The 144,179-nt window shown below is 40.3% G+C and overlaps 1 protein-coding gene across 1 annotated transcript; it reads right to left on the bottom strand.

Annotated features, from left to right (window-relative positions):
* Nucleotides 1-38,290: 38,290 nt before the first annotated feature.
* On the bottom strand, nucleotides 38,291-116,870 carry LOC131237349 (5'-methylthioadenosine/S-adenosylhomocysteine nucleosidase-like). The gene is made up of 8 exons (XM_058235060.1): nucleotides 116,678-116,870; nucleotides 116,525-116,588; nucleotides 107,779-107,870; nucleotides 97,557-97,663; nucleotides 83,333-83,407; nucleotides 68,836-68,910; nucleotides 46,138-46,230; nucleotides 38,291-38,764 (listed from the first exon to the last, which is right to left on the bottom strand). Exons 1-8 carry the CDS (start codon nucleotides 116,781-116,783, stop codon nucleotides 38,567-38,569), a joined length of 810 nt encoding a protein of 269 aa, XP_058091043.1. The 5' UTR covers nucleotides 116,784-116,870; the 3' UTR covers nucleotides 38,291-38,566.
* Between the last annotated feature and the right edge of the window lie 27,309 nt (nucleotides 116,871-144,179).

Genomic DNA, 144,179 nt, shown 5'->3' with positions numbered 1-144,179 from the left:
TGGTATAATCTCACTCATGTTTAATGCACTAATATGAACAACATTCAATCATCATTATCTATGTTACATAAGTGATGCGTTGGACCTCGAGAGCTAAGCTTCTGCTCGATCCTCGATTTTCAGGGCGTTACAAGATGATATCAGAGCATGATTTGGATTAAACTGGACCTGGGTTATGGTAACACGACGTACTTTGATTTAGGAAGGGGGCGATGGAAATTTAGAAACCACATTAGAATCCCAAGTTTCACCAATAGGCGAGACTGAATACTGTAATGTAGTTCATAAAGTATCTTCAATCACGTGAATTGACCTAAGTCACCTCTAGGCCGTCAATTGACGAGTTTGAATCGTTAGTTGAGAAATTCTAAACCTGGAAATAGATGTCCTTAAGCAATGGATCGCTCATAACACCTTATTAACTTTCCAGAACTCAATCCCAAAGCGTAAAGTCCCTTTTTAACCCTTTTTCCTTCGAAATCTCACCTTTCACCATCCTATCCTCAAAATTTTTCTAAGAATATTCATAAAACACACCAATATTAGGGTATAAATGATGAAGAAAAATACCAAAACTAAAACTTATCATAAATAGTAACTAAATGGATAAAATGGGTTTTTGACCCTTAACCTTTTGGAATCTAACAAAATTAATATGTTAGTTAGATAAATTAACATCTCCGACCCTAAAATCATATATTGCACATTAAATAAACTCATCCCAGTTTGCAAATTGGACCCGAAAACATCTCACACAGACACGGGGGCCAAACGACACAAATCGGGGGTACCCGAGGTGGGCCCCGCATATTTCCGGCACCCCCGGGGGGGAGGACCTTGCCCCACTGGTGACCCCTCGCCAAAAGGTCCAGAGACTGGCGAGGACCTTGTCAATTCGGTAAGGCCTCGTCCGTACAGCAGGCCTGGTAGGGCCGCAGCGGGCCGACGACCCGTTTTCAGCAGACAAAATCTGCAATATACATCTGACTTTGAAAAATCATATCTCCCTCGTTATAACTCCAATTTAGGTGATTAAAAATCCAAATTGAAGCTTGATAAGTCTAGTTTCATATAAAAATAAGTCAAAAATATAATAAAATAGTTAAGATAGTTAAATATAGGTTGTTGGGGGCAACTATCTGAAAATTATTAGTTTGGACAGCTGCTGCTTATAGGATTTTTAGAATTTTTCTACAAGACGAAATCTAATGAAATTTAACAGAGACGAAGTAAACTTGATGAAGAAATACTAAAAATATAATTAAAATAATATGTAAATTAAAAGTACTAGAAAAAGGACATAGAATTACCCTTGGACGACATTGAGTGTTGGTACTCCTAGATTTCAAGAAATCCGACAGTATAGGAAATCTACTGATATAATAACCTGAACTCTAGGACCTTCTTAGATAGTATGGGCATATGTGTAGTACTCGAGCGTGGTTAAATTTAAGTTCGGGTAACTCAATTTCACCCAGACGACTTTTGACCCTAAGCGATAAAACATCTTCTTGTATTAGAAATGGTACGAAATCATCTAGCGTATGAACATAGACTTTGGACTACAACTATTGGAGTACTGCTACTCCCAAGTTAAGACTAGGATACTGGTTATACTAGGAAATGTAAAAGACTGATTATGCTTAGGTAATTGAAATATAAACTTAGTTAGTTGTCATGATTAAGTTAGAGTGAGACCTCATTCCTTCGTTGAATTTCCTTAATGCTTATAGGCTTCTTTAATAACTCCTAAGAAGCTTGCTTTGATTCAAAACTAGTCATACTCTGAGAACAACTCATCAGATTGAACGTTAGGTCAAATCAACACACCTCCTAGAATTGCCTTCTCAAGGACTTGATACACTCGGGAACATGGAGTAGAGGAATTATATATGAGCGAAGTATTCGCGGTTTAAATCAAATTTTCAATCTTCGTAGTTGCCCATGAACTCAATGCTCTGATCAAGCAGAAAGTCGGGATCAACTAGGATTAAGAACTAATACGACAAACTTTCTGTCATAGCTAGGCAGAAGGTCCATTATCCGACTCAGACCCACTACACAACTTTCCTTCCGTGTTGGCCCAACCACTTACAACCACAAGTTTCATACTTCGTCTTTGAGAGGTGTTGAAAATATATAGCCAATAAAGATTTTTCCTTTTAGGCCTAAGAAATTTCTTAAATGGGCAACAGACAGTTAGAAATTAGATCCTGAATCACAGACCATTCTGGCCTACATATGAACTTAGAAGGATAGCCAGCCCATTAACTTGTTTTGTCCAACTTCCTTATGTACTACCAATGTATAGATTATTTTACGGTATTAAATTGGACATAATTAAAGAGAGTAAGTTAGGACTATAGCAAAAGTTCCTTCTTGGGTAGAATTAGACATCTTGCCACAAACTCACACCCTCCCCTGGAATCAACCACAACACCCATCATTTTAGATTCTTTCTATAACCATAAGTACCAATACCATAGCACACATCATCGATGGAAGGAGCACCAATATATTGGGAGATCGTATCCCATTTCATGTCAAGGATAGGTCTTAAATTATACCTTGTTCCAACATACGGATCAGGACATAGATCATTGAGCCTTGAGGGTGAAAATAAATTTTAAGGAGGGTAGAACATTATGAGCCCAATCTAGTTAGGTCCATTAATGCTTTCATTTAATCAAAGTAGCGCAGCGGAAGCGTAGTTGGCCCTTGCCCCACTGGCCCAGGATCGAAGAAAATTGATCCAGGTTAGACGAAAGGATAGGTCACTAAATAAGAGCTGAACCTTTGTATTAAAGAATAGGCTTAACAATAGTTACAAGTTAAGTCACAATAAACAAAGTTAGTGTATCCGCAAATGTTAATAGAAACCTTATCCAATTCTATACTATTAGAAACCTCCTTAGGATAATCTATTACGATATTGATTTACCCCTTCCTTGGACATAGATTAAAACGAGGACTCTCTTAGACCAAGACTTAAAAGGCAACCTTAGAAATAGGAAATTTGAACCTTTCAGTGATGGGCGTTCCCTAAGCTTTTAGAGTGATCAGACTACGGAGTTACCGAAATACACAACTGCGAAACATTCGCGGCTTGACCCAATTCTCAATCCTGGGCGACTACCAATGGACTCACTGCTTTAACCGAGCAGAAGACTAGGATCCACCAGGACTAAGAAGGGATACATGAGCCTTCTACCCTGGTCAGGTAGATGATCGATGTATCGGGATCAAGCCCGTTGCAACTGTCTCTCCGTGTTGGTCGACCATTGAAAACTAAATATCTTACTCTAAATAGATGGGAATCATCGTCAAGACTCCAAATAGGGAAAGAAATCCATTATAGCAAACCATCAGGATATAAGTAAGAGATAAAGAAATAAGTTTTTAAGGGGGGTAGAGACTAAAATGTACCAGACTAGCATGGACAATGTACACCCTACCACGCGTATAAACTTGAAATAAATCAAACTTAGGCAAATGAAATAATCAAATCATTATTTATTCCTCTTAGGCAATTTCGGAGACGAAATTGGTTTTTAAGGGGGGTAGATTGTAACATCCCGGATTTTTTCCAACTTGGCAATGGACATCCTTAGACGTAGAACTGCCCTAGGACCTTATTCTATTGTAATTAGGGCATAGTTTAGTTAAGTATTTATAGCTTGGATCACTTTCTATACAAACTACAAAGGCCCAAGTACCACCTCAGGTAGAAATCACCTAAGACCATTAGAAATTAGGTTAATATTAGCAAGTGTTAAACTAGAATACTTGTGAAATTAGCATTAATCACTTTAAATATGATCTGCAAGATCCAAAACGTATAGAATCATTGACGCTACATTACCCTAAAATCTAGAATCCATCTTAAAACCCAGTTGCTCTCGGGAGCATCTTGAAACTCCGTATCGGACCTGGACCACACGTCGAAAGTCCGATGACCGTGAAACTATACAGTTATGACCGCATTACTAGACTTGACAATCTCCTCAAAAATCAAGTCTTAATTGTGTCTAGAAATGCACAACTTGAGCCCCAAGCGAAGTGTGTGAGAAACGTGAAAATATTTAGAAATAAATTCTAAATTTAAGTAATCTAAGTCGTGTCGCTTGTAGGCTAAATATAAGGATTCAGACCATCAGAATCTGACCCAAATATACCCTTAGATCAGGAGAAATGTCCCACACATGTCGGTGTACTTGTGACCCTGATCAAGTGACCGTGACCGTTGAACTGAAACGAGTCCGCCACGGTCGATCTGTAAACTCGATCGGAGCGAAAACTCAGCCTGACCTAGATCCATAGTCAGGGAGATTAAGTCTGACCGCACGTGAAAAAGGGGCCACCAGAAGTGCTCCGTTGGGTTGAAACAGACGCCCTTTAGATATAACCTAAGTATACCTTGGCCCTGGGGCCATTCCCATTAGTTCTGGGCCTATATAAGGGCCTTAAACCCTCTCTCTCTCATTCCATACGATTTTGCAACCCTAGGAGAGAGAAGAGAGCAAAGAGAGAAGGAAAGAGAGAGAGTGGGAGAGAGTTCCTGGTATCCGAGCCCATCGCTCCACGTGCTGAATCGACCTATCTGTATCGCTATACTGGCGATTCTAATTCTATTTTCAAGTAAGAAATCCTAACCCTAATCTATTTTGGGGATTCAAGTAGAGTAAATGGTGAAATAGCTAACCTATTTCATGCTATAGGTTGTCATTGTGCCTTAAACAAAGACTTAGTGTTCAAACTAAGTTCGTTACACGTTTACTAGCGAAAGGTGCGAACTATAAACGTATAGGTTATGGTTTTCAAGCCTTTCAATGTCGGTTAATAATTTATTACTGACGTGGGAGCTATTTCACATGCCAAATGTGTCATTTGTTTTGCGTTTCAGATATGTATGAACTATATTGACTATAGTGTATTTTAAGTATTTGTTGAAATGATTGAATGTGTGTAGAATTGAGTTTCGTGTTTGCCATGATTATTTATCATGGATAGGGGATAGTTGCATTTGCAACAATTCCTTAGTGAAAGGATCCGCCCAAATACATGTTATGACCGATGTACGTCATGTATGTTGAAGGGTGTAGTTTAAGTGTTTGTTGAAATGACTGAATGAATATGAAATCATGATTTGTGCCTACCATGGCTATGGGATGTATGTGCATGATCATGGTGTATGTGACAACTCCTTGTCAGAAGGATTTGTCCAAGTATATGTTAAAAATCAACATATGTCATGATGTCGATAGGTGTAGTATAAGTGTTTGATAAATTGTCTGTATGAGTAAGTAATTGGTGAATTGTATTATATATGGGCGTTTAGATAAGGTTCTCAACTACCTTAACTATGTGCATAAATCCCTCCATGTACCTTATATTATATTGTCCGATTACTTATGAAATGCATATGTATGAATTCATGTTTATATTATATTTCATAAAATGCTTAAATGGTTGTAGGATTTGAATTACTTACTGCTTGATTATCTCACATGAACTCTTGTTGGTACTAAGTGTGGTTGGGACTATGAAATAGTCCAGGTAATCGGTAATAGGTTCTGATTTGGTGGCTAAGGTTGTTTTCGCCCACTGGACGTGTTCGATGAGCCCGAGCCGTACTTCAGTTGTCGACAGTGGTTAGGCCACGCGGAGTGCTTGTGTACTTCATGTCGATCAATTCGATGTGTGCTCGTGCTAGTCGAGCTCGTCAAGTAACCTGATTGAACTGATGTATGTTCACCATGTATGGATGTTATTGCTTGAACCTAAGGTACCAAACTTACCAGTGGAAACCCCTTTAACCTTGGTACCTCGATCCGCTAAGACTCATGAGCCAGGCATGGTGGTATGGGACACCGTGGTCGAGCTGTCGGCCTATGCTGGGGTGACGAGCCTCCCCGTAGTGACCAGTGAGCAACCCAAACTCGTGAGCCGAATACGGTGGTATGAGACACTGTATTCGAGCTGTCGGCCTATCCTTGCACAGCCTGGCTGTGGTCCCCAGTCAGGTTGGTGACGAGCCTTCGAAAATAGATTGCCAGTTGGTAGGGTGTGAGTGGTAGTGACCTCGAGTGTACTCTGAGACCGCGTTGAGACGACGAGTTTTTCCGTAGCAACCAGAGTACAAACTAGGCCTGCACTGATAAGGTGACTAGCCCTTTGTAGTGACCTAGAACCGCAACATTGTATGAGAATTGCTAGGACTAACGCCCCTAAAATGGATCATTATTTGAGAATTAATATAAGGGAGGTACCTTAGCTTCCCAATCCTGCTGTATGAAAAGGTTTAATAAGAACTTGGTAATCATGTTCTGCACCGCACTGCATGTGCCGTTTGGCATTGGGCAGAGCACTGAGGAAGTGACTGACATGCGTGACCGTTAGATAAAGATCGTAGAGGGAGTGCAGGCGAGGGCATGCATCATTTATACATCCAATTCTTGCATTAACCAGAGTACTTAGGAATGTTTGATTGTATTTCTTTATCATTACTGCTTGACTGAATTGATAACATGTTAACCTTTGCTTTATTGTTCCACCGAGTTGATCACTCACTCCCACGTTACGGGATGGTATTTTAAACACCCACCAGACCCTGTTTTAGTTTCAGATGATGGCGATGCGTATGAGGCGGAGCCGGACTTTTATGATGATGAGGAGGGTATCTCCTATATGCAGCTATCAGGCGGGTCTATGTAAACCATGTTCTGATCGATGAGGTTATAGGGATTCTGATTAGATACCATTACACTTGTTATTTTACACTTTTAGAACACCATATATATTCATTTTGTCCATTTTTAGAGTATACATGTATATATTTAACCTGGTAACATGTTCACACTCTGGAGACTTGCGATAGTTTATATATTTTATATATCTATCACAGTCTTCCGCTTGCAAAATTTAATTGTCTCTGGAGTATGATATGTTGTTTTGGTATAATCTCACTCATGTTTAATGCACCAATATGAACAACATTCAATCATCATTATCTATGTTGCATAAGTGATGCGTTGGAACTCGGGAGCTGAGCTTCTGCTCGACCCCCGATTTTCAGGGCGTTACAGTTGGACACCAATATTTAAGGAAACCTTTGAAAATCATGGTATCCTTGTAGAAACACTCTGAAGCGACTTCGATGGTGTTGTATAAATCTATTTCAATTAACACCTGAGCATGCTTCTTGATTATTGCCTTCGCCCAAGTGTTATAATAAGTATGAGAGGATAAGAAACCACGTGTGTGAAATTCTTCATTTCCCCATAAAGAATCTCGACTATGAAAATGTTGCTACAACATTTCGAAGAAGTGAGTGGGATAAAGAGTGTGTGGGTTATAAAAAAGTAATAGGAACCGCAGTGGGTAGATTCAACTTGTCTTCTTCTTTGATCCCCTCTTTACCTTCTAAAATTTGCGGCTCCTTCATCACCCAATTAGTAGTGTATAAAAGTCTGTTCTGTGTCATCTGACCAGTCGGTTTACTATGAAAGATTGAAAAATGGCGATGAAGATTCATTGGAATAATGATCATTTCATCCCTGAAAGGACTGCGAAATTTAATCACATCCTGGTGTACTTTGACATAGTCCCAGGTGTTTTGGAGCCGTTTCTAATTAAATTCTTTGATATTCTCCTACAGTTATTGTTAGTTGCTTTTCGATTCTTTCTTCTTCATGAAGGAAGGAGGGGTGGATTCTTTGGCTGCTGGATGAGAGCTATTAGTTCAAATATTGGCAGTTGCTTTCAACTAGGTTTCCCAATCAATCTCACGACCCTCTTATAGAGGTCTTTCAATGTCCCCCATTATAATTGCATTGCAAATTGGGCTAGGCAAGAGTGTTATGTAGCCTGGGAAATTAATGATCAAGAGGACATGATCTTTAAAGAAAGCTAAGTATTTTACTGTAACTTTCACCCTTTTCTTTGGGCGATTCTCAACTGAAGACGAATGAGGGTTTGAAGGTTCGAATTGGTTCGGGTTACTTGTTCCTAAGAAGAAGGAAGGTTCTCTTGGTTCTAGCCATTTAAGAGTTATGTAGAAAATTCAACAGAGTCTAGACACTTGAGAAGATTTTCTACCGAAGCAAACCTATTGCGCGGCGCGCAAATGGCAATTATGTTGTTGTGTAATGGAAAGTGGTTGCACGGTCGCGCAAAAGAGAAATGAAACCTAGGAAGTCAGCAGTGAAATGAATTGAAATGAAGCTAACATCAGTATATATAGGTGGGCAGGACCCGGTCGCATGTTGTGCGGACCCGATTGAGCAATAGCTTTTGCATGTGCGTGCAATTAATGAAAGTTATCTTTTGTGCAAATTAGAGATCGATCCTTCATTTGATTACCATTATATATTAAAGAAGAATCAAGGGGACATCTATTAGGGCACAAAATTCTTCAAGAAATACATAAAAAATAGCCATTATGTGGCCAAGATGACATTTCAATGATTGTCCTTGTTCCTTCGTCTCTTGACACAGAAATATGGTCTTCAATAATACCTGCTTCTGTTGCTTCTATATCGGCTGCAGGTATATTTCTTTTTCGAAACTTTTCCATTGACCTTGAATGTTTAGATTTATTCTTTTTTTCATTCTCTTTGTTCATTTCTTTCCTTTATGTGTAGTCAATCCGTCTTCAAGTGGTTCTGGGAGCTCAAATTTGGTTGCCACTGTCTCAGATACCTTATTCTTGGATAACATCCCTCCCTACGCATTGGTCTTGATCAAATGTGCTTCATCGGTGGCTGTTTGCATGTTCAAAGATCCCGAATAATGGTCTACTCTAGACATTGCTTTGGGAGTACTAGATAATGTTTCAAGAATGGCTAAGATCAATATTTCTCCATTATAAAATTCTTTATCTCATTTTTATGCTTTGCTCTGTCAACTAAATGAGGTTCGGAATATAGTCATTGCCTTAGAGATATTAGATTGTCAGAGAGAACTGCTATCTCTTGAGGATAAGGCTTCGAAGGTGACAGTTATGATTTTGGGTTATAATAGAGAGCGCGAGTCTCTTCAAGAGCAACTAAAGACTTCAAAACAGTTTTCGACGGCCATCGATGAACAACTAGCCAAGCTAAAAGAACATATATTCGGCCTTAAAGCCCAAAAGCAAGAAGAAGAATTAGAAGCGAGCAAGATCGAAGCTATTATTGAAGAAAATATCCAGATAACAAGTCTTAAAGGGTCAGAGCTTTCTAAGAGTGAGGCGATTATAACTTCATTAGAACAGAAGCTAGTTGATATTCCTGATCAGGCTAAGCTTGTCATTGATGTTGAATTGGACACTGCCGCTGCTTAAGTGAAATTAAAACAGGATTTACAAAAGTAGCACTAGGCATTTTCGATGAATTGTAATATGTATTTTGCCGGTCTTTCTATATTTACATGTGAAATTTTCTGGTAATCTTTTCATGGCAATTTTCGAGTATGAATTCTTTGTGGCATCAAATATATTGATAAGGTTTGGCATTCTCGTAATTTGATAATCATGACCTTTATAAAAGCATAGATTTTATGCACACGACATTTCTCATGTTATATTTGAGCATGCTTTGATTTGTACTAAATCTTGGATATATAATATAACAGTATAGCATATTCTGTTAGTATGCTCTACATGGTATTCATCTTTACTTGGTGGAACTATTTTGAAGTCCAAGTTAGTATTTTGAGACGTGCATCACACACAGTTTAAGCTCGTGAGTAGTTGGAGCAATCACAGTTTTTTAGACTCTTGAGTAGTTGGAGTCGAGGGTCTTATGCGAATGGTCTCTGTAACTCTTATGAGTTCACTGAACCACCACAGTCGGAGAGTTCACAAACCATGATCCATTAGAAGGGCCCAGTGAAGCTACTGGGATAGTGAACTCGGTAGGTTTTATGTATAGGGTTGGCCGCAGTAACTCTTCAAAGTTCACGGGGCTCAAAAGGTTACCTTAATGGTACCAAATTTGAGGCCGCCAATCCATTGATGAGGGGGTATCTTATTTAGAAACTGACCCATCCCCATGATCAAGCCAGGAATTTAGTGGGTCTTATGCATGATTGGCCTATCTATGGACAAGCCAAAGAGTGCACACTATAGCCTGCTTTTTATTTACTTGCAACGACTAACCCATTCATGAGAGGGCATTTTCTCTTACCATCCCTCATGGCGCTTTCAGAAGCTAAATAGATGGTATTAGTCTCATGCGTGGTTGGCCGCATGGGTGCTCTCCGCTGCCCGCATGGGTCTAACCATACGATTGCCTTCGTAGTCATATTAGGGCCACTGGCTTTTCACTGCTACTGGTATAATATTTGGCGAATTGCTTATATGATAGGTCTTATGCATCGTTGGCCACATTGACGCTCTCCACTACCATAAATGATAAATCATCACCGCTTATATGACAGGTCTTATGCGTGGTTGGCTGTATGAGCGCTCTCCACTGTCATAAATGATAAATCGCCATTGTTGATATGATAGGTTTTATGCGTGGTTGGCCTCATAGGCGCTCTCTGCTGCCGTAAATGACAGATCACCATCGCTGATAATATTTAAAAGTATTTATGATTAGAGTAATGTATCAGCTCAACGATAATATCAATTTGGCGATGATTGGCGGTAGCAAGCGATGCTTGGTGATAATATCAATTTGATGTAGAGAGCTTTCTTTTGGAGTAACTATCTATGGCGATAATCGATGAGCGGTAATTGACGATATTTTCATGGCGATAATCGGTGATTATTTTTATGGAGATAATATCACAATGGTTTGGCTCTCGTAGTTTTTCCTAGTGATGGTATCAAGGTGGCTTTGCTATCGTGGCTTTTCTTGGTGATGGTATCAAGGTGGCTTTGCTCTCGTGGCTTTGCCTGGCGATGGTATAAAGGTGGCTTTGCTCTTGTGGCATTTTCGAACGATGATATCATGGTGGCTTTGCTCTCGTGGCTTTGCTTGGCGATGCTATCGCATTTTAATATTTCTTTAGTCACAATTTCGCTTTTCATCACAACTGAATGTTAATCTGACAATAATGGTGAGAATCAATAGTTTTTATATTGTTATCATTATCGAAGATCTTTTCGATTATCACTTCATCATCGGAGATATCGATTGTTGTTTTTTCATCAATTGCTAACTAGAAAGATTTTACTGGAGCTTTTGGGGCAATAATGTGTTCGTAGATTTATTCGTTATTTGGAATAGTGTACAGGAGATATATGTGCTTTTCAAAGATCTTTTCACAATTGTAGAGCTATACTTGTCTTGCCCCCTTTTAATTGGGAAGATTTCTCTGGCAATCTTCATGATTAAAACCTTCTTATCCTTCAAGGGTAGTGTCTCTTGGTGAAGTGGGCATCAACAGCTACTATGATTCAGATTTGTTTCTTGAATTTTGCTTTCTTGATCGCACATAGGAGCATGAAGGACTATGTCAACACTAGAATACTGCTTTTCCTTCAGGCAATCATGAGTATTTTCAATCAGGATTATGCGTAGCCACTTTCTCTCTTATGTCATACATTTTCCTTATAATGATTTCGCCACTATCGATCATTTTTTGTAGGAGATATTTTAGGACAAGATAATTCTCAGTTCGGTGCCAAAGAAGGCGATGATAATAGCATTAATCATTTTCTCTTATTTTCCTCACTTCTCTTAGATACTTCGGCCATGGAAGTTTGATTTTTCCCACGACTAACAATCAATTCATCATGGGAGGTATATCATCCTCTTCAAATTTGTATTTTTCACAATCTTTATATAGCTCAGGTCCTTTCTTTACTTTCCTAACTGCGGAATCATTCCTATTTTCTCCACTTTAATTTCTTCGTTTGTTTTGATAATTCCTTCTTTTCTCTTCTCCTTTAGTAGCAATGGTCGGTGTTCCTTTAGAATTCTAAAATAGTGGCTTTATATAGGAATTGAATATTTTCACACTAACCCTTTCTAGGTTGCAAGCCTTTATGACCAAGTCCTGAAAAGTCTGTATATTTGGACCAATAAGGACAAATGTGATCTCTGGTTTCATGCATTTCACACATGACTTGTTCTTCTTCTTCTATAAGTTGTGGGCATAATGCCCTTAGGGTTCTCCACCGGCTGACGAATTTTCTGACTGGTTCATTTTCTTGCTGGCAAATGGAGGCCAAGTCATTTAGATGGATTTCCTCGGAGGATAACTCAGGTAATTGTAAGCGACAACGAGGATTCATGCTAAACTTTGTTGCATGAGATATTACAGATGGCAGTTCTCTAGTTATGATGGTTTTCCCCTTATCTTTCCAGATTCTTGCTAAATGCATGGCAGGTATCTTCATTGAAATAATTGATCTTTGTTTTTCCTTTCGACTTTCTTTATTGCGTGAAGAATTTTCTCCTTGTAACATTCTTGATACTCTTATTTGTGTTATCGCAAGGTCTTGTTTTTGTAAAGAAACTATTACCTTTCTTCTTTTGTGCTCACTTTCTGAAGAGGATTCTACTGATTTCGGCAATGGCTTAACGATAATCATGTCCCGGTTATCATGAATTGGATGTGAACAATTCATATCATTTGCAGATATCATATTTATAGTTACCTTCATGCCTCGTTCTTCGTCCTTTTTCATCACTATCTCACCCTGTTTTATCATTTCATAGTATAGTTTTTTATTGTAAAGCAATCTTCTATTGGGTGTCCCAACAAGCGATGATAATGGCAATAGTTCTTTTCTTTTGCTTTCTTGGCTTCTTCAGGACACTTGGACGGAAGCAACTCTATCATTCTGGAGATCAGCAATTGGTTCATCATAGGGACGACGCCTTGTCTTTCGAACATGTATCCCTCATGGGAGTCGTACGGTCGAGGCCTTTTGTCGCTAGTGCGCCCTCTGTAATGATTTGTGCCCTTTCTTCTTTCCATTCTTCGTCTATCGCAAGCAACATCCCTTTTCTTTTCTCGATCAACGACATGTTCCATTAGTATTCTTGGTCCCCTTCTACCAGTCACAATTTGAAATGCTGGCATTTTCATATTCATCATTTCTAGTGTGTGGGGCTTCATAGTTAGGTCGCGGAAAGTTCTTATGTTAGCACTTGTCAGGACAAATGCGATTCCCATTTCCATCAAATTCAGGCACATGTTCACTTGCTCCTTCTCTTCCAGTAACTGCTTACATGATGCCCCTAGATTTTTTCATCAATCAATGAACTTTTCCACATGTTCATTCTCTCTCTTCCATATAGAGGCTAACTCAGTGATGCTGACATCTCGATCAGATGAGAAGAAATTAGCCATGAACGTGTTTTGCATCTGTTCCCAAGTACGTATAGATTCCAAGGCTAGGCTCGAGTACCATTAGAATGCCTTTCCTATCAAAGAAGAACCAAACAATCGCAAACAATATTGTGGATCTGTGGAAAAATTACCCATGGTTATAATGAAATGATGAGATGTTCTTCTGGAGATCCATCTCCGTTGAATTTTTGAAAGTCTGGATACTTAAAATTGGTAGGAAATGACACATCTTCCACTTCCCTAGGGTACGGCGTTCGGTATCAGAATCTTCCTGAATGCTCTCGCTCTCTCTCGGTCCTAACGACCTCTATTATCACTTGTCGCATCTCATCTTGCGTTATTACTCTTGTTGTTGGAACCGATCCATGTGACCTTACTCTCGGGGGTTGCGAGCCTTACAGTTGTTGTTCATGGCCCTTCACAATAGCCACTATAGGTGAAGTCGCGATCTGGGCTACGTTGTGAGCAAGGGTAGCTAATGTTTCTTGAAGGTTTCTGCATTTCTCCATTAAAACTGTTTGTGCCTTTGCCATTTTGGCTATACATTCATCTGCGGTTGGCAGTGGATTCTGAATTTTTTCTGCCATGCATACAACAGCTTCCCGGCTTCCTGGTTGAGTTGTTGCCGAAGTGGGACGGGGGTATGCTGGCACGAAAGGGCTTGATGAGAGAGGGCTCACACTGGATCCTTTAACAATCCCATAGAATTCAGATGATCTTGATGCAGTTTGTGGAGGCGTTGTTTGTGAAGGTACGATGAACTTTGTGGAGAGCAATTCGTCTTCCACAGGTGGTTTACCTTTCTCCTTCCTAGTCCACCGAACGGTTGCGACAGGAAGGGCTGGGAAATCTTGCAAAGCGAAAGAGCATGGAGACTTTCTAGGGTATAGTGGTGGTGGAGAGAGTGCGGCATTTTGTTTCAAAGCATTCCGGGTGACTGGCCCCCTGATCATTTGTAGTGGAGCTAATTTAATAGTCAAACGAGCTCGGGCTTTTGACCTCCTTAGAGATACAACAACCCATTCCTCACCATTTTCTTGAGCTAGTGGTGATACGGATATTACTCTAATGGTAGCTCGCGATGTATTGCTTCCGATCGAAGTCAATCAGTCCTTTTGATTCATAGGTTCATTGTGAGCATATTCCACGATGAACCCAGTTGGTACAAAGTAGAAGACTATTTTTCTTGCAAAAGTGGCCATTGCAATTGAATGAGATTGTAATTCCTTACAAAAGACAATGATATATTATTAGTAAAAAAAATTGAACGAATTTACACTTTATTTTGGAGATGAAGGGGAGCATATTCCCGTTGAGGTCACCATTTTGGCGTCTGTATGATGCCAAACAATGATAAAAATCCTCTCGATAGTTTTTAAGTTTATATTTAATAAGAAATAGTCCCAGCGGAATCGCCATTTTATTTCGACAAGAAACGAATGTATTTGATTTGGGGATTATCTTATTTAATAATAACAGAGAAAGAATGAGAGAACAATCATCACAATATAATTTATTTATGTTGAGTTCATTTACATCCTCATATCTCCCCTAATTCCAAAATAAAATGAATACTATAGAATATAAGAATTAGATATGCTCAAATATCAACTTCGACATCATTTCGGCTTGCGATGTATTCATCTCTATGAGAGAAGTGTTGTGCGGATCTGAACATCTTTCGTTCTCCCTTTAACTTGTCTAAAATGATAACCTTTGTAGGGAATGACAGAGTTCCAAGAAAGATTACAAAAGATTCAGAAAATCTGGAAATATGTAAGCCATGTACATCATTAGCGCACAACAAAGTCCTATTGCGCAAGCCGGCACAACAGAGCTCTGTTCCGCGGTCCAGCACAACAGGCCCTTGGCCATCTCCGCTTCTTCTTTCTTATCCTTCTTCAAATACCTTACAAAAGTACTCAAAAGTCTTTCTTTGGGAGTTCTGATCTTGTCTATCTGTCAAATGGGGGAGTGGAGGGGTATTTATAGGCTTTCACACGTGCAAAGTCTCGAACCTCGTGTTTTGGGCCCCACTACACACAATACTCCTGTTACGCGATGTGCAATGAGCCTCTGGCCTTCATTGTGTTGTGCGGACCTGTGCAACGGATTTCTGTTACATGGTCACGTGCAACACTTCTTCTTTACACTCTTTCACTTATTCCTCACCTCTTCTCTTTCTATTCTTATAATTTCTTGCCAGTATTTTCATGTTTCAACATATATTAAGGAATGAAAGGAAACTCTTGTCTTACCTTGCCTAGGGCAGGAGAAACAACTCAACGTGCATGAAATCTATGTCGTCCATCAGTTACATCACCCCTTATTTGGTCCATTCGACATTCCTGGAATTTGAGAATCCTTGGGTAATTCTTTCACTATGAAGAGGAACATCAAATGAATGGATTGATAATGGTGGATCTACACAAAACTAATGGTGGGCGTTCGGTCTAAACTGTTTCTTATGTCATGGCCCACCTAAGTTTTGGTTAGAGTCTAGATCCTTTGTTATAGCATAACAGGGATCCTCTGCTCGTATCATTCTTATTGGTCCATATATGTCATCTACTTGGTTTTTTTTTTTTAAAAATAAAGACAAAAAAGGATTCGAAAATATTATCAAAAGAAAAAAAAGAAAGAAAGAAAGAAAAAAACAACAGAAAGAAAGAGGCATTCCGCCGTCTTCTCTCCCAACTCTCCCTCTTCTCTCTCAACTTCTATCCTAACTTTCCCTCTTCTCTCCCAACATTTCTGTTTGAAATATGATCCAGACTCTCTTCCTCTCCTAACATTTCTGTTTGTTACAAATAGAGGATCCAAACTCATTGCAGACCATGCAATGTCGAGGTGATTCACATGGTCATAGATGGTAGAGGCCATTCGCCGCAGACATGCCAATGTGGAACAACTATGTGATATTGGCCACTCATTAGGTGATGTAACCATCTTTGATGAATATAGACCATTCATATAGTTTTTCCTTTCCGATTTTCTTTTTTGTTTTCCCTAAGAGTGTAGCCCTAGCCCACCGATGGGTGACTGGCTTGATGATTCAGCCAATGGGTGTTCATTGATGTCCTCTTCAATCTCTCCACGACTAAATCACCATAACATTTATTACTTAGGGCTCAACCAAGGAAGAAAAATGTGTCAAAAGATCCACGCATAGTTCACATGTAGAAGATGCATGGATCATTCATTAGGCGACGCGCATTGTGACCGGATGTGAATTAGTTGAGACCCCAAATATCGATAGGTGGGTGTCACGCCCTAAATCCGGGGACGGACAGCTTCCATGATGCCCCGAATCCGGCACTCAACTTCCATACACCAAGTCCCGAGTTCGGCGCACTACAAGGAAGATTTTTTTACTAAAATAATAATAATAATAATAATAATAATAATAATTATAATAATACCTGAGCATGAAGATCCATGATCAAAATACCAAGCAACACTCTCCATTATAAATCCTGATGGTTACAAGTACAATGTTTTCCAAAAGGTACACAACGATAACATTGCCAAATCTAAAAATAGATACAATATATCGAGAAAGCTAAGTCTTCCAAGCTACTCCTGCCCTGAAAAAAATGGAAAATAGGAATCTTAGTTAAAAAGCCTAGTGAGTACACACGTGTGTGCAGTGTGTCCTACATGCAAGCAAGATAAATATGCCATGAAAAAATCATGTATGGTGAAAGGCGTGTAGTACGTAAGGTATGATGTCAATGCCAATGCAATGCATATGCATCATAGTAATACTCCGAGTCAATGCTACCAGCATTACCAAGTCATATTTTCATTTCTCCTATACCACAGCCATAACTGTATTACACGTATCTATAATTACATCATCCTCATCATATTATCATGCCATATCATAACTGTATATCTCGAAAAAACACCGTGGTCGACACCCATGCACCAGACACCAGCAATCGACCTCGCTACCCACTAATGAGGGTATAACCTCCATTTGGTATACTACTAGCAGACTTCGTTTGCGCTTCTCCTCGTCGACGGGTCAGACCGGTCCCTGTTTGCACCTCAGCCCTTAAGCAGGTTAGGCCCACCTCTTCTCAACCCGACCTCGTCAGTGGGAGTCAAATCCATGACCCATGTATCCACTCGGCCTGACGATGAGGTATCCCGAGCTAGCATCGGGGTTTAGGGACTTTCAACCCAAGGGGCACATCATCCCCTACTATTTCTACACTTCCGATGTCCTGTTCATTTTCAGGGATAACTCAAGTCATCATCATAGATGTACATCTCGTCGTCAAGATACAACTCATGTTATATGGCACGACTGTGCTATTTCGATCATCATGTATGTCATGATTATGCATGAATTCAAGCAATTATAATAATGCATACATTCAAGGGCATGTAGTGTGTATATAATGGCCTGAATTTAGGGTCTGCCTAACCTTTAAGCCAAAAATGACATATAATCATCATGTGCCACTATCAACTATATCAATCCATGGTCATGTGACTAAACTGAAGAAGACATATCTTATACATGAACAAATGTATTGAAGTACACTTGCACATACCATCATTCCATGGTGCATGAGTATGATCAATATTGACATGGTTAAGTAGATGAATTTAATATGCTAGGAAGTGGAACAACATCAATCAAGATATTAAATCGCATACTTCTATTAACCATAATCACTAACATTACTAATATCATATATAACTATCATAATCACGATCATTAATTGTATTCAGAATTACACCATATCCTTCACAAGATAGATATTCCATTAGCGGCTTTGGCCCGACATGATTTTCTTCTATTGGGACCACATGGTTATACCCTAACTGGGCCTTATGGTTAATGAGTGGTGGTGACGCAAAATACATGCACCAAGTGGTTATGAGATGAAAGGCATAGATATAACATATAGTAAATGAGCCACAGGATGGATGGTAATGGTGAAACTCACATAATGCAGTGGGCTTCACCTTCAAGTGGGTTGTTAGTAGGTTGGATTTGTAAATAATTATAATAGTAGTTCTATAATGGTTTGGAAGGCACATGTAAACTTCATAAGATACAGTGAGCCCTAAGTTGAACAACTTGGGTATATAATATGCACATAAGAGTTAGTCACGAATAGATGACATGGGTATGTCTCATACAGCGTAGTGGGTCCTACTTCCAAGTGGTACTACAAGAAGATGGGTCCACACACAAACATTATGGTGGGTCCCAATAAGTAGATAGTATAGGTACCTCACGTACATTAAGGTAGTACAAGGAAGAACAGTTCAGATGAGCAAGGCACAAGTCAGCAGGCTCTATGATCAAATTGTTTGGTTGGCAAAACAATTGAACTGTGCGGATAAAATACGTACATTGAGTGGGTTCACAAGTGTTCGAAAGTTATACGTTCAATTAACACTATTTCATATCATCTGACTTATTTAAGAATTAGATCTAGGTCATTTTGGAATCATGTTCTATAATTAGCTAGCCTAATGGATAAATGGTGAAATATGCAATCCTTACATCAAGGTAGGGTCCATAATCAATCTGACACATGTCATAAGTTCACATACCCAAGAGGTTACACCATTAGCATAGTCCACGAGTCTGAGTAATCACACAATTCTCATATGCCCACATGGTCTTATGGCTACTCTATTATCAGAAGTCCATATGGTTGAGTGGCCACACAAATGTCACTGATCTACTTGTCATAATAATGGACTTAAGGTGAGATGGTTACTTATTTTTTTCATTTATTTTCTTTATATACCAGAGCTCGCATAATGGGACAACCGCTTTACTAAACTTTCACATAGTCAGGCGGCCAGTACCACAATTTCACATAGTTTAACAGTCACCTAAGCACCACATGATCATATGGTTGGGCCACACATTCCCTACATACCCACATGATTTACGGCTATCCACATCACGCATGATCACAAGATTTATGAGCTACATATTCAACACCATTTTTCCAAATCTAGCTACCATTCATCTCGTCAGTGATCATATGGTTAAGGGCCACAATAATCATAAATCCACTTAGATAAGTAGTCACACAATTGTCCCAATTTCATACAGTTAGGTGGGCTATAAAAATCACACACTCACATGGTGTGGTGGCCCACACAACTTCCACCAATCCACACGACTAGTTGGGCCACCTAAAATCCTAAATTCCTATGGTGTAGTGATCCACATGATTTCTACCAACTGACGGTCTAAATGAAGAATAACCATTACAATGGGTACCATGGAAACGACTTAGATTGCAATAAATATATAGGCAGCCCCACACTCTAAAATGATCTAACAAAATAGATGAATGGCTGGTAAAACATGTATGTTAGGTGACCCATGATTGGTTAAAAAGGATGGATAGAACATTATTGCAGCTTTAGGAAATATTTAATGGTGGACAAGTGATCAATATTGCTCTCGTGGCATGAGATTTGGATCTGACTAGTCTATGGGACCATGACCTAAAATGATAAGGATAAACTGATGAATAGCATGGATCTACATCATATTACAAGGTGGAGTCCATGTTCAAGGAAGTGTCCCAGCATATAGGGGGGACACTAGAGCCTAAGAATTTCTAATGGTTGTTACCACTGTTTCTACTTGCAGCGTGACCCACCTAAAATTAAGTTCTACTTCATCTTGTGTCCACGGGTAGGAGGTGGGCCCACTTCCGAAGTGACTGGAAAATATATGCAGTGTGGGTATACAACACATGCACCTAGGTGGGCTCCACATGCATCACGTTATGTCTAGGGAGGTTTTCATTGGCAAGCATGCAATTCCATTTCCTTATTATTATTATTATTATTATTATTATTATATTTTGTATAATTGTGGGTCCCATTGACATGGTGGGGTCCACCCCATGAACAGTTTGTACAACAAACAACATCATAGTTTATACCACCCACTAGATGAATGGCATGGCTATAAGGTACATAGTCAGGTGGGACCCATAGCACATGGATGGTCTAAATGATAGACGACCTGGATATAAAATACATGTAACGAGTTGGCTTCGCTGTCCAATCATTGTCCCAACTTTTGTGGTAATTACACATCACGGTAGAACTCAAGGGATTTAATGGTAGGGATTTTTATTCCCACTGTTTCTTATAGTGTGGTCCACCTAAGGCGTGGATCTGCCTCATTCTTTTACTCATGTCTTAAAATAGTCTGAAGGAGTGGATGAATGACCTAGATATACTTTTCATCACCAAGGTGGGCCCCAAAAAAATTTGAGCATTTTTAGTACAATTTCCACTGTCCAAGTGGTATGGCCTGCATGAGCTTCTAATGGGCCTGATTTTTGATGTCATGCAATGGATGGGGCTGGTAAGATGGATGAACGGTGTGGATTTAGCACATACATCATGGTGGGGCCTGGGGCTTAAAATCAAGTCAATCCGTGGCTCTTGTAGGCCACACTACACACAAAGGTTGAGAGGGTTATCCTCCATTAAAACATTCATAATCATTTGTTGGGCCACTAGGACATGGTTCATGAATTTAGCCCACCCATTGTGTGTGTCCCACTTGGTTGAGGGGTCAGTCCAAGTTTCATATGCATCCAAATTTCAGGTGGGCCCAGCAAGTGTTTTTATGTGTACAGCCATGTCTTCACATGATTTTAGATGTTGTGGGCCACCTGAGTTCCATGTACGGCTGATTTTTGGGGGATCCCATCATTTAAAGGGGACCCATTAAATGCACGGTGCTGATGTTCGACATACATCATGGTGGGGCCTATGGCTGGGACCCATCGGCCCTTCCCTCTTACAAAGCAGGATACTGCTTGCTGCAGCGTCCTCTGGACGTTGGCAGCAACAACGTCCAACACCTATTGCTGTTATTTTTTTAAAAAAAAATTTCGATGGTTTTTCATAGGTGGGGCCCACATGAGGATGATCTAATCCGTCAATTGGATTCTCGGGCTCGTGATAGGTCCAAAAGTCCAATATTCAATATGTTTCGGTGTATAGAAACATCACAGGGGGCCCTAACAGTTTATCACTATTAAAACTTTTTTTTATGGTGTGGCCTACCAGAGATTTGGAATGGCTTCATTTTTTGGCTCAAGGCCTAAAACGAGCTGGAAAATTGAATGGACAGTGTGGATTAAATATATACATCATGGGTAGGGCCTGTTGTTGTCACGCCCCGAACTCGGAAACCGGGATCACAAAATTCCCGATCGCCGAATTCGGCGCCGACAGCCTCCGTAGAACCCCATTTTCGGGCCCTGGCACCCATTCACCAAGTTCCGATCCTGGGATACTACAAGGAGGATTTCAAGTCATCAGTCTGATTTATAATGAGCATAACAAAAGCATAACCCACAAACAATAACCACAAGAACACCACCACAAAATCCATTATGATCAAAAACTTTTGAGTACAATGCGATAGAAAAGGAAAATACAATGTGATAAAAGAAACAAAACTCCAGAAGCTCGTCTGCACGGTCCAACTACGGCGAGACTATGGCTGCGACTGCGTCCTGGCGTCACCTGCACGCATCAATCGTGCATAAGCTTATGGAAAGCTTAGAGGGTGGTGTGAGTGTGTGCGCAATATAAGCGTGCTCAAAATGCAAGGTCAGAGTGATGCGGAATCATGGTGATGAGTACATGAATGCAAATTGCCGTACCAAGCCTATGCGGTGCTAGATATGAATGCTATCGGCCATACACGGCCATGCGATGCAAGATGCAACTCAAGCATACCAAACCTCAACATGTGTCAGTATAGTTCTCATTCTGGATAATCACCGGGGTCCAATACACTCCAAATGGCACTGTCGCTCTCCTAGCCGCACAGTCCAAGTAAGCGTAAGAGACCTCACTATCCGCCTGATCAATAGTCTGCCAATACCTATCCGGCACGTCGATAGCGGACCCATTCACGAGCTGGTCAAACTCAGCCTAGTATTGCCCCCTACCCTCGGGCGAGTAAGGCCACACTCCTTTCCAACCGACCACGACACAGTGGGAGACGCGGCCTCCTGGTATTCGGCCCTCGTGCGCTCATATATCCACTCGGTCTCGACATTGGAGTCATCCTCTGGTACCATCGGGTTTAGGGATTTTCACCCAGGGACGTCTATGGCGCCCGTATGCTAGAACCAAATATTTCCAGTATCAATTCGGCCATCCACGATGTGTCTACATGGAGGCTATGGCCCCGATGTCGCTAAGGCATACAGGTAACTACAATCACACAAATGCAAGTGCATGAGTCACATTATCGTCATGCAACAATCCTGTATATACCATGCACTCATATGAGGCAACTCCACCTATCGGGAGCCCATAAATAGTCTATCCAAAGGTGCATGCTATGATCGGTCACTCCTCACATCGAGGCATACATATGGTGCGAATGATCATGAATCATGCATCTATACTAAACATGTAATAAGTGATGGGTTCTAGATATAATGGAGATGGCCCTAGGCGGCCTTCTTACCATAATTTTGGGCCTATCAGTGGGCCTTAGGGAGAGTTATAATGCGGACATTTAACCAACATTATCAATGTGGACGTCAAACCAACATCGCTCCCAAGGAATGGCCTTCCATGAAGTACACATTGTAATGGGCCTTTTATACATCCAATTGGGCTTTGACCCAAGGACCCAAATGCATCAAATGGGCTACATAACATGAGCCCCATATCTATATCAAGGTGGGCCTCAATGGGCCTCATAATATGGGCCTAATACAATTCAAGGTGGGCCTCAACAAGGGCCACTAATGCATGAAGATGGGCCTCCATAATGGGTCTTAAATTATCTCCAAAATAGTTGGGCTGTTGGATGAAACACATACATTATGATGGAGCCCACACTAATAAAGGGTGTGGTTTACCATACTTACCTAAGTGGGGCCCACCAAAATGCTCATTTTCCACCCAGCTTAAGACCCAACATAATGTTTATTTTCCACCCAACTAAGGTCCAATACAATGTTTATTTTCTACCTCAACTGTTCATAAAATTACGTGGACCAAGGTAGGGCCCATTGTAATATTTATTTGTCACGCAACCGTTCAAAGGGTCTTATGGTCCTGGGGTAGGGCCCACTGGACTGGGGAGCTGTGTACACAGCCAGGGAAGCCCACGGTAATGCATGCTTATAAATGTGTATATATATATATATATATATATTTATAATAACTATTATTATATTCACATGGACAGGGGGTCCACTGGGAGGTGGTCCCCAAATCCAGTCCACTCATTATGTGTGTCCCACTTGGCAGAGGGTACGGACCAAGTTTTAGTCGTATCCAAATTTCAGGTAGGCCCCACCAACAATTTTATATATTTTGGGCATGACTTCACATGATTTTAAATGATGTGGCCCACCAGAGTTCCATATACAGCTGAATTTTGGCATGGACGGATGAAATGTGGGGACCCATCAAATGTACGGTTTGGATGGGAGATATGCATCAAGGTGGGGCCCACAGTTGGGGCCGTGACCCCTAGCCAATCCGTCCGCAGCAGCAGCGCTGCTGTTTTAAATTATTATTATTATTATTATTATTATTATATATTTTTTTTGTTTTGGGGCCCACCGAGATGTGATTCACAATCCAGCCCATTCATTATGTGGGTCCCATCTAAATGATGGTACAGACCAAGTTTAAGCAACATCCAAAACTCAGGTGGGCCCTGCCAAATGATTTTATATGTTTTAGTATGTCTTCACATGATTTTCAATGATGTGGCCCACCGGAGTTCCATATACAGTTGAATTTTGGGGTGGACGGCTGAAATATGGGGACCCATCAAATGCACGGTGTTGATGGCCGAGATGCACCAAGGTGGGACCACAGCTGGGGGGCCGTGAGCCCAGGCCGTCCGTCCGTCAGACGGTCTGGCGCAGCCGCAGGCAGCGCGCCTGCGCCTTCTGACAGCGGCAGCAGCGCTGCTGCTTCTTTCTTTTCTTTTTTTTTGAAAAAGAGTTTTTTTACGGTTTTTCCTAGGTGGGGCCCGCTTCAGTACGATCCACTCCATCCATTGGTCTCTGTGGCTTGATACCAACCCATAGAGTCCAATATTGAGCTTTTTTAGATGTACAGGAGCATCAGGGAGCAAATCAAAGGTACGGACACTGTTTCCTATGGTACGGCCCGCCAGAAAATGGGATCAACTTCATTTTTCGGCTCAACGCCTAAAATGAGTTGAGGAACAACATGGACGGCTCGGATCTTACATATACATCAAGGTGGGGCCTGCATGAGTGGCCCACCACTCCTTTCTTCTCTTTTTTTTTTTAACAGTCCATTGTTGCAACGTCCAGCGTCCAGGGACGCTGGACGGTTGTATATATTCACAAAAAATGTGGTGGGTCCCACGTGAATGTGGCCCACCAATATATATATATACATATACATTTAATGTTTACCTTATATTGTATATATATATAAATACATATTATATTATATATTATATACATAAGTATATAAAATATAACATACATATATATATATATATATATATATATATATATATATATATATATATACCTATAAAAAGATGCATTGGACCCATCCCAACAGTAGAGGGTGCGGATCATCACCTATAATAGAGTGGGCCACACCGTCTGATGTAGATGGACGGAAGAGATGTAACCTATCGGTGGGATCCACACCATTACAAAGAAAGAATGAGAGGGATAAAGAGAGAGGTACACGGTGAGATAGAGGAACCCCGCCACTATGGGCCCTCTTGATTAAATCACATACATCCAAATGGGTCCCACCAACAAGTGGGCCCTAAAATTTAAATTAATGAAAAATCACCCACCTTATCTTCCTTCTCCTTGCTCCCTTGGACTCCTTAGCTCCTTACCTTCACTTTTAATGGAGGTTGATGAAAGATGAATGGTTGAGATTGGAGATGAGAGGGTGGGCCACACTTGAAGTTGAGAGAGTGTGAAATTTCTCATGGAATTTGGAAAAATTGCTAGAGAATGAGAGGGAGAGATAGAAATAATGGGTGGAGGGATGGGTGGAGTGATGGTTGTAAGAAAGGAGTGATGAGGGGTATGGTTTAGTTTGAAATTGGTGGAGAAGAGGGATGGTTGAGGTTGAAAATGAGAAAAAGAGGAATGGTGAGGTGGAAAGATGGTGGACTTTTGGAAAAAGAGGGAATGGGTGAAGTACTTTGAGGTATGGTTGCATTTATGGTTAATTAGTGGGACTAATTGTGTAGAGATTCCCTCGAAATCCGCAACGCGCGGTGTTTCTTCGGAATAAACACAGATCGGCATCTTCTTACCTGGGTATCGGTTCGGTGCGCAAGTCACGGCGTTGGAACCGCGGCGACGACGCGGTCGCTATGATAAAACTTTCGGATCAAGCCGACGTCGGTGCGCGGGACCTGGCTTAGGATCGTGCGCAAACACCGAATACGGTGCGAAGGTTGCCGGAATTTGACCGGAAGGACCGCGAAAGCTAATGAAATGGTACGGATTAGGACACGAGTCTTACAGTTGTGGTCCCATAGCCCCTTACCCTTTAAACAGGCAGCTGGACGCTGCTTGCTACAGCGTCCACTCTATATATTTTATTTTATTTTTGATTTTGATTTTATTTTTATTTATAATGTGTTGTGTGTGCATGTCTATGTATGTGTGAGTGTGTGGCCAGTCCAATGGACCACACTTTGGATGGTTTGGATGGCCTACAAAATTCTGGTGGGGCTCACTATCAATGGGTCCCACATAAAGTCTATAACAAATTATTTTAATTATTATTCTTTTTATATATATTCTCCCATGAATCCACACCATTAATCACATCATTATCATCATATCATCACTATATGTATTCTCCTATGCATCCACACCATTGATCACATCATTATCATTAAATCATCACCACTATTAATCATCCAAATAATCAAAAAGAAAACAAACCATAAGAGTGGAGGGGGTGTACTCACATTGATGGACTAGATGGATGGCCCACCAAGATCACTCCTCTCTCTCTCTCTCTCTCTCTCTCTCTCTCTCTCTCTCTCCCCCTTATTGTAGAAAATGGTGAAAATGCTAAGGGATGGAGGACTATTTGTAGAGAAATGGATAAAAATGTGGTTAGGTTAGGTTAATATGATTAATATTAGCTTAGGCTAGGATTATAGGAAATTGTGCATGATTAAGAATTAATGGTGGATTGAAGGGGCATGGGATGGCATGGTGTGATGATGTCATGCATAGGGTATGGTATGGAGAGAAGTTGACTTTGGGGAGCACATGAGAGATGGATGGCATGAGAGGGTGACATCACACATATGGGTAGAGATTCTCTCACTTATGTGTGGCATGTGGCATGTGCATGTGTGCATAGCATGTGTGAAATGCAATATATGGTGCCATGCGCACATGATACACTAACAATTCTTCGCGGCGTATCTCACTAATGGAGCGTCGTACAGATGCACAGGTGGTATCTACGCGATCGCGGTGATGGGGCAGTCGATATGAAATCAGTTTTGAAGCCTTGGGGTTCTGGTCAGTCGGGTGTGCACTATGCACGGATAGTCTAAGTCTGACCAAGGGCATCGATCGCCATGGACATAAGCATAGAAAATGGTACGGAATGGACAAGGTCTTATAATGGGTGTTTCCCTGATCGTGGGACGCACCTTATTGTATATTTACCTCATCCATTTATTTTTCCAACTAATTTTAGGACATGGTCGAGAAATGAAGTAGATATAAATCTTAGATGGATAACATAGTAGGGATTGAATTCCCACTATTAAATGCTTGTTATAAGCTGGAAAAATGAAAGGATGAGGCAAATATATAATGAGGTGCATCCCACGATTAGGGAAGCACCCATCTGTCGAGATCTGGGGTCACAGCTACTCCGCGTTCGGTCACAATGTGTGTCGCCTGATGAATGATCCAGGCATCTTGCACATGTGAACTACGCGTGGTTCTTTTGACACATTTTTCTCCCTTAGTTGAGCCCTAGGTAATAAATGTTATGGTGATTCAGTCGTGGAGAGATTGAAGAGGACATCAATGAACACCCGTTGGCCAAATCATCAAGCCGGTCCACCCATCAGTGGGCTAGGGCTAAACTCGTAGGAAAAAAATGAAAATCAGAAAGGAAAAGCTATAAGAATGGCTTATATTCATCATAGATGGTTACATCACCTAATGAATGGCCAAGATCACACATAGTTGTTCCACATTGGCATATCTGCGGCGAATGGCCTCTACCATCCATGACCGCGCGAATCGCCTCGACATTACACATTCTGCAACAAGTTTAGATCCTCCGTTTGTAGCAAATAGAAATGTTGGGAGAGAAAGAGAGTTCAGATCCTCTATTTCAAACAGAAATGTTGGGAGAGAAGAGGGAAAGCTATAAGACCCGTATCCTAGTCCGTACTGTTCCGTAGGCTTCCGCGATCCTCCCAGTAGAATTCCGGCAACCCGCGACCTGTAATCAGCATTTGTGCGCGACCCTAAGGCGCATCTTGTATATCTATATCAGCTCGACTCGAAACTTGTACCCTAGCGACCGAGTCGTCGCTGCGGTTCCAACGCCGCGTCTCGCGCGCCAATGCGATACCCGGGCCAGGAGTTGTGGGCCCGCGTTTATTTCGAGGAAAATGCCGCTCGTTACAATTTCCAAGAGAATCTCTACCATATATCACATCAATCAATCAATCACAAATCAAGTACACAACCCATCCCTCTCTTACACAAGCCTTACCCAAAGTCAACTCTCTCTCTCTCTCTCTCTCTATCTCTCTCCACCCATCCCTCTCTCATCCAAAATTCAACCAAGCCCATCGCTTTTCTTACAACATCCATTCTTCTCATCCCATCTCTCTTACGACACCCTCTCCCTCTCACTCTCTCTACCATTCCAAGCAACCAAAAAAAAATCCTAAGGAGAGAAAAGATAGAACCCCAAATGTAGCCCACTCCCTACCACCCAATCTCTCATCCAAGCCCTTCAATATTCATCATCCTCCATCAAAATCGAAGCTTAGGAGCTAAGGAGTCCAAGGAGCTAAAGAAGAAGGCAATCAGTGGGTGTTTTGTAGGGTTAGATTCAAATTTATGTGATGAATCAAGTGGGGCATACCGATTGATGGTGTGGATCCTATTTGGGACCCCCTTTGATGTATGTTTTGTAACCTAGGAGGGCTCACAATGGCAGAGCCCTCCATCTCACATCTCTCTGTCTCTATCTCTCTTTCCCATCTAGTGGCCCACCTTGATGCATGATATAATCCATGCCATCAATCATCCGGACGTGGAAATCCCACCCTGATGTATGATCCATACCGCCTAGTGATCAGGCCTGGACGGAGGTAAAAATATAAATATCATCTTAATCCAACACGTGTGGCCCACTACATGTGGGACCACCATGATGCGAGTATTTCATCCACCGTCCAGTGGAAACCCACCTCTGTGTATATCCAGGCCGCCCGTCTAGGGCTTGGACATTGGGCTGTATAAAAATTAAAAAAATAATAATTAAGTAGTATATATATATATGTGTGTGTGTGTGTGTATGTGGTGGGCCCCACGTAGGACCCACCTACTATGAGGCTATTGGCTAGTGTACACCAGCTATACAGCTGATGTATCACGTTAGCAAGGTCCGTGGGCCTCCATCATGAGGTATATGTTATAGCCCAAACCATCCGTCCATTTGTATGGGGCCTGCACGTGTTGTGCATCCACACCGTCCAGACCTTGGACGGTGGGACCCACCCCTACACATGGGCCCTACCTTTATGGGGAAAGTGGATTGGCTGGGTACCTCTCACCAGCTATATAGCTGCTATAGTGAACGTCAGCAAACTGTGGTGGGCCACCACGTGGACCCACCTTGATTTAAGTATTTTATCTCCACCGTCCATTTGGATGGTGGGACCCACCCATGAAGTATGTTTTATATCCCAACTGTACATCCGTGTGTAATCCACACATGATGTATATGTATTATATCCCAACCGTCCATCTGGACAGTGGAGGCCACCCTAGTAGGTTGCTACTGCAGTTGACATCAGCAAGTTCTGTGGGTCTGATATGAGGTATGTGTTATACTCAAATCGTCCATCTATGTGGGGCCCACCTTGTTCTGTCTGTTGTGCACGTGGACCCCACGGGATGTATATGTTTTATATCCACACCGTCCAGCTATCTAGACGGTGGAAAATCCTCCGTGATTTATGAATTTTATTCCAACCGTCTGTTTGGACTGTGGGGACTGCAGTGATGTATTTATGATATCTACACCATCCGTCCATTTTGTTGGTGGCCACACTTGTGCACCCACCTTGATACATTTGTTGTATCTCCACCGTCCAAACCCTTGGATGGTGGGACTCTCAATGATGTATGTATTGTATATACACCGTCCATCCATGGGACCCCACATCCCATGTAATGCATGTGCCTTATCCAAGCCGTCCACATGGGCTGGACTAGACCCTACCATGATTTATGTATTTATTCCACACCGTCCAGCCTGCTGGACAGTGGGACTAGCCACGATGTATGTATTTTAGCCACGCCGTCTGTCCATTTTCTAGACGTGGACCCCACCATAACGTATGTATTTTATTTGCGTCGTCCAGCGGTAGTGGGGTCCACCCAATGTGTTTCATCCATGTAGTCTAGTGACAGCAGACCCACTGTGATGTATTTTATTTGTGCTGCCCAACAGATGTAGACCCCACTGTGATGCATTTTTATCCACATCGCATAGATCACGTGGGGCCTATCTTGATGATGTGTGTGGTTCATCCAGACCGTCTAGATGTTTGGGGCAGTGCTAGACACACAATGATGTATGTGTTGTATATCCCGCTGGTGGGGCCCATTTTGTGATGCATAGGGCCCACCTGGATGTGTGTATTGTAAGCACATTGTCCATCTATGTCTGGACTATATGGGCTGCCCCATCAGGCCCACTATATTGTATGTGATTCACACATTACCCATCCCTTGTGCCTAACCCATAGGTGCATGGGATGTGGCCCATTATGATGTATATGTGGTCCATGAGTGAGGCCCATGTGATGTGGCCCATAGTGATGAGTGAGGCATATGTGATACGGCCCATTGTGATGTATTTGTGGCCCATTTGGCGAGGCCCGATGTGTTGTATATGAGGCCCATGTGATGCGGCCCATTGTGATGTATTTTGGCCCATTTGGCGAGGCCCGATGTGTTGTATATGAGACCCATGTGACGCAGCCCATTGTGATGTGTATTAAGCCCATGAGATGCAACCCACTTGATTTATATGCGGCCATGGTTGAGGCCTAATGAGATGCATTCGAGGCTCGTATTTGAGGCCTAATGCGATGCATTTGAGGCCCATGGATCTGGCCCATTATGACGTATTCGCAGCCCATGTATGAGGCCCATTATAATGAACATACGGCCTGTCTTTAAGACCCATTGTGATGTACATGAGACCCATGTTTGAGGCCCAATGTGATGTATACCCAGTCCATGTGTTAGGGCCCATTGTGATGTACATGAGGCCCATGAGATGTGGCCCATTATGACGTATATATGGCCCATGTGATGCGACTCATTGTGATGTGTATTAGGCCCATGTGATAAGGCCCGTTGTGATTTGTGATTACACCGGGATGTATGTAATGATATTTATGATGTCCATTCATGTTCCTAGTTGATATTAAATGGGTCATGCCTTGGGAGCAACGATGGTTTAATGTCCATATTGTAAGAGCAATGATGGTTAAATGTCCACATTATAACTCTCCCTAGGGCCCGTTATTAGGCCCATTCTTATTTGCCCTTAATGGGCTAACCCAAACCATTGGGCCCCCATTGATGATTATATTATTCATCTTTCCCTTGATTAGGCTATCCCAACCCATTGCCCCCCCCCCCCCAATTTGATAATGATGCTTTCCACTATACCCTATAAGACCACCCAAGCCTTGGAGCCCATCTTGTGTTTGTACCGAGCCTTCCATAGGGTGTGGCCCACCTAGATGCATGTGTTTGTCCAAGGTTAGTGCCCCAAACCCGATGCCACTTAGATGATGAGTAGGACCGTTTGTAGGGTTATGTAGTCCTGGATGTGTAGATCCTACCAAGGTCCGCTTTATATTCGTATTAGGCCCTCATAGGAAATCTCAGTTGTCATGATAAAGGAAGTGAGGAAGCCCACTTGTCGTATACCCACTTGACTCGCCCCATGAGACATATCTTATCCTTGTATCCAATTGCTAGGACCTCAGTGTCACGTATATATCGTCACACCGTCCATTTACTTCTTTGGGACAAGTGTGAGGCCTATCCTTGATGCCAGTACACCATTACCTCTTGCCGTATATAGAAGAATATGTGGTACCAGATTTAGTATATCCTTTGCGTAGAACCTATCTCAATGTATGGGCAAGATCTGTCGTCCTTCCAGTGGACCCCGTCTTGGAATATATGATATATCAGTTCCTTAGAAGGCTAGCCTGGGCCATGCCGCATGGACTCCTATAGTTATAGAAGAAGCATGTCGTTTAGTTCATAATCTTAGTATGTGACATACCGGTGAAAGCCGATCGTGGTTTATTATTATCTGCCTTATCTGATAATCATGTTAAGTGTACTTATTCTAGTAAGATACACTGAGAACATGTATAGTATTACATCATGATACATGCCCATACGCATCATCTGTATGCTTGTTATGAGGAGTGATTGAGCACAGCATGTGCCATTGGGCTGATTGTTTATGGGATTCCCTGAGAGACAGAGTTGCCCCACATGAGCGCGCGGTACGCGCATGTTTAATGCATAACTAGATGATATGACTCATGCATCTCACATTTTATGATATGACTACTGTACACCCTAACGACATCAGGGTCGTAGCCTCCACAGGCATATCGTGGATAGCCAAATGGGACACCAGAAATCTTTTCTACATGGGGTGTCATAGATGTCCCTAGGTGAAAGTTCTTAAACCCTCTTGGTACCAAAGGACGCCCTAACGTCTAAACCGAGTGAATACATGAGTGCCCGATTGCCGAATACCAGTAAGCTGCGTCTCCCACTATGTCGTGGTCGGTTGGGAGGGGGTGTGGCCTTACCCGCCCGAGAGAGTAGGAGATGCTAGGCTGAGTCTGACCAGCTCATAAATGGGTCCGCTATCGACGAGCCGGGTAGGCATTGGTATACTGCTGGCAGACGGATAGTGAGGTCTCTTCCACTTACCCATTTATGCGCTTGATGGGGCGGCAGGTGGCGTCGAGTGTACTAGACTCCGGTGATGATATCAGAGATGTACGATACTGATATGTGGACTTATTGAGCAGGAGTCACATACCCAGCAAATTATTCATTCATTCATTCATTCACTCACTATCTATTCAGGCTGGTGGTGCATAACTAATTGTTATGTGTACCTTTGTAATAGCCAGGATTTCGGTTGGGGCGCACGACCAACCTGAGATCGAGAGTTTATCACGTTGAGTCTGGCTATCCAAATTTAGGTATGGGACTGATTTAGATAGAAGTCCCTAGTAATGGACCTCATAGCCTGTGATACTATGTATTATCATCCTGGCTTCATACTTCAGCTTGGTCATTTCATTCGCACCTCATATTGCACTACATCCGCGGCATATGGTATTTTGGGTTGTTATGTTTCTTCATTTATATGGCCTAGATGAGGTTGACAATATTCGTAAACTCGTCAAGATTTGCATCCTCAGTGTATAATATTTGGCTTATTATGTCTCCGCATTGCATAGTTGATTTACATTGCTTCCTTAGTATATGATATTGACTTATTATGTTTTTACATTGCATAGCCTGGATAAGGCTGATGGTATTTATGGACTTACCAGCATATTTTCACATTACTCTGATATTGCATTTTGAGTACACTTACCTTGCGCACACACTTTCACTACCATCTAAGCTTTCTATAAGCTTATGCACGATAGATGCATGCAGGTGGCGTTAGGTCGCAACAACATTGAACTTGGAGCGTGCAGCTGTCTTCTGGAGCTTTGATTTTTAATATACGTATTTTCCTTTCAGCACTATATTCAACTGTTTATATTAGTGGATATATGATGATGATGTTGCCTTTGTGATTTGTGTAAACTTGTGGTTATGCTTCTTACAAGATCAATGTATGTTGGAAAATCCTCTTTGTAGGATCTTAGGATCGGAATCTGACGTATGGGCGCTGGGATCTGAGAATAGGATACTACGGAGGCTGTCGGCACCGGATTTCCCAATTTGGGGTGTAATAAAAGCTATAAGAGAAGTTGAGCATACATTGTTTCATCATCATCCAAGAAAGAAGATCGTTGCATTGATCGAAGCCTTGATTTCATCAAGTATCTTCACATCGATGATTTTTCTTCTAAAGATAAGTATTTATTTGATTAAAGTTATGTCTTTTGGGTTTGTTGAGATTGCCTGAAAATCTCATCGAGTTGTATAGTGGTTAGCCCGTGAAAATCACTTGAGGGTTGTATAGAGGTTAGACCGTGAAAATCACTTAAGGTTTTATTGTGGTAAGCCTATGAAAATCACAAGAACTTTAAGAAGTTATTAAGGTGATCTTGTAAAAACCTTGAAACTAGTGAAAAGTCAAAATTACGTGGATTAGTAATTTTGAGAGTGGAGTAGGTTTGTGTTAAACACCTAACCACTATAATTCTCTATGTATTTGTGGTGATTGTTTATTTTATTCTCTACTTTTATTATTTTGAAATATTGATTCCAAAGATATCGTGAAATAAGGTTGTCATGCTTAAAGATTTTAGGTAAAGGTTGTCTTACGAATTAATTGAATCAAGGTTTCAATACCTTTTATAATTAAGAGAGGATGCTCTTTTTGGGATTTATCTCTTAGAGCTAGATCTAGAGATAAAAGAGATCGAATTTTGAAAGTTTATCCATATTCAGGCCGCTTCCCTTTGATGTCTCTAACTATTCTAATTGGAAAGCCAGGATGAGGATCTTCCTCAAACCATTAATGAAAGTGTGTAGCAAGCTACTGTAACTCAACGGTTCCCTCTAACTATGTAAGTAATAGCTGAGGATAGAACCACATCCATGAGAGAAATTACTTATAATTTATGGACAACTACTCAGAAAAGTGGAAGTAATACAAATGAAAAAGCCTTGAATGCTATAACTTGTGCTCTATTACCAGGTGAGTTCAAAACAATCGTTTCCTGTGATATAGCAAAACAAGCATGGGATATACTTGAAATGACACATGAATGAATTAATATTGTGAAAAAGTTCAAGATTCAAATCCTCACAACCAAATCTAAGGAAATTCGTATGGAAGAAAATGAGTCATTTATGGATTTTTATACGAAATTAAATGACATAGTTAATTCTATGTGCCGTTTTAGTGAAAGCATCCCTAAAAGAATAGTTTGTGCAAAAATACTGTGATCACTTCCTAATAGGTTTAATTCCAAAGTTACTATTATACAAGAATTGAGGGATACTGATATTATGAAGGTCGAGGAGTTGGTTGGATTTCTTCAAACTTACGAGTTGAATTGCAAAGCTACTAAGATCAAGTCCATTGCCCTTAAATCCTCTAAATTTAAATCAAAGATTTTAAATGTAAATTCAGATGATGAGGAAAATGAGGACAATATGGCGATGTTGGCTAAGAAATTTTATAAAATTTTCAAAAATAAGAAAAGAAATGATTTTTAAAAACTGTTAGATAAAAGAAAATGAAATTCAAACTACTGAAAATCTAAATCTAAAGACACCCAACTACAACTGTTCTGAATTTGGGCTTCTTGCTTCAAAATGTCCTAAGAAGGATAAATCGAAAAGAAAATGTGTGATTGCTATTTGGGATGAATCATCAGAATCTGAAACAAATTCAAAAATTGATGAATCAGATCAGGAAACTATAAAAGAACATAATGCCTTTATGACTATAGCCAAAATCATTTCTTCAGAAGATTGCGAAACATCTGATTATGAAACTCCTATAAGTGACTCTGAAAATGAAGACGATCTTTAAGAAGCATATGATGCCCTGTATAGAGATGCAATATTACGGATAAATTAAAATTTCAAAAGAAAAGATGTGAGGAATTACAATTAAAGCTTGAAAAGGCTATTTTAGAAAAAATCTCATTTTATTTTTTTTTATTGTTTTGAAAAACCAAAACTAGATTTAGGTTTGAAAATTTTTGATAAAACCTTAAATCTGAAAATGAGAACTTAAAAATTGAAGTTTCTTCACTTCAGAGTTCAAAAGATACTTGAAAATATACCCAAGGAGACCATAAACTTGAAAAACTGGACACAGAAGTCATCAAGACCGTCATAACCTTAAAACATGCATATCTCACAAATTGGATTGAGTTACTCGACGTACCATATATGCTTTTGGGGTAGGACGAGCCACTTTAACCAACGAACCCGGCCATGCCGGGTTACCCACGCCGAATTTGCAAGATTTCATCCTATCGACGCCAAATTCCATGTTTAGTTCCATTTTTACTATAAATAGTAAGTTTTAGTTTGATTATAACTCTTCATCCGTTGGGCTTTAGGAGTTGTGTCCAACATGAAAAGTTCTTAGAATAATTAGGAGAATAACGTGGTTAAGCCACATAGGACACTTACTATAAAAGTAAATTTACTATTTATAGTAAGTTACGAATTTTAGGGAATTTTAGTTATAGTTTGTTTCTAATTTCTCTCCTATTATTTGGTATCCCTATTTTAAGGGTTGTGAACTCATTTATTTCAATTAATCAATCAATTACGAATTTCTTTAGAATTTTATTTCTATTTTCTTGCTTTCTTTCCTTGTGGATTCGAGAAGCCTCTGTGAGGAGTCCAGAGAAGCTCCGTGGATTCGGAGTAGTTATCATTGAGGAAGACGGTGATCGACCTCATCACGTTCATCCCTGTGTTCGACCTCATCACGTTCATCCCTGTGTCAAATGCCCAACACTAGTAGCTGAACACACTGCATAATGGATGGGTCATCAATCAACTCATTTTTTTATGCTTTCAGTTACAGGCCTTCCCGTCTCTTTGAAGCCACAATCCTCAGTTTTATCTTGGCAGCACTTCTTGTTCAATAGTGTGGTGGCCCACCAAATGAAGAATTGAAATCAGGCTCTGTTGGAGCGTCTTTGATGTGGATTTCATTGGAGAGTGTCAACAAGATCATGGTGGTGGGGCAGGCATTGTTGATTGCATGGGGGCACAACAACTGCCTTGCCACTGGCTGGCTCACATGTGTACGGTTGTTAACCTTAATTGCTGAGGCCCGAAATGAGGCAGCTGCATTTGGCTGACTAATTGGGGGTCCATGTAGAAATGGGATTGGCTGCAGCAGGTCACAGAAACTGGACAAGCGTTATGTGCTGGACGACTATTCGGAACATGTAGAGATGCTTACTGATCAATGGTTTCCACCTCTTCTTCTTCTTCTTCTTCTCTAAATAACTTCCTTATGGTATAACAAGGGATTTGAAACTCTCACTAGCAGATGTCAGTGCAAACGTTAATTATTTTTCAAATACAAGGGAAGCTCAACAGTGACAGTTTTAGGTCATCTGCATTCATTAGGTTTGCCCAACTCCATTTGTGGGCAATTTTTTTTAAGTTCATATTGATAGGAGGATGTTAACCTTGCAAACGTTGTCCTCTTTTTTCTACAATTGTTTAATTTTTCAAACGGCAAGCCGTGGATGGGATGATTATGATCATCTCTATGGGGAGGCATTATGGACATTGGACTGTATGGAATGAACTATTTATATTTATTATTGGACCTTTTGATCTAAACAACCCTTTCTATATGCTACAAATGAAATGGCTAAAATTGAACATATGAAATTTATGAAGAACCTTAACAAGCCATGTTTTATCAAAATTTTCTTGAGTTTTGTTTGAGCCCACAAGTCCAAGTTGACAGCATCGTCTGACTCTTGAAGGAGTTTCAAGTTTTCAAAGATGAGGCAGGTTCCCCTGCAATTGTTCTAGATTAGAGGCTTACCATGGCGTGCATGGCATCTAACCATCCAGGGAGGGTCACCTCACCATGAAAATGTAGCATGCCCTAAAGTTCAGGCCAATCTATTTATCGGGTGGGCCATCCACAGAAATAGGAAATCATAGATAACTAGGAGTGGCAATGGATCAGGTCGGCCCACAGGTCAACTGGCCTGACCAACTTCTGAGGCAGGTTTGGGTTAGAAATGTTGCCCGTTTAAGTAAATGAATCAGGCTCTGGTTGATCCCTACCCAACCCAACCTGCTCATATGGTATCAATTGGCTAGGCCAGCCCGACCCTAAACCTGAAACAGATTTAAATACGATGAGCATGGATGCATCATGATACAAGTACATTTGCATTTTTGCACTAATTAGGCAGGGCTGGGCATATATACCTTTAGCCCATATACCGTTCTTCGGATTTAATGAATTTTTAAGTGGGTTGAGTCTGACCACAGTGCTGGGTCGAGTCTGGTCAGTTATGCATGAGCCGGTAATAGTTAAATGGGACAGGTTGGGATGGACTCGGCTTTAATGAATCTTTAAGTGGGTTGGGTCTGGCCACAGGGCAATGGGTCGCAGGGGAGGTTTAGGCTGGAATTCTTGACCTGTTTAGTTAATGGGTCAGGACTGGGCTGACACTGACCTGTACCTCGATCTGACCCATTGCCACCCTGACAACCACCCAAACATAAGTTTCAAAGGCGTGTGAACAAGTTTTTATAGCCATTTGAATAAGTTTTAGATAAATATGGGTAAGTTGCAGAATTGTTGAGGGAGGGAGGGAGGGAGAAGGAAATGTGGAAGCATCTATCACCAATCTATCAAGAAGGGAAAAATATACATGCCTCAGCTACCAACTGAAGAAAAGGAGATGCATATCACCAAGCACCAAGCAAATAAAAATGTAGGGAGAAGATGCACAAACAACACAAAAAAGGATTTGCTGAAAAGAGTTACAAAATAGAAGAGGAAAAATGGTAGTTACTGTATGTATCCCTTTTGTTTTTTAGAGAGATCTGGTTGGAGTTACAATGAGAGATCACAACCAAAGAACTGCCACAGAGATGGAGCCCATTGGACTTGATGATATTAGCAAAAGTAGGCATTTCTGAGTTCTGGTCTTTGCTGAATAATCATATCGGGCAGTCCAAATGGGAATGGGTGTCACACAGAGTATATAATGAATGCATCCTCAAAGTTCAGATAGACACTTGCCATTTATGAAATCCACGACTTGAACGATTGCATGATCGAGCGCAGCTGTCACTGTGACCAAGTTCTGTAAGAATTCCTCTGCAGTCGGTTTATCCCCATCGACAACGTCAGTCACAGCTTTTATAAAGATGGCTGGGACTGACAAGAGGTCTGCCACGTATGCCACAGCAGCTCCCTGAAAGGAACCAACTCACTCAATGTTTAGTTATAGTCACCTTAAGGCAACAGCAAGGCAGGGAATTTATAGTTTATATATTGAAAGGCACAAATATAAGCATGCACGCATGCTGTGCACTCCGCTGCACAGCATGGGTTCAGATGCATGCAAAGCGTGGAATGACCAGAATGCAGAGAACACCCCCTCTAGAATCATGCTGTTTCTTTTTCTTTTTTCTAATCATTGTTTGTGTGCAGTGTCAATACTATTGTTGTGAGCCCCTGACATGGCTCCGTTCAGTATGATAGACACCATGAACCATTGTTTAAAAGCTCCACAAGCAGACACAAGACATGGATGAGTTGGCAAAGGCAGGACTTCGCCAAGTCTACCAGAAAACTTGACCACTGTTTCCTTTGGATGAAAATTCTAAGTCCCAAAACAATCACTGACATAAGATGGACCTGATCAGTGTTTGAAATATCGGTATCACGTTACGTATCGTGTCCTTGGGATATAGATACATATCGGTTATCGCACAGGATATATTGTTTGTACCGGGTAATTTATCGCACATTTTGGGAAACGTGGGGAAACATTGGGAAAATGGTTGATTTTTTCAATAAAACTTCAGGGATTGTTAAAAAGACCTTAATACACACTTTTAATTCATAACATCTCAAAAAAGAAGTGCACAGAATAGGTTTCCTTTGCATAGGGTTCCAAGCTATGCGTTGTTTAACTAAACTGATGCAACTATATTCAAATTGTATGCATAACATTTAGAGTGTATGTGATGATCATTTCATCAACCATTTCTAAATACTTCAAAATTAGTCTCAATTGACAGCTGGTTGAAGGGAAATTTTTGAAAAAGAAAAAAATTATGTTAATAACATTTTAATTAAAAAATATTTTTTATTTTCCAAAAATTGACAAGGACCTAACAAATTAGTAGATCAGACCTCATACATGCTTGATTTCATGTTTGGAGTGCAACATTGCAAGCAATTTGGGAAATTTTGAATTTTCCCCACATCGGAACCCCTACACTCAAATTTCGAAATCAGTGTATGTGATGATCATTTCATCAAATACTCCTAAATACTTCGAAATTAGTCTCTATTGACAGCTGGTTGAAGTAAAATTTTGAAAAAAAAAAAAAAAAAACATGAATAACCAATGGATATCAAATCAAAGTTCCAACTCCATGATGTTTCATGCAAAACATGAAGAACTAATGGATTTGTAACAATTTGACACCGATTTAACATAATTTCACAAAAAAAAAAAATGGGATCAAAAATTGAAAATGCTTACTAGATCGAACATGTGGGATATATCGGCACTACTTGTGCATTTCATATCGCATAGGTGGGATACAAGATATATCATGGGATACATCGGCCGATATCGTCGATATTTAAAACATTAGACCTGATCAAGTATTTGCAACTTGATTGAGTTTGACACCCATACATCCCATCCACCTCAAGCCCATCTCCTGCAAATCCCTTATTTGGGGCTTCAACTGGGGACTGTAACAGGGAGAAGGAGACTGTTTTCTGAAATGCTGTCATGTCCAACACGCCATGCCAAGTGCATGTGTCAGACACATGTTGACACAGCTAGAAGACCCCAAATTCATCTTTTGTTTTTGTATCTCAAAAATATTTATATACCTTATATATAATTATAATGTATTTCTAGTCACGCAGATATAATTTTCTATATCGTATATATTTATGAACAGAAATTTTCGTAAATGTAATACAAATGAGAAAATCATTTTATACGAGTACAGACACTTTGGGGTCTCAAGGCTTCCCTTGTCTGACACATCATGTTTGTGTCTGAAATCGACACATGTACATGCCCAAGTTGCGGCATAGAACCCCAGCCATGTAACCTACACATGAGCGCACCAAGTGTTGCTCAACCCGGCAACCTCTAAAATTCCAGACTAACAGTTTCCATACAATTAAAACAGTTATATGCTTGTGTTTGCATGTGCATGTCTCCTACTTCCACATGCATGGACAAGCCAGCTCCTGTATCTACTGCCACATGTGCCAACATGGCGCGCATGAGCAGGATCCAAGATGTGCATCTGGTGGGCCATACAATGTAGATGGCTGGGCCAAGAATCTGGCCAGTGCACTCATCAAGAGGGTCCAAATGTACAATACAAATGGAAGTACATGCAGGCTGTGGAGGTACGCTTTTAAACATACGTTAAAGTATACAATGGCAATGAACACTCTATGCTGTGACATATAATCACCATCTTTTCCAATAGTGATCTCAATGTATTAGGGAAGTAGGGTTGGAAAGGATATTATTTACATGATATCCTTTAGGTTTTCAAGTTTTACGCTGCATATGAGATGGTCAATGTGGACTGCTTTAATAGATAATTTACTCCTAAGAACACCCAATTAGTTTCTCTCCTTTTTCTTTTCTTCTCTTTTCTTTTCGTGAAATATCACAAAAAAATGATTGAAAGGAGTGCCAGCTAAGGTCATGCAGAGATCACCAGCATATAGAATAGGAGATTCAACAGTTCTATAGCTCAGGTGTTGGCAACATCATCGCCTCTCTTAACACATTTTAGAATGCAATTTCGATAGTTGAAACAAGATCCCTAATTTCTTTGATAGTAACTCATCTTTCTCTTCATTGCACAAGAGATGGCTGCAACAAGCCCCCCTAGCACCTGTGAGTACTCAGTAGCCCTTATAGAGAATCCTTGAATAACTTAATCCCTTTATTCTTTCACCTCCTTAGAACCTGAAACTCCAAAAGGCCTGAAGATGCATTTCTAATTCTTTTTCATCCCTAAACAGAATCAAATATTGGCTAGCCCCAGAACAGATAATGGCCTACGATTAAACTTCATTCAAAAGCACCACTTGATCAAGCAACTGACTTTCGAGACTATTTCTCTCCTCCCCTCCAATGTCTGCCTTTCAATCCAACAAACAATGAAACTCGCTCCCTAGAACAATATATTACTGGACAAATGATGGTTATTGTAATTATGTCCACTAATTGTGCAATGGACACTTAATCCCTAAGATTTTACTCTCTTTCCAACTGCCCGCAATATGTTGACTGATGCCATTTCCCAAAGCCCTTCCACCAAAATGACCACCTGCGACCACTAAAATCCTCTCAACCTTCGTTGAAAAGGCCTTACTTGTACCACAAAATTAAGTGCCAAAAAAAATCCTTACCATCATACAATGGATGAAGTGCTAAATCAACTCTGCCGCTCTACAGATGACGCACAAATGCTGTTCGAATAGTAATTACATAGCTTACCTACTGCTGCTGTCCAACAAAATGTCCTGGAGGAACCGGAGCGCCCAAACCTTGGTTCTAGGTTACCCACCAAGAGATGTAAGAGAATGGAAGGATTTGACTGAGAGGACCTCTCACTAATCATAAATCCAATCTGTTTCAGTAATACCTATAAAAGGTTGTGGCTTTTGAAACAGTCACATGTCAGACATTTTAGTGATGAAAAAGGTGGGCCCCATCATGGAGAACATTTTCAACAAAAATGAGGCCAATGTGTTCATCTCGGGCCATATTGTGTGTTGGACCATATCTTCCATGTCCACTGATTTTTTATGGTAAGCCCCACTTGAGGAATCAACCAGCTTGATTTATGCACCAGCTGATCTTCATGCTGGGACCCCACCTTTGCATGGCTTGGATGTAGGCATAGGGTAGTAGGGTTTTGTAAGAAGGAGAAATTGCACTCACCACAGGCAATTTGAAAGATTACCTGCTAGAATTTTCAGCCTCTGCAAGAAAAGTAATTCTCCTTGGGAAAAAACTCCACTTATTTATTATTTTTATTTTGTTTATTTTTTAAATGTAAGCTGGCCTAAAGACTCATTTTTTTATTATTCACTATAACTATGCTAAATTATAATGAGCATTGTAGGGCCAAACGATTCACTGACAACTTAAGATTCAAAAGACAAGTAACCTTGGAAACAAAGTTACGTTAGAGGGGCCTGGAGGGTATTTCGGTAATCACGATGGAAGATGTAGTAGTATGGTTCTATCACCACCTCTCCATGAGAAAGTGGTAAGATAAAAGAAATCATATAGTACTATGTCAGGGTACTATATACACGAAGCATGTCGCCATCCATGGCAAGGGTTAAAATCAGCATATCGGGTCTTGTATCATCCAGGTATTGTATCATCCATGAACAATAATCAACATGTATCTAACAATCCACCAACATTTCAGTTTTTTTTTTTTTTTAATCTCAAAGCCCCATAGAATGCATTGTGTAGACATTTTTGGACCGTGGGCCCTCTCTCTGGACCATGGGCTGTCTCTTATTCTCCTCTTATTTCTTTTATTATTTTTCTTTCTTTTACTTTTTCCACTTTTGGCCTTAGTTTCAAGGGTATTTTATACAATTTGGGACATTACTTAATATACACAAGGGGTCGGACATCCAGCCCTACTTCAAGTTTGGTGTCTTCCAAAGGCTTTTTTTCCTCTCTCTAACATGGTATCAGAGCCAAAAAGCTCCTAGGGTTTTCTCCTCATCATCTCTTCTTGATCTCCCTTTACCTTCTCTTTTTTCTTCTTTTCTCTTCTTTTATTTATTCTTCTTAGATTTTTCTCTCAGTTTGAGAGTCATTGCAACTTAATCAGTAATTGAAAGTGATTAACGATGAAGGATCTTGCGGCAGTTTCTGATTTTATTTAAAAGGGTTGTTAGGCATTCAGTTTTCAACAGGATTTCGGGATGTTTTTCTTTCAGCTTCTTTTTTTTTTTTTCTTTTTTTTTCTTTTTTTTTTTCTTTTTTTTGGTTTGTGGCAGCTAGGTTTTGCTGGGTATTTTCGTTTGGACAGTTTTTTGGGTTCTTGTTACCCTAATTTACAGCATTTCTTTTGCTGCTTGCAATCAGGTATTTGAGATTTGTTTTTCTTATTGAAGATTATCAAATTTTGTTTATATCTAGTGGAATTTATCCGTAAGATCCCCTTCTCCGCTATGCGTGCATGCGTGTGTATTGAATTAATTGGTGTGAAGTCATGTGTGTGTATGTATTGAATTAATTGGTGTGAAGCCTTAATATTTAGTAATCTTTTAATTGTTTGGAATTAAATCTAGCTTCATCATCAACATCTGAGACAGTTGATCCCATCACCTCCAAGATGAAGAGGTTGATTGTTCATTATGAAAATCTTGGGTCGCATATTACAACTCATAAACTTAAGTCAAACAAGTATCTTCAATAGTCAAAAGCTATTGAGATGTTTGTAGGAGGAAAACAAAAGTTAGGACGTATAGATGACAGTATATCAGAACCTCCTATGACCGATCCTTCTTATGGAAAATGAAAATCAAACAATATGTTTGTCATGTCCTGGCTCCTGAATTCTATGGAATTAAAGGACTTTTTATGTTGTCCACTGCTCATAAGATTTGGTTGACTGCTTATAAATTGCATGTTGATCAGAATAATATGGCCCAAATTTATAATATGTATCAGGTGGTTAGTCATTTAACACATGGGGAGAGATTAGTGTCTGATTATTATGCTAAGATGCATAGTTTGTAGTAGGAATTGTCTTTCCAGGATGATCTTCAATTTAATAGTTTTACAGATGCAGAAGCATATAAAAGAAGTGTTTAAAAAAAGAAAGGATATTTGAATTGTTGGCACGTTTTAATTATTAGTTCAAGCTTATTCAAGCTCAAATTATTGGTTCTCTTACCTTACCTTCACTTAACAGTGTATATACTTTGCCTTTACAAGATGAAAAGCATCGTATAGTTATAGGATCAACTGTAGTTGATAAATTTGCCCTGGTGACATTTTCAGGAATTTTGATAATATTGGTACTGGCCAGGGTAGAGGTATAAGAAGAGAAGGTTGTGATGATGTTTGAGGTCGTTATCGTGGTATGGATCACCTGTGCACTTATTATGGAGATATGGACACATTGTTGATTATTGTTGGGTATTTCATGGTTGTCCTCAAGGCCCAACCACTAATTCTATAATTACATATGGTAAGGATTCTAAGGATATTGTTGGGAATGTTGTACTATTAGCAAATTCACCTGTGGTTCCATGAGCTGGTGGTGTGGTTCATCTCTCAAAAAGTGAGTACGATGCTTTATTAAGGGATGTCGCTTAGATTGAGGTCTCTTCATCTACGTATTTGGCTCAGGTCAGTAATAATCTCACAACCTTTCACTCTACTTCTCCATCAAGTCCTAGAAGGACCGAACCAAAAAGCAACCAGATTTTTCCTTTAACCATAGTACCATGTCCCCTTCTTTCCACACCGGCATACGAAAGTAAAGACAATTGAGGAGCCTCACAAACTCCTCCACTTTGTCATCTGTCATGTTCCTACAGCATTGTGGAGACCAAACCACAGCATTGCCTAGGTAAGAGTAGCACATAGATACCATAATGTTCCTACCCAAGGAGAGATGAACTATTCTAGGGAACGCATGTTGGAGAGAGGATTCTCCAATCCACGTCTTCCCAAAATGCAAATTCTCTCCCCATTGCCAATAGCAAAGCCAATCCCCGTGCTAAACATATGCTTAATCCTAGATATCCCTTTCCATATCCATTACGCTCTATAGAGAGAATAATCCTTAACCACCCACACCCTTTCTTGGCACCCATACTTTTCAGCTATGACCCTATACCAAAGGGAGTCTTCCTTAGTCGCAGATCGTCAAAGCCATTTTTGCAAAAGAGCTAAGTTCATCTTAATCTATACCAGCCAGTCCCTCCTCATAAGGTCTGTCTACACACCGCTTTCCACCCTACAAGTATATAAAACCATAATGAAAGAAAAGGCTATCTAAATTATTGGCCCCTAATTTTGCCCAATCTCAGCACTTGATTTATTATTTATCACTTCAAAACAGAAGTTACTATAAGTTCCTAATCTCAGCCTTTGACTTGCCCCTTAAAAGTTACTATATTGGCAGTATGATTTGTAGCACCATTGCAATAACTCTTAGAGATACTAAAGCATGTAACATCGCATAAGCATGTGTACGTGAACAAATGAAAGGAACCATCCTTAACTTGTACAAAATTCATTTAACTCCATATTAAAGAAAGGACTTGCTAAAAGCCAACAAAAAATTGAAGATCTCCAGCCTATAAAATAGAGCTTTAAAAAATATTCTAGACCTCAAGTGATTGAAATTTAAACAATGTTGGAGACATATGTCACAAGTGGTTCCCAAAGGATGGGCGATAAGATCCACAACATGGGCCTTCAGACACGCATAGTGCAACTAGACCATGGATGGTAGCGTATTGCTTATGTTGATTTTGATGTAATGACAAAGTAAATAGAATACAAAGAAATATTACCTCCATATCCTTAATTGAAGTATCATTTGCCAGAATTGACGCTTCATCATGTGGTGACATATCCAAAGAATCACCGGTAGACAACTTCCCAACCTTTGACATGCATAGAAGTATCATGAAACATGTTAACACCCCGCATTTTAATCAAAAATCTTGGTAGCTCTAATACTTACATAAACTACAAGTTGGTTGACCATAAAGTAAAAAAGTGTGCATTATGCAAAAGGTACTAACACTTCTAGATCACATTTATATAGTCACCTCAAACAACTTATGCTTAATGGATTGCCACATAGTTCATCATGAAGGATAAATTTCTTCCTACAATAATTGTGTCCATTTTGATCAGTATTTTTCTTTTTTGTTAGATTTTATAGTTTACAACGCTAGGCTCATACCTTTTCACATGAGTGAACTTAATGGGATAGATGTCCAATCATTATTCATAGAGAGCAAGGTATTAGACAATAGTATCGTCCAACTTGTTTTTCAATACAATATGAGCCAGTAAGTGACAGACCCAGGGGTTGTCGGGTGGCCCATCGTATTCACCCGATGTGGTGGCGAGACCCAAGGAGTAGTTTGGATGTTTAGTGACGGCCCTCGTGTTGGTCTAACCAAATACGTGAATGGTTCGATCTAGACTTGGAACCATACGGACACCTCAAGAGACGTAGGAGTAACCTTCTTCTATGTGAAGAAGTCCGACTTTCCAGCTTAAGGAGGCAATTGGTCCCTGGGATACGATACCCGACAGTTACCCCAATTGGCCATTGGGAAGCCCCCTTGTCTTCATGTGCATACATGCTGGAAGCACGAGAGAGTGTGGCAAACTTACCATAGGAGAACGGTGAATTGCGCCCATCCCCCGATTCTATCAAGAGGGACGTGAGGCTGTCATCGATGTTATTATTTGGAGTATTTAGAGAGACAGTGCACACATGTTACATTCCATCCGCATCTATTCATACATAATTCACTTGGGTTGGTAGATGCGCAACTAGACTATCAAGTGCTTATTCATAGTGGCTAAAATTTCAGTTGGGTATGAGACTAACCTGAGATTAGGGGTTTTCCACCTTGAAACTTGCTATCCAAATTGTGTATGGGACTAACTTGGATAGAAGTTCTCTATGCTAAACCCCACAGCTTGCGAAATCGCGCATTACTATCCCGACCACACCATGTGTTGGTTATATTCTATACTAGTTATAACATGATAATAACATTCTTGGTTATTTACCTCATATATGTGGTTATCTGCACTCTACTCTGTTTAGTTGCAAACGCTACTTGATTATGATATAACACAATTACCTTCGCTATACTCTGATCTGGCAGTGTTATGCCATTGATTTAGTTGTGTTATGCCACTTGATAAAACTACCCATTGAGCATTCATAAGGTCATCCCATTGCTTCCTCTTATACTTACAGCTTACAGGAAAGACTCGCTAGTGAAGAACAAGAATCATGTTTGATTTGGTTGTCAATCCTAGGACCTATAGGTTATGGGCCCACTTTAACATACAAAAAGAAAATAAATGAAGAAATACAAGGGATAGATCTAACCACCTTAAGGTGGAACGACTCAGATCTTCCTCTCGAATGGTAGCCCACCTCCTCTCTCTCTCTCTCTCTCTCTCTCTCTCTCTCATCTAGAATTTTTCTTGCTAAAAATGGCTAACCACCATGGTTAACCCCCTTTTGTGTAGAGAGATAACCCCTGGTTAGGGGAGAGGGTCGGTTTATTTAGGTTAGCTAATTAGTGGGGTATGTTGACATTGCATGGCCATGGCTCATGAATGGGAGGGTGATGTGTCACAGGAGAGAGAGCCCTAGGTGAGGTGTCACATGGAGAATGTGCCTGTGGTGTGAGTGGGGTGAGGTGTCATATACATTGTGATGCATGTGTGGTGAGTGGACCATGACATCATAATGATGTGTGGGTTAAGTGGGTGGAGAGTGTTGACATATTCCACTAAGTCATGGAATTGGCTTTCTCGAATGGCCCATGGGCCCAAGCCCATATGAGGTGTGTATTTGAGCCATTCTTCACGCACTTACACTCTCAGGTTCTTCGCGACGTATCTCACAAACAAAGCGCGGCATGGACGAACGGATGGCACCTTCGCAATCAAGGCAACGTGGCAGCCAATATGGCAAGGGTTTCGAGGTCTCAGGGTTTGGGTCACCAGGTGCGTACTACACACGGACAGTTTGAGTCCCACTCCAAAGCTCCAGACAATGTACACTCATGCACGAAAAGGTGTGGGATAGTACGGTACTACAATGGCCACGAAGATTGCCTACGAGAGGGTAGCCAAGATAGTCATACAGATGTGGTGCCGGCCGCTAGAAAAACAGGGTGTTACATTCTACCCCCTTTACAAAAATTCCATCCTCAAAATTTCCAAGAAAACATAACCAAATAAGCGAAACTCGGAAGCATGGAGACCCTTTAGGTCGCGAAAAGGCTATGTTCTACAGTTCAGGATTTTTACATTCTCCGATCGGGAATCCTAACTTGGCTAAGTTCACATGCCAGGATTCTTGAGATTCATCATCTCTAAGTTTTGTACATAGGGATCCCGATTCCAACTAGCTTCGCAAACCGAGAATCCTACTTTTATTGTTTCTAAGTTCCAAATCAAACAGGATTCCTATTCATCAATCTAGGTTATCACATCGGGAATCCTGCTTCAAGTTTGACTAAGTTCTCAAACGATAGTCCCATGTTCAGGTGTTACCAAGATCAGGCTCTAATACCAGGTCGACAATCCTAGGACCTGTGGGTTATGGGCCCACTTTAATATACAAATAGAAAAGAAATGAAGGAATACAAAGAATAGATCTAACCACCTTAAGGTAGGATGGCTTGGATCTTCCTTTCCAATGGTGGCCCACCTCCTCCTCCTCCTCCTCCTCTCTCTCTCTCTCTCTCTCTCTCTCTCTAGAAATTTTCTTGCTAGAAATGGCTAACCACCATGGTTAGCCCCCTTTTGTGTAGAGAGATAACCCTTAAGGGAGATGGTTAGTTTACCTAGGTTAGCTAGTTAGTAGGGCATGTTGGCATTGCATGGGCATGGCTCATGCAAAGGAGGGTGATGTTTTGTGAGGGCTCTAGGTGAGGTATCACATGAAAAATGTGCATTTGGTATGAGTGTGGTGAGGTGTCATGTGCATGTAATGTATGTGTAGTGAGTGGACCAAGACATCATGGTGATGCGTGGGTTAAGTGGGTGGAGAGTGTTGACATATTCCACTAAACCATGGAATGGCTTTATAGAATGGCTCGTGGGCTATGGGCCCAAGCCCATATGAGGTGCGTGTATGTGTGGTTCTTCGCACACTTACGTTCTTAGGTTCTTCGCGATGTATCTCACAAACGGATCACAGCACGAATGAATGTATGGTACCTCCACGATCAGGGTGACGTAGCGGTCGATATGGCGGAGTATTCGAGGTCTCAGGGTTCGGGTCACCTAGGTGCGTACTACGCACAGACAGTATGAGTCCAACTCTAGGGCTTCAGACGATGCACACTTGCATGCAGAAGAGTTGTGGGGTATCGCGATACTACAATGGGTGCAAAGGTTACCTACAAGTGGATAGCCGAGAAAAGCGCACAGACGCACCGCCAGCCACTAGAAAAGTTAGGGTGCGCATCTACCAACCCGAGTGAGTAATGTATGAATAAATGCGGATGGAATATAACATGCATGTAAATGTATAGATGCATACGGTACAATCTCTCCAAATACTCCAAATAATAACATTAACGACAACTTCACATCCCTCCTAGTAGAATCATGGGATGGACGCAATTCACTGTTCTCCTAAGGTAGATTCGCCACACTCTCTCTCCCCTGCTCCCAACAAGTATGCACATGAAGACAAGGGGCTTCTCAATGGCCGATTGGGGCAACTAACGGATATCGTATCCTAGGGACCCAATAACCTCCCTAAGCTAGGAAGGTGGAGCTTCTTTACACAGAAGAAGGTTACTCCTACATCTCCTAAAGCATTTGTATGGTTCCAAGTCTAGATCGAACCATCTACTAGACCAACATGAGGGCCATCACCAAATACCCAATACTACTTGTCAAGTCTTGCCACCACATCGAGAGAATACAATGGGCCACCTGGCAACACCTCGGGTCTGCTACCTCATTGTGTAAATGGGCCGCCCGACAATACACAACACAAAACCTCGGGTCACGTCATCTCTTTGCATAGATGGGCCGCCCGACAATACACATCATAAAACCTCAGGTCTCGTCACCTCATTGCATAGATGGCCCGCCTAACAGTCATGTAATGCAACGTGTAATCCACTTGCTCCCAATATAAGCGAAACTCAGAAGCATGGAGACCCTTTAGGTCGCGAAAAGGCTATGTTCTACAGTTCAGGATTTCTACATTCTCCGATCGGGAATCCTAACTTGGCTAAGTTCACATGCCAGGATTCTTGAGATTCATCATCTCTAAGTTTTGTACATAGGGATCCTGATTCCAACTAGCTTCGCAAACCGAGAATCCTACTTTTATAGTTTCTAAGTTCCAAATCAAACAGGATTCCTATTCTTCAATCGAGGTTATCACACCGAGAATCCTGCTTCAAGTTTGACTCAGTTCTCAAACGATAGTCCCATGTTCAGGTTTTACCAAGATCATGCTCTAATACCAGGTCGTTGATCCTAGGACCTATGAGTTATGGGCCTACTTTAATATACAAATAGAAAACAAAGGAAGGAATAGAAAGAATAGATCTAACCACCTTAAGGTTGGATGGCTTGGATCTTCCTTTCCAATGGTGGCCCACCTCCTCCTACTCCTCCTCCTCCTCTCTCTCTCTCTCTCTCTCTCTCTCTCTCTCTCTCTCTCTCTGGAAATTTTCTTGCTAGAAATGGCTAACCACCATGGTTAGCCCCCTTTTGTGTAGAGAGATAACCCTTAAGGGAGATGGTTAGTTTACTTAGGTTAGCTAGTTAGTAGGGCATGTTGGCATTGCATTAGTTAGTAGGGCATGTTGGCATTGCATGGGCATGGCTCATGCAAATGAGGGTGATGTGTCACAAAGAGAGAGGGCTCTAGGTGAGGTATCACATGAAAAATGTGCATTTGGTATGAGTGTGGTGAGGTGTCATGTGCATGTAATGTATGTGTAGTGAGTGGACCAAGACATCATGGTGATGCGTGGGTTAAGTGGGTGGAGAGTGTTGACATATTCCACTAAACCATGGAATGGCTTTGTAGAATGGCTCGTGGGCTATGGGCCCAAGCCCATATGAGCTGCGTGTATGTGTGGTTCTTCGCACACTTACATTTCTTAGGTTCTTCGCGATGTATCTCACAAACGGATCACAGCACGAATGAATGTATGGTACCTCCACGATCAGGGTGACGTAACGGTCGATATGGCGGAGTATTCGAGGTCTCAGGGTTCGGGTCACCTAGGTGTGTACTGCGCACAGACAGTATGAGTCCAACTCTAGGGCTTCAGACGATGCACACTCGTATGCAGAAGAGTTGTGGGGTATCGCGATACTACAATGGGTGCGAAGGTTACCTACAAGCGGATAACCGAGACAGGCGCACAGACGCACTGCCAGCCACTAGAAAAGTTAGGGTGCGCATCTACCAACCCGAGTGAGTAATGTATGAATAAATGCGGATGGAATATAACATGCATGTAAATGTATAGATGCATGCGGTACAATCTCTCCAAATACTCCAAATAATAACATTAACGACAACTTCACATCCCTTCTAGTAGAATCATGGGATGGACACAATTCACTGTTCTCCTAAGGTAGATTCGCCACACTCTCTCCCCTGCTCCCAGCAAGTATGCACATGAAGACAAGGGGCTTCTCAATGGCCAATTGGGGCAACTAACGGATATCGTATCCTAGGGACCCAATAGCCTCCCTAAGCTAGGAAGGTGGAGCTTCTTTACACAGAAGAAGGTTACTCCTACATCTCCTAAAGCATTTGTATGGTTCCAAGTCTAGATCGAACCATCTACAAATTCGGTTAGACCAACATGAGGGCCATCACCAAATACCCAATACTACTCGTCGAGTCTTGCCACCACATCGAGAGAATACAATGAGCCACTTGGCAACACCTCGGGTCCGCTACCTCGTTGTGTAAATGGGCCGCCCGACAATACACATCACAAAACCTCGGGTCATGTCATCTCCTTGCATAGATGGGCCGCCCGGCAATACACATCATAAAACCTCAGGTCTCGTCACCTCATTGCATAGATGGCCCGCCTGACAGTCATATAATGCAACGTGTAATCCACTTGGCCACATGAGGGCCCAATTTCATATCACATAGTTTACTTGACCTACACGAGGGCCCAATTTCATATCACATAGTTTACTTGACCTACACGAGGGCCTAATATCATATGACATATTTCACTTAGCCAACGGGGGGGGACAGCCTCACATCCCTCCTGATAGAATCGGGAGATAGGCGCAATTCGCTATTTCCCTACGGTAGATTCGCCACACTCTCTTCCCTGCTCCCAGCACCTATGCACATGAAGATAGGGGCTTGCTAATGGCCAATTGGGACAACTGATGGGTATTGTACCCTAGGGACCCAATAGCCTCCCTAAGCTAGGAAAGTTGGACTTTTGCACACAGAAGAAGGTTACTCCTACGTCCCCTAAGGCGTCTGTATGGTTCCAAGTCTAGATCGAATCATTCATGAATTTGGTTAGACTAACACGGTGGCCATCGCCAAACATCCAAACTACTCATCGGGTCGCCACCACATCGGGGGAATACGATGGGCCACTTGCCAACACCTTGGGTCTATCACCTCATCGTGTAGATGGGCCGCCAGGCAATACACATCACAAAACCACGGATACCATCACATCATCGTGTAGATGGGCCGCCTAGCAATACGCATCATAAAACCTTGGGTCTCAACACCTCATCGCATAGATGGGCAGCCCAATAATCATATAATGCAATGTATAATCCACTTGGCCACACGAGGGCCCAATATCATGTCACATATTTCACTGCCCAACACGAGGGAGGGTGTTCAAAAAGTTATCAGTAAATTCCTAAAAAATGTGAGGATCCCAAATATGTTTTTTTTTTTTTCCCCCCGAACATGTATTAGTGGTGTAACAGATTATTCTTTGGTAAGGATGTTGTCTATGTTGATTCAATCATTTGTCCTACATCAACTTTGGTATCATAACAAGGTCAATTCTTTGGGATAAACAAAATGTATGCAAAGCGCAATTAGTTCACAGGTTGATCCATTTAGGGCTAGATGTATGGTATATAGAAAAATCCATTGACTATAAATTGTAATCAGCTTATGTAATAGACTATCTAATAGTGCTTGATTGTAATCAACCTATATAGTAGTCTATTACATTGTGCATGTGGGAGTTTTATGCTCGCATTGCTAGTACCCAACCCAAATAAAGGAGGGTTGTGTCAGGTTGGCAGCTGGTATCAAACTTATGCCAAATTTTCCAACATGAATACAAACAATACGACATTCCAATTTCAAGCTAGGGCATTCCCTATAATAGACACACTGCATCAGAACCCCGGATGCAGTGGGAAATGAGCAAGGGTTGGCTAGGGTGTCCCATGGAAACGATGGGTCATAAAATCACCTAGTTGTTGTGAGAAGTAGGCAAGGGCTCTTGCACCATTTTGGACATGTGCGGTTAAAGAAGCTAGTCCAAGAGAAGTTTTGGTACCATAGCAAGGTCAATTTGTCTTGCCACATGAAATATAGGAACATTGACGAGTATGATGCTAGTAGATATGATGAAAGGGGGGAGAGTTAACATAGCTTGTGTTCAGGAGACCAAGTGGAGAGGGGCCAAATCTAGAGAAATTGATAGATGTATGCATTGGTATATAAGAAAGGATAATAATAGAAATGGGGTAGGGATATTGGTAGATACAGATTTAAAAGTTGAAGTTGTAGATGTTAAGAAAGTAAGTGATAAGATTTTATTAATAAAACTTGTGTTCGGAAATGAGATAATCAATGTTATTAGTGCATATGCACCATAGGTAGGGTTAGGGGATAGAATCATGAGATAATTTGGGAGGATATGGATGGACTAATGAAAGAAAATCCAAACAAAGAAAATGGATTTATAGGAGAAGACTTGAATGATCATGTGAGAAAAGAAAGTAGAGGATAAGAGAAAGTACACGGAGGATATGGTTTTGGGAGAAGAAACGAGATAGGGAAAGTTATCCTTGATTTAACTATGGCATACAATTTAACTCTCGGAAACACATACTTTAAAAGGAGAGATGAACATTTAATAACTTTCTAATGTGGATTATATAAGCCAAATGGATTTCTTTTTTACTTGGGAAGACAAAACAATCAATAAACAAGGACTGTGAGGTGATATCTAGAGAGTTTGACCATGCAATATAGGTTAATAGCTATGGATGTTTACACTAAGAGATGGAAGAAATTAATGAAATGAATAGGCGTCCAAAAGCTAGGTGGTGGAAATTAAAAAGAGAAAACAATGCTATTCAGAATTTGTTAAATGACAATCACTCGAAGAGATAGATAAAAGGAATCATAAACTCAAATGATGTCGGAGTCCATAGATACTTTCATAGGATAAGTATATTTGAAGTGAGATACGCATTGAAAAAGATGAAAACAGATCCTTCAAAAAAAAGCTGAAAGCAAGAAAGGCCCTTGAACGAAATGGTATACTAATATAGGTTTGGAAGTGTGCGGAAGATACTAGGTTATTTTTGTAGACAAAATTGGTCAACAAGATTGTAAGATCAAAGAAAATACCAAACAAATCGAGGAAAAGTATTAAGGTGCCTATTTGGAAGAATAAATGAGACATGTACAGTTGCACTAACTATCGTGGGATTAAACTTATTAGCCATACTATGAAACCTTGAGAAAGAGTAATTGAGTAAAGACTAAGGCATGAGACGAATGTATCAAAAAATCAGTTTGGTTTCATGACAGAGAGGTCTATCACTGAAGTTGTTTTCCTCCTTAGACAATTGATAGAGAAATATAAGAAGATGAGGAAGGATCTCCACATGGTATTTATTGACTTAGATAAAGTCTACGATAGGGTCCCTAGGTAGTTAATCTAGTGGGTGTTGGAAAAGAAAAGGAGTTTCAAAAGAATATATTGACATGATTAAGGATATTTATGAGGGAGTAGTAACAAATGTGAGGACCACTAGTGGAGAGACAAGTGAGTTCCCAATTACTTTAGTCTTGCACCAGGGGTCGGCATTAAGCCTAAACCTTTTCGCATTGGTTATGGACGAATTACTGAGGCATTTGTCTGAAGAAATCCAATGGTGTATGTTGTTTGCAGATGACATGGTTTTGATTGATAAGACATGGGAGGGCATAAATATAAAGCCACATTTATTTATTTTTATTTTTATTTGGCTTTACCTAATACACTTGTTGTGGGTGATTGCGTATATCTGTAGGGATTAGTCTCACTTCAAAAAAGAGGTGGGGACACAATGTGTCTTCAAAAAAATAATAATAATAATAAATAAATCAAAATCAAAATCAAAATACAAGAGGGGTGGAAGAAATGGATATGTGCCTCTGGAGTTTTATGTGATCGTCACGTACTACTCAAACTAAAAGAGAAATTTTATAGGATGGCTATAAGACCAGCCATGCTTTAGGGGACGGAATGTTAAGCAATTAAGGAACCACATGTTCATAGGATGTGTAGCTGAAATGATGATGTTAAGATCGATGTGTGGTAAGACAATGATAGAATTAGAAATAAATGCATTCAAGGGAATTTCGAAGTAGTACCAATAGGTAACAAGATGAGGGACAATAGACTTAGACGGTTTGGTCATGTGTAACAAAGACCAAGAACTCTTCCGGTTAAGAGTGAGTTGATACAAGGTAAAGGCTTTAAAGGGGCAAGGGGAAGGCCCAAAAGGACATGGGTGGATATACTAAGAAAAGATGTGATGACCTATGATCTAACTAAAGTTATGGCCCTTGCTAGAGTGAAATGGCGGAAAAGGATTCATGTAGCCAACCTAAATTAGTTGGGATAAGGCTTAGATGATGATGATGATGATGATGTATGGCATAGAGAAAGTCATTTGGATGGTAATCAATGGAAACAATGTTGAGAACTTCAATATCTGAGGAGGCAATAAAGAAACTATCAAACTTTACTTTACCTTCCAAAGTGCTAAGAACTCCCAAATCAATGGTACCTTGTGTCATATTCACTTGGAGAAGAGTAATTTGAAGAGGTTCGTGCATTGTCAATCTAATGGACCACTATGATATGCATCTTTGATTATTATGGATACAAGACTGAAACGTCATTCATGATGTGGAGAAGACTATGTACTCATTTAAGATAGACAAAACAGAGTTCATCATGAAGCTACTTACTGAGAAGATCACCAGTCCCATGAAGCCTTCAGATGAAAAAGTACAAGAGAATAAATGGATGAAGCAAAGATTGATATGCAGATGGATAAGAACGTTAGTCCTGGGAAACCTCCAAAAGCACCAATGCATGAATATATGGATGGATCCATAGATCTATTATCCATATATGAAAGATATATATATATATGATCACTGGCTAGATTGACTAAAGAACTATTTGATGGATCAATTTTGGATTAATGACCAAATCAAAAGAAAGATCCTTGTATAAATCTCGAGAGTAATTGACAAATAGATTTATGAGAATAACTAATGGATGGATCAACGGTCCAATTAACAAATATGAACTTGTTCATCTTGCCCAAACAATATACACTGACGATTCAAGATCTGAGGGATTAAAGGTGAGGAGGAGGATACAACATCACATTATGTTTGTATCGGACAAAATAAGCAACAATGCGCACTAATGATCAAGGCGAGCTAGCAAAGTAGATTGAAACCCCCCAAAGCCGACAATAGCACGATGGACATGTATTACAGACTTAACAGTTCTAAATTGAGGATGAATCTTCAAAACTAGGAAGGAATGATGCATAGTGGCTATGATGAAGAGCGAACCTCATGATCTATCCAAAAAGGAATTGGCCCCACAATCTGATTGATCAGTGAACTTGGCCTCAAATATTTATCCAACCATTTTTTAGGGTTACTGATGGTGATCCAATAGATCTATTGGCCAACAGGGTGGACCTGTCTAATGTACCCAACATGTGGTTCAATCAAGCCACTGATCCAGAAGTCCATAAATTTAGTCTTTAAGTCATTATTTTAGTCAGTTTATTATTTATCATAATCTAAGCCTCATTCCAACTAATTGGGGAAGGTTATTATTTCCTTTCATCCAAGTCTGAATGAACTTATCAACAGGTTGGATGTTTAATAACCATTACGATGGACCTTAGGAAGTTTTTAATGGTGGGAGATCATTGACCATTGTTTCTTGTAGTGTGGTCCAGTTGAAACTTGTATCTACTTCATTTTTGGGACCATGCCATAAAATAAGTAGCCCGAACAGATGGATGGTGTGGATATGCAATACATACATCGAGGTGGGCCCCAAAGAGTTTAATCGGCTTCCCCAAATCCATGCCCACTACGCAATCCGCTTCCTCAAATCATGGTCGACCATCGCATTGGGTGAGACCTTGACCATGGGGCCACCTAGATATAAGATGGTGCATCTACACCGTCAATTCATTTTGGCAAATCATTTTAGGGCATGGGCCAAAAAATGAGGCAGATTCAAATCTGAGGCGGACCACACCACACTAAACAGGTTGTCGTTCAATGGCCACCATTAAAAACTTTTTGGGGGCGACAAAAGTTTCGATCAAGCTGATATTTGGTTCTCTTCATCCAGATCTTATGTGATAAATCAACGGGACCTAAAAATTGGTTGGATGGCAAATAAACGTTACTGTGGGCCAAAGAAGTTTTTAATGTTAATCGTTAAATCACCACTGGTTTTTTTTAGTGTGGTCCACCTAAAATGTGGATCTACCTCATTTTTTGGCTCATGCCCTAAATTAATCATCCAAAATAGATGGACGGTGCAGATAAAACTGATGCAGGACAATTAACCACTTGCTTTAAAAGCTCGAACTGTTAGAATATGGCGAATTAATCCCTTTATCTCATAGCCCAAGCCCCACATTGCATAGGTTAGGACCTTGGCCGAACTCCCCTCGTGGACCCCAAATCACATGGGTACCGCCTCACACGGGCCGCCCACCCCGAGTGTGTCCCCGCATCCCACAGGCTACCCCACTCGATCCCAGTGTGAAATGCACATTAATCACCCCCGGTGAGGAGTCTCGAACACGAGACCTCCCCCGTGGGCCCCAAAATCACATGGGTCACCCACCCCCAGTGTGTCCCATCATCCCACAGGCTACCCCACTCGAGCCCGATGTGAAAATGCCCCTGCATTAATCACCCCCAGTGAGGAGTCTCGAACACGAGACCTCCCGCTCTGATACCAATTTGATGCAGGACAATTAACTAGTTGCTCTAAAAGCTCGAACTGTTAGAGTATGGTGAATTGATCCCTTTATCTTATAGCCCAGACCCCACATCGCATGGGTTAGAACCTCGGCCGAACCCCCCTTGTGGGCCCCAAATCACATGGGTACCGCCTCACACGAGCCACCCACCCTGAGTGTGTCCTCGCATCCCATAGGCTACCCCACTCGAGCCCGGTGTGAAATGCGTATTAATCACCCCTGGTGAGGAGTCTCGAACACGAGACCTTCCCCGTGGGCTCCAAAATCACATGGGTTACCCACCCCGAGTGTGTCCCTACATCCCACGGGCTACCCCACTCGAGCCCGGTGTGAAAATGCCCTTGCATTAAAAACACATGACATCATAGTGGGGTCCATGGAGCACGTCGACTTGCAATTGCAACTGCGCACAAGAAAGTCACACATAAAAGGGGGAGCAAATTAGTTGCTACCCAAGTAACACCTTAGTGGATGTTACTCTTAACCGTGTGGGGCCCACCTTCATGTATTTTTTGTATATCCACACCGTTCATTTATTTTTGCATCTCATTTTACGGTGCGATCCCAAACCTTAAGAAGATCAAAATCTTAGGGTGACCATACCAGGAGAAACAGAGATGAATGACCATTAAAAACTCTTTTTGGGCCACAAAAGTTTAGGATCAAGATGATCTGTGTATTTTCCCTTCATTATGATCTTCTTCACATTATCAACAGGTTGGATTGCAAATAAACATTAAGAAAACCTACGATGGGCCCTTTCGAATTTATAATGGTGTGACACTCAATCACCATTGTTTCATGTGGTGTGGTCCACCTGAGATCTAGATTTGCTTAACTTTTGGGACCCCATCTTAAAATGGGCTGGAAAAATGGATGGACGTAAAGGTAATAACCCCATCAATATAAACTAAATCAGCCCCACCGTAAAGGTAATAACCTATGTTACTAGGGTAACAACTAATCATCTCCCGTAAAAAGGGCGTTGATTGGATACTAACCCCATCGGGATGTAGTAAGAGGCGGGCGGACCTGTCGAGGGATTTATGGGGCCCACTATGTTGTATATGTTTTATCCATGCCATCCATCCATTTTCACTGGTCATTTTAAGGCGTGATCTAAAAAAAGAGGCAGATTGAAGGGTTAAGTGGACCACACCACAGGAAGCAGTGGAGATTGAACGCCTACCATTGAAAACTTTTTTGCAATGACAAAAGTTTTGGATCAAATTGATATTTAGTTTTTACCTTTATCCAGGTCTATGTGACCTTATTAACAAGTTGGATGGCAAATAAACATCACGATGGGCCCTATGAAGTTTTCAACGGTAAGCGTTCAATCTCCACTACTTCCTGTGGTGTGGTCCACTTTAGCCTTTGATACGTCTCATTTTTTTAATCATGCCCTAAAATGATCTTCTAGAATGGATGGGCGGATTAGATAAAACATATACATCAAAGTGGACCCCACAAAGCCCCCAACAGGACCGTCTGTCTCTAACTACAGACCTGGTGGGGATAATACACAATCCACAGCCCTGTAAAAGGGCTTCCGAAGCCATTTTTAAACAAAAAAGTTTCCAAAACCCTAAAATCTCTCACCCAAACTCCAAATCTCCAGGATTTTTGCAGAGTTGTTGCTGAAATCGCCTTTGCAATTTCAATCTATCATCTATTCGAAGAAAAAAACAGAGAATTCGAGATTTTTTTCGCCACTGTCGATCATGGCCCACCAAATTCTACATCCAATCACGCAATCTGCTTCTACAAGCACTGAAATCCCCTCTCTTACATGGATTGAAAGCCTATCCCCTTTGTTATTTTATTTGTTTTGATTTTTTCGGGTACTTAAGCATCGAAAAAATGATAAAATCCCCCAGTAAAACACGAGAAATATGATAATATTGGCAATATCGCAAAATATAATGCGATATCATGCGATATAGTGCATGATACAAGGATTTCTAGAAATGTTTGGTATTTCTGAGGGTTTCGTGTCGACAGTGGCCAATAACGATAATATCAGTCGATAGTGTCGATATTTAAAACACTGCATATAAGTCAACATGATTGTAACCATCGATAAAAACATTCTATATAAGTCATACACTAATTTGGTGTTTCGACCAATTAGAAAGTAAGAAATCATTTTTATAAATAAATAAAATAAAATAAACTAGGTCTACGATTTAACATTGAAGAGAACATATATCATCTAATCTCTTATAAAGATGAAAAAAATAATTTACCTTTTCTAAACGATTCTTTTTTCTTTATTTTTTGAAAGGTCTTTTCTAGATGATTCTTAAAGCCCCCACAAATTTAAAAACATAAAATGAAAGCCAAGTGAAGCTTAAAATAGAAGAAAGCAAGTATAATTTGATTTGTAAATCAAGATTTGAATAGTAAATTGTAGGGATTCAAATCATAAAATCGTAGGATTCATATAAAAAGGGATTCAAAGGTGAGATTCAATTTGTTTTTGCTTAAGATTCAACTTAAATCGTAAATCATAGGATTTTGACACGACTGTATTTTTTATATTTTTAAGGATAACAACCACTTTATTAAGAAAAGCTCACCAAAAGCGAGCAAAGAATACACCAACCCAACGCCAAAGGGCGCAAAACAAAATCCTAGAAGGCCTACAACAACTAGGACCACTCCATTAAGAGAGCTTGCGCTCTCATAATGACATCGCCCACCATCGCAGGAACGTTCCTGAAGCAACAAGCATTCCTGGCTCCCCAAATGGCCCCAAAAAAAAAGGGCCATAATTAGCAGCCACCACTACGTTTTCCTGATCTTCCTGGCTCCACCCCAATGCCATGCCCACAGAAGTTTCCCCCACTGAAGCCAGCATCACCCAATCTGTTCTGAACTTCGATAAGTGACTCCACAGTCCACACTTTGTCAGCGAAGGCACAATGGATGAACAGATGGTCAATAGTCTCCTCCCTAGCCAAACACATAAGGCAAGATGTTAGGAACAACCATGGCCCTCTTTTGCAAATTGTATATCGTCAAAATCCTCTGCCGACAAGTTAACCACGGGAAAACCGCAACACGAGGGGGAGCGCCATAAAACCAATGATGGAATGGATGAGAGGGAAGCCAGCTCAAAGGCCCAACGTGAATAGAGACTTGATAGAAAATCTGCAAGATGGGTTGGCTGCCCACGAAAAGGCATCAACCTCCTGCACATCAATCTTGTCACTCCGAAGAACATCCAGCAGGCTAGCATACTCCCCAACTTCTACATCTGTGAGATTCCTACATGGAGGGGCCCAAACTATGGAGCCAGCAACAATGGAGAAAAAATCCGTTACCACAACGAATCGATCGGGCACAAGATGAGCAATACTAGGGAAGTAACTTGCAACGCCGAGTCACTGCACCAAACTTCAACCCAAAAGAGAGTGCAAAGCCCGTCCCCAACCACAGAATATACATTTCCAAAAAAAATTGCTCAGTCGTCGCGATTGCTTTCCACATAGCAGAAGCCCGATACATGGATGACCTTCTCACAAACCATCCACCTTCCTGTGTCCCATACTTAGCGGCCACCAACTCTCCAAGGCCTTTCCTCTCCACTCCGAATCTCCAAATCCACTTACCAAGCAACGGGATATTCATGGCTCACAAAGGTACAATCCTTGCCCCTCCTTCTGAAATAGGCCTGCAAACTTCGTCCCAGTTAAGAAGATGAAACTTTTTTCCTTCACTTGCTCCCCTCCACAAGAAGTCACGCCTTAACTTCTCTAGTCTAGCAAGCACTGAAGTAGGACACTTGAAGAGGAACATAGAATATATGGGCATGTTTGAGAACGCCGTCTTGATAAGGGTTAAGCAACCCCCCATCGTAATATATTGGCCTTGCCAACAAGCCAATCTCCTCTCGACCCTCTCAATCACCCTGTCCCAAAGATGAACCGCCGGCTTTCCAATACATAACGACAGCCCGAGATAAATAGAAGGGAAATACCCGGACTTACAACCAAAAATAGCGGCAAAACTCTCCAGCTCATCTTCATCTATGTTAATGCCAAACAATTCCGATTTAGCAAGTATTTTGTAAATGGCGACAATGCCCCTATTTATGGACATGGGTGGGGTGATAGCTTAGTGGGCAAGGCCCTGACTGTGGGCCCACCTTGATGTATGTGCGATATATCCACAATGTCCATCCATTTTGCCACCTCATTTTAGGGAAAGAGCCTAAAAAATGAAGCGGAACCAAATGTCAGGTGGACCACACCAAAGGAAATAATGAAGATTGAATACCTACTCTTAAAAACTTTTTTGGGGACCATAAGAGTTTTGGATCAAGCTGATATTTGTGTTTTCCCTTCACCAAGGTATGTGTGACCTTATGAACAGGTTGGATGCCAAATAACCATTGTTGTGGGCCCTAGAGATGTTTCAATGGTGAACGTCATTATCCACACTTTGTCCTATGGTGTGGTCCACTTGAGCTTTGGATATGCTTCAATTTTAGGCTCATGCCCTAAAATGAGTCCGCAAAACGGATGGACGAAATGAATAAAACACATACATCATGATGGGGCCCCATAAAGTCTTGTCACCAGTGGTGCAATCCACTTCGGTCGAAGAAAATGGAAACGCAGATCCGACATCACATCATATCTCTGGACTCTCGATTTAACTCTTTATTTCTTTATTTTATTTTATTTTTGAAAGGCAACACTACTAGGGATTGAACACTAGATCACACACACACTCTATCAATCAAAGGATAAGAAAAGTAATAAGCATTCAATGAGGAATTATAAGTCCTTCCACTGCACCCTATACAGGGGTTTCCAGTTTGTAAAATTGTGGCCCATGATTCAGTAATCTAGGCTAATTCAGTAATCTAGGCCATTAATCTATCGGGTCCACCATAGATTCCTAATACCCAAAAATCTACTCCTTAGGGATAAATCCCAACTAGACAAATCTTGGCCTCCTAATAAATGGGTGAGGGAGCATCAATATTCATCTGAAAAACGAGGCCTACATCAGTGCTTAAAAACCTACGATCAGGGAGTTTTTAGGGGCATAGTCAATGCAAGGTGGAGTCCAACACACCAGTAACCTGGATCATTGAACCATGGTCACCTAAGTATACTTTGCATGTCCTCGGGTTTGATGAACAATTGTTTCTAAATGAGATGAAAAACCGGACTTGGATTGCGTAGTGTAAAACAACAACTAGAACGGTATTGTGTTGACGTGGCAAAGTTCTGTGGGCCCCACCATTATGTATATGTTATAATTTACACCAACCATCCATTCATTTTGCTAGATCATTTTAGGGCATGAGCCCAAAAATGAGGCAAATCCAAAGCTCAAGTGGACCACACCACAAAAAGCAATGGGGACAATGGCGCCCACTATTAAAACCTTCCTAGGGCCCACCATGATGTTTATTTTCCATCCAACCCGTTCATAAGGTCATACAGACTCGGATGAAGGGAAACCACAAATATCAACTTAATCCAAAACTTCTTTGGCCCCCAAGAAGTTTTCAACAGTAGGCGTTCAGTCCCTAACGTTTCCTATGGTGTGGTCCACCTAAGATTTGGATATGCTTCACTTTTGGGCTCATGCCTTAAAATGAGCTACCAAAACGGATGGACAATGTGGATATACAACACATACATCAAAGTGAGATGCATAAAACCTTGCCACGTCAACACAATATCACCCTCAATGTTGTGTTCTACACTACGCAATCGGAGTCCTGAAACATCAGGGTTTCACCTACTTTTCAGCCCTAACCTTACTATGTGGAGCCCATCGTGATGTATGTGTTTTATCCACCTCATCCATCCATTTCGACAAATCAGTTTAAGGCATGAGCCCAAAAAGGAGGTAGATCCAAGGCTCAAGTGGACCACACCACATGAAGCAATGGAAATAATGATGCCCACCATTGAGACCTTCCTAAGGCCCACCGTGATGTTTATTTTCCATCCGACCTATTCATAGGGTCACACAGGCCTGGATGAAGGGAAAACACAAATATTTGCTTCATCCAAAACTTTTGTAGCCCCCGAGAAGTTTTCAAAGGTAGGCATTCAATTCCCATTTGTTTCTTGTGGTGTGGTCCACTTGAGCTACAGATGTGGTTCATTTTTTTTCCCATTCCTTAAAATGAGTTGGCAAAATGGATGGATGGCGAAGTTCAATAGTGTCAGTGGACCCCACTGAACTTTAGTTCTCCAACCTATCTTTTCTACGATCGTCAATTGGGGCTGGTATAAAATCAAGGGTAAATTCGCCTTTTTCAAATTCTCAAGGGTAAAATCGGCTTTTTAATAGAAAACGGAGTTTTTAATTACCCATCCATGAGTCAAAGTCCAACAGGTGATGCATTGACCATATTTCTTAAAACTTAGGCACTAACATGGAAATACTTTAAAAGGAGGCACTGATTTGTCAATGGCGAAAAAGGCAGGCAGCCATACGGCAATGTCTCCAACTTGTCTTTTCTGTGATCGTCAGTTGGGGCTGGTATAAGATCATGGGTAAAATCACCTTTTCAAATTTTCAAGGGTAATTAACTTTTTACAAGAAAACGGAGTTTTCCATTACCTATCCCAAGTCAAAGTCAAACAAGTGATGTATTGACCGTGTTTCTTAAAACTTAGGCACTGACATGGAAATACTTTAAAAGGAGGCATTGCTTTGTCAATAGCGAAAAAGGCAGGTGATCGTACAGTAGTGTCTCTTTAATTAACTAAATAATAAAGTTTTTTATTAGTTAAGTTTTTATTATTTAATTAATCAATAAAAACTATATTATTTTGTTAATTATTAGAGTTAATGATTTGTTAGTCAAGTTTCCCTTCAACGCTCTTGCTACCTATTTGTGGTCCACTTTTCAGGTGTTAAACAATGTCGGAATAACATCTCATTAGGTCTCGAAATGTGCTAAGATCAAGAGAATCCAACATCAATTGAGTCTATTACAGCTGATTTAGGGAAAATTTGTATTGTTCTTGCGTGATTTAGGGGTATCGGGTATCTTGGTCATTATGAATATTTTCTTAAATAGAGGGTTAGGTTACAACTAGATAAGGGATTCTTTTGCTTTGGAAGAAGTACATGCATATGTAAAGATTCCTTCATAAATGAGTGGTCAATGAAACAATTTCTTTGCTACTTTTCCCTAACCTTGTGATAGGATTATTTTGAGGTATAGGGCTCCTACTAGATGGTGTGACTCAACCTAAAGATCCAGGTTTAATGCGAATGCAGATCAGAACCTCAAATTAGGTCTTAAGAGGTGTCAATTCAATTCATCTAATATACATCATAGTGGCTAGAGAATTGATGATTGAGAGGAGAAACCTAGCCTTTCATAGAGTGCTTCTATGGGTCATGCTCCTAGTTTATGGGTCTTTCATATGTGTTTATTGTTGTACTAATACAAAAAGTTTGGTTATTTTACTTTCATAACATAAGCAAGAACTAAAGGGAAAAATATATTTATGTATCAACAGTTCTGGTGAAAACTCATAAAAGAAAGCAATCATAGTGACCTAACATGATATCTCAAACTAATCACCGAAGCTCAAGCCATACAAGCACTGCTAGCCAAACATTCACGTTCTCCAGGCAGGCTATTTCATACAATATGCATGGAGAAGAAAAGGCCAGATTTGAGTTTTCTTAAAGGGCCTGTTTGGATTCATTGGAAAAAAAAAAATGGAGGAAATGATGTTTCCAGGGAACCATCATTTTTCAGGAAATAATGTGAAAGAAAAAGCTGTTTCTGCTTATTATTTTTCAATAAGGTTTTCTTGACATATTTTTCCTCCATTTCCATATCTATCTTTTGGTGATGCAACACAATGCAGTTGTCAAAGATTGCAATAGGACAACTATATACCGTGTTTTCAAAATGATGTATCTCCTTGAATACAACTCGGATTGAGGTGATTCAAATAACAAAAGAAACCTTAACAAGTCTACTTTAAGAGGGAAGAAAACAGAAAAACAAAACAAAGCTCAAATGGGACTGATTCTGGGCGTTCTATTCATAAAATTGCTATTATCAGACAGCACTCCATGAATTTTTATTAGTTTCTTTTAACTCAAGATGCAACATTTTTCCTCATTACAAAATGGGTACTTATATAGACCCATTACACCAACTGTCATAAATTCATTGAATACAATCACAACTTCCCAATGCTTACAACATCTTTCTAAGAAAATAAATAAATAAATAAAAAGTTTTGAAAACATACAAATCTCCAAGACACGTTAGAATTCCAAAATTTCTTATCATTTCCCATGCATGCAGTATGGTCACAAAGCCATGCATAATGAATGTCTTCCACATGAAAGCACTTGGGTTGGAACTAATGGCCTGATTCGTGGGTTGGACTCTTGTCTTGAATTGGGCAAAGGGAGGGTGCATCAGTTGTCAAAACAGATTTTAATGGAAATTTTACTTGATGGAAGGTAGCACGTGTGGCATTGAAGAAGGATTGTAGCATGTGGCACATAGGGCACATGTGGGATGTAGGCACATGTGGGGCAATTGAAGATGGACAGTGGCACAATTGGCATGTGTGTGGCCCTTAAAGATAGATGATGGCACGTGTGGGACACTTGAAGATGATCAGTGGCACATTGGCACATGTGGCACATGCGGGGCACTGAAAATGGATTATGGCAAATGTATCACATTGGCACATGTGGGACGCTTGAAGATGGTTGGTGGCACATTGGCACATGTAGGGCACTCAAAAAATGGACTATTATACATATAGGGGGCTTGAAGATGGTCAATGGCACATTGGTGCATGTGACAAATGTGGAGTGCTTGAAGATGGGCAGTGGCATACCGCATATGTGACACGTTACACACCGGCACTAGCACCTGGGATGCTTGAAGATAGATGGTGGTACACGTGGGATGCTTGAAGATAGATGGCAGTACATGTGGGATGCGTGGAGATTGACGTGGCACATGTGGCTAACATGTGGGGTTGTTTCCTCATATTTTCCTCAAAATCTTGGAAATTACCTTCTTAACCATATGCAAGGAAATGAAGGAGCATTTTTCAAGAAATGGGAGGGAAATGGAAATGACCTTTCCAGGAAATTTACAGAAACAAACAGAAACATTGTTTCTGCAGAAATGGTGTTTCCTCATTACGTTTCGGCAATATAAACAGGCAGGCCTAAAATAGAAATCAAGAGAAATCTTTTGGGAGCATGTCCTAAACTATCCAGATCTTCTAGAGACTTACCCAAAAATGGTTAGAAACTTGGAATCAAAACTGCTTTGGTAAATCCTTATAAGGAATCACAAAAACTCAGCACATGCCCAATATGCTTGGAATAAGCATGATAAAAAGTACACTTAGAACTTCACATCTGGTGCATAGTAATATGAAGTGGAGCAGTATTACAAAGATCAAGCATAAAGGGTGAATTTAGTCAAGTAAAAGGTGAGCGGTTTAACCAATTTACATTAGAAAACATAACCTGATGCATGGATTAAACTTGATAACCCAACTTAAACACAACCCAAATGGAAGAATTGATTTCCATTTTTTCTGGAAACATTAATTGATGCTACTCCTCCCTAACGGATAAAGAGAAAAGCAGTATTAAAACTTCACATCTGGTGCATAGTAACATGAAGTGTCTGGTATTACAATTTACAAAGACAGGCATAAAGTTGAACTTCATCAAGTAAAAGGATTGATTTCCGTTTTTTCTGCAAGCACTGATTAATGCTACTCCTTCCTAACAGATCAAGAGAAGAGCAGCCATTCGGGTTGCAAGCTGATCTTTTATGATTTAAAAGTCAAACACGTATTCTTCGAGAGAAGTGGTTGCCTATGGTATGTCTGTTGCCCTAATCTAAAAAGCAATAAACAGGCTGTCCTTTGAACAGTGAACTCTAATTACTATGTTGACCAATGTTGAATCTGTAGATATATGCTTATGAGCATGTATAATGAGACTATTTGAAGTAGAATAAAACAGAAGATGAGTGGGAAGTTAAGAGCATGGCCACAAGTGGTCAAAGTTTACCAACAGATTGAAGTGCTATTCCAGGAAAGAAAAATTAGGCATCAAGGACAATGGAACATAAACTAAGATCTGAATTGTGGGATTTCAGCATAAAGTGGAAAACTAATCTTAGTAATCACCTTCAGATTAAGTTCTTTCAACATATTTGACGGACAGAAGACCTTACGAGCTCCAATTCCATATAGATCAAAAACCTAGTGCAGATACAGGCAAGTAAATAGATTAGACAAGAAATTTAATGTAGCATAGATGAATCAAAACATTGTGTGACAGCTAAAAGATACTTCTATGGCAGCTAACGCACCATAAATAGTGAAAAAGTTTAGAAATGCATTTAGTCTATAGCAATTTCGTATGCCATCCAAGTCAAATAAATGGTTTCATCAGGAATGGCAAACAGTCTCATCATTTAAAATCAATGGTAGAGAGAAGAAGAGGAAGAAAGGAGAAGGGAATGGTGTGAGAGAAGAAAGGATCAAGAAAGATTAAGATCAGTCTCTCTCTCCTTAAGTTTTATTAATAAAATCCTAATAATTCAAAGTTTAGAAATGCATTAGTCTAGCAATTTCGTAAGCCATCCAAGTCAAATAAATGGTTTCATGAGGAATTCTCCATTGCCAAACAGTTTCGTCACTTAAAATCAATGGTAGAGAGAAGAAGAGGAAGAAAGGATAAGGGAAAGGTGTGAGAGATGAAAGGATAAAGAAAAATTATGATCAGCCTCTCCCCTAAAATGTTATTAATAAAATCCTAATAAATCAAATGGTCTGCATTACAATGCGTGCACACGCACACACAATATGCAAACCAACACTCTCAGAATCTCCGAAACTCCCCCTCAAGCTAGAGCATATATCTTGCATATGCCCAGCTTGCCAACAATCTCCTGATGATGAGAGGAGTTGCAAGCATATATCTCACATGTGCCCACCTACATCCAAGCCAGACCACCAACGCTTACTTGCATCCAACCGGGACATCAAGTGCCTGCCGACAGTCAAGCCTGGGCATCTAGATCTCTCCGCAGTCTTGCCTCAACCATCAGTGAGCACCGGTGATGATCCATCTAGACAACCAAAAGCCACTGACAATCCAGTCAGACTACTAGTAGCCTCAATCAAGTACTTGCTCGTTAATATTTCTTAAGGTATGGACGATATGCAGTAGATTTAAATCAATTGACTAATTTTTCAGACTTTAATGTGCTGTTATGTTAGACATGGGCCCCAATACTGTTGAGAATTGCTACTATTTTGGTGAAATAAATAATGAATTTTTTTTTCAAATTCAAATCAAAATTTCATTTTCCCTCCAAAATCCCTTTGAAAATATGAGAAAAATTGAGTTTCTTTGTCCCACATCGCTTAGAGATGGGAAGTTTGTAGACTATATACACTATCTTATGTTTAGTTTACTTGGAGAAAAGAGGGAGAGAGAGCTTGGGTTGCGTGTTCCAGTGCGGAGCATTGGAACGCACGCGTGGGCAATGTGGCTGTAAAGGCAGTAGTGGCGCACTTTGCACTTCACACGTGCATATCGTGTCGCTCCCTCGTGACCTAATGTGAACGGTCCGAAAATGGCTCGCCATTCAATGGTGCTAATAGTAAAAAACAATTAGAAAACGGCTAGCTGCTTAATTGCAAAACGGTCACAAGGACCATCCCTACACCCTCTATATAAACCGGGTCCCCTCTAGGTCACGAGTATCTAGAATCGAATGATCTCATCTATAAGAGAAAAAAAAAAAAACTAAGAAACAAACAAAAATTCTCTCTTCCTCCATTTTTCTTAGTTGTATAACAAACTAAGTTCTCGAACTCAATGAATTACTGAGTCCAAAAATTCACCGAGTCTGCCAAAGAAAGTGACTGTGTTAGCCGAGTTCTTAAGGTGGTCCCTTCGTGATTGCGACACGTGGGACCAAACAAGGCTTGTCGTATCATGGAAGCAATTCGCCAGCAACCCGCTAGCAATCTCTAATCACAGAGGAGAGGGGGTGAATCGCGCTTTAAGAACAGCGTATCTGATACGTGCTTTAGCCTGGTCCTAGTCATATTGTTTCGAGTTTGTTTTTTTGGTTTCCAAGATTTTAATTCGACATTATCTCCAACAAACGGTTGATTGGGGTTTTCTTTGAGGTCATCATGGGTGATAGTGTGTAATGTAAGGTGATCAAAAGACCTCATGTCAATGGAATCAAGTCAATAAGAACAGCACCTTGGGTTGATGATACCACTTGGGTAACAGTAACAATTGTTGCATGTTATGGGGTCATAACACTTGTTATGGAGAAAAATGGCCCGTCAGTTTAAAGCATGATTTTTCCTGTTTAATTAATAACACGTCATAAATTATATTTACATCGAGGTACCTATTTAATTCTTACTACGTAATCTCATTAATTGGTGGGCATTTTCATCATTTTAGGAAAAATCATACTTCAAACTCACGGACATTAGAGAAAACCAAAGGAAGGTACCCATTTGACAATAACTTGATCAATAAGGTAGCTTAATGAAAACTTACTTTAAAAGGCTTCCAGGATGAAAAAAATCATAATAATGAGGTACTGTTTGGTAACATTCCCTTTTTTCAATATATATATATATATATATATATATATATATATATATATATATATATAAAGAGACTGAAATGGTCGTACAGCCCATATCATAAAGGTAACAGTGGTGGTCATTACGGCCACTGTTACCGTTACGGAATACCTTAACATGCACAGACCATATGGGCACTTGAACCCATAACCTCAGTGTTGAAACACATTGTCTACCGCTAAGCCATGGGTTGGAACCCATCTAGTACATCAATGGGTATCCTTTTATGGATATGAGTGGCTAATATATAATTATATATATTGTCGATTTTTGTCTACTCGCCCATGTGCACGTGAAGATTGGTTTATGGTTTATGGTCCGCTCATTCCCAGTACCTATTATTGTTAATAACTTGAGGGCTCCTAAGCCTCCTATGGATGATTCCAAAGGTGACTTGCCCAGCAAAAGGGGCTTCCCAATCAGCAATCAAATCTTGTCATCACTGCCATCATTTCTCTAGGGGATGAATTACTTAACCTAGTCCAAGACAACCAAGCATTTCTCGAGGGGAGGAAGAAGTTGGGATATATCACCGGAACCAAAAGGGCACCTACTGAGACCGATCCATTCTACGATGATTGGGTTAGTGACAACAAAACAGTGATGACTTGGTTGCTTAACTCTATGAAACCACAAATTAGTAGCGGACTTCTACTTAAAAGCAAGACCGCAGAGGAGTTGTGGGATCGGGTTGCCAACATGTATTCCCGACACCATGACCCTACTCAAAATTTCCAGCTGCATCATGAGATTGTTACTATGCAAGTGGGAGAGTTGTCTGTGGAGGATTACCATGCCTCTCTTCAACTCGAAATAATGTTTCTGATATGTAGGCTAAGAAGAAATTGTGACCCATAGGCTAGAACATAGAGCATCATCTAATGAAGCTACATAGGATCACAACTCATCATTGTTGGCATCACATCAGTATGAATCAAGAAGAAAATATAGTGGTGTCTCGTTTTAAGATTTAGTGTCTTAGACCTCTAGCTGCTCCATCAGGCCATTAAGGTCAATGAATATGCTAGGAAACCACTTTTCATTCACAATTCACAACAAAATATGTACAGATGTGTTTTATGAAGAAGGTGGGGTCTATTGTTTCTGCTCCCAGGCTTCATCACTCACAGTGGAAGAGTCTTGCTTCAACTTTACATACAAAACAACACGAAAAACAAGATGTGACCCTTGGTGCATAGGGTACATTGGACCAATGTTTTAAATATCGACGATATCGGCCGATATATCCCATGATATATCTTGTATCCCACCTGTGCGATACGAAACGCACAGGTAGTTCCAATCAGTGTTCGAAATATCTCCGATATTATCGAAATATCTCCGATATTATCTTTATCTCTAGCTCAGCGATACCGATAACACTAGTAGCGACACCGATAACACTGGTAGCGATACCAATAATAGTGTCAGAAATTCCAGGTATTAATAATGTACTGCTAAGTATCACCAACATATCAATATCGCTAATGTAATCACCAATATTTTCAACTACGTAAATTCTAGGTGTCGCTTGTATTGCCAATGCATCAATATCGCCAATGTCTCACCAATATTTTCGACTATGAAAATTCTAGGTAATGCTTGTATCACAATTTTATCGACGATAATTTACTATTTCAATTTTTTATTCATGGGCACATGGTTGTACGTAGTGTTCAATTTGTCATTGATAATATTGATAATATCTCGATATTATCGATATCGCAACATGCACGATATTGAGACCACAATCTTTCGTTTCCTTTCCAATTGTTGATGATTTCTTAGTGAAATATCTTGCGTTGTTGATATTTTGCAATATCAATAGATGTTTGGATGGTTAAATAGGCTGGATGGGATGGTTGGACTGATTTCTTACAATAGCACATGCTTTTAAGGCCCCATTAAATGGAAACTTGTTATGTATGTATTCTTTTTACAATTGTTTTATTTCTATATATGCAAATATGTCCATTTTAACATCTCCTGAAGCTTCGCTGAAAATTCCACCGTTTTTCCGATGTTTCCCTGCATTTCCGGTTATCAACGATATTATCGGCGATATCGATATTGTTTCTGTATCCCTCGCTAGCGAAACTTGTAGCGATACCGATACTTCGAACACTGGTTCCAATATATCCCACATGTTCGATCTGGTGAGCATTTTCAATTTCTGATCCCTTTTTTGGTGAAATTATGTTAAATAAGTGTCAAATGGTTATAAATCCATTGGTTTTTCATGTTTTGCATGCAAAAATCATGGAGTTGGAGCTTTGATTTCAAATTCTATTGGTTCTTCATGTTTTTCATGTTTTTTTTTTTCTTCGATATTAAGAAAACATTATATTTGCATGCAAAACATGAAAAACCAATGGATTTATAACCATTTGACACTGATTTAACATAATTTCAACATAAAAGGGATCGGAAATTGAAAATGCTTACCGGATCAAACATGTGGGATATATTGGAACCAGTGTTCTAAGTATCGGTATCGCTACAAGTTTCGCTAACCAGGGATACAAAAACAATATCGATATCGCCGATAATATCGCTGATAACCGACAACTCAAGTGGAGTTGTTGAGACACCAAGAAACACAATTGCCAAAAAACTTGGCAAAAAAAAAAAAATTAGATTTTTTTCTGATTTTCCTTCGAATATAGAAGTTATCACTATGTAGATCATTACTTGCAAAATATCACAAGTATCAATTGATATTTTGTATTTATAACACTAAAATCTCGCCATTGTATGCTTATAATATTGATTTCACATTTGTATTGCTAATATTAATGATAGTTTCTTCAATACCAGGTATTTATTCTATTCACCAAAGTTTCGTATCTCTAACTGGTGATACTAAAAATATCAACAAATGTATAGTCGCTGCAATACAAATCATGGAGGAGAAAAGAACTCAGGCTGACTCATTCGATGAGTTGATGACGAGCCTGGTTTGTCTTGAGGAGGGTCACAAAGGTATCTTTACAGCGTACTCCACGATGTCAAATTGTGTTAAGTGATGACAATAATAAGACATTAGCCCCATCTCACAGTAATGGCAAGGGTGGTGGTGATGGTGACTACAATGGCAGGGCTGATGGTGACAACCGCAGGAGTGGAGGCAAAAGTGTTGGGAGTGGAGGCGAAAGTGTTAGGGTTGGAGGCGGTAGGATGGATTAGAGTTAGCAATCGGTTAGCTAGTTCATTGTGGAGGCTGGACCAAGACCATGGATAGTGTCCATCATCCTCATGCAGAATAGGAATGCCTAGCCAGCATTGATCGTTGCAAGGGTAAGAAGAAGGTCCCACGCAGCCAAAAGTCCTTGCACTGAACATACCATTCGTGGACATTTGTTCAGAATTAAGGAGCTCCACTTCCGGCCCACCTTTACACATGGAGAGTACTACAAGTTATGGCTACAAGACAACTGATTCCAATGGTACGTACAGTTATGTGTACAGTACTCAATCAGAGTCATCCAGATATGGGTATGGGAAGCCGCAGGAAGGAGCTTACGGTTATGGGTATGGGAAGGAGATATCTGGGTTATTCATATGATTGAAAACAATTCTGTCAAGGAGTCAAAGTTGAAGTCGGTTCATTTCCTGCAAACTCTACTCAGCTACAATTGATTACCATTACAATACCCACGTCTAGAGTTGTACACGAGTCGAACCGAGTCAAGCTTGGTACAGCTTGGCTCGGCTCGGCTCGGCCAGTAGTTAACCCCAGCTCAAACTCGGCTCGTCTCGGTCCTCGAGCGTAACTGGCCAACTCGGCTCGGTTCGGTTGGCAGCTCGGACCAGTTCGAGCATGTGAGACATTTTCTCAAACACATAGAGTGCATCTTCAATTTCTCACAGAATGCAAAACAGTAACAGCACTTTACAGGTATTTCATCGAACACTCGGCGAGCAACATCAAAATCAAGATATTAGGGAAATCTTATAATGTAAAGTTTTTTTTTGTAGTGATTTGCTTCGTATCCATTCCTTCCTCACCACCAGCCGATCCCCCAGAGAATGTATGCACCCGAATCAACACTTCATTAAGTCATTTCATCAAACACCCGGCGAGCCACGTCAATATCAAAATAACTGAGTCACCAAGCCAATTTGATCCGAGTTGATTCGAGCTTGGGCAAGCACGAACTCGGCTCGAAATTTTTTTGAGTTTCAAAAACCAGCTCGACTCGATCTGAATCCAATTTCGAGCCAAGGCGAGTCAAGTCAAGTTGAGCTGACCAAGCTAACTCGACTCGTGTACAACTCTACTCACATCTAGGCGTACTCGTACAGTTTGGGGAAAATGAGTACCATAGATGCCTGAGAAAATACTCACATTGGTATAGCCAGTCCATGACCTGGACATAATATTGTCGACATGTGAAGCAGCCAGTGTTCGCAATATCGATACTATCGGCCGATATTATCGGTATCGCTGGCCAGCGACACGAAACCAGCAGGAAGTTTTAAAAAAGGAAAAAATATTTGTATCGCACGATATATCATACGATATCGCAGGATTTTCTTCGATATTATCAAGATTTCAAAAATAAAAAAATTAAAAAAAAAGGGATTTCGGTACCTAGAAATGAAGATTACGTAATCGGAGATACATCAACGGACATTCCGGTGAAAAATCTGTAAAAATTTTTGAAAGTTGGGTTTGATTGAGAAGGATTTGGGGATTTTAGGGTTCCGGAAGGTCCGAAACCCTCCCTTTCTTCGAAAATGGCTTCTGCCCTATGTCGAAATTGGATTTCGTACCGAGTCCAGTACGCTCTAATTGTACTAAGAAAACTCAGTGGCGCCACTGCGAATGTATGTGGTTTATCCACACCGTCCAATCTTTTTTCCATCTCATTTAAGGGGTTGAGCCCAAAATTGAAGCATATCCCAAGCTCAAGTGGACCATACCCTGGGAAACAATGGGAATAATGATTTCCACCGTTGAAACCTTGCTAGGACCCACAGTGATGTTTATTTGTCATCCAAGCTGTTCATAAGATCAAAAAACATGGATAATTGTAAAAAATAAATATAATTTTGATCCAAAAACTTTTGTGGCCCTCGAGAATTTTTCAATGGTATATGGACAATTCATACTGTTTTCTATGGTGTGGTCCATTTGAGATTTGGATATACTTCAATTTTGGGCTCAAGCTCTAAAATTATCTGATAAAATGGATGAAAGGAGTGGATAAAATATATAAATCACGGTGGACCCCACAGAGTTTACTCAATGTGTGGTTACGTGTGGTGCAAAGACGAGCGCTAACATTCCAAGTTGTACCAATGGTTCAAAGGAGATCAATGTTACATGGGCCACACAATAATGTATTTATTATATCAACCCCGTTCATCTATTTGGAGAGATCATTTTAGATCATGAACTCAAAAATTGAGTCATATCCAAAGCTCAAGTGGACCACACCATAAATAGCAGTGGGACAATGATTCTCACCATTAAAACGTTTGTAGGGCCCACCATAATGTTTATTTTCCATCTAATCTATTCATAAGGTCACACATATCTGGATGAAGAGGAAAAAAAAATATATCATATTAATCCAAAACTTTTGTGACCCCAAAATGGTTTCAATGGTAGACGTTAAATCCCCTATTACGTTTTGCAGTGTGGTCCACTTGATAATTCGATCTACCTTATTTTTCGACTCATGCCATACAACTAGCTCGCCAAATGGACAGACGGTTTGGATATAACACATACCTCATGATGGGACCCACATAACTTGGTGATGTCAACGCACCAGCCAACCGCTTCCATCCGCATGGGAGGGATTAGGTGAGACTCCCACATGGCTTTCCTGCCAAAGCCTTTAGCAAGAAACATAGGTGGGGCCCACCATGATGTTTGTGAGAAATCCACTCCGTCCATCCATTTTGTTAGCTCATTTTATGACTTCAAACAAAAAGTGAACAGGATCCAAGACTCAAGTGGGCTGCACTAAAGGAAAAGGTGGGTAGGGAAATTTCTACCGTTAAAACCTTCTTGGGGTCGACAGTGATGTTTACATGCCATCCATACTGTTCATAATATCATTCCTACTGGGATGAACTGAAAACACATACTAACCGGATTCAAAACTTTCGTGGCCCCACGAATATTTCAACTGTGAACGTTCAATCCTCCATTTTTCAGCCCACTTGAGTATTGAATCTGGCTCATTTTTGGTTTAATGTCCTAAAATGAGCTCATAAAACGTATGGACAGAGTGGATTGCTCACAAACATCACGGTGAAACCACCTAGGTTCCCAACACACTAACTTCTGCCAAGGCTTTTGCATGAAATCCAGGTGAGGACTTAGGGTGATGTATTTGTCTTAAATCTACACCGTCCAACAATTTTGAAAGATCATTTCAGGATATGATCTCAATGAATTGGTTGTGTTTTTATACATGTCTTTGATACATTTATAAATTTCATGCATTCAATTTAAATATATTTGCATTAGTTGAGTTAAACATCACATAGCTTAGGACCCTATGCAAACAAAACTTATTATGTGCACCTTTTTTTTGAGATGTTATTATTTAAAAGTGTGTATTAAGATCTTTTTTAAGAAATCCTGAAGTTTCATTAAAAAATTTAACCATTTTTCCAATGTTTCCCCATGTTTCCCAAAAGGTGCGATAAATTATGCAATACAAACGATATATCCCGTGCGATAACTGATACGTATTTGTATCCCAAGGGTGCGATACATAGCGCGATACCAATATTTTGAACACTGGAAGCAGCAATACTATGGCTAACGAGTGGAGGCAGAGATCATGACTTTGAGCCACCACGTAACTCCATGTGGGATAAGGGTTTTTTTATTTACCTTATTTTGAGGATGTCTTACTTATGTTTTATTACTTGCATTTGTATGATATGAACTCATTTTGGTTACTCTTGCAATTTTTTTTTTACGTCAACACATGGTTTAGGCCCCCATTAAATGGAAACTTATTATAATTGTTCTTTCCAATATTATGATTCCTAAATATGTAAACATGTATTAGTTAACATCTCCTAAAATCTCACTAAAAAATTTCACCTTTTTCTCCATGTTTCCCTCAGCCGACGATATCTTTTTCGACCATCGGGGATAGCAATACATGTGTTTTTTTATCCATGATCATCAATTCATGTAACAATACTGATACTTCAAAGACTGGTTACAAGATTGATGCAGGACAATTAACCACTTTCTCTAAAAGCTCGAACTGATAGAGCATGGCGAATTAATCCCTTTATCCCATAGCCCAGGTCCCAAATCCATGGGTTCCGCCCCCTCGTGGGCCCCAAATCCATGAGTTCCACGGGCCGCCCACCCCAAGTGTGCCCCTGCATCCCATAGGCCACCCCCCTCGAGCCCAATGTGAAAATGCCCCTGCGTTAAAGATCCTTCTAATGAGGTGCCGCTCTCACTTCAAATCGCGCTTCACACTCTCACTCCCACTCTCACATCCTACCTAGTTATACATATTTACATTTTGAAATAGATGCTTCCCCGCACATGCACCCGAATTTGTTGCCGCTTCCCTTCATGCTTCATGCGATTTAAGCCATGATGGTGAGCGGAAGCAGCCCAAGTGCTTCCCCAAGCATAGGCCGTGCAACACTCATCTCACAGTCCCATCGTGAGTGAGCCAACCACAAAAGTGCTAGCCTAGCTTTCGCGGGACAATTAACCACTTGCTCTAAAAGCTCGAACTGCTAGAGGATGGCGAATTAATCCATTTATCTCATAGCCCAAGCCCCACATCGCATGGGTTAGGACCTCGGTCGAACCTCCCTCGTGGGCCCCAAATCACATGGGTACTGCCTCACACAAGCCACCTGCCTCTCACGGGTGGGGCCCGCCTCACACGGGCCGCCCACCCCGAGTGTGCCCCTGCATCCCACAGGCAACCCCACTCGAGCCCGATGTGAAAATACCCCTGCATTAATCACCCCCAGTGAGGAGTCTTGAACATAAGACCTCCCGCTCCGATACCAATTTGACGTGAGACAATTAACCACTTACTCTAAAAGCTCGAACTGTTAGAGCATGGCAAATTAATCCCTTTATCTCATAGTCCAGGTCCCACATCGCATGGTTAGGACCTCGGTCAAACCCCCCTTCGTGCGCTCCAAATCACATGCGTACCGCCTCACATGAGCCACCCGCCTCTCACGGGTGGGGCCCGCCTCACACGGGCAGCCCACCCTGAGTGTGCCCCTACATCCCACAGGCAACCCCGCTCGAGCCCGGTGTGAAAATGCCCCTGCATTACTAACTACTTGAAGAGGAGAGAGAACAAGAAAGCTTGGTAGGTAAGATAACTTTTATTACACTAGAACATTACAACTTTCTTGGATGGTTACAAAATGAGGTTGTCACCTCTTTGTATAGACCTAAGAAAAATCTAAAGTCTTCATCAATGGCTAGGATGACGCCACATGATGATCATCCAACGGCTAAGAATGCTCCAAAATATCTCTAGAACACTCTAAACTACTCTATCCACAAGATCTACAAGAGAACTCTAGAACATTCTAGAGTTCTCCACACAACTCTACACTCTTCTAATATTCTTTAGAGTTCTCTACACACTTCTACCCCATTCTAAAATTCTTTATACTCAATGTACAAAATCTCTAGTGTATGAGATGAGCATAAATTTGGCCAAGTCCATGTCTTGGCCAAATGAAAATGATTAGTCCATGACAATCTCCCCCACCTATTGTGTTGACATCCTCGTCAACCAATGGTCAATGATCCACTATGTTGGTACCTCAAATTGTCGTTATGTGTCACACCATCCTTGTTGCTCCGTGTCACACTATCCTTATCACATTTTAACAATTGCGAGTTTGAGATCATCCTAACCTTGGCCTTTCTCTTACACACCACCGGTACCATGAAGGGATAGCCCTCATCCATGATGAGGTGGGGCATGGGAATCACCTTTGCTTAGTAAATGAAGTCGATGCCCAATATCACCTTAGAATCATCCAATGGAATGGCAGAGGGACTCATCTTACGACCCATTCACTAATGCATAACTCCATATCCTTGGCCACACCTTTGATAGGTTTGGCTTATAAGTTAACCACCTTAACCTTGTTTACATCCTTTACCAATGTCAAACCCGGTCGCTTCAGCTCCTCCCTTGAGATTGAGTTGTGGGTCGCCCCCATGTCCACCAAAGCCTAAGGACATGTTTGTTTTGGCGAGTTACACGGTAGTGTAATGTATAGTAAACGAGTAATGATTATCATTACCAGAATAGTTGGAAGTAAACGGGTTTTACTACCATAAATAATACGTCTCTTACGGCTCCGCGTCCCAACATGTAAGGTACTTTCCCTAATTAGATGCGCTTGGATGTAATTTTATCAATACATGTTATATCCACACCATTCATCCATTTTGTAATATCATTCTAGGGCATGTCCCCAAAAATGAAGAAGATCCAACTCTCACATGAACAACACCACAAAAAACATTAGGATAATGATGCCCACTGTCGAAACCTCCTTACGGCCCACCAGGATGTTTATTTTCCATCCAACTTGTTCATAAGGTCAATCAAACCAGGATGAAGGGAAAACACAAATATCAGCTTGATCCAACACTTCTGCGGACCCCAAAAAGTTATCAATGGTAGGCATTCAATCCCCATTGCTAGCTGTGGTGTGGTCCATTTTCGCCTTGGATCTACCTCATTTGTTGCCTCATACCATAAAATGATCACGCAAGATGTAAGGATGGACTGTGTGGATATAACACATACATCATGGTGGGGCCCATGAAACTATGCCACATAATTTCCGCATGTCCATGTCTTGTGGGATTCAGAAGGATTATAGTGATTTGACAGTTGGCATTTGGCAATATCCAATCACAGTAAAAATGTAATGATGTGAGTTTTACCATACATTATCGTGGTAGTCCACGGAAGCAAACAGGCCTTTGTGGGCATTTTGTTAAAGTGCACATTCACGTACATCAAATCTTGTCCAAATGGCTTGTTCTCCACCACTTTTTAACCCTGGAACACACTCAAGAACCTGGTTCTTGGCCTCTCATCCTACATGACTTGGATCAAGACCAAGGTGTGTCAAATGACACTTGTAACGATCGAATGACAGTTGTAACGTTCGAAAAATGACCACATCTTTTTTATAAAAACCCTTCCAAATCTTCCTTTTTTCCAATTTTCTTCCATTTCTTCTCCAATTTCTTTTTTAGGGGTAATGGTAGTTTCATTGAGGAGCTAGAAAAAGCTAACAAAAGATTACAAAAGGGGACTGCAAAATTACAGCCCAAAAAAGGATTTAAATTCAAAATCAAACAAATCTTTCAAAATGGAGCCCAAATGAATCACTTCCACTTTGATTTCCCCATGATCATCTCCTCCAGCTTTGCTTTGTTCCAAAAGCATTGACTATTTCTTTCTCCCCAAGAGACCCCCAAATGGCTTAAAGCACAAGGCACCAAATTTTCCTGCCTATCTTTCGCACCCCTCTACCATGTCATGCCCAACGAAGCTCACCATAGATCAAGACATCACCACCATATATCAAAGAGAACTAGGAAGTGCAAACACACCTTATAGGTTAAGGGGCAATGGATGAACAAGTGATCAATGGATTATGCTGCCTTCATGTATAAGGAACAAATATCGGGGATAATCATAGCCCTCTTCTGGAGGTTGTCTATCGTCAGAACTTTTTCCCCTACACATCCACGTGCTCCAACTTTGATTCTCAGATTCCCTCCACACTGGAGCTCTCCCACTACATTAATGAGATTGCCTACCACATACGTGAGTTGATCTACCCGCTCTATGAGTATGTGGATCAATTAGATTAATTACACACACTCTTCCTATGTCACTCCTTCGAAGCCATTGGTAGTTTCCCAACGACCATCTGCTCTGATACCAAAATAGTGCAACCCAATTATCAAGTCAATGAGACCTCGACACCCAAATTGCAAAAATATTATTTAAAAAAAAAAAAAAGATATACCCACAAGAACAATGGAGTAGAGAGTGAGAGAATTTTATTGATATCAACCTTCTTCTCTTACAAAAGCTTTTAAAAAAACTCACACTTGGAAAAATATTTGAATGGCTAACTCCTACACCACCACCTCCTTTTATAAATCATAAATAAATCTTTAATTCAAAGCACACACCCCCCCCCCCCCCCCCCCCAAAAAAAAAATTTATCTTTAACCATATCAATCACATCTTCAAAGTAATCCCCATATCTCTCAAAAATAGTAAATTACAATCCTACGCCCCTAAATCTGTAAATAATCAGCAGATGTTGGGCTCTATGGTGGGCTATGGGCCTACATATTGTTGGGCCCTAGAGTGGGCCTAGAGTCATGGAGCCTAGGTGGGTGGCAGGCCTGCATCATCGGCATACCTGGTTAGTTACAAATGAGGTCCTTAAACACCTAAGAACAATCGACTCTCCAGCAATGGCTAGGATGATGCCACATGGTGATCATCCAATGGCTAAGAACACTCTAATACCATTCTAAAACACTCTCCACTAATCTTTTTACGAAACCCATTAGGGAACTCTAGAACATTGTAAAGTTCTTTACACAACTCTACACATATGTTCTCTACAATTTTCTACATGTTTCTACCCCATTCTATAATTCTCTAAACTTTTATGTGCAAAAACCTATAGCATACAAGATGAGGATACTAGGTCCGTGACTTGGCCTCATGAGAATAATCGGTCCATGACAATGCGCCTCTAAGCCATGGGGGTGATTGGCTTCAATGTTGAGAATTTGGGTCTAGAAGTAGAAGAAATGGGATTGTGCTTGTACTTGGTATTAGTACTTTTTTTTTCAAAAGAGCAACATTCTCGTTCTCTAATAGAATGATCGATTCATGAATGAATTATTTTCTTATTGTTGGATCAACATTGTTAAATTGCCAGTAATTGAGATTTTATGAACACTCACAGGGATGGGTATTCTTCGATCGTGAAAAGCAACATCAGACGCCAAAAATGCATCGCCAATGCATGCTCCTTTTGCCTGAAATATCCAAGAATTGCATTGTTGGGCCACATAGAGAGAAGAGAGTGACAATTCTTACTTTGCTTTATATTCAAGCCACATAGAAAACCAATATCAGCAGTGTACATTAAGAAAATAAAGGATCCAACAAAGGCATTATGAGCAAACATTTGCAATGGACAACACCTATGTGACGTTCATATTGATATTGCACAAGGACATGCAAAAGTTAAAGCTAACACTTTTTTTTTAATTAAGCAGCAACATAATCTAGAACACCAAGAATTAAACCATTAGGAAAATTGGAACATGCCCATGCAGCTACGTCAACAGATCAAAGAAGTCCTAGTTGACAACAGATAGATGTGACCAACTTGAAAGTTACATGCATGATGATTGCAGGGGGGAAAAAGTTGGAACACGAAAATACGCTTCCCCAAAGAACACATGAGACGAATCTGCCTTTCCTTGCATTCACGAGGACAGAAATATATCAGTTTCCATGTGAGCTCTGTTTGGAACATTTATCATTGGTTCCTTGTTATTCAATGCAGCCAACAAGTTGAGCATGTCCTTCCACTTTCACCCAATGGCTATACATGTGTGTGCTTCATGCTCAGCAGTATGCCTGGCAACTGATGTACATGAGGTGTTAGTATTGGATGGGCTGTTGTTGGCATGAAAGTCTTATCAATGTGAACCTCTACCATGGCCCGTTCCAGACTGCAGTTAAGCAGCTAATCATAAAAAATTTGCCAATCTAACATTTAAAAGCCAACGCTAGATTGTCAAAGAGAAAGGCTAAGATGATGATTTCTTTCAACGGTAACAAAGTTTCATTAAGACTCAACAAAAGGAAAAAAAAAGAGAAGGAGATGTCGAGGGGCCATCCCACTGCTCCCCCATTACACCCTTTTATTACAACACCTTTTCTTACTCATCAACAAGGTCCTCTTACAATTCACAAAATACCTATGACCCATTCCCAGGAAATTACTCTATCTTCAGCATTGAGGAATATAATTACCGATATTCGACCTTCTGTTGAAAGTGTGGGTATTCTGCTCTTCCAAATCGGATGGGTTGGAATCGGATGTCACACACATGCCGACTGCCTCACATCTTCAACTAACAACATTCTTTTTTCTCATTAATATCAAGGATAAGATCAATGCAATGAGCTGCACAAGCTGACCAAGATAAGTGAGGTATCTTTTCCATCAACATCTTTACTGATGCCCTATAAGTTACAAGCGGCCACCTAGTCAGCAATAATCTGCAAAACTTTGTTCTTACCAATTTCATCTCCCACATTATCAATCAAACTGAAAATATATGATGCATCTTTCACCTAGTCTAGTGCATCTAAACAATGAAAATTGTCTTTTGATCAATGTCAGGATATAATGCTCTTTTATAAGTTCTGTGCACTTCCTCTTCATGCATGCACACAGTCACATGCTAAAGACGACAACAAAAACAACCAATAAAGAATCCCGCTTGACAAGTTTCACCCCCATGCAAAGTCGCATTCTAAAGAGACAATGGAAAGCCAATATCCCCCTTGACTAGCTGCCACTTCCACTCCCACTACCCCCCACTGCCCACACACACCCACGCGAGCACACGCACAATCGCATGCGAAAGACACAACAAAAACCAATATAGAATCCCACTTGACTAGCTGCCAGTTACCACTTCCACACACACAAAGTCACATGCTAAAGACACAACAAAAACCAATATAGACGTCCACTCCCCCAATATATATATATATATATATATATATATATATATATATATATATATATATATATATATATATATATAGAATCTTAGCAAAACCCCATTTCTCGCAAAAGATGTCATAGCACACCCAAATCTCTACAAAACTTCATAATTCTTGTTTCTGGTGATTGCTCTTAATCAATCGCACCTACCACGTGGAAAAACTGCCCAAAAATCCTTCAGAAAAACAACATAGCACAAAAACGAAATCTTGACTTTTTTCGATTTTTCTCTATTTTCACGTAAACACCAAAAATAATAATAATAATAAAATTTTAAAAAAATAAATAAATAAAAAGGACCAACGGTACCCATTTCTCACAAAAGACTTCGTAGCACACCCAAATCTCTAGGAAACTTCATGATTCTTGTTTCTGGTGATTGTTCTTGATCAATTGCACCTACCCTATGTGGAAAAACTACCAGAAAATCCTTCAAAAAAATTGTCCGAAAATCTTTCAGAAAAACAGCACGGCAAGAATAACGAAATCTGGACTTTTTCCGATTTTTGGTGAAAATAGATGTAATTTTGTTTTTGTATGTACATTTTATACTCTTGTGGAGCAGTGTATCTTTCCTTCAAAGTTAATATGTGTGTCTGTGAGAGAGAGAGAGTCATTAGACTAACTAACACAACACAAGTTGCCCTAGCCATCTCTCTCACTCCCACTTTCTCTCTTTCCTTCTACAGATTTCTTCTATAGCAGATTTCTACCCCAACCACTGCCAACACACCCACGTGCACGCGCATGTGCGCACACACACACACAAATCAAGAACTGAACTTGCTCTCCAAACTGTCATTGTCATTCTTCATCCTCATGAGCAGTTCACAGACTCTTTCCTTGCCATCATCATCTCTATGCTAGAATCCTCCCTTGACTTGGTAAAATCATCACCACCCCTCTCCTCAGGAAATCCAAATACATTTACTTAAGTTACATCATCATGAGCAATTCACAGACTCTCTCCTTGTCGTCATCATCTCTCTGCTAGAACCTTTGAAAATCATCAAAACCCCTGTCCTCCTCATGAAATTCAACTCCTAAGGTTTACATCAATGGTAGCGTTCTTAGCATTCTCTTTCACAACCTTTTTCTTTTAAATTTTCCAGGTTCTTTTCCATTTTCTCCCTTCTCTGGGGATACTTGGAGACCTGGTAACTAGTTTGTTTTTATGCGATAGGTGTTGGTTAAAGTTGGTAATGCTCCCCCATACATACATATGACAATCTTTACATATGATGTAATATATATTCACTCCAATTCTATAGTGTTGCTACCATATAGGCTATATCCACATTATTGTCCCTGATTTTTTTGTTTTAACTTTTAATCTATTGCTAATGCACCAATAGAGCTTTTTTATTAATGATACCAATTGCCAACTACAACTATCCATCTGCAAAGATGACAAAATACCAAACATACAATAAATAAATGCTTTAATAATTTCATAATATTTACAACAAAAACATAATTTACATAATAATTTATTTTTATAGATTGAAAAGTAAATTCAATGGAAAACGAAAAATAGTAAGATATATGTTTATAAATCAAAATATGTTTGAATACATAAACAAATTACATATTTTAGGGAATTTTACAAAGAATTGCCTACTTGATATAAAATTTACATTCTGGTACCTTTTCAAAAAGCTTTTCAACTAGCTACCCCATTAATTATAGTAATTATCACTAGAGTACCTTTCATTAGATTCCTTAATGGAAGTTGTACTCAATTGTGCGAACAAAGTTGCCAAGGGCTCGAGTAGGCCCCATCTAATGGTCAGAACGGATCTCACATAAACATCATGACGGACCCATTAAAAATTAAGGGTGGGTACCTCATAAATTCCTTTAAATCTCGCGAGAGGGGGGGTTGTTCTTGGAATAGTTGGGAGTGGGACACCACACTTGATTGTTTAGATGCGGTTTGGCTAGTGACCCCAACACCAGCCAGCTAGCTAGTGTCAAAGCTTTGTGGTACCTACCATGATGTATGTGTTTTATCTATGCCATCCAATCCATTTTGCTAGATCGTTTTAGGGTATGAGCCCAAAAATGAGGCAGATCCAAAGCTCAAGTAGACCACACCACAGGAAACAATGGAGATTGAATGCTTACCATTGAAAACTTCTTGGGGGCCGCAGAAGTTTTTAATCAAGCTAATATTTGTGTTCTCCCTTCATCCAAGATTATGTGACCTAATCAACAGGTTGGATGGCGAATAAACATTACAGTGGGCCCTAGGAAGTTTTAACTGCGGGAGTTCGATCACCATTGTTTCCTATGGAGTGATCCACCTAAGATTTGGATCTGCTTCATTTTTTGAATCATGACCTAAAATGAGCTAGCAAAATGGATGGACAGCATAGATAAAAACACGTTTGTCATGGTGAGGCCCATAGAGCTTTAACACAAGCTAGTTGGTTGGTGTTGGGATCACTAGCCAAACTACATCCACTGTGATCAATGTTGTCGAATCGCATATGCGATCATGTGCAATCGCATATGCCTATGCGCATATGCGATCGCACAATAATCGCATATGTGACTGCATATTTATTTCTTATTTTGAAAATTTTATATATATATATATATATATATATATATAATAGGGAAATTTTCAAAAAAAAAAAAGGGAAATTTTTCTAAGTTAATTGATAACTAATTTTACATATTTAAAATACATTTGAGAGAGAAAAAAATGAATTAAACATCAAATCATCGACATTAAACAATATAGTTAACAAGAAGTAACAACAAAATCAACAAGCTATCTTCCTTGAAACTTAAAAAGTGCTTGAATCTTGATCTTCCAACTTCCAAGAGAGAGGCAATGTAGGAGAGAGAGAGAGAGAGAGAGAGAGAGAGAGATTAAGATCACTAGGAAATAGGAAATATAAGAGAGAGAGAGAGAGATTAAGATCACTTGGAACTAGGAAATAAAAGAGAGAGAGAGAGAGAGAGAGAGAGAGAGAGAGAGCACTTGTAATTAAGAAATGTAAGAGAAGAAGAGAGTAAGAAAGTTTTGGAGTGAGAATATTGCAAATGGAGGAGATTTGGAAGCCTTTTTACAGGCAAAATGTTTTTTTTTTTTTGCAAAAAAATAAAAATAAAATAAATTTAATATGCCATGGCCAATATGTGATCGCATATGTTGTGTGGTATGCGATCGCATATTTTCGCATATGGATATGTGCATATGCGGTCGCACATGACAACACTGACTATGATGTATATTTGAGATCCACTCCAATCATTAGATGTGTAATCCCACGTTAGGCTAAGGGCCAAAAAATTAGACTGGCCTACGATTCGGATGGGCCACACCAAAGGAAATTGTGGGGAGAGACATGTCCATCCTTGATTTTTACAGGGCCCACCGCAATGATTATATGAAATCTACTCAAACCATAGATGCCACAACAAAACTTAGGCTTGGGGCCCAAAAATCAGGCCCATACGTGATTCAGACAGGCCATACCAAGGGAAACAGGTTGGAGGGTGAGGATTGCCCTATACATGTTTCCAATCATATGGTCCACCTGGATCACGAATGGGGCTAAATTTCGCCCCCTATGCCTAACATGGGCTGCACCACCTAGTTGTCGAAGTGGATTCGCATAAACATCATGGTAGAGCCCACCCGAGCGCCCAGACCCTTAGCTCACATGGCCAAGACCCAACTTTTGTTAAAAAAATCCAACGGAAGGTACTATGGTGATAATTCATTAAATTAATGAGGTAGCTTATTGAAAAACCTTTTGTATCAAAATGTGAATTCTATATTATGTAGTTTTTTTTTGTATTCCCTATATATATATATATATATATAGTTTTGTAATGGAAAATAAAAAACAATAAAAAGAAGCACAAAATAATCAATAAATACATCCTTAAATAATTTCATTACATATACATCATAATACAGAAGAAACATAATATTTACTTAATATAGAATCATTTTCCAAAGATCTACCAAAAAAAAAAAGGAAAACTGAAAATTACAATAATCATGGGATTGATCTCATACATGTATAGATGTAGGTTCAGAATTTAGTAAGTGCCCCTTCCCCCAAAAGACCTTTTTGGGAAAAGCAAAGAAAGGAGGAGGTCACACACAACTTGTTGACGGTAATGTTATCATCCAACTTGCACCTAAATGTCAACATGTCATATGCATATGTCATCCAACCCATCCAGCAGGTTGGTCTCACCATGAAGAACTAATGAAAATGAGGCTAATGCACATATTAGGTGGGCCACACATGTCCTTGGGCCAAACTAATGGTTTTTCTGTTATTTTCTATGGTGTAGGTGTAGCCAACATGTTGAGTAAATTGGCCTAATGTTTGCAGCATGCATTCTTCATGGCAGGGACAATCTGTTGGATGGATTAGATGTCATGCACAAAGAACAAGTCAACATGTAGCTGCTAGTTGAACAATGAAACTATCGTCCAACTAGTTGTGTGAGAACTCAAGAAACAATTGAGATGAATAGTGATTGAGTTAATGGTCATCCCAAAAATGGCCCAAAACAACTAACTTCTAGTTCCATCTATATATCTAGAGTCCAAACAACTAATTCATGCATCTATTGAAATTTTTGAGGGAAAAAAAAAAGAATAAAGATCAGCCAAAATTACAATGTAAAAATTCAAAAATCAGCCAAATAGGCCCTAATCAAGTATAAACCAAGCATGATTTAGTGAATTAGTGCCATTATGTTGAAATACAACAAAAAGGGAAGAAAAAACAAACAAAAAAAAAAAAAAGGATTTTTATGAACTCCTCACCCTTACAAGATATAGTTTGTTTGTAATCAATATATGAAAGTCTATTACATTGCACTTGAGGGCGTTTTGTGCTTTCATTGCCAGTTCCAAGCCCGGATAAAGGAGGTCGTGTTAGGTTGGCAACTAGTGTCAGATTAATTCCATAATTTCCATCATGAATCTAAACAATATGACATAGTGGAATGGAGAAATAGGATTTATGTACCCGACCCCAATTAGTTGGGATAAGGCTTAGATGATGATGATGGGAGGGAAAGTAGCCAGAGTTATATGGAACCACCTACAATTTAGGGTGTGTGTCTAATTTTACCACTTTTTACCTAAAATTGGCAATTGTTGTCCACCCCCTCTTAAAAATTTCTTCTCCCCCCATCCTCTTCCTCTTCTTCAACACCAATTTTGAGATGGAGACGAGAGAGGGAGAGAAAAAGAGTGTGTGAGATGGAGATTGGTATTGAGAGTGAAATGAGAGAAAAAGAGGGGATGGTGTTATGGTTTGGAAGTAGACAGAGGGAGAGAGAGGGAGAGGAATGAGAGAATGGTTGAGGATTCGTATTGCTTAGGGGCATTTTCATCATTTTAAAAAACTAAGGGCATTTGGTAGCAATGAAACCATTGCCTCTTCTTTTCTGAAAGACTCTCATCTTTTCAAGGTGTGCATTCAATGTCAGAAGAAGAGTTGATTTGGTACAAGGATATACTGGAACGTGTGGGCAAGTATGTAGGGTTGATGTTTGGAGTTGAAGATGATGACATGGAAGCCTTTATCAATTTTGTGGAAGACAAGCATTCGGAAGGCCAACGAGGCACAACTGCAGAAGTCGGACCAAAATTCCCAAGGGGCTGGAGAGAATTGTTGAGCCTAGAGTGGTATGTGAATTATGACTCTGCCAGCATTTGCAGCAGTGGAAAGAACCAATGAAGATTCTTTGTTAGAATATTAGGGGGCTGGGAGGCCAAGAAAAAACAATCGAAGTCAAACAAGTTTATAGAAAATATGAAGTTCAAATCCTCTCTCTAGGAGACAAAGTTGGAGGCTTTCAACAACAAAATTCTTGGCTCCATTTGGGGGATTAAGAATAAGGGATGGTTAGCCTTGAATGCCGAAGGTTCGGCAGGGTGTGTGATTGCTTGGAATAAGGATTGTTGGTGCTTGGGGGACACAATTATATTTGTGGCTTTTCGGTATCAATTGTTTTTAGGGAGACATCCTCTTAATTTAGGTGGTTATTCTCAGCAATTTATGGTACGTGCCTTCCAATTCAAAGACACCTTTTTTGTGTAAAATTGAATCAAGTCAAAAACATCTTTAACATCCCCTAGTGCATTGGGTGAGATTTCAATGTGATCAAATTTGTTCATGAGAAGTTGAATGGTGGTCAAATAACTAGAAGTTTAAGAGGATTTGAGGAATGGGTGAGTCAAAATGAGATGCTCCATATTCTAATGGGAGGGAAAAGTACACATGGTCTAATGGGAGGGAGAAACCAGTTATGGCAAGGTTAGACAAATTCATGTTTTCAGTTGAATGGGTTGAAAAATTCACAATGGTAAAATTGTATGGTTTGCCTAGAACGTCATCAGATCATCGTCTGATTTTGTTGGAAGTTGAGGACAAGAGTCGGGGCCCTAAGCCCTTTCGTTTTGAACTAGCATGGCTGGAAGTGGACAATTTTGTTGATACATAGCGAAATTGGTGGTAGTCCTCATTTTCAAGTACGGTTGGCTTTCGTTTGGCCCAAAAGATTAAAGGCCTTAAAAGGAAATTGGTTGAATGGAGGAAGGATTACATCATAAAAAGGTTGATAAGTCTAGTAGCATTGTAAATGAGCTTAATGAGATTGAAATCAAATAAGAGGGGGCGTTGATTTATCTATGGAAGATCGTAATAGACATTTGTTGCTATCGGTGGAGTACTCCAAGCTCCTTAAGGAAGAAGAAATCATGTGGAGGCAAAGATCGAGAACCTTGTTGCTCAAGGATGGCAATAAGAACACCTCCTCTTTCCATGGTATTGCTGGCACTCAAGCTAGAACCAATCAGATTAGTAACATTATGGTTGAAGGTCAAAGACTCGAAGAGAAGGATCAAATTTGCTCCACTATTGTTGATTTTTATTCCAAGCTATTATCTTCTGGTAATTGGAGAAGGCCATTGCTGAACAATTTGGCCTTCCCTGGAATCTCGGTATCGAAAAGCAAAGATTTAGAGAAACAAATCTAGAAGAAGAAATCACATGCGCCATTGACTCGTTGGGAAGAGACAAGGCGTCAGATCCCAGGGGCTTTCCCATATCCTTCTATCAAGTTTTTTGGGATACAATAAAAAAGGATCTTATAGACTTGGTGCAAGAGTTTGGTGAAAGGGGGGTCGGCTTGCCAAAGGGATGGGAGCCTCCTTTATAGCTTTAATTCCTAAGAAGGGCAAGTCCCTTCAGATTTCCAACCTATTTTTTTATTGGAAGTGTTTACAAGATCTTAGAAAAGGTGTTGGCTAATAGATTCAAGTCAGTTTGCCTTCAATGATATTAGAAAAGCAAGGTGCTCTTGTTGTGGATATATAGATTTTAGACAGCGCATTGCTTGCTCATGAATTTATTGATTCAAGACATGAGGTAAAAGAAAGGTGTGGTGTGCAAATTGGACATCGAAAAGGCATATGATGAAGTAGATTGGATTTTCTGGAGTATATGCTCAAAAGAATAAACTACGTTAGTAAATGGATCAGTTGGATGCTTGAATGCGTGTTATTGGCCTCTGTCTCGCTCTTGGTTAATGGCTCTCCAAAAGGTTTTTTAAATCTTTGTGGGGCTTAAAGCACGGAGACCACTCTCTCCTTTTTTTTATAGTGGTTGCGTAAGCCTTGAGTGGCATGCTTTCTAAAGGTCAAAAGATGGGTCTCATATTCGAGGGTCAAGTAAAGCACGGAGACCAAATGTATCTGGCACCCGATAGAGGTAGATCCACCATATCATGATTGGAGACCCATTCTAGAAAATTCCTTATGCTTTTGTTGGTCCCGTACCCATTTGATTTTTCATGTGTAAACCAAACTAGGTTGAAATCCCATCCCCCCCCCCCCCCTGGACGCACCAAGGAAAATCCCACTTCTACCTAACAATGTTCAGCTCATCCCAAAACTTATCTCTTGTGCCACTTGTCCAAGGACCGTAAATTGCAGTAAAAAGCCTGTCTTGCATAAGAGCATTACTCAAGACATATTCTCTCCCTCTCTTTCTAGAATCAATCATACCTTTATTGACTTTTTGTAGTTTTGTCTCCTGCAAGGCTATAATCTTCGCCTTAGACTTCTTACAAACTTTCCTCACGTGGACTCTTTTAAATTTGCAACCCAAGCTTTTGACATTCCAGGATAAAACCATCATTGATCACTAGCTTTACCCAACCTTCCCCTCTTTTCACCGCTAGCTCTTCAAGCAGAGTCATAATTAATCGAACATTCTAAGTTGAGGAGTTCCCTCCAACCCCTCAAAGACTTCCTAGTCTTTGAAATTTGGACCTAATTCTGATATCGTGCATCTCTGCTTCTAACAAAATGGAAAATTTCCCTGACGTCCTCATCGCATGCTCCATAAGACATACCGACCAAGCCGTCAATCCCTTTGGAGAATCTCTCTCGTCCATCTATACTACTCCTTGGTAATCGCAATTCCCCTGAGGCTAAGATATTTGTCCTCCACCACCACTAACTCCATCTGATTGACCATACCGATAGTGTCCCTACAGTCGTCGCACGAAGAGGTGTGATGATCACTGCGTTTTCCGACACGTCTTCCTGAGCCATGTTCCCTTCCTCATAGTTGAACTTTTGTTCCTGGTCTTCCTCTAGTGCTTCTGCATCAGCCCACTACTCTTCTGAGATGTAATTGTCCTGGCTGGCTTGCTCCACTGCTATAAGCGCATCATCCATAGACAAAATATGCAGCCTTGAAACATCCGCAAGCAAAATCAGTAATGTGGAGTCTTATGGCGAGACTGAGCTGTTGGGCATAGAGGCTTCTCTCGCGAGCCTACGAGGTTGTGGCACTTGAAATGAAAAGGGGTGGTCAAAATTCCTAATATTTTAAGGATCGGATACCACATGCAACAACTTATTAGGTGTGCGGGGACAATCAGGAACCCCACACATACCAAAGATAAGGGTCGTCGAAGGGGCAACACCTCATTGGCAAAAGATAATGCATTGATAGGCCCCAAAGTACATGTGGCATTCCACAATGATTGGGAAAGCGAGAATCTTACGCCGATGTATCAGCGCTTCACTCCATGCAACCTGATATTAATGAAGGATTGGTGTTCAGCAAGACTACCAACAAAATTGAAGACATTATTGCTGGTATGCAATCTCAATGTGATGATTTGGCCCATACTTTCTCGTTGCATGGGAGATCACTAATATGCAACAGGTCAAATCAACTATAGAAGCGTACTAAACAGCCCTTCATCACCAATGAGTTAGATCATTGTATGCCAACCATTGTCATTCCAAAAGAACTTCACAAATGGTTGGTCTTCGAGTTCTTAGCCAGTCTACATTCCAGTCTTACGCATCGAGGAGTGCAGATTATAGGAACAGTCCCTAGCTTCTCTAGATCAGACGTCAGGCGAATCACCAGCATCAACTGGAGTGTATAACACATCAGTCCTTGAGAAGTCTGCCTTTGTTGTTGGGTCCAAATCATCTTTAGAAGCAACCTTCAAAAGGGAAAACCATGGTCAGCCTCTCAAAATAGTGACAAGTTGGTATGTACTCCATTGTGGTTGGCATCGAAACACCTAGGTCTATTGTTATGATCTTCACCCACATCTTCGTATGTAGTCCAAGAGTAGGGTTGATAGTGCTACAATTTAAGGGGAGCCCTTTTGTACCGACCTAGAGTCCAGCACCAGTAATGAGCTTTGCAGAAAGCTTGTCAGCCTACATGCCTCTCTTTCTGCTACTAGCACGTCATGCGACCCATCAAGTTTATCTACCAATCATATGTCTAGGTCCGTGTCCTATGCTTTTGCATCATGGGTCAAAGACTTTGCCATTACTGATCACATGATTGGACAGGAAGGTGATTTTCTTTCATATTCCTACTTTCCTCATCATATCAAATTGGCCAATGATTCCTATTATAAGGTTACTGGAAAGGGATCTTGCCGACTCAACTCCTCCTTCAAGCTACCTTTGGTCTTTCATGCTCCATCTTTTCCTAATAACCTGCTCTTTGTTAGTGCTCTAAGCAATTGTTGTGTTACGTTTTCCCGTCTCATTGTGTTGTTCAGGATCAGTGGATCAGAAGGATTGGTGTGGACGGGAAGCTCGAGGCTATAACTACTTGATGTCAATTAATCCTACAGCTTTTGTTTCAGAGTCAAGTTCAAATAATAATGAGTGTTCAGCTTTCACATGCACACATAGGTCATATGTCGATCAAGTTACTTAAAGTCTTGTATTTGTATCCAAATAAATTTAGTGAGAATGATCCCTTTCAATGTGATACTTTTCAACTTTCTACACATTATCAAACCATCTATTCTTCTCATGATAAGAAGAATGTTACTTACTTTTCTTTAATTCATTTTGATGTCTTGGGGCATGCCCCCATTACTTTTGTTGTTTGTTATAAATATATATATATATATATATATATATATATATATATATATATATATATATATATATATCATTTATTGATAATTATTCCCGTTTTACCTAGACATATCTTTTGATGAATAGACGTGAGGTACCTTCAATTGTAAAATTGTTTGACAAAATGATTCAGACTCAATTTGAGACTCGAATTAAGGTTTTACGAGCTGATAATGCCAAGGAATACATGTGCCCTAATCTATTACATGACTGAACGCAAGAATCAATGGTAAATCATCTTAAGATATATTCTGGAGGAGGTGAGATCCCAAACTTTATTCATTTTTGGGCCCTCTATTGTTGTAACTGCTCCCATGCATATTTCGGCTACCTGGAATCTTTGAACATCTTTCCATCATAATCCCAAGCAGTATCCAAATCACCAGCTAAAGGCTTCAGCAAATCGCCATGGGCCTTCTTTGACGCTCTCTTGCACCGAAATTAACTCTTCTAAGATCGGCCTCTAGTGTTTCTTCCCTTCCTCCAAGACTGTCTGGGGTGCAATCACTGATGCTGACAGTCAAGGGCCAGGAGATAGGAGTCTACCTATTATTCTTTTCTGCCAAATAAGATTTATTTCCTTTATTTCAAGTATCCTCATCGAAGTGCACAATGAAGACCATGATCATGCAATCGCAAAGCCTAATTCTTCCTCTTGGAGTATGAGACGCTTCACTCAAAATCTGAGATCTCTGATTAGTGAGGATGGAGGGGGGGGGGGGGGATGATCATTAGTATGCGAAAGAAAGCACTCATCTCTAAGCTCGCTAATGCCCCGTCCAACTCCTCCATTTGTATTATCTCCGAGATTTAGTTTCGCTTTTTTGAGTTTGACTCTCCCTCTGCTTTCCTTTTCCTCTTTTTTCCCTGGCATAGGGTGTGGGCTCTTTCTCTAACCTTGGGTGTGGATTTTATTCCTTTCCTTGGCCTGGGGTGTGGGTGCCTCCCTAACCTAGGGGGTAAGTTCCTTCTTCTTTCTCTTTTTCATTTTCCTTTTCCCTGGCTCGAAGTGTGGGCCCCCTCTTGTATTATTTGGGCCACGTGTCCTTTTGGAGGAAATAAAGAGTTCTACTTATCTTCCAAAAGAAAACGCAAGAATCAGCACCTCCTTGAGGTAACTCAATCTACGTTACTAGGAAGAAAAGCTCCAAAGATCTACTAGGATGAGGCAGTGCTAACTGTGACCTACATGATAAATAGGATGCCTTCACCTTCTCTTGGAACTAGTTACCCTATTCATATCTTAAAGCTTCAGTTATGCTCTATTTAGCATCCCTCCTAAAGTGTTTGGGTGTGTGGGTTTTGTTCATGCATTGGGACCTTCTCGTGACAAGTTAGGACCTCAGTCTTTTAAATGTGTCTTTTTTCGGTATGCATCAACGCAAAAGGGATAAGTGTTATTCCCCTGAAATGAAGAGAGAGAGAGAGAGAGAGAGAGAGAGAGAGAGAGAGAGAGAGGTTTGGTTCTTCCCTTGGCAGCAACAGTTCAAATGAATGAATGACACATCAGATCAAATTCAGAGAATTATTCATTTCGACCAACCATAAAAAACGAAAAGAGAACAACAGAGGATTACTTCAATATTGAACTTTCTTGACATCAGTGAATGGTGCCAAGGAAGACTGATCTTTCAGTGGTACTATTGGAGTAGAAGAACGGGTATGACTAAAGATCCAGCTGAATTAGCCTCACCCATTGCCAACAGTAATTTTCAACTATTTAAACAATAACAGCTTAAAGATCACAAGGATGATTGCCCTCAACAATGTTAAACCATCAACAATGGTTCATCAACCACATCAACGATCAAATGCTATTGCTGATACGATGAAATAAAAAGAACTCCATAACGATGTTTAGATTCCACAAAAGAGCAACAACATTTCAAGAAGTGTGTGAAGAAACTATAGGTACCTTAAAGCCACCAGCAGTGCCTGCATTTATAATAAGGTCTGGCTTTAACGCTAGGACAGAAGCATAGGTCACGAGAGATGCTGATACTGTGCCTACATTATCAACCCCTGCAGAAAAGGTTTATGGAACCACCATTAGTGATCAAAAGAAGCGAGAAATACAAAGGAACTATATTTACAAATAGTATAACAGGAGTTAGGAGATCGTGCCACAAATATATATATATATATATATATATATATATATATATATATATATATATATATAGCCTAGCAACAAAATGTGCACCATTTCAAGCCTTAATAAGGGCCTGTTTGGATTCATGGAAAGTACGGAAAATGAAAGTGTTTCCCAAGAAACTCACTTTCCATTGTTTGGTAAGCCTTTCTTTGTGAAATGTTGTGGGAAATACTATTTCCCACTTTCTATCTTTTTAGGAAAATAAATTAACTTATTTTCCCACTTCCACCCTTAAGAAATGCATTTTCCCATTGGAAGGAAAATGGGTTTCTCAAGGGTTAAAGCCCAAATGCGCTACTATCCATGTTCAATCACCTCACATGTGCCAAATAAGACATTAATGCGGGGGCATTTTCACACCGGGCTCGAGTGGGGGGGCCTGTGAGATGCAAGGGCACACTAGGAGTGGGCAGCCTGTGTGAGGCAGGTGGCTCGTGAGATGTGGGCCTCACCCATGTAACTCGGGTGGCTCGTGTGAGGTGGTACCCATGTGATTTGAGGCCCACGAGGGGGATTCGACCGAGGGCCTAACCCATGAGACGTGGGGCCTGGGCAATGAGATAAAGGGATTAATTCGCCATACTCTAACAGTTCGAGCTTTTAGAGCAAGTGGTTAATTGTCCAACATCAAACATTGTCCATCTTCAGCCATGCCCCACAGTGCCACTAAGCCACATGTGCCACCACCCATCTTATCTTATGCCTCACGTGTGTAAAGAGCCCCCAATGTGCTAATGTGCCACATATGTCACCATCCATCTTCTCTTGCGCCCCACATGCCATTGTGCTACATGTACCACAATTCATCTTACTTGTGCCCCACATGTGTAAAGCACCCCACATGCACCAATGCGCCACACATGCCGTTGACCATCTTCAATTCTCACAAGTGTCATCATCTAGCCTTAGTGCTCACATGTCAAATGTACCAATGCACGTCTTGTGCCACATGTGCCACCATACAACTTCAAACACATCGCATGTACCACGCGTGCCACAATTCAACTTCAAGTGCCCACATATGCCGTGTATGCTACATGTGCCACTATCCATCTCTAAGCATCCCACATGCGCCACAAGTGCTAGTGACTACCTAAATTCTTTTCAAGAAAAGCTTTTGTTTTGTCAAACAACAAACTTGAAAACATATTCTAAATTTCTACGAAAATTTTGTTAACTACAAACAAGGAAAACAATATTTCCTTTCCCACGGTTTCTTGGAAATAAGGTTTCCCAAGAAATGCTATTTCCTTTGTCATGCTTTTCAGGAATCCAAACATGCCTTAAGAGAACATTTTTGTACAAGCTAAATGCAAGAATAAGATCCGTGAGTTAAATTCACCAAAGAAATCAGTGTTCAGAGAACATTCGAAGAAAAAGCTTATTCATACAAAAACAAATACAGTACAATGTCTCCTGGATAGAGTGATTCTAGAAACTTGAAACGCTTGTACTCTTAACAGTGCACTAACTGAATTACAAAAAAAAAAAACTACAAAAGTCGTGGTCGTTGTCATCATAATTTTGTCCCGGCTATTTGGGGGGGTCAACAAACTATGAAACTTGGCTACTTGAGTGCATCCTCCCATTATTTACACAGATTCACTGCATAAAAACCATGGGACTTCAGTCCATGGGTGCCTGCTCAAGCATTCATTGGTTTGAAACAGCAACACAATTACGGTCAGATGAAATCTGCAAACATGAAAGCTACCATTTGAAATTGTTGCAGCCCTTCAGCTGACCACACATTCACAATTCAATGCAATGCCAGGAATTTTTAGTGTGTACATTCATCAGAAATAATGAAAGTTCAAGACTTCATCAGAAATAATGAAAGTTCAAGACTTCATCAGAAATAATGAAAGTTCAAGACTCATAGAGCTCCTCACTGACACGAAACAATCCTGAATCATGCACGAATCCATCTCATTTTGCCTGCCTTATGAAAGATGCAAATTTATTTTGTATCTGAATTTATTAATTATTTCAGGGTTCATAGTGCCCTAAATTTCCCCAAAGAATTTCACCTATCCCTTTCTAGCTACATACTGTTATAGTATATATAGGCCTGCCGTGGGCCTTTGGGCCTAATAGTTTTATGTTATTTCTTAGATTTTTTCCTGTTTCCAATTTTCCCTTTTACTTGGGGATATTTTATGTAATTTGCAAATTTTGTCTAATAAATACAATAAGGTTGGTCATCCAATCCTACAATCTTTCCCTTCTTTCAAAGTTTTTCTACTTTACATGGAATCAGAGCCTAGGGATTCTTCCCAAGGTTTCTTTCTTTGTACCTTCATCTCTTGATCTTTCTCCTTCAAAGTATATTTATTTTTCAACTTTTCTTTTTTTCTTCTTCTTTTATACATATATTTCATCTTGTTTTGAGGATTGTTGGTGTTTTTTACCCACTGATATGATTTGATTCAAGAGGGGGAGACCTGCAGCTGGAGTTTTTTTTAGGTTTTTGTGATTTGTGGAGTTCAAATTGCGGCTGAAATTTTCTTTGAGGCCTGAAACTTGCAGCCCTATTTTTGGAGATCCGATAGAAGATTTTTCTGGACAGGAGATCTGATAGAAGATTTTGCTGGACAATCTTTTTCAATCAAGGTTTGGAATTTTCTCTAGTTTTTTGTTAAAAACTGGTTTGCACTTGTAATCTTTTACTGTAAGTTTGTGTTCGCTGGACTTTTTGGGTAGATTTTCCTACAAATTTGCCGAAATCTATTTGTAGTAATAAGGATTTTTATGTTGATTGTTGTTTGGACAGATTTTAATGTCCAGATTTATTAAAATCTGTGTACGGTAATCCTTATCTTTCAGATTTGTTATCTAGCCGTAAGATCCTCCTTCTCTCTTCTTGGAGTTTCGTGAATTGGGATTTGACTATTATTTTGACCTTGGTTTTTATCCATAATGTGTGGATTCAATATGGCCTCTTCGTCAAGGTCTGAGATAGTTGATTCAATCAACTTTAAGATGCAGAGATTTATTGTTCATTTGGAAAATCTTGGGTTGCAGATTACAACCCATAAATTTAAGTCCATTAATTATCTTTAATGGTTGAAAGCAGTTAAGATGTTTATTGGAGAAAAACAAAAGTTAGGTTATATAGATGACAACATACCGGAACTTGCTATATCAAACCCTTCGACATGTCCTAGCTTCTGAATCCTATGGAACCGGAAGTTAATGAAGGCCTTTTCTTATTATCTACTACCCTTAAGATTTGGTTGACTGCCCATGAATTGCGTGCCGATTAGAATAATATAGCTCGGATTTACAATAATTACCAGGAGATTGGGACTTTGAGATAGGGAGAACGTTCAATTTCTGATTATTATACTAAAATGCATGGTTTGTGGCAAGTATTATCTTTCTTAGATGACTACAATTAATTATAATGGATTTAAATACTTTGCCTCCGTCACTAATGATGCTTCTCATATGACATGTATTTATTTGATGAAATAGAGATAAGGTTGGTTCAATCTTCAAACTGTTTTATGCTTGGTTTAAAAATCAGTTTAATATAAATATTAGAACCCTCCAAACTAATAATGCAAAAGAATATCTTTATCATTCTATGTTGTCTAATCTTCAAGAGCCCCCCCCCCCCCCCAAAAAAAAAAAGGTAGTACACTAGTACTAAAAGAAAGGATAGACATCTTCTAGAAATTAATTAAGCTCTTCATTGGTATGTTTGATCCCAAATATCTTTGGTCGGATGTTGTCCTTATTGGTTATCATTTAATTAATCGCTTGCCTCCTACGATTCTTGAGGATCAGTCTCGTATTCAATATTTCTTAGCATTCTACCCAATTCCTAAAATTCCATTACGAGTCTTTGAGTGTGTTCGTTATGCTTTCTAATGCAGGATAATTAACCACTTGCTCTAAAAGCTCGAACTAATAAAGCATGGCGAATTAATCCCTTTATCTCATAGTCGAGGCCCCAAATCCATGGGTTAGGTCCTCGGTCGAACTCTCCTCGTGAGCCCCAAATCCATGGGTTCCACCTCACGTGAGCCCCGAATCCATGGGTTTCGCCGGCCGCCCACCCCGAGTGTGCACCTGCATCCCATAGGCCACCCCACTCGAACCCGGTGTGAAAACGGCCCCGCATTAATCACCTCCGGTGAGGAGTCTCGGACACAAGACCTCCCACTCTAATACCAATTTGATGCAGGACAATTAACCACTTGCTCTAAAAGCTCAAACTGGTAGAGCATAGCAAATTAATCCCTTTATCTCATAACCCAGGCCTCAAATCCATTGGTTAGGTCCTCGACCGAACCCTCCTCGTGGGCCCCAAATCCATGGGTTTCGCCCCCTCGTGGGCCCTAAATCCATGGGTTCCGCGAGCCGCCCACCCCGAGTGTGCCCCTGCATCCCACAGGCCACCCCACTCAAGCCCGATGTGAAAATGCCCCCGCATTACTTTCAATACAAATCCTCATCAAAATAAATTATCAAATCAGAATATTAAATGTATTTTCTTGGGATATTCAGCTTCCCAAAATGGGTATAAGTGTCTTCATCCGATCAATAAAAAAACGTTATGTTTCTGTGAATGTCAAATTTCTTGAAAATGTTCCATGTTTTTCACATGATCATGAAGAGCACTAGTTAATGGTTATTCATATGCTTGTTCTTGACTCCAATCCAATTCTTTTCTTCTTACAAAGAAATGGTCTCCACCTAATGATGCTACAAATAAAGTGGTTCCTGATTCTTATGCAACTAAACATGGTTTCAAGGTGTATGAAAGAATGAATGTTCAAATAGTAGTCTTCCCACAATCCACAACAAGGCATGCTCCTCGAATCCAGGTATTGATTGTATTCCTACTCGCTTACCCATTTATTCTAATCCATACTTAGATTTATCTCTTGATCTACCTGTTGCTATTAGAAAATCTAAAAGACAATGTATTGCTCATCCGATTCAACATTTTGTTTCCTATCATTCCTTGTCTCCTAAATACAATTCATTTGTTTCTACTCTTGAGTGTTCTTCTTATACTATTCCTGAAAATTTAAATAGACTCTGACTTCTCCTTTGTGACATCAAGCTATGGAGGAGGAGAAGGTTACTCTTACGAAGAATCATACATTGAAGATGACTACTTTACTTGTTGGGAAGACTCTGGTGAGTTATTGTTGGGTGTATGCTCTTAAATACCACCCTAGTGATAGTATAGCCAGATATAAAGCTCATCAAATAGTTAAAGGGTCTACACAGACATATGGTAAAGATTATTTTGAAATCTTTGCTCGTGTTGCTAAGATGAACTCGGTTCGTGTTATCATCTCTTGCTACTAATTTGAATTGGTTGTTGCACCAGTTTGATGTTAAGAACGTCTTCTTAAATGGTGGTTTGACTAAAGAAATTTATATGCTTCCTCCTTTTGGTTTTACTCAAAGGGGGGAGCAAAATAAGGTATGCTATCCTAAAAATGCAATATATAGTTTGAAGCAAGCCCCTCGAGCTTGATTTGACAAATTTGGTAGGGCATTGATTGGTATTAAATTTACTTGCACTCAGACGGATAACAGTGGAATTTTTTTGTGAAACTTCTTGAGATGCTAAAATACACATATTTGCTTATTTAGGATTCAAAACATTGTAAAACGAATGCATACATAGTAAGTTTCCATTAATGGGGCCTAAAAGTATGTTGTCGTAAAAAATCAATCCAACAATAACACAACAATCACTTAAATCTTATTAAGCTAATTAACAAGCAAACCAACATGCATAAAGCATGCATACATTATATATCTATGCATAAATAAGCATATAAACACAATACACATGCATGATGATCCAACCATCCATCCAAGCATCCACCATCGATCCCATCCATCCAACCATCTCATCCATCCATCCATCCATCCATCCCATCCAACCATCCATCCATCTAACCATCCCATCCATCCATCCATCTAACCATCCCATCCCATCCATCCAACCATCTAACCATCCATCCATCCCACCCCATCCACCTATCCATCCCATCCCATCCCATCCCATCCATCCAACCGTCCCATCTATCCATTCCATTTATCCATCCAACCATCCCATCTATCCATTTCATCCATCTATCCAACATCCATCCAACCATCCCATCTATCCATCCATCCAATCATCTAAACATCTATCCATCCCATCCAATCATCCATCCAACCATTCCATTTGTCGATCCATCCATCCCATCCAATCATCCAACCATCCATCCATCCCGTCCATCCATCCAACCAACCGTCCACCCAAACATCCAACCAACCATCCAATCATCCGAACATCCACCCATCCAACCATCACATTCAATCATCTAAACATACATTCATCCAACCATCCCATCCGTCCATCAATTCAACCATCCCATCCATCCATCAATCCATCCAACCATCATATCCAATTATCTAACCATCTCATCCGTCCATCCATCCAACCATCCCATCCATCTATTCACTCATCCAACTAACCATCCACCGAACAATCCAACCATCTCATCCCATCCATCCATGCAACCACCCCATCCAATCATCCAGCCATCCAACCATCTAGCCATCCCATCCAATCATCCAAATATCCATCCAACCATCTCATCCATTCAAACATCCATCCAACCATCCAACTATCCCATCCCTCCATCCATCCATCCATCCAAACATCCATCCAAATAACTTTTGATAATGTTTAAACAAAATTTTATTTTATTTTAATGTGTCCACGAATTAGAGGTTTGGATTGTTCAAACAATCTCATTTTGGGACTATGACTTAAGTAATAGTATGTTCCACAACTTAATCAGTGTATTATCAATTAAAATGTATGCCACGTGTACAATTTTTTAGTGCCATTGTATCAATCATCATACACTGCCCGAGTATCATATAATTGCTTTATATCTTGCTTCTACACAGCAGACATTTTTTTTTAAAATGACAAAAAAAGAGCCTTGAAAGTTGAAACTAACAAAGAGAGTAAAGACTCATTAATTTGTGTGTGTGTGTGTACTCATTAATTTGTGTGTGTGTGTGTGTGTGTGTGTGTGAGAGCGAGAGAGAGAGAGAGAGAGTCGTTGCAAGGAGTCAGAAGAAGACTTTTGCCCCAAAGTCATTGACAGTGGATTTGCCCCAAATCAAATGCTCGAATATCTAAATAGATGCAATAAGATATGCCGAAATTGACAATCCAAACCAGATCTGAAGCAATTTCAACACATCCTCTCGATTTTCTATTTAAAATTTGAAAAAAAAAAAAAAAATCGATGTTTTGGCATTTACAAACAAAGCAACCGTTGGAAGTCGAATGTCGCTGGACCGATATTTTCGCGATATTTAAAGATATTAACGTTGAAAGTGTTGAGTGGCAATGGTGTCTAGGATTCTTAGGTGTTGATAGTGCCTGATAATATCAAAAATATCTCCATTTTATCATTTCAGTGATAACATCGCCAAAAACTCGCCGAAACCCCAAAGGGATGCGATATATGGGGGAGTTGATGACGGTGACTCATCGATACCGATATTATCACCATATTATCGATAATATCACCGACAATATGAACACTGGTTACGGGCCATTTTTTCTGTGACGACCATTTTAGCCCTGTAATGTGTAACAATTACAACTATTACGTTTACCATTACGTAACAGTTGTTATGGCCGTTATGTAACCGTTTTGGCATTCCATGATAAAGCCAAACTAATATCCATGTTCACCATTGTAGAAAGGGTGCATGGGATAAAAGCGATGGTCAAATAGGGTTGAGGATTAAGGGGATAGTTCTAAACAATGCATTTTGGGAAAAGGTTCATGGCGTGGTTGCCATTGTTTTAGCCCATTTATAGTCCTAAGGGTGGTGGGCAACAAGACATAGTCATCGATAAGATAAGTTGTATGAGTCAATGTGAATCATGAAAGATGAAATCAAAGTTGCAGCCCATCGATCTTACAAATGGTTGCATCGTGTGAGATCATTGACCATTGATGGTACAAGACAGTCGGATACCCACTTCATGCAACTAGTAAGTTTTTAGTTTTTAGTTTCTATATATTGCATTAGCTTCCATTAATTGTTTCTTTCATATTTTTAATTCGTTTCTGAATTAGGTCTCAACATATTATTGAACCCAAAATATCATTACAGGCATAGAATTGATAACAATAACAAGGTAAAGAAAGTTCTCCATGATGCCCATGTCAAACTATTCCACAAGCCAAGGGGAAACGTTAGTTCAAACAAGGTAATGTGTTCTGTACTCTTGTTTATCTAGTGCTCTCTGTTAAATATCGAGTATACAAATCATTGACATGTATTTCTACTCAATGGATAGTGGCATTCAGAAATTATTGAGGCTTATTCTCGAGTAAAGCTACAGTGGCATTGAGGATGAAAAATAATGCCACGAGTATATTGTATACCTAAAAGTTTTTGGTAAACAAAAACACATCGCTATTGCATGTATAGGAGAATTTATCATTGTTTGAAAGAAACATTAAGAAATGATGGGATTTTTCAATAAACCTTCTGGATATGTTGGAAGAGGTATGATTACACACTTATAATTGAAAATATGACAAGAAATGTGAATGCACAACAAGTTTCCTTTGTATAGTCCTAAACCATGTTTTTGTGAGGTTTTTCGTGAATCTTTTTCAAATTTCTGGTGGGGAGAATATATCACAATGTACTGCCAATACATATCGCAGTTTATCACATGTATCAACGAAATAAGGAAATTTTATGAAGGGCTTTCTGCAAAATATCACAACATATCAGCGATACATTGCTCTATTTTGTGCAATGCAGCAGAATTTAACTCCCCCTATATATCGTATCAACTACATGCGATATCAATAGCATCGGCCAATATATCATCCGATACTATCAATATTAAATCGCTGGTTAGGAGTATTAAGGCTTTTCAGGTAAATTGAGGGAAATTTTTGTTTTTTTTATTAGTTGGATGATCTCTCATCGACCTTTGTCTCTTTTCTTTTTGCTTTCGTTTCAATAAAAATTCAGGTTATCCATGAAAGGGGAAAAAAAAAAAATCATCGTGTATTCATATGGGAATTTCTTCTCAGATTTTAGACAAAAAATTTGTCCCACTAAACCAGAGTAATCCCCAGGAAATTAAACTCAAACACGTCCCTACAGCACCAGCAGTGAGTACATCGACTGGCCTCCTATGGCAGTTTACATAGACAATACACAATAACAGTAGGAAAACATTTTTATCATTACAAATCACTAATTAACTACTAAAACATATGTTATTTGGGACTTTCCAATGTAGGTCTGATCAATGTTCAGAACAATGTCATGAACACATGTTGTGACATGAATTTTTACAGAAAACTAGCATATATTTTGTAAAGTATTTAATGCAAAGGTAAAACAACATTAGATTCCACATTAAAAACAAAATTATCTGGAAGTGCACAAAATTTTGTTAGGATTCAAGTTAGTTTCAATTATCAAACCAACTGCAGACTTTAAACTGCGCAAGCTAATAAGGAACAGTTCAACGATAGCAACTCATGCAACCTGCAGAAGAAGAGAGCATATAAAATGAGCATGAAAATTATAATACAATAATATGAAGACCTTTAGATCAGGATTCACAGGTATTACTATTAGACCGCATAACAAACAAGATTTGTAAAGACGACCCATATGCTGGGGCAAGGCTATGATGACGATGACAGAGCTTCATCTAAAAGTGGTTTTTCTTCTGAGAATTTACAGAAGTCTATCATTTAACAAGGATGAGAAGATGAAGACTGCAGATTTTCCTAAGGAAATAGATGATGTAATTGTATCTGGATGGGAGTACAGTTCAAATATTCATATCAGCATAACTGGAATTATACACTGTAAATGAAAGAACCCACATCGCATGGCTATTCACTAATTTGAATTGCACTATGGTAAAACAATTATAACATTCAAAATTTACCTAGAAGTGAGTCTTTCCCTGGCCAGATTAGATTAATATGCAAGTCTTTGTAAATACCATGATATCTGACCCATGGGACTCCTTTGGGGAACCTGCAAAACAGTCAATGTAACTTGTCAAACTAATATGGAAAATGGGGGGGGTAGGTGAAAGGTACAAAGAAATAATAAGAAGCAAATTTATGCTTTGGGCATTTTTTTTTCTTTTTCAAATGAGAAACAATCTAATGTGATAGGTGTATGGAAACATTTCCATGCACCTAGTTGCACTTGGACTCCTAGTCCTTGGTATCCACATCACCTATCTGGACTGTTCATTAGATCCAGTCAGCTCTTCATAGGCTTCCTTGAGAAAATCATACTGATAGGACGATTTAAACCCCATAAGGTCACTGACATGCAAAATGGATGGACAAAAACTGTTTGCAAAAGATAGTTCCAGTCATGGGTGTTTACAACACAGATTGCTATGATTTTTGCACAATATTGAACAAAGAACAAACTGAACACGGAGGTCCAGATAGGTGATGTGGATTGGATAGCAGTGAATCCAAATGCCGCAAGGTGCATGGAAAGGTTTCCATACACTGGGCACACTAGATCACTTCACTCTAAAAATAACTTAGGCATAGATTGGATTGTAAATTACACTCTCTTTTTTTATGACAATAGGATGTCCCCGCCCCTTTTTAAGGCGAGACTATTCCCTGCAGATGCACGCAATCACCTGCAAACCACATGCATCGGGTACATCATGGGGAGGAGAATCAAACTTGCGTCTGTGGGGAGTAGACCTACCGCACTAGCCATTTGCCCAAACCCCGGGCAGGGATTGCAAATTACATCGATAATGTATTGTAAAAGTGCAATGATTACAAATTACAATACATATCTCTTGGAAAACAGGTTGACTGACAATGCCCGTGTTTGGATATGTGTGGTAAAATTGTAATGATGATACTTCACATTACTGAAATGTCAAACCAACTGAGAAAATACACTGGATAGTGGATGGTGTTAGAACCTCGAATAAAAAGAAAATTTGCGATTCTATGGTCCAGTTTTACAAAAAAAAAAAAAATGTTCTCTTGTGATCAATGGCATAGTCCGAGATTAGATAATTTGGAGGTCCCCCACCACTCTGTTGAGGATGCAGAGTTCCTTTGAGAAGCCTATTTCAGAAGAAGTTAAAGTGGCTGTCGATTCTGTGTGGAGAGAAGGCTCCCAATCCTGATGGCTTCCCGATTATGTTCTTCTAGCAAAATTTTGGCTGACAGTTCGTGGAGACTTGATGAATTTTGTTTCAGAATTCTTCAAAAGAAGCCACCTCTCTAATGACCTTGGAGCAACATTTATAGCTCGTATTCCTAAGATCGAAGGAGCGGAATCATTAAAAGACTCATCCTATCAGTCTTATCAAAAGACCATATAAAATCTTAGAGAAAGTCCCTGATCTAAGGTTCATGAATGTTCTTTCTAGTATCATCTCGGAAAATCAAGGAGCTTTTGTCCTGAGAAGACAGATTATAAATAGCAGATGAATGTATTTACTCTACGCACAGGGAAAGAAAGAAAGGCTTAGTTTGCAAGCTCAATATGGAAAAGGCTTACGATCACATGGATTGGAAATTCTTACACTATATGCTTGAGAGACTTGGAAGTGGCCCTAAATGGAGAGGTTGGATTAAATCATGTATCCAAACTCTGCCTTTTTCCATATTAACGGGTCTCCTTTCGGTTTCTTCAAGGCTTCTCGTGCCATCAGGCAGGGGGATCCTTTACCTTCTTAGTTCTTATCTCTTTGTAGTGGTTGGGGAAGCATATAGTATGATACTCCACCAAGCTGAGGAAAATGGTTTAATTAATGGCTTCAAGGTGCAAGTTAGTTACCTTCAATATGCCAATGACACGATCCTCTTTTGCGACACAGACATTACAATGGTTGATAATCTTCAGAAGATTATTGTTTGTTTCAAAGCAGTCTTGAGGTTAAATGTTAATGTTTCCAAATGCAAGGTGTTGGTAATCCATATGGATCAGGAAGACCTACCTCAGCTTGCGAATGTTTTCAGTCGCAAAGTAGTGTTTTCCCTTCATCCTATCTCGGGTTGTCGCTTTGTATTAAGAAGCCTCCTAAGCACTTATGAGACAAGGTTATTGAAAGAATTGAGAAGAAACTGTCTTCTTGGAAGCATCACTACCTTTTTTTTGAGAGGGTGGCTAACTCTTATCAAAGCAGCTTTCTCTAGCATGCCAATCTATTTTATGTCTCTCTTCAAATGCCCAAATCTATGTCGGTTATGCTTGATAAATTAAGAAAAGATTTCTTGTGGAAAGGTACCAAGGAAAACAGAAATTTTCACTTGCTTAGTAGAGAAAGAGTCTACAAGCCTATTAATGAGGGTGGAGCTGAGTTGGAAGATTTGGGTCTTATGAATGATGCTCTTCTTGGGAAGTGGCATAGGAGGTTTGGTTCGGTTCAATTCGGAGGCAGGGAAATTATGGAGGGATCTCCTTGTGTCCAAATGCAGTACTCATGCAAGCGATTGGAGCACAAAATCTTCCTCTCTCTATCATGCCTCTCATGTTTGGAAGGCTGTTGTTACCACCGAGCATAAGTTTCGTGAAGGAGTTTCTTTTTCTCTTGGAAAAGAGAATAGGATTCGTTTTTGGGTCGACTGTTAGTGCAGGGATAGTCCTTTACAAGATCTCTTCCCGAGTATCGCTGGTTTTGTTGCAAACTGTTTTATTCTTGTTGATCATTGCTATTCCATAGAGGGTGGATTGGTTTTCTAGTCTCCTCCTTGTTGGAGAAATTTGTCAGATGAGGAATTTGAGTAGCTTCTTAGCCTCCTCGACCATCTGAAGCTTATCATGGCATTGCCTCAAGAAGACTCAATAATTTGGAAAGCTCATAGCTCCGTTGTTTTTTCGATGAGATCATTCTATAGTTTGACTTCTAAGCCAACCTCCTCGCCATTCCATCATTGGTCTTATGGTGCTCCTCCAAGGATTGCGGCTTTCACTTGGCTTGTGGGGAGGAAGAGAGTTCTAACCATAGATAACCTTCAAAGGAGATCCCTTATTCTTACCAACATTTGCTTGATGTATATGGGGCACGCTGAGTCAATCGATCATCTTTACATCCATTACCCCTTCGCGCATAAAGTTTGGGACCACTTCATTCTTCTCTTCTATATCTCATAGGTGATGCTGAAATTTGTTGATCATCTTTTATGGGCTTGGCACAGAGTTTTAGTGGCTAAATCTCGGAAAGCCATATGGAGACTTGTCGCGATGGGAATCTTCTAGTTTATCTAGAAAGGTCAAAAATATCGATGCTTTCAAGACAAGAGTTCCCCTATTGAAGAGACAATTGTTTAGTGAAATTTGTTGTTTTGGAATGGGCTCCTTATAGTGTTGTCATGTGCAATCGCATAATAGCATACACTGGCTCAGATCAGATATGTTATGGTCGCATATGCCATGCAGGAGGTATGCCAAGGCATCTAAGGTATGTGATGGTTATGCAATGGCATAATTGCATAATCATGGCATACTCTAGTATGCCATGGCATAATGGCCAACGATCAAATTTCTTGTAGATTGTAATAAGTTGTAACTTGCAACTTGTATTGCATGCAACAACTCATCGAGATTCAAGTTATCAATACAATTTCTATGTTTATAGTTTTCAATAATTAATTCTTTCTTAGTTTAACTTGTTGGCTATTTAAATTCATTTTGTTATACATAATATAATATAATATAACTCAACATATAGATGGCCTAATAGTCAAACTACAATGAAATAGGTAAATAAACCCAATACAATCACTTGTAGTAATTAGACACAGTTTTTCTTAATTTTTAGAACTTTTTACAATTTTTTCTATTTTTTACCATTTTTTTCAATTTTCTTTAATTTAAAAAAAAAAAAAAAAAAAACCATCAACCTGAGCGAACGTGATGGGGACATCAGAGGACCTACTTGGGTGTACCAGAGACGGAGGCGACCACCCAATCAGCGCAGCTTTCTTTGTGGATGGGAGATAAGTTCCAAATGGGGCCTACTAGGCAATCTTGAAGACCCCACATGCATTGGACATGCATCAGGAAGACTCCACTTTCGGATGATGCATGTGGGCTACTTAGGAAACCATTTTAGTCATACAATTTTTATTTCGTGTCGATCCGATCGTTGATCTTGTCGATCAGGCCATCGAGCCACCAGATCTTCCAGATTTGGGCCCCTTGGACTCTGATCTTGCTTTCTTTATATTTTTTGTTATTTTTAGGATTTATTTCATGGTTAAGATTGATAATAAGTGTTTTAGTTTTCTTATTTTGGATGATGGGTCATTTCACTTAAGTGAGTGGGATAATTGTAATTATTCTGAATTTTTAATTATAAAAGCACAGGGGGTGGATGTCCAACCCTAGTATAGTTATTGAGTAGAAGAAGAAAAGAGAGAAGCTTTCTTGTGTAAAGAAATTTTCCTCTTTGTGTTTTAGGGTTTATGAAAAACAATCCCTTCCAATTGAATTATGGAAGGGTAGAGGCTTGTTTGGTAGTGGATTCCCCAAGGTGCATCCTTCCTCTTACTCTTCTTCAAAAGATATTCTTCTTCTTTTGTCTTCCTCATTTCCCTTCCATTACAACATTTTAAACTCATCGAAAACCCACTCAATCCTCTCTCTTTTTCTTCCCTTTTTACCTAGCCATGCGTGGACTCGCATGTGCACATGCACGCACGCACTTGTGTCGATACAGGCAGCCACATGTGGGCCCCCATTTGGGGTTTTCCCCTCTTTGATTTCCATCCAAAACTCCCTAAACCCTAGATCCTTTGAATCCCTAAATCTCCATCCATGAATATAACACCCTAATGAAAATCTGAATTTTTTTATGTAACTTACCCCCAAACCAAAATTTTGGTTGCATCATTGTCTATCAACATGATTGTTGCACTACCCGCGGTGGATTGGAAATCCCTACTTCCAAGTGGGCTACTCTTGAACTATTTTATATTTTTGTGCACTGCGTATATGAAACCTAGGATATTCGTGTTATAAATCTGAATTTCCAAATCTATTTTGATGATATGCTTGAATTACATGTTGATTGCTGAAATTAATGTGTAACTGAACTCTCATCTTGCATCCCATGATAGTTTCCATCATCCTACATCAGATCGCTTACGTGATTATGCAATGGCATAAGCGATCAACCCTGGGTAATGGATTATGTGATTTTATGCAATTTGACAACATTGGCTCCTTTATGTAAAGGCAGTGAAGTCTGCTAATCTTTCTTCAGTAAAGGCTACTAATCTTTCCTCTTGGTTTTTGTCCTAGCATCGGGTTGTATTCTTTCCCAGTCCTTTGGCAGGTCTTTAATAAATGTTTCGTTATCATTCAAAAAAAGAGAGAGAGAATACATTGATTTCGGTGTTTACATAAGAGATTTCCACTTCAATACATTGTAAAATTGTAATGATTACGAATTCTCTTACTTGTTTCCTATTACAACTGCATCTAACTGCCGAATTACATGTTTAAACAAACGTTGTAAAATCGTAATGATAGCGCTATTACATTGAATTACTAATGTAATTCACAATCCAAACAGGCCCTTATTGAATAAGTTAGAGTAATACAATTAAGATGACATGCTAAACCTAAAAGATCTTTAGCCCCGTAAGCCTTATTGGGGATTGTGTTGAATTTTGGCTAAAGTTTTGGTGCCCAGGCTTAAAAAGGTGCTCGGTGGACATGTCTCGAAGGCTCAAGGGGCTTTTGTGTTTGGGAGCCAAATCCTTGATATAACTTTAATTGCAAACAAATGTATCAATCCAAGACACTAGGTGGGAAGGCATGCAGTAGTCTGCAAATTAGATATATACGTACAATGTTGGATAAGGTGAAAAGGGTTTATTGATAGCATTGGTGAAGAGATCACTAATTTCAATATCGTGCACCTGCAGTTCCCCGATGACAAACTTCTATTTTGGGACATGGAGAGCCAGAAAATGGAAAACTTGAGAAAAGTGTTGCTTTGAAGCAACGTCTAGCTAGAAAATTAATCTTCCGAAAAGTGAGCTTATCGAGATTCACTTGAGAGATGAGGACATGGAAAGTCTTGCAACAAATTTGGTTATCAGGCAAGAAAGCTTCCACCAACTTGTCTTCGTCTCCCTTTGTGCATTGGAAAGCCTTCGAACCACTTGTGAAGATGTAGCGTTTGAACGGGTAGATGGGAAGTTATCAGGATAGAAATGAAAATACTTGTTGTTTGGGAGCACCATGACCCTCAATAAATTATCCTAACTAACACGCCGATTGGTATGGCTAAACTAAAATTTAAAATAAAATTAAATTAAATTAAATTAAGAAGAAAAAAAAGTTGCAGGAACTGTAAATACCATATGACCCTCATCAAATCATCCCCCATCTAATACACCGGTTGGCACAACTTAAAAGAAAAAATAATAATAATAATAATAATATAAAAAAAAACCTAGTTGCACGAACCAGTTGTAAATACATGTACCATTTTTACAGCTCAATCCCCAAGAAAATACTGATAAAAGAAGTCCAAATGAGCAAGAAGATTAAAAAAGACAAAAGGACCGACTATTTGCCCCCAGTCTACTAGAAGGGGAATAAAGTTCCCCATGCACAATTATGAACCAGTCACCCCCTCCTTACCAAGGGAATTAACAACCTCACTGGAAAACATGAAACTACATTCCTGAACTTCTTATCACCATTATGGCAAAGCATATGGCCAATTTTTTGGATAATTGGATGACACATCACATGGCCTAAGATGCAAGCCCGCAAATCATGGGAGCATGTTATTAGTTTTGGTGGCCACAAAAAGTGCTTGTAAGCCTAGAAACACACCAAATAATTTTCTTGTGTTATAAGGAGCATCATTCAATCAATGAGATTTTGAAGTCCAGATGAAGTTATGCCATGGATTCATGGGCTAATTCTGTCTTCCAACTTATGCCATAAAGTGGCACTATGTTTGTGCAAGGGGCACTTAGGGTTATTCTTTAGCTTATAGCATGTGTGCATGCATGCAAGCATCACAAGATATAACATACCAGCAAAAGTAAATCTTCTGTGAATATTGAGTTTGTGTGTGTTTGTGTGTGTGTGAACAAGTATAATTAAAGGGAACTACTACTTTTGCTAAGATAGAAAACTGACTAGCGTCCTCATTCCACAATGGCAAATAACTCTTACCATTTTTTTCTGATAAGAAATGGCAAGTCATTAAGACAAAGAAACAGGACACTATCCATTAAGGCAATGAACTTTTACAAACATGCAAGGACACACCACTTCTTCAGCATTTAGAAAAGCAATCAGCCAAGGAGCTGGCTTCTCTAGGAATTATGCTAAACAAAACTGAGTAAGGATAAATCAACCTCTGATTTCATTTACAACAAAATGTCAGTTCCATGAAAATGACATTTGCCCGAATACCTCTGAAATACCACTCTTTGAATCTCACGCAATGATAATCAGATCCAAGAAACCAAATAAATCCTTAATTAAATGCAACTCAGTCTATATCGCTTCCAACTCTGAGTCTCCAACCCCTGATAGGACCCCACTCGGGGGGGGGGGGGGAAGCACCTTTGGATTCGCCATTGAACTCTCATCCACACCAAGCTTCCGCCATCCTGTTGGAGTCGGGTCTAAATCATGCCCTTCTTCAGTGCCATTCAACAATCACTAATCCCTTCACTCTATTTCTTATCAAAATTGATAACAGAGAAGCCTTTCAATTACTAGGCCTGTTTGGATTGGTAAAAGAAAAAAAAAGTCTAATGATTATCCAATGATGATTCCCATTAATTCCATTTGTGGCAGTCTTGTTTGGCTAGCAAGTGGAAATCTCATATTCCTCTCATAATGATCACACAATGTCTTGTGCATGAGAATTTGTATGGAAACCTCACTGTTTCCTTTGCTGTCCAAAAAATAGAAAATCCCAAAACAATGGAAAATCCTTTTCTTTTCTTTTCACAATCCAAACTGTCCCTTCATGTTCTTGATCAATAAATTAATTTCAGGAACATCCAACAAATCTACTTCTCAAGATAGAAGTTACCATTTACTGGAATGGGCAAGGGTCAAAAAGGCTCAGAGTGGTTTCACAAGCATCTTTGCATCATCTCTCGTGGCCAAATTTGTAAATAAATAAATCATGCAGTGTCACCCTAAAATCAACAGAACAGAAGCACTAGAACTACCAGCACAACTAATGCAACAAACAGGAATATTCATTCCACAGCTTTATCGTTCCATATTTCATAAATTGTAAGATATTACGTACCCAAAAAAAAAAAAAAAAACCACATCAGGAATTTTCTAGGCAGGTGAATATTGTGACCATCTAATCATGATTGGGCTATAGAATGATGCGATGAATCAGAAGCAAATATGCCAAACCCACTGATCACAATCTGGCCTTGATAGACCATCTTAAAGTCACCATTGAAAATTTGGCTGGATCATCGTCCTCCGCCACAAGTAACTAGTGAGAATATTGATATAAAGATAACATGAAGTGGGCCACCATTCATTCATCAATCTCACCGTTCGTTCCAGTACATAATAAACTGTTATGAAATTGAATATAGTTGGAATCCCCATTGAACAAACAGAATCGAGTGAATGATGAAAGTAGGGGAGAGAGAGAGAGAGGCGGCGGCGATGAAACTCACACGTCATCGGGGTCCTCAGAGAGATGGAACCTGTTGACGACAGGAAGAGCCTCTGTCTGCATCGCTGATTGCAGAAGAAAAAAGAAAAAGGAAAAGCAAGGAATGAGAAAGGAAGTAGAAATGGAAGAAGAGTAAGAGTAAAAGGGTAAGTACCGATGATGATGAGGATGGTGGAGATTGTCTTCTTCTCGGATGTTGATGCAGTTTCCATGGCCTTTTCCACTTCTGTAACTTGTATCTGATCTTCGTGAAGGGCCATGGACTCTCTCTCTCTCTCTCTTGATGTGAAGGAAGAAAGGAAGAAGCAAGAGCACGTTTCCGGCTGTTGATTTCGGGGGAGTGTCAAAATGAGAATAAATAGATTCACGGCCCTTGGTCATTCCATGGTCATTCGCGAGGAAAAGAGAAACATCATACTCTGGCGGCATGTGATGATGGGCGGACGAGGACTGGCAACTGCTCCCGCGTGGACCGATCTCCCACTATCCTTGTCCTTCAGTGGCCGGATTTGATTGTATCGTAGGCCACCGTCCGACCCCACACAAAGCATCTTTCAAAGTCGTTCAATTACTTCATGCTCCAGATGTGGACCGTCTACTGCACCACTAGGACCAAGCTCTTGTGGAATTTAATTGGACGTTAGGCTGCTGCCGTCTGGTACGAGGGAAGTTGATTGAAAAATATTTGGTAAATATAAGCTCAACGTGTGAACCTAAGTATTGCACCACCAGCTCCCTCTGCCGCTCACGCGGTGAGATTTGATTCTACAGTATTTGATTGAATAATATTCAAACATGCTTTACAGGATCCATCTGTGACAAGTCTTTTATCCAATCAAATCTTGGGACTCAAAAGGGCTCAAATCACGTTGGGTCAACACTCAATTCACGTTTGTCAGTTGTCATGAATGGTATGCAGCGCTTAGAAATTACATGCGCAGCATGCCAGTAAGTTAGATTTAACTGGCCCAATTGTGATTGCCGATTGAGAGTCATGTATCAGACATTTTGGGATTATCTGGTTATCAAATTGGTGGATATTCATTCGGCAATTGAAAATTAAAGAGATGCTCCAGAGAGGACTGTACGTGCTTGTTTGGCGTTGCTTCGAGATAATTGTAGAATTGATTCAGAGAAACAATTCTCTTTCTTCAGAATTACTTATGAGCCTGTTAGGGCTTATTGAAATACAATTTAAGAAAACAACATTTCTATGGAAAATGGTATTTGCTTTGTTTGGCTTTTTCTTTAAATAACACCATTCTCATTTCTTGGCATTTTTTGAAATATAGGTCTTTTATTTTCTTGTCCAAACTTAAGAAATGTCATTTTCAAATTATTGAGAAAGATGAAAGGAAATAATTGTTGTATTTATGAAGTGCCCCACATGATAATCATATGTGCCACTGCTGTCTCTTAAAAGCCATACATTTGCAGCCTTTCATCTTTAAGTGCCCAATATGTGTCAATGCACCATCTATCTCTAGACACCTCACCTAACATGGAGTAACCCACCTCATTGGAATTGGATCATAACTTGAGAACCGAAACCCTAGAACTCTGAGCCCAACCCTCGGCCTGATGTTGTAGGCCAGGGCTTGGCCCGAAAGCTAGACAGGCTAGCCCAGCCCTTTGGCAGCCTTATCTAAGGGTCCCAACAACCAAGCAGATCATGCCATATGGTATTTTGCTATTCAACTTCCCACCATTTATCAAAGTGCCATTGGAATCTTTCATGAATACACTTAACCCCTTCATTTCTTAACAACCCCCGTTCTCTATACTTAGAGAAAAAAGAGATGAGAGAAAAGGGAAGCATCCAAGCCACGCATCCCAACCGAGTTCTCTTCCCCAAGTTTTCAAGTCATCCGCCACATCCACTCCATCCCCGAATACACTCCCAATCCACACTAGTGATCATGGTGGTTAAGCTTTAGGGGTCATTTGGCACCATGGATTCGAGGGGATTTGAGGGGGTTTCAAATCCCCTAGTTGTTTGATAGCATAAAGTAACTGAGGGTTTCAAATCCCCTCAAAGAGGGGGTTTCAAATCCACAGTGAGAGCTTGGATTACACATAAAATCATTTCAATGGTTGCAGGTGTAACATGTGTGTCACTATACTATCATTCTATTGGGCACATGGCCCACTAATGATGACCAGCACCATCCAAACATTGTTCATGTAAATCAGCACTGTCCAAACATTGTCCAGCATAATCCAAACATTGTCAATGTAAATCAATGAGTAAAAATCGTTGGTTAGTCACTCAGACATGATCTTGTGCTTGTGGCCCATCTGAGACTTGGAATTTCATCATTTTTAGGAAAAGAATATATTTCAGCGGGCTTATGACAACCATTGTGTCAAAAATTACATATCTCACTAATTAGAGATATTAAAGTTGATTTAGTAATTAAATTCAAACCCTTGTAAATATACCATGCATAGCTACTTTTGGATTAAAGTTGATTCACAATCTAGGGTGCCAAACACACTAGGAGGATTTCAAATCCAAGGGGTTTCAAATCCAGGGGGTTTCGAATCCAGGGGGTTCCAAATCCACGCTCCCAAACAGGCCCTTAACAATCTATGGTCATGGTCTAAGATATCTGGCCATCTCTACTTATTGGTCACTCCGCGTGGCCCATTTCTTGCTTTTATTTTACTTGTAAACACACTGCAACACCTCCCCTATCATATAATCCCTTGCTCATATATGTTTTCCTTCTTCTTTTTTCAATTATTAATCATATGCGATGCTTGCTTTGTGCCTTACTACGTCATTAGATCATGGCACATGAAAAATCGAGGGCGATCTTGTTTTATTTCTCTTCTTTTTTTTTTTAGCAGTACTATCTCATTTAATCATGAATGTTGTTGAACACTTACTTTCTCCTCGATTGTGATTATAGTTGGGTAGTAAATTGTCATCGGTTTCGAATATTGCCTATAATTGAGTCAAACCTTGACCTAGCTCGACTCAAACTTGACTCGTGTTCAGCTCTACTTGCATTCCTATGCGAACTTTTCTCAACTCATCCACGATAGAGAGCAAGTAGAAGCTAGAATACGTGAGGAATGATTTAGTAGAGAATGGTTTGATGATAACAATGTGAAGAAAAGAGGAGAAGATTGAGAGAGAAGAAGAAAGAGGAGGAGAGTTTGGGAAAGATGTTGTATTTGACTTACTTGCCTTAACACACAATATTTTATTATAATAGAGCATATAGTACACTACATGAGAAGAGGAAAGTGTGCACATGCACTTACACTAAAAGGGCCACATACACAATACACTAGCATTCTCTATAGATCCCCCTGTGGCCTCGTTAGGCTACTCCAATCAAACAAAAGAAAGTCGAAGAAAGACTTGTGGGATACAAGAATGAAAACGACAATGGTTTCGCCCATCACCCGACAGAAGCAAACAACATCATTGCCGCAACTTAAGGCACCTGGTATGCACCTTAATAAGGGTGTCAACACTACTAGCAGTACCATCCTCAGCATTAATAAAAGAGATATCAACTACCACCTCCACCACAGAAAAACCCACAATCACAACCTCCACAACAGCAACAACCTAGGGAAGATGTCCAGTACCCCTATTAGAACCGGCAGATGAACAAAGAGTTCAGGTGGTTCACTCCACTCACACAAGCACACAACCAAATTGTAACACCCCGTACTTTTTAATACTCGAGTGTTACTATGAATATCTAACTTAGTAACTCAAATCTATCTTGTTTATAAGTTCACCTTTGTAAGTGCTTAGACTTAAGCACAATTAGGATTGTCAAATTCCATAGCCTTGAAAGGAACACAAGCACTCATGAAGATAATCTTCAACAACTCATGGAGAACCATTAAAGACTCAATCAAGTATTTCAAGGAAGACTCAACATCTCAAGGCGTAAAAGTACATGGTTCAAAGATCGGAACACTTTGTATAGTCAACCATCAGGTGGTATAACCTTAGATTGACCCTAGGTTATGTGTATTTCATATAGCATCATAATGAACATAATTCTAAGTAAAATACATTCTAGGTAGGCCAGCCCGATATCTGATTCAGCCAGCCTAACTACCTTCGGCTAACCCAACATAATTCGAGTAAGTTTATAGATTGATAAATATTTTTCACGGCAAGTTCGGCCAGCCCAACCTTGGGTTCGGCCAGTCGAACATGTTCGCTCGGCCAACCTGAGTATGTTCGGTCAAGTTTTCAGCGTGTAAAGATTTCGGATCCCAAGGAGATTCAGCCAGCCAAATTTTTGAAAGATCTTACCCCGCGAAATCTGAGTGTCGTTGAAACACAATCTTTGGAATTCGGCCAGTCGAACCGACAATCGGGCTAGCCGAATTTTCAAATCCTTTGGCTATAAATAGAAGCTTTCTCTCATTCATTTCTACAATGAAAATTTGTAAGAAACCTCCTCAAAGTAAGGGAGAAAGTTAGGTCCTCCTTAAGCATTTGTGCGGTAATTCTAATATTCTATTAGCTTATTTTATTCTCTTTATCAAGTTAGTTTTAATTATTTTTAAGAGAGTTATCTAAACTCTACTTGAGATTTAGAAAATAGAATTTACAGCAATTAGGATTTTGTTTCCCAATATTCTTTTTAGGTTGAACTCATACATGACTTCATCAATATCCCAAGAAAGAATATCATTGCAAGCAAGCTCGACTTGCTAATTGAAGATAAGTACTATTTTATTTTATTTTTATTTTGAATTTTTCTGAGATAGCCTGGAAATCTCAGCGGTTTGTTTTATGGCGATCCCGTGAAAATCACAAAGTGGGTTTTGTTGTGATAGCCCGTGAAAATCACAAGAACTGTATAAGGTTGTTCAGGTGACCCCATGAAAACCTTGAATAGTGAAAGCCAAAATTACGAGGGTAGCAATTTTGGGAGTGGAATAGGTGTGGGTTTATGTACTGAACCACTATAACTCATTTGTGCATTGTGGTGATTATTTTAATTTTTTATATGCTTTCCTTGTGATTGATTAGCTTTTGCTAAGTTTGATATTTTGATTTCAAAGACGTCATGAAATAAGGTTATCTTGCCTAAATCTTTTAGGTGAAGGTTGTCTTATGAACTATTTGACATCAAGAATTTAATACTCTAAGTAATTGAATATAATTGTTTTATTATTCGGTATTCTATAGCTCGTCATTCCAACCTTCATTCTAACCTAAATCTGATCCTTGGAAGATATTTTCATCTATAGATCAGGATATCACACCGTTGATCGAGTTTGTGTCTTACCCCCTCAAAATTCACAACTTTCTAACAGTTTGATTTTAGAATCAATTGATAAATTGCATTCAGATACGCCCAAATACCTTTAAAAACTCATACGACTGTCATTTTGTGATTTATAGCAATTAGAAGCCATCCATCCGCTAATTTTTAAAATGAACCATCACATCATCTAAGAAACCTATTGTTTAGGATTCTGACCTCCTTGATAGATAAATCTAACCATCCACTATTAGTATTTAGTTATGAATCATCAAATCCATTTTTCATCAACTTCAGGAATGGGTTACGAATGATACACAACTATACTATAATAATTGGACCTTAAATCTAGCCGTTAATCACTATGTGGATAGTCCTTAGAATCCTTTGGATTGGTGTTGATTAAACATAGAAGAAACCCAACCATCAGAGTGGCGGAAATCAATAATTCATCATGAAATCACTTGGTATGGCCCATTTGAGTTGTGGATCTTTCTCATTCTTAGTCTAGGGTCCTAATATGAGAAGTTGGAACTGATGGACGGAGTAGATCACGTGTCACATTTTAGTTGACCCCACATTAGGGCAGCGTGCGTACGTAATTTGTGCACACTTGCTGTGCACTTGACCAAAAACCCAGTCAAACTGGGTTTGACCCGACCGAAGAGGAATTCCTCTCTCCTCCTCTCCCGTTGTTTGAGTTTCAAACGAACTTGTGTCCATGAATTTTGATCAGTGGCCCATCCTTAGCTTAGGTTTAGATGATCTAAACCATCCATCAAATTCGGGGTCGAATTTCGATCAAACCCTCATGGTTTCCAAACGTTTTCATGCATGTGTGAACACACGATCCTTGGCATAACAGATGCATGTGTGGGACATTCTCCAAAACGAAAGTCGTTTTCTTTCCCTTCGCTGGCAATTCAGGAGAGAAATTCTTTGGCGTATCGTGACCGTCCGTTTCAAGAGATCATACCCATCCATTCATTGATAGTACCCAGCCTGAAAGCATGCAACTTTCTTCCATGCCAGTGAAACTGTTTCTAAAATGGAAAGATTCCATCTCTTGGATAGCTAGAGTCGATCTGAGAGAGCTCATTTACGCCAATCTTAGTCGTTCATATTGGAGCATCTTAACCATTCAAAGCATTCACACAGAATAAGATTCGAGTAGGGAACCATATAAATAGTGAAGTTTTGAATTCTTCTCTTGTTTTCCAAACCTTTTGTGACAAGCTAGTGAATCGAGTCAAGGTGAGCTTACCTTGAGTCGAGTCGAAACAACACCCAACCCTAACCTTAACCTAGCTCGACCCAACACCCAACCCATCTGCCAATACCCACCCAACTCGACCCAACATCCACACCCAACCCAACCCAGCACTCAACCCGACCCAACCCAGCAGCTAACACCCACTCAACTTGACCCAACACCCACACCCGACCCAACCCAACACCCACACCATACCCAACCCAACTACCTGACCCAACTGACCCAACCCGTACTCGACCCAACCCCAAAATCAAATATTCAGTTATATATAATATTAGATATAGGTACCTTGTTGTGGTGCTAAAAAAGAGAGAGAGGGCTTGGGTGAGTCGCTGAGTGCAAGCCATATGACTGAGATGAGTCAGGCAGACGTTGAGCCGAGCAGATGCTGAGTTAAGTTCGGGCAAGTGGGGAGAGGTGAAGGAGAGAGAGAGAGAGAGAGAGAGAGAGAGAGAGAGAGAGAGGAGCTTGAGCGTGGTGGGTTAGGTAAGGAAGGAAAAAAGGGTAAGAAAGGGACAGATGGGTAAGGGTAGGGTTTTTAGTTTTAACTTTTATTGTTTTGAAATATAATATATATAATAAAATATATATTCAAGTCGAGCCAAGCTCAATCTTTAATCCGAGTCGAGTTTGAGTTAAGCCAAGTTATGCTCCACTATGCTTGACCTCAACTCATTTTCAAAACAAGCTGGGTCATATGAAGCTTCGCTCGCCTTGATTCGTCATTCAAGCCGAGCTAGACAAGCCAAGCCAAGCGAGATTTTTGAGCTAGCTTGACTCGTGCACAACTCTAATCCTAACTATGAGCTGGTTGTAGCCGAAGTAGTGGCAAAGAAGCCATTTGTGTATTCATCATAGGTTAGAACGGAAGCAACTGTGCTTATTAGTGCGTTGATTTATATATTTTGTTTGTCAATCACGTGAGTTCATGTGTCATGTAATCAGTTAAGCCCCTCGGAAGCTGAAGACTAAAGACAAAAGAGGACATGAGCATTAAGGAGCAAAACACATATAAATGAGGTGCCTTAGTGACCTTAACCCTTGACCCAAAACAAACATTGAGCCTTTAGATGATCCTTAACCTTATAGGTAAACCTTGTTGGCCATCCCCTAGCCTTAGGAGCTTAATTGGAACAAGATAAGTTAGGCTAGAAGAGGTGAAAAGCTGCTATGAAATCATATGCCCAAAACAAGTCTTTCGAGTGGTGGTCGATCTCATCGAGTAGACCTCATGGGGTCTTTGATGGCATTGAAGATTCCCTCGATGCAATCGAGTAGGTAACTCAGATCTGTCCAACAGAGTGATCTTATATCTGAGCCACTCGATGGCGTCGATACCATTGAAGGCACGCTCGATGCCATCGACAAATCCATTTTCTGTCCATTTTTTTATTGTTGACACTCGAACTTTATATATATATATCAAATGCCCTCTCAATGGGAGCTTATTACATTATTGAGTTCATAGCGGAGATGGTCTTCTAGGTCTTCAATCTGTATATCATCTGTATCATCTGTATGGTTTAAGAGGGTCAACACCTTACTCATAGTGATGGTTATCCTTTAAGATTAACAATAATTCAAGAGATTAATAAAAGTAATGTAAGGGTTCTGATACATCACGTACTCCACTACTATCAGAGGTATTAGTATGCGCAACAATATATATATATATACATACATATACATATACATATATACATACATATATATATACACACACGCACACACACACACACATATATGTGAATGGATGCCTAACAAAGTGTGTGCGGCTCATCATACGTAGTGACCATCACAATGTGGAATATAATTCATAGAAAACCCCAGCTAGCCTCGCATTCTCACACTATGGAGATTCATCGGCATGTCCAACACTACCGTGGATTTATGTGAACACCTCGAGACGGCGCATCACATGAATCAGATGAATTACGTAACGCGATTTGTTCATGGAGCGACTATTTGCGACATCTAATCTTGAAAGTGATGTAATATACATTACAAATTACTACCCAAAACCCATGGAATTACGCGTCGACCAAGAGGGTCTCTACCCAGAGCGCATTACGTCCATGATATAATAATTGAATCACTAGTTATGATACTTTCAACACATCACTTGCACCAAAGAGGAAGTAAATTGAATCATGAGAGTTTTAAAATTCTAAGACACATGCCCAAGCCTTAAAAAGAGATAACACAAGCCTAAAAAAATAAGGATGAGAGTAGTAATGACTAACTCAACAAAGAGGAGAGTGTCAATGACCAACTCAACAAAGAGGAGAGTAGCAATGGCTAACTCAATAAAGGGTAGAGTAGCAAGGGCTATCTCAATAAAAAGGCAAGGGCAAGGCCTGTATCCATCGCTCCAAAAATAATAAAGATCACTCATAATTAACATCATATCATAATTCCACAAAGGGTAATTGATTATTGGTAACAAATTGAACAATTACAGGGAGAAAATCATAGTAGCATGAAAGTAAAGCATGTAAGAGATAGTATGAATTATATCTACTTAAATTTAGGTAAGCTTAAAGGAAATTTTTCACATAAATTCAGAAAGGTCATGTATAATTAACATCATACCTTAACCATTATTCCCAAAGTATAAATAATTGGTGGTGGTAAATTAAATATTTATAGGGAGGATTCAAAGCATGTGAGGGAACAAAATAAGTCATACCAACTCAAATTAATATAAGCTTAAAGCAATCCCTCACCTTAGCCTTAGATCTAAACCCTATGTAGATATCCGTGTAGGAAAGCTTCAACATGAATCACGACATCGCTTGAGCATGAAGGAGACACCATACATATGAAGAAAGAAGAGGGTGTCTAGACTTCTCATTCTCATTCTCATTCTCTTTCTTTCTTTTTCTCTTTCTTTCTTTTTCTTTTTCCTTTTCTTTTTCTTTTTCTTTCTTTTTCTTTTTCTCTTTCTCTCTCTTTCTCTGTCTTTTTCTCTTTCTCTTTCTCCTTGGGCATGTGAGTGGAGAGGGGAACGCACACCCCTTTTAAAAGGAGTGGGCGTGTGAGAGAAGTGTGTTTCTCATCCCACTTGGATTGGGTTTCTCAAAATTTTCCCTTTCTAATGATCTTTCTTTAAATCTAATTCATTCATTATGTCAAGGTCGTCGAATAGAGCCAGGGTATATGATTTTCTTGGTGATCCGAAATTTAGATTGACCAATTTTAAAAAATCTCGTAACGAGTGCCAGAACGAACTTGATCTCAATTAACGATCCACACTTAATGATTAGGGCCCAATTTTAGCAAAAATGTGTAGTCAAGATAGGCAAAAGGTTAGACAAAATTTGATGGTTGATCGATGGTTGAAAAATTCTAAATCTAAAATTTTACCTTTTGTACTAAAAGGAAGGAACTAGCTTCAACCTTTAACGGTGCAGGATCATGGATTGGGGCCTAAATTTTGTATAACCTCGTAGTCATATGAGACCAAAGTATGGTCCAAATTTGAGTTGCGATGGATGAAAGAAAGTAGTTAAATTGGAAGATCCAGATTTATAAGGAGTTGGTAGGCTTTGGAAGGATAACTTCGTGCCTAAGAAAAAACCTACCAAGTGGGGTCTTTATATTTCACACTTATTCCATATTATAGCTAACCCAAGTCATTCATATGAAGGAAAATATCCTACCACAACTACCCACGAGGTTTCTTCACTCGATGGACACCAAAATCAACGGTTACGAGACAGATTTGTCAATTGGGCTACTTTTACAATGATCTAAGGGCTAAAATTTGACATGTATGGTTAATTTATGATACATAGGCATGATATAAAATTTTACATTAAACGGATCGTGGGAACCATGTGATCTAGAATTCAGGAGTCTAGGTTAATGTCATTTTCATAATTATTGCTGATATGAGAGTTTTGTGAAATCTAATGGTTCTACATGGTTATATGCATGTTTCTAAGTAATTCTTACATAAGAATTTATATGTAAATCATTATGAATAAAAAATTATTCACCAAACTAATTAATGGAATGTACATATATCAATCAACATAATGGATGGTCAGATGACATGTTAAAATTGAAAATTTTGATGGTTAATACTTTGATATGTAAGTGGGTGTAAGGTCAGTTTTGTAAATGGATGATTATAAGTGAGTTTTTGGAGTGATCAAGAGGTAGAACATGTATACCGTTAGATTCAACTGACTTGTTCACTTGTTTAAGTTTCTCGAATTGTAATTTTGATGGTGGGGTAAGCATATTCATAAGTGGTGAACAAGATAAATGGATTAGAATCTCAATTTGATATGTGTACGAGTGGATGCTGAGATCAAGTAACTAGTTTACTATGATCAGGTGGTCCAAACTTAGAGTGGACGGTCAGATATCTTTTACCTAACGATGAATAATTGACTGAACAGTTGGTTATGATGGACAAGTGAGAATACTTGGGTATATGATAATCCTATCTCAAAATCAACGGTCAGGTGACTTAATCTATGAATGGAGATTATTCCCAACGGTCAAATTCATGTTGGAGAATGGATGTAAGGTTATGATAACTAGATTGGTATCGTACACATGTCATAATAAATTAAATTTCATGGTAACACTCGAGAACTTTTAATACTCAAATATTGAAAATTTTGGAGTGTTACACCAAACTCGAGTAGGTTCTTATGTAGAACCTAAATTAAAGTCCTTGTGTAGGCCACCGGACACGGGTGTGTACGTGCTAGTATCCATGGGAGCCTCCGGTGGGAGTAACCGTAAGTCCTTTGATTATGACTGAGGTTGTTGGTTAACCTATAGAAAACCAACTCAAGTCTCTTGTGGGAGTCTCTGATGGGAGTATACGCCTGTTAGGTTCTTGTGTAGGACCAAGGTTCGTGGCGATCCTATAAAAAACTACATAAAGTCTCTTGCGGGAGCCGATCCTTATGTAGGATTATAAATGTTTGAGGTGAAACTGATTTAAAACCTCAAATAGTGAAATTCAGTATACTCATGGGTTGAGCGCGTCCGCCGGGAGTAGAATAGGGAAACTAAACCACTATACATGCTTGTGTTTGAAATTATTTTTAAGCACTTGTTTAATTATACTTTGTGATGAATGTTTAATTAAATGTATAAATGATTAGATGAATGCTAGGAGTTGATAGATAGTACATCCCACACACACATATACACTATCACATTTATAAACTACTTGCTTTATAGGAATATGATTTGTAGTCTATGTGATTGGACTCTCTATTGGCTTAAAAGTCTTAGAGTTAATTGTCTTACATAGTTTAATTTGGATATTAGTTTAAGATAGGCAATTGTGTTTTAATTGGCTAACATTTTATTTGGTCTTAATCACCCCCTCTAGGACATAGCCATCATTCCTTAACTTCACCAAGCTTCCGTACATAGCCCATGGGCCCACCACGTGTAATTTCAGCGCCGACTACACATAAAACTCATAAGGTATATACATTCAACATTACACGGGCTGACAAAATCTTTGATATCATGTTGGCTGAGAAATTCATTAAATTTCCTATTAACTATAAAATACTCACAATTGAAGAGTTATTAAAGACCGAGTACTATAAGTGGCTTGGAACCCATTCCCACAACTAACAATTGCGTGGTTTTTAGGAATATCATTCAGGACAACATCAACCGAAGATTATTGAAATTTCCTGAGAAAGAAAGGGAAGGAATGCTGATAGATATTGATCCATTTTCACCTAACCTAGGGATCAACATGGACATGGTCAATATTTATAAACTGGCTCGACCGCAATATAAGGTTGGCCATGGGCCTATTGATCACCAGGTTGTGGCATGACAACTCGGCAAGAGATGCTATACGTCGTAGTAAGTGGCCACAAGTGCAGAAGTGTGGCTGAGAGTAACACCACACATCAACCACGGACCATACCTGTGCAGTCAATGCACAAGGGTGATTTAGCTGACCAAGTTGTTACCTGGTTCGACTAGTATGATCAAACCCTAGTTTTCACAGATGATCGAAGGAGTGGGCTTTTATCAGTAGCGAAAAACATATCAACCTCATAGTGACCACTCTTAGCCGGCTCCACTACTGAGACATAGAATGGTCAATCTTTGCCCTACCCAGTAGAAGGTCTAGAGGAGGGTGAGTCACCCTAAATTCCTAGCTGTACCTTAAGGGATGACTCGCACCCAGAAGTGGCGTTGACAAGTTGATAGGCTATTAAGTGAAGGAAATTGGCTTGCATAAAGAATGAACCTCAACTAATGGCGATGTGACCATTGAGGATTCTCCAGCCAGGAGATAAGTGGTTAGTTGTAAATACAATCGATTTGGTTGTGAAACTTGTTTCGGATGATCTAGTCGTGGAAAGCCATCTAATTAATACATAAGTTAGGAAAAATACTGAAAACTTGAAAGGCTCGATTGAGTATCTCAGTGATGAGTGCTTCTTGAATGAAGATCTATTGATCGAAGAGCTTCTTACTAAAATATAATTATTGGAAGAAACCTTACCAAGTCTTGAAGAGATAGGGATAGCTCCAATGGTTAATTGCCCAAGGACTATCCTCGCTGCCAAGAGTGCTAAAGAGCAATAGTATTTGGAAATGCCTGGGGCCCAATATCCAAAAATTGAAATAGTGTTTGGATCACTACCATCATTCGTGGTGGACTATAACATGGTGCTCAAACTCCCATCGAGTTTTCGGGCCAAGCCATCTCAGTCTAACGAGCTGGTGGAAGACATGGAGGAAATTGATCCTCCAGTGATAATAAAACATGGTTCCTTCTACCTAGAGGAGGGGACAAAAAATGTATGATCGTTACCGTTGAGTTAGGTATGTCCTCTAAGAAAGTGGTCGTAAAAAGACCTACTCTTACCCTGACCCAATACCTAAAGCCATTATATATATTTGTCCATTTAAATAGATGTCCACTTACCAGAGTTTTGGTCGACAATGGGGCAGATGTGAACATCCTTCCCGCCAAAATGATGACAAAATTAGAGAAAATCGAGGCAAACCTAATTGCAACCGAAGTCATGGTTAACCTAGCCAAAACTGTAATACCGGCCGATGAGGTGGCCGAAGACGACGTGGATTTAAAGGATATAAAGAAGGCTCCAGAAAAGCTAAATGATTCTTAGGCCAACTTGTATCAGTGGTTTGTTGAAACCACAAGTCCAGGCCGAGCTCATTAATTTTCTTAGAAAATTTGTTGACTATTTCACATGGAAAAACTAATGTGTTTTCTCCATTGGTGAAGTTGAAACAAGGAGATGAGTTCAGATGGGAAGCTGGACATCAATTGACTTTCGATAAAATCAAGAAATACTTGATGAAGCTGTCGATGTTGATGCCGCTAGTCAAAGGTCGGCCGCTCAAGCTGTATTCACCTTTTACTAAAGGCGAAGTGAAGTGGGGGGCAATCTTGTACCATATTCTTGACCATTCTTGGGAAACCCAATTGAAAATGACACTTAATATAGCAATAGAAAGATATAACAAGCTAAAGATTTTCAAGGATACTTGGAGTACTTTTTATGGAATCACAACTAACAGGATGATAAGATATTGAGCAATTGAAAGAAATTCAAAAGCAAATCAAGTGGCAGATAGTTATCTAGGAGGTTAACTAAATGACTGATAGTCATTTAGGATGTCGATCAAGCGACCGATAGTCATCCAGGAGGTCGACTAAGCAGCCGGGTGGAATGTGGTCGAGTTAGAAAGGAGGCCTATAACGGTTACTAGGACATGTGGTAAGGAAGTCTCCAAAAGGTCGGGTAGTGCTGAAACAATTATAACAACCATAAGAACATGGGAAGCATCCAGAAGGTCAATAATGTTGAAATAGTTATAACAACTGTTAGAACGTGGGAAGCATCTAGACAATTTGTTTGAGGCTATAAATAGAAAGGGAATTCAATAGGAAAAATGGTCTCATAGCAACCCAATTAAACCAAATCCATCTTTCAATTATCTGTCATTTACATTCCTTAGTGTAACCCATTTACTTTTTGCCAGCCATTTGCATTCCATAGTGTGATCTTTTACTTTTGCTCGCTATTTACATTCTTTAGTATAATCCTTAGCATTAATCGAGTAGTGATTATTTTAGTTGTAATTCAAATATATGCTTATACGCTGGATTCAGTTCAAGCATCAATCAGAGTTCTCCACATAGGAAGTTGTTTTGCAGCTGTTCTCTACGACCGATTGTAAGAATCCCTTTCATGTTTCTCTTTTATTTGTATCGAAAAGTCTTTTCGTACGGAAGACAAAGGTGTAACCCATTATCAGAGGATGAACTATATCCTCTTATTATCGCCTAACCATTTTAAGGTACTGTGTGAATGGCTGAATAGGCGACCGATCTTATTTGATCTTGGTCACTTACTATGTATTTGCTTATTTTGAAGCTTGGGGTCATAGTTGTTTGGTTTGAATTGAGCCACATTCAATTCTGATACGCCTGCCATAAACCATAAATCGAACCACAACACCAATATTTATATGGGGCACATCAATAAAAATGTAAAATTACTCCTAAAACCTCTAAGCTTATATGATATGTCACGCCTGAGTTTTGAGTCAAGATGATTTATGTACATTCGTTTCATCCTGTTTATTTACACCTGATTAGCGGGTTTGATGAAAGATAAACACCATGGTAACTATGCACAAACCTATGGTTGGCATCCTATCCAGTAGTTTCCCTGGTTGTGGCCCACTTGAGATGCGGATCTACCTTATTTTTATCATCAGAAGCTAGAACGAAAGATATATATATATATATATATATATATATATATATATATATATAGTGTGATGGACTGAGTTGATTTTACATATACAACTGGTAGGTCCCACATTACTTGGATGTTTTACGTGCTACTTGTCGTTCCACGTACACGCGGAAGGTCGACACAGGGTTGTACACGAACCGAGTTAGCTTACTTAGCTCGCTCAACTAGACTCGAAAAAGCTCAATTCGAAATTGAGTTCGAGCCGAGTCGAGCTGATTTTTTGAGCTCGAAAAAATTTTGAACCGAGTTCAAGCTTGGCCAAGCTCGACTCGGATAGAACCACAGCTCGAATCGAACTTGGATTGAACCAGTTCAGTGACTTGGTTACTTTGATATAAATGTTGCTCACCAAGTGTTTGATGAAATGACTCAACGAAGTGGCAGCTGGTGCAAGGAGGTATGTATATGAAAGAAATACCATTTTTTTCTTGATTTTCACGTTGCCTACAAGGTGTTTGATGAAATACTTGTAAAATTGCTGCTGCTGTTTTACATACAGTGAGAATTTGAATGTGCAGTCCATGTGTTTGTGAAAATGCTGCACAGGCGAACTCGGCTCGATCTTGGCTCGAACTTGGCTCGAACTGGCCCGAGCTGCTGATCGAACCAAGCCGAGTTGAGTTGAGTTCGAGCTGGGGTCAGCTAGTGGCCGAGCCAAGTCGAGCTTGGCACAAGCTTGACTCGACTCGACTCGTGTACACCTCTAGACATAGGCTTTCATGCGGACGCTAATTAGCTACTGGCAGGTTGAGTAGCGAGACTCGCTACTGAAGCGACGTCACCATGTTTTGTGGGGCCCACCATGATGTATGTGTTATATCCACATTATCCATACATTTGGAGAGATCATTTTAGGGTATGATCCAAGGAATGAGGCAGATCCAAGGCAGGAGTGGACCCCACCACAGAAAAAAGAGGGGAGAGTGACGCCCACCGTTGAAACCTTCCTAAGGTCTACCATGATGTTTATTTGAGATCCAAACTGTACATATATTAATGCAAACATGAAAGAAGGGAAAACACAAATATCAGGTTGATCGAAAACTTTTGTGGCCCTTAGAACTTTTTAATGGTAGGCGTCACTCTCCACACTATTTTTTGTGGTGGGGTCCACTCGAGCTTTGGATCTAACTCATTGTTTGGATCGTGTCCTAATATGATCTCTCCAAATGGATGAATGGTGTGGATACAAAACATACATCATGGTGGGCCCCACAGAACTTGGTGACATCACTTCATTAGCAAGTCTAGCTGCTCAACCTGCTCGGAGATTCTCTATTGAAGTGACGTCACCAGGTTTTGTAGGCCCCATCATGGTGTATGTGTTGTATCAACACCATCCATCCATTGGGAGAGATCATTTTAGATCATTTTAAGGCATGAGCTAAAAAAAATGAAGCATATACAAATCTTAAGTGAACCCCACCATAGAAAACAGTAGAGATAGTGACACCCACCGTTGATTCATTCCTAGGCTCACCATGATGTTTATTTGATATTAAACTTGTTTATGAGTCAACAAAGACATGGAATATCAGCTTGATTGAAAACTTTTATGGCCCCGCGTTAAATCCCCACTGTTTTCTGTGGTGGGGTCCGCTTGAGCTTTGGATCTGCCATCAAATTATGTTTGGGGTATTGATATGCCCTCAAAACCACTCACATGTGCCATGCCAATATGAATAGATTAGCGAAAATCAGTACATGTCGAGAGTCATATGGGCCACACTAAGTGAATTAGTAATTATTATAGGCTAATGGTTTCATCATTCCTCTGGTATGGTCCGCCTAAGTTTTTGATGAGACTGATTTTTTGATCAAAGGTGAAAATATGGCAACACTCCCGAATGACGGGGTGGATCTGATGCATACTTCCAGACATGGAGCTCGGTTAGCTGTAGGCAGGCCAATCCATAGGAAATAATACACGCCACTCAAAATATCCAAATTCAAGCATAGCCTATTCAATGATTTGATCCCCTGATTTTTTTTTTTTAATTCATATTATTATCATAGTAGGGTGCATATGTTGAATGGGCTGGATGCTATATACATAGCCGACAAGTTTTGACTTTCACTACTTTTAAAAGAAAAATAAATAACCAAATGAAGACAGCGTTGTTATTTCATTCCTTAAAAAAAAGCTCCGTGTAATTTCCAATCCTCCAACCTTACGTGGTAAAATATTGATTCCCCGTGAATTTTGCATAAAAAAATCTCTTAGTTTTATATAATTTTGAAAATTTTCAAAATTATGACCTGTACCAAGAAATCAGAAATTCAAAACACAGGTAGGCCACACAGATGGGAGACGCCCACCGTTGAGGACCGGCGGTGGTGCCAGGTCAAGCACGAGAACATAAAGTCCTCGACACTGTTAACAACCGTGTTGTGTTTTCAGCCTCTAGGCCCCAATGCATTTCTTCCTAAAACACACCCAAAGTAAAAATAATTTCTCTCTTGTAGGGTGTTAAGATCATTTGATCCAAGTGATTTGACAATGGGAGTGGGCCCACATGGTCCAATCCCTCTTCTATGTTTTCTTTCGTCAAATGTAGGGTGTTGATGCAGAAATCTGGTTCACCCACGCGGAGCTCCGAGCTCGTACTCCGACCTTTGGATGCCTGCACAAGAGAAGGACAAAGGAGACCTTGACTCGAGCAGGGGACCCTCCGATGCCAAAGTCAGTCTAGGAATCTGGGTCTAAGTGGTATAGTAGGGTTTCGGGTGAAAGATTTTGTGTACATGTTCCCTTGCATTTGACAACTATTTATACCTTTCAACCGGGTTAAATGTGTCCACAATACTTGGCGTGATCTTAGCCAGTAACCATGTCCGACGAATATGTAGATATTGGCAGTTATGCAGTTATCCCATTGATCGTGTGATAATGGGACATCGTATCAGTCGCCTCCACTCTTCCGATTAAGTCCGAGACGATAATGGCATCGTACCTCGGAATTGATATTAAGCTGAGCAAGACATCATTAAGTCTCGTTTCTCAGATGTCTATCTCATGCCTTGATGCTCGGAAGACACTCCAAGCCTCACCACTCAGAGACATCTCCTGATCACGCTACTTGAATGTCTATCAATACCTTGCTACTCAGAGGACTCTTCAGGTCTCAGAACACTTTGGATTTTCCCATAGCAAAAGCCCCTTACTCTCCGAGTTCGGGCACAGACTCAGAAAGTAAATACATGGGGAAAATCGTGCATAGCCCCTCGAGCTATGAACCATCGGCTCACGTAATGCGTACGACTGCAATTATGACTCTATTGTCGAGAAAGCGTATCGTCGAGGTTCTTCGTCTGCAGACTTATACGGGATGGACACATGGTAACGGTTACGATTTTGAATCATCGGAATGATTGTGAGGTCACCACGTGGACTAAGGAGGACGGAACAACATCACTCCAGCTGCCTGATGCTTATAGCACGTGGCTCGACAATGCTCAGCTAATGAGCTACCGCCATGTGTCTTGTAGGGTCGGTTGATGATGATTCGGCTGCAGTGGTATCGATCTGCCATAAATGTGAGAACTGTATCCTAGCTCGTACCGTTCCATAGGCTCCCACAGTCTTCTCGGTCAAATTCCGGCGACCCGCAACCTACGGATTTCGTTTGCGATGACCCTTAAGTTCAATCATGTAAGCCCGACCCGGATCGACCCGGAGTTAGCGCCATAGCGACCGCCTTGTCGTCACAGTTCTAACGCAGCGTCTCGTGCGGTAATCCGAGTTGTATATCAAAAGATATAGGCCGCGCTTTATTGGACCTTGATCGTGTTTGTGGGACCCACCTATGTCATAACACGCCGCCCTATGCGTGCATGACATCATCATCTTCATAATTTCCTAGCCACCTATAGCTAGTCTAGACCCCTAGCCACCTATATCTAGTCTAGACCCCTAGCCCCCCTAGCAAGCAATGACTCTCTTACCTTCATTATGACATGCCATTATCACATCTTTCTCTCTCCCTTATCTCCCTCCCTCTCTCCTTCTTTCCTCATTTTTCATCTCCCCTAACAACTAGAGGCCATGGACGTCCTAACTCATATCCATGGCCAGCCCTTTCCCACCTTAGATCCCCCATACCCTGCCATCAAGAACTCATCTCCATCGTTGAAGGAGCCCCATTGGAGCTTTAGAGTATTAGGGAGGAATAAGAAGGAAGGTGGGTGTCTTCTATGGTTAGATCCCTCTTCCTCTCTCTCTCTCCCTCCTCTCTTTATTTTCTTTTCATGATATAATAATATGTGTGTATGGCCCACCCGATCGATGATCTGGACTGTCCAGATTTTCTGGACGTCCAGTGAATGAGGCTCGCCTTGCTGCACGTTTTGGGCCAATTAGGATGGAGGGGAGATAACAAATATCGACTTGGTCTGTGTGGACCCCACCACGATTGATGTATTTCATCCATGCCGTGTGGGGTGGCCACGTCTATGTGGGACCCACCTTGATGTCCTATCCATGCCGTTCGTGAAAGTGTGAGCAGACTGTGAGGTGTACTCACAGTAAAAATATATATATATATTTTTAAGACTTTTGGGTGGGCCACTTATACAGGCCCCACCTTGATGTATCAGTCTAATCCACGCCGTCCATTCCATTCCCCAAATCATTTTAAGCATTGAGCTGAAAAATGGAGCCAATCCGATTATCTGGCGGGCCATTTCTTAGAAAACAATGTTTTCTACCGTTGAAACCCACTCCAATGATTTTATACACCGAAACATGCTCAATATTAGGCTTGATGGATATGTTATGAACTACAGACTCCAATGGGCGGGATGGATTTTTCCGATGCGGGTCTTACCGGGGAAAAACTGCGGAAAATTAATTTTCAAAAAAAAAAAGAGAGAGAGATGGGATGCAGCAGGCGTTGCTGCTGTCTAGAGGACGCGTAGCATCCTGCTGCACTGGATGTGAAAGGGGACAGGGACATGGGTCCCACCCATGGGCCCCACCGTGATGTGTGTGGAACATCAATACCTTGCATTTGGTGGGCCCCCTTAGGGCAGCGGGCCACCCTAAAAATCAGCGGTGTACACAACTCCGGTGGCCCACACTACAAGAAACAGTGTGGATTGAAAGTCTGCCATTGGAACCCCTTTTGGGTTGTCACAGAAGTTTTGGATGATACGAAATTTGTTTTTCCTCTTATTCAAGGTCTGTGTGGCCTTATTAACAGATTGGACGGAAGATAAATGTTATGGTGGGCCCCACGTGGGACACACCTGAATGAGGATTGGTTGGTGTACGAATACACCAACTATATAGCTGCTGTTAAAGACGTCAGAAAGTGGCCCATCATGATGTTGTGTTATATCCAAACCCTTCATCTGTTTGAGGTAGCCGTGTGGGGGCCCACCCCACACATGCTGCACGTGTGGGATGGGACCCACCTAATGTACGTGCCTGACATCCCTGCCATCCATCACATGGACCTTATGTGGTTTAAATCCACACCGTCAGTCCAGACGCTGGACTCTCTCATTCGATATAACATTTTATTATATATATATGTATATGGTATATATGTATACAGTGGGCCCACGTGGGACCCACTGATGTATGTTTCTATCCACGCCTTCGAGTAAGCTGGAAAGGTGAAGTCCACCGTGATGTATGTTTGTATCCACGTGGAGTCCGCCACGATGTATATTTGTATCCACGGCGTCCATCTATGGGACCTAGCATGTGCATGTGCTGCATCCAAACCGTTCATCCTTTTGGCAAGCTCATTTTATGGCTTGAGGCAAAAATGAGATAGATCCAGTTGTCAGGTGGACCACACTATAGAAAGCAGTGGAGTGAATGCTTACCATTGAAACCTCTTTTGGGTTATAAAAGCTTTGGATCAATATGATACTTGTTTCTCCCCAGGTCCTTGTGACCATGGGAATAATCTGGATGGAAATTAAATATGGTGGTGGGCCCACTGGAATTTGAAAGTGGGAAATTAATATCACTACTGTTAGTTGTAGTATGGTCCAGATGATCTTTGGATATGATTCAGTTTATTTATTTATTTATTTATTTATTTAATGCTCTTTAATGATCTCCATTGATGGATGATTGGTGCGACCCATTCGAGTCAACCCATTTGACTCGGCCCATTTGAATCGGCCCATTTGATCGGCCCATTTGCTCGGCCCATTTGCTGTATATGAAGCCCATTTGATGAGGCCCACCTTGATATGATAAGACCCATTATGATATGTATTAGGCCCATGATGCGTTGTATTCACACTGTCTGTCCATTCGATGGACGTGTGGTCCGCCTTAATATATGATTTCATCCACGCCGTCTAGGGATGGGGGACCACCATGATGTATGCCTTATCCACACTGTCCGTGGGATGTGTGACCCACCTGATGTATGCATTCTATATCCATGCCGACCATCTGGTGGGGGCCCATTTGCTACATGTACAGGGCACACTTATTGTGCATTGGTGCGGCCCATTGAGTGGTCCATTGTGATATATGTTAGGCCCATTGGTGTGGCCCACTAAGCGGCTCATTGTGATATATGTTAGGCCCATTGGTGCGGCCATTGATGCAGCCCAACTGATGTATATTGAGGCCCATGGGTCGTAGCCCATTGTGATGTATATTTGAGGCCCAGATATGAGGCCTATTGTGATGTAATTGTGACCCATATGATGAGGCCTGGTATGATGCATCTGAGACTCATTTGGTTAGGCCCAATGAGATGTATTTCTGGCCCATAAGATGCGACCCATTGTGATGTATATAAGCCCAGGTATGTGGCCCGTTGTAAAGTATTTGTGGACCATTTGGCGAGGCCCGATATGGTGTATATGTGGCCCTTGTATGAGGCCCATTCGATGTATATTAGGCATTTATGTGAGGTCACGGGCCTACTATATGTTTGGCTCTATGTGGGCCACTCATTGGGAGCAATGTTGGTTAAATGTCCACATTGATGGGCAGTTATGGTTAAATGTCCATATTGTGACCTTCCTTTAGGCCTGGTTAGGCCCATTTTCATCATCCTCTAGGGGGTTACCCCAAACGAATGAGCCCCATTGATATTGCTTGGGCCATCATCGGCCATCCATCTATAAACCCCATCTTGAGGCTGATTCCGATTGACGTGGCCGATTTACTGATTTCCGATTATCGATTGTCGATAATCGATCGATTCCAATTGTCGTGGCCGATTGCCGATTAGCGATCGAGGCCGATTATCCTGACTAATTATCGATTCTGATTGACGTGGCCGATTTACTGATTCCGAGTGTCGATTCCGATTGTTAAGGCCGATTTCAAATGCCGAGGCCGATTGTCGAGACCTATATGATGTATACGCCGTAGTCGAGGTCTATTGTGATGTGTATTTAGCCCGTGTTTAAGGCCTAATGTGATGAATAGGAGGTCTATGTAACAAGGCCCATTGTGATATATTTAAGGCCCATGGGCAAGGCCCATTGTGATGTACTTAAGGCTCGTGGGCAAGGCCCATTGTGATGTATTTAAGGCCCATGGACAAGGCCCATTGTGATGTATTCGTGGCCTATGGGCAAGGCCCATTGTGATGTGTATTAGGCCCATGATGCATGGCCTATTTGATGTATTCGAGACCCATGTGCAGGGCCCACATGTCATGTATTTGAGCCCATGAGCAGGTTCCACCTATTGTGTATATGTGGCCTTTGAGTAATGCCCATTGTGTTGTATATTAGGCCTTTGTGTGAGGCCGAGGGCCCATTATATGTTTGGCTCTATGTGGGCCATTCCTTGGAGGCAATGTTGGTTAAATGTCCATATTGTCGAGGCTGATTGTTGATGCCGGTTGTTGATACCGATTATGAGTATGTGACTGTTACGCCCCAAACTCGGAAACCGGGCTCATAAAATTCTCGATTGCCGAATCCGGTGCCGACAGCCTCCATAGTGCCCCATTCTCGAATCCCGGTACTCACATGCCAGATTTCGATCCTGGGATCCTACAAGGAGGATTTTCAGTATGAATTTTTTTCGTAAAGGAGCATAACTAAGTCACAAAACAACATCACCACATATCCACTATATCAAAACTTTAAGTACAAATGCGGAAAGGGAAATACAAGGTGATCAAAAACTCCAAAATGAACTGATGTGCGCTCCTGCCTTAGCGCTACTGTGATCCAATGCCACCTGCACGCAACGGTCGTGCATAAGCTTATAAAGGCTTAGAGGGTGGTGTAAGTGTGTGGGCAAGACAAGCGCTAAGTGTACAATATCAGAGTAATGCGGAAAGATGCAATAAGTCGATGAATACAACCAGCTGTACTAAGGTTATGTGATGCAATGCATGAATGCTATCGGCCATACCAAGGCCATGCGAGGCCTACGTAGCTGAATGTCATATGCGAGATACAATCCAAGCAAGCCAGTACTCATCAAGTACACATATCAGTATAGTTCCTCTCTGGATATGACCGGGGTCTAATACACTTCACACTAACTGCCTCCTCCCTAGCTGCACAACCAAGCAAGTGGAATAGACCTCACTATCCGCCTGACCAGTAGTCTGCCAATACCTACCCGGCTCGTCGATAGCGGACTCATTTGCGAGCTAGTCAAACTCAGCCTAGCTTGTAGCCCCCTCACTCGGTCGGATAAGGCCACACCCCCTTCCAACCGACCACGACATAGTGGGAGATGCGGTCTACTGGTATTCGGCACTCGGGCGCTCGTGTATCCACTTGGTTTAGACGTTGAAGCAACTCCTGGTACCAAAAAGGTTCTGGGACTTTCACCCAAGGACATCCTAAGTGCTCACAGTGCTAGAACCAAGTATTTCTAGTATCCGATATGGCCATCCACGATGTGCCTGTGGAGTCATGACCCTGATGTCGCTAGGGCATACAATGATCATGACACACAAATGCGAGATGCATGAATCACACCGTCAAATCATGTAGCAATTCAGCGCGTACAGCGCAATCATGTGGGGCACTCCGTCTCATAAGGAGTCCCGTAAATGTCTCAGCCTAACTGGCTTATGCTATGATCAAACATTCCTCATATTAAGCATACAAATGATGCGTATGGGCAGGAGTCGTGAAGTTACACTAAGCATGTTATAAGGTGATGAATTATCCTCGCAACGAAGATGGGCCTAAATGGCCTACGCACAACAAGTATGGGCCTATCAATGGGCCCTAGGGAGATTTATAATGCGGACATTAAACCAGCATTATTTTTACAATGTGGATGTCAAACCAACATTGCTCCCAAGGCATGGCCCGCCATAAACATCATTACCTAAGCCATGTTGGGATCACACATTGCAATGGACCTTAGGTACATCCCATTGGGCCTTAAATACATCAAATAGGCCATATCACATGGGCCTTATATTCATCAAGTGGGCCACATCAATGGGCCGCACCAATGGGCCTTATGTACATTACAATGGGCCTCGTAACATATAACCCACGGGCCTTAGAATGCATCAAAATGGGCCTAATCACATGGGCCTTATGTGTATCAAATGGGCCACACCAATTGGGCCCTATGTACATCAAATAAGAGTGGTGATAATGATTTCCATCATTTAAAGTTCCTAAGACCCATCATAACATATGTTTCCCATCCAACTTGTTCATAGGTTATCATAGTGATAAATGAAGTGGAAACAAATATCAGCTTAATAGGGAACTACTATGGCCCTTAGAAATTTTGAATGGTGGACGGCATTGTCCACTACATTAAATGTTGGGGTCCACTTGAACTTTAGATCTGACTTATTTTTAGTCTCAAGCCTGTTAAGACAAGCTCGCCAAGTGGTTGGACGATTTGGATGCAACACATGCATCAAGGGTGGGGTCCACTGAACTATGGATCTGACTCATTCTTTAGCTCATGCCAAAAGATGAGCTTTCAAGTGGCTGGACAGTTTGGATGCAGCACATGCATCATGGTGGATCCCACTGTCCAGGTGTGGATAAAATACATAAATCAGGGTGGTTTCCACCGTCCACTGCTGTGGACGGTGTGACTAGAATACATACATCATAGTGGGTTCCACCGTCCACTGCTGTGGACGGTGTGGATAGAATACATGAATCTTGGGGTCCCACGTGGGGCCCACCATAATGTTATATGCCGTCCAACTTGCTGACAAGGTCACGCTGACCTGGATGGAAGGAAAAACAAATTTCATATTGGCCCAAAACTGCTGTAAAGACCCAAATGGGTTTCAATGGCAGATAGTTCAACCCCACTATTTCTTATGATGTGGGCCACCTGAGCTTCAGATGGGGCTGATATTTGGGTGGGGCCTACTTCAGGAAGGGACCCACCTAATGAACGGGTTGGATGACGAACAAACATCATGGTGGGGCCCACGGCTGGGATCGTGGGTCCCTACCCGTTTCACGGTGACGCCAGCAACAGCAGGCGCTGCACCTATTTTTTTTGAGGTTTTTCGTGCTTGGGGCCCACATCGGAAGAATCCACCCTGTCTACTGCTTCCCACAGCCCAAGACAAGCTAAACAAGCCCAATATTTAATATATTTTGGGGTGTAGAAACATCATGTGGATTTTTAACAGTGATAGACACTGTTTTCTATGTTATGGCCCAACAGAAAGTCGGATTGGGCCCATTTTTCGGCTCAACACCTAAAATGGTCTGGGGAAAGGGATGGATGGTGTGGATTGGGTGCATACATCAAGGTGGGGCCTACCCAAGTGGCCCACCCAATAAGCTTGAAATCAAGCTTATATTTGTTTTCACGTCATCTATCACTATGATAACCTAGGAACAGGTTGGATGGCAAACATATGTTATGATGGGCCTTAGGAACTTTAAATGGTGAAAATCATTATCACCACTCTTATTTGATGTACATAGGGCCCAATTGGTGTGGCCCATTTGATACACATAAAGCCATGTGATTAGGCCCATTTTGTTGCATTCTAAGGCCCATGGGTTATCGCCTAAAACGAACCGAGGATTGGAATGGACGGCGTGGATTGAATACATACATCAAGGTGGGGCCTATGCAAGTGGCCCACCCAATAAGCTTGAAATTCAGCTTATATTTATTTTCACATCCAGCATCCAGGGGACACTAGATGTTCTGGCGCACAGGAACGTTTAAGGTGGGCCCTGCTCAGGTGGGCCACCAAATGGCTAGGTGGTGTGGAACAACACATATAAAGTGGGCCTCACCTACAAATGACTTGAATCCAATACATGCTTCATGGTGGGGTCCATCCAAGTGGGCCATACGTCCATATCATCACACACAAAAATAAATAAATAAAAAAAAGAGGGAGAGAGAAAGAGAGAAAAAAGGGCACGCGTGATGGAGGGACCTCGGCACTATGAGCCTTCCGTTTCAAGCATCCAATCATACATCAAGTAGGTCTCATTGCATGTGGGCCCACCAAATCAAAGATCAATGGTGGAGATCCCCTCTCCACCAAGATTTAAGGTCTAGATGACCTTTTTTTTTTACTAGAAAGTAAACATCATGATGGGGTCCATGGAGAATGGCCCCATCATGGAATGATAATAAAATCAAGGTGGGCCATCGGCCACATCTAAGGTCCAAAGTGTGATCCATACCATCGATCGGTAGGCCTCACTTGACCCATTATAAAAACATGAAACAAGCCTATAGAAGCACCCACCGTTCGATCTTCTTGTTCCGTTGGAAAGTTGATCTCCTTGTGTCTCACTTTGATGGTGGAAGATGATGTTTGAATGTCTAGGATGATGGATTTGGGATGGGAAAGTGGGCCACCAAAATCACTTTTCTCTCTTGGAATGCATGGACGTGCACTTCTCTTGCTAGCTTGGGAAATGTGATGAGAAATGAGTGAGAGAGAGAGGGTTGTAAGAGAGGTGATGAATGTGAGTGATGGGTGCGTAAGAGAGAGGGTGAGAAAGAGTTGACTTGGTGGTTACTTGACTTGTGGAGAAAGAAAGCATGGGTTGTATGTACTTGACATGAGGTAATTGATTGATGGGACATGTTGTAGAGATTCTCTTGGGATTGCAAACACACGGTGTTTTCTTCAAAATAAACGCCAGTCCACATCTCCCTGCCAGGGTATCGGATCGGTACGCGAGACACGACATCGGAACCGTGGCGACGGTGCGGTCGCAATGGTACAAGTCTCAGATTAAGCCAACTCAATTTTACAGGATACGGCTTAGGGTCACGCGCAAACATAGATTATATGTCGTAGGTTGCCGAAATTCGACGAAATAGATCGTGGCAGTCGACAGAACAGTACGGACTAGGATACGGGTCTTACAGTGACAGTATAACATCATGATACATCCCCATAC

This window comes from Magnolia sinica, chromosome 2, assembly GCF_029962835.1.
Source record: "Magnolia sinica isolate HGM2019 chromosome 2, MsV1, whole genome shotgun sequence".
NCBI lineage: Eukaryota > Viridiplantae > Streptophyta > Magnoliopsida > Magnoliales > Magnoliaceae > Magnolia > Magnolia sinica.
The sequence above is the reverse complement of the archived record's forward strand: the minus strand, read 5'-3'. Positions and strand labels throughout refer to the sequence as shown.

Excerpts from the sequence above, each read along its gene's own strand:
- LOC131237349 (XM_058235060.1), bottom strand. The coding sequence starts at position 116,783 with ATGGCCCTTCACGAAGATCAGATACAAGTTACAGAAGTGGAAAAGGCC. Across the intron at positions 83,408-97,556 it reads GCACTGCTGGTGGCTTTAAG|GCAAAAGGAGCATGCATTGG; the intron begins GTACCTATAGTT and ends TGGATATTTCAG. Across the intron at positions 68,911-83,332 it reads ATCGAAGAATACCCATCCCT|GTTTTTGATCTATATGGAAT; the intron begins GTGAGTGTTCAT and ends TATCTGCACTAG.